We start from the raw sequence: 133,814 nt of genomic DNA, 5'->3' as shown, positions 1-133,814 counted from the left end.
AGGGGTGGGTGTTGAGCAGAGGGCACAGGTCTGACTGGCCATGGGGAAGCAGCTGGGCAATGCACCAAGCAGTGCAGGCAGCAGCAACACGGGGAAGGAGACCAAATTTCCCGAGGTTCTACTCTGTCCGGTACTTTTCCACGCAGCACTGGGGCCTGTTTAGTCCTTTCTCATGTGGGACAGAGAAGAGGGCAGCAAGACTCGGCCAAGAGAGCAGCACCAGGAGGCGGCAGGACCAGCAGGCGGAGCCCCGCCTGGTAGACTGCAGCCCCAGGGTTCCTATAACCACCCAGGAACTGTTCTGAGTGGGGTGCACAGTGGGTTTGCTGGTTGGGGTCTCGTGCGGACACAGAGCATGGCTATCTTTGTCCCTGTCTGCCAGGGTCACGCCCAGGGCAGCCTTGGCACCTGCTGAGTGGCTGAAGCCGATGGGAGCAGAGGATGTGCACTTGGCCTTGACTCACCTGCTGCCAGGGCTGTGAACCCCCAGGCAGCTCCGGCCTGCATGGCCCAAGGAATGGGTGTGACTTGGGGGACGAGCTGGCTTAGTGGTGCCATAGACAGCCACAGCTTTGGGACTTCCTAGGATGCCCATTTCACAGACTGCAATGAGATGCAGCCAGCGGGGGACAGACTTCCTGGCCTCTGAACTGTATCCAGTGTCCCAGACCCTGCTGTTCCAACACAGTTCCAGCAAGCCATGTGGAGTGACCTCAGCAGCAGGTGCTGGGGCAGGAGAGAAGAGGAGAGGGATGTGGGACCAAGAAGGGCAGGGGCTGGGGACTGGACAGGGCATGGGGCCTGGCAGCAGCACCCAGTTCCATGCCCAAGAAGCAGTGGTGAGAGTGGGGCTAACCTGGATCAGGGCTAGGACCCAAGAGGTACCATCTGGCAGGGGGCGTGGCCAGCTGGCCCAGTGGGTCAGTGCAGGCCAGGGCAAGGCCAGGCTTCTGAGCAATGTATCTACCGGGCACAAGACTTCAGCCAGGCCAAGGAGTTAGGAAAAGGCACAACAGACATCAAGAACCAAAATGAAAGCCCAGATTGCATGAGGGGAGAGGCCAGCAGGGTGGGCAAGTTCAGGACGACCGAGTGTGGTTCACGTTCAAGCTGCTTAGCAGCTGAGAGACCCTGGGAGAGTGACTTAACCTCTCTGAGCCCCCTACGTTCATCCAGAGACCAAGAGGCTAATGCAGGGGAAGCACCTGACCCAGGGCTGTAGCAGGCCAGGAATCCGGGCAGCAGGATGGACACACAGTTCTGACTCCCGGTCCCAGCTTCCACCTGCTGGCGGGGCTGGAATTCTGGGATCCTGCCAGGGTGAGAGCTGGACTGGGAACTGGGCTGGCCTTGGGCCTTGGCCATGACCAGCACTGACGATACTGCCACCAAGGAAGTGATGGTGAAATGCAGACCGATGCGTCCACTCGGAAGGCTCACAGAGAGAGATCGGCTCTGGGCTTTAAGTTCAAACTCAACTGGAACAGACCAGCAATGGGGCTTTGCCTGTATGAGTCAGCTTTTCATGACTAAAAGGAAACGCCTGAGGCAGGCCGCCTTTATAAAGAAAAGTGGCTTATTCTGGCCTGCAGTTTTGCAGGTTCACAGTCCGAGACCCGTGGCCCCTTGGTTTAGCATCTGTTGCTGATCCAGGAACCGGAGCTTCTTCTGGGTCTCCCACATGGGTGCAGGGGCCCAAACACTTGGGTCATCCTCTGCTGCTTTCCCAGGCACATTAGCAGGGAGCTGGATCAGAAGTGGAGCAGCCAGGACTTGAACTGACGCTCACATGGGAGATGTGTTGCAGGCGGCGGCATAACTCGCCGCGCCACAACACTGGCCCCAGTTTCTGCCTCTTAGTGTCATTAACATAAGACTTCAAGGACTAATCTCTTGAGTTCGGGGGAAAACCTTCAAACCATAGCACTGTCCTTCTCTTTGCTGCTCGGCGTTCTCCCTAAGGGCACCCTAGAAAGCTCATTGCATTAAATGAAAATATAAACCCAGGGGCCAGTATTTTGGGCCTGTGGGCTAAGCTGCCGCCTGCGATGCTGGCATCCTGTACTAGAGCCAGTCTGAGTCTCAGCTGCTCTGCTTCCCATTCGGCTCCCTGCTAATGCGCCTGAGAAGGCAGCAGAAGATGGCTCTAGTCTCCATGCACCCACCTGGGAGACCCGGAGAAAGCTCCCTGCTCCTGGCTGCAGCCTGGCCCAGCCCTGGCGTTGCTGCCATTTGGGAAGTGAATGAGAAGATGGAAGACCTTCTCTCTCTCTGTACCTCAGTCTCTGTCACTCTGTCGGTTGAATAAATACACACATCCTTAAAAAAAAAAAAAAAGGAATCTATTTTGGTGCAAAACACTTTAAAATCCATGTATACAAAAAACGTTCATGAAAAATTGCATCATGAGCTGGACTTCAATTTGGTTTTCATTCCACTCACCACGAACTCCTCCAAGTCCCTGGTCAAGGTGTCGCTGCCCGCGGGCCTCCTCCCACACCCACTGCACTGAGTCCGCGCCCTGGAGCAGGAGCAGCCTCGGAGCTCACAACAGCCTCCCTGCTCAGCCGCACCTTGCAGAGTCCACCCCGTGGCCGCTCCAGCTCGCGTTGCTGAACATAAGCCGGACAATGAGATGTGCACGGTCTCGGAATGAACAAAGGCCGCTCCGGGTCAAGTCTGGGAACCGTCAGACACAGCCGTTCTCGGCAAAGCCGGTTCTCTCGGACGCGTTTCTTCGGCCCACTGTCCCAGCTGTGGTCACAAGCCCACCAGGGTCACAGGACACCGAGCCCCAGGCAGCCAAACCCCAGGGGCTGCTCTCCCTGTGGAAGCGGGACAGGGACCTGAGCGTCCCCATGCACCCCTCTGTTGGAGAAGCACCTGCACTCCTTGCCCCCCCCTGCCTGGGGGGAGGGAGCCTTGTGAACCATGGCCCAGCGTGGCTCGGCAGCCTCTCCTCGCCACACAGCAGGTGCCGCGGTCTCAGCACTGCGCCCTGGCTCCTTCACTCTGCCTGCAGATTGTTTCTCTAGCAGGGAGGCCGCCCCGCTCCCCTGAAAGCCAGCCCCCCTGCATTCTGGCTGTGTGGATTCTAACACCTGGGACAGCCACAGGCCCCCAATCTCACAGGCACAGAGGTGCTGAGGATGCCAACGGGGCATCGCAGCCTCCTGCAGGGGGCGAAGAGAATGATTGCTTCGTGGTATCAGGTTTAGAAAACCTTTCAAGGGTGTCCTCTTCAATTCTCCGGTGGCCACGGAGAGGGAGTGCGTGCTGGACCGAGACTGTGGGGGCAGGGCCACGGCCAGCAGCTGGCTTACTGGCTGTCACCTAGCACAGCGCCACACAGGCTGCCTTCTGAGGACACGGCAGTCACGGCTCTCAGGGTCACTGCTCCTCGGGGACAAGCCCCGTTCCTCCTTGTCCACTCTTAAGGAGTCAAGACTGCGTTTTGTTCCCTTCTCTCCTGACTCCCGCGCCAGCCGCTAGCCCTGCAGGAGCACACGAGGCACCTGAAAAATCATCGCTGTTCACATGAGGCACCTGCCAGTGTGAGCCGGTCACCGTGTCCCCGGGATGGGGCGGGGGTGGGGGCACGGAATCCGGGCATCATCCCTGGAGGTGGCCACGGGGAACAAACCAGAACAAGGCAACACCTGGCCCAGCTGAGCGAAGCTTCAGACTCCAACAACGTCCACAGAAATAACCCCATGAAAGGCGAGGGGCTGGGCTGGCCCCGGGCTGAGTGAGAGCCTGCCCCTCCAGTCACTCTTCCGCCCGGGGCACAGAGGAGAGTGGGGAGGGGGCGAGCCTACCCTTCAGCGGGCCCCAAGCACAAACACGTCTCCACATTTGAGAGGCCCCTCCCTCCTTCACTCATGGGTGGAACACACAGGCTCCTGCACCTGCTCTTACGATGTCCTCACTACCCAACCCGAGTACGCCGTTTCCTGCCAAGGCCACGACTCATACGAGGGAACTTCCAAAGTTCATGGAAAATGGAATTAAAAGACAATGCGGCCGGCGCCGCAGCTCAGTAGGCTAACCCTCCACCTTGCGGCGCCGGCACACCGGGTTCTAGTCCCAATCGGGGTGCCGGATTCTGTCCCGGTTGCCCCTCTTCCAGGCCAGCTCTCTGCTGTGGCCCGGGAGTGCAGTGGAGGATGGCCCAAGTGCTTGGGCCCTGCACCTGCATGGGAGACCAGGAGAAGCACCTGGCTCCTGCCTTCAGATAAGCGCGGTGCACCGGCCACAGCGCGCCGACTGCGGCGGCCATTGGAGGGTGAACTAACGGCAAAGGAAGACCTTTCTCTCTGTCTCTCTCTCTCACTGTCCACTCTGCCTGTCAAAAAAAAAAAAAAAGACAATGCGCGGGGCCCGCAGGGCGGCCTGCAGTGGGTTAAGCCACCACCTGCGATGGCAGCATCCTACATGGGCCCTGGTTTGAGCCCCGGCTGCTCCACTTCTGATCCAGTTCCCTGCTAGTGGCCTGGGAAGGTAGCAGCAGAGAGCCCAAGTGCTTGAGCCCCTGCACCCACATGGGAGACCTGGATGGGGTTCCTGGCTCCTGGCTTTGGCCAGACCGGGCCCCAGTCATGGTGACCTTCTGGGGAGTAAACCAGCAAATGGAAGACTCTCTGTCTCTCTGTCTCTCTCCAGCTCCCCTAACTCTGCCTTTCAAATAAATTAAATTTTTTTACAGATAATGTGCATTTTCTGCTGTTTGAAACCCCACCTCCCATACAGACAACAATAAGGGTTCCATCGCCTACCCTGGTGTTTATTACGCCCTTGAACCGTGGCCTGACCAGACCATAGAGCACCAGGCCACGGACGTCCCTGGTGAAGCCCAGTCCTGGTGAAGCTTGGTCCCTGGCACATGGAAGCCCTCGGGGCTCCAGCACAGGCCTGCAGGGTTCCTGCCAGGCTGCCTTGCGGGCCAGCTGGTGAGCACCCTCTCCCCCAGAGAACGCGGCGTCTGTGTGGGCTCGGGCCCAGGGCCTGCAGACCGGCCGTCCCAGGGGAACCCCACGGCAGGGGCCCTTGTTCCGGTGGGGAGCGCCGGGAATCTTTCCCCCTGCCATCAGCTGGAGGGAGCTGGGCCGGAAGATGGAGAGCCCGGGGACGAGTCGAGGTCGACGCCGGCGACAGGAAGGGAGGAAGGGAGGATGCTCACCCGCAGCCGGGAGGGACGGCTGCACTTTGAGCTGCGTCTTCAGCAGGTGTCTCTGGAATGTTCTGTGGAAGTGTCGGGAATGCCTCTGTCACATAGCTCCAGGCTTGGGAGACATGAGGCCGGAGCGCGCTGGGCCCTGCGCACCGTGGAAGTCCAGCGCCTTCCTCCCCTGGGCGCCCGAGCCCCGCCCCCTCCTAGACCAGGTGTTCCAGCAGGGCCGAGCCAGCAGAGCCCAGGATCAAGCCCACCATCAGGTACAGGGACATGACGACGCCTGCGGCCTCGGCCAGCTCCCGGGGCACGAGCTTCGGGCCGTAGATGAGGGCCAGCGTGCTGAGGTAGCCATGGCTGAGCCCGAGCAGGCAGGAGAAGAGCACGGGGTAGGCGTCAGAGGTGAAGAGCACCAGCGCCAGGTGCCTGCGCGGCTGGTAGTTGCAGAGCACGAAGAGGGGCACGAGTGCGGTGCGCAGCAGCGCCAGCGCGGGGAGCGCCTTACTCCTGGGCCCCGGCACCTGCAGCCAGGCCGTGATCTGCCGGCCGCACAGGTCCGCAAAGTTGTAGACGAGGAAGGCAGTGAGCGGCACGAAGAACTTGGTGGCCCACGGCGAGCCTGAGCCCTCGTGGAGGGACTGGATGTTGGTGGAGATGGCGGGGAAGATGAGGCCGGTGATGAAGAAGAGGTAGACCATGCAGAAGCCCAGGCCTGCCGTCTTCCTCAGGATGGGGCGCAGGGGCGGCGTCGGGGATGCCGCCAAAGGGCTGCTCAGGGAGGCCTGGGGCGGCTCCTCTTCACCAGATACCACGCGGGCTGGGTAAACGGGCCTCATGTAATACCTGTGTGCAGCAGAGACAGCGGGGTCGCTTGGGGTTCCCAGGAACAAGGAGTCCAGGACTTCGCAGTCAGCAAAGTAGGGGTTGTGGTGGGCAGGGGGCTGCTCAAAATAGCACCTTGACCCCCGTGTGCAGAGCCTAAGCCCCGGGAGTCCACGAGATGCTGTGGCTGCTGCAAGGTGGTCACGGGAGGCCCTGCACTGGCCCTGTCCCACCTGCCAGGCTGGGCTCCGGAACCTTGTCCTGCAGAGCTGGCCATGCTGCGAGGAGGGACACAGGGACCCAGCACTGAGCACCACACCATGAGCAGGGGCTCCAGCTCTAACTCACCTGCTTCTCTGTTGTACTAGATGTGGGAGGTAGAGAGAAAATGGCAATTAAAAATATAAAACTCGGGGCCGGTGCTGTGGCGTAGCAGGCTAAGCCTCCACCTGTGCAGCCTGCATCCCATATGGGCGCTGGTTCAATCCCAGCTGCTCCACTTCCGATCCAGCTCTCTGCTATGGCCTGGGTCCTTGGGCCCCCGCACCTACGTGGGAGACCAGGAAGAAGCTCCTGGCTTTGGATCAGCTCAGCTCTGGCCATTGCAGCCACTTAGGGAATGAACCAGCAGATGAAAGACCTTTCTCTCTGTCTCTTCCTCTCTGTTTCTAACTCTGCTTTCAAGTAATGACATGAAATCTTTTTTTTTTTTTTTTTTTTTTGGACAGGCAGAGTGGACAGTGAGAGACAGAGAGACAGAGAGAAAGGTCTTCCTTTGCCGTTGGTTCACCCTCCAATGGCCGCCGCAGTCGGCGCGCTGTGGCCGGTGCACCGCGCCTATCTGAAGGCAGGAGCCAGGTGCTTCTCCTGGTCTCCCATGGGGTGCAGGGCCCAAGCACTTGGGCCATCCTCCACTGCACTCCCTGGCCACAGCAGAGAGCTGGCCTGAAAGAGGGGCAACTGGGACAGAATCTGGCGCCCCGACCGGGACTAGAACCCGGTGTGCTGGCGCCGCAAGGTGGAGGATTAGCCTAGTGAGCCGCGGCGCCAGCGACATGAAATCTTTAAAAAATATATATAAAACTCAAAAGTTATACAAGTAAGGTCTGCATGATGCAATGAAGCCACACAATGTGGAAGAGAAACGCTGTGGTAGGAGGGGAGTGGCTCTCGCCGTCCCCACCTCTGCTCCTGCCCTTAGCAGGGCCATCAGCGAGCCGCATGCAGGTGCAACCCCACCCCCCATACACACACACACACAATGTGAGACCACACTGCACCTGCTCTACGACTTCCTGCAACAGCCCACTGCCACGGGCCACTGTGTCCATGACCCCGAACTGCCTACGTCACCCGGAACCTCACAGATCCACGCGTGGGGTTTCATGCATGGGGCCGCACGGCTCTGCTCTGCCACGCTGCTGCAGGACGGCTCGCCCTGTGGACGGCTCCCCACCGACGCACATCCAGGGGCCTCCCCTGCATGTGGTCTCTCACTACTACAAATAGCGGTGCAGCAAGTCTGCGCAGAAATCCTCCCACGGGGATGCCGGCGCTCTGGTGTGGCAGACTTCTAGAAGAAACTGAGGAGTTAAATCGCCGGCACCTTGAGCGCCCGGAGAGATCAGGACGAAGCGTGCTCCCACCCGGTAGCGCTCATCTCTGCTCGGTGCCATCCATCCTGCCTAAGTCACTGCCCTCTTAACCTCCATCAGAGCAGCTGCTGAGGGCTCCAAGTCACTGCCACAATCTACAACCTTCGCAACGGTTTGCTGGTTTATCATCCGTCTCCTTCAACAGCACGCAGTTTGACTGTTTTTAACTACCCGCCCCAGGCAGAGAGGAGCCCTTTAAAACAGTGGCTGACAGAACTAAGGAGCCTGTAAAAGGGTCTTCTCCCTGTGCCCCTCTCTGTCCTCTACCCTGAATATTGCCAACTTGCCCACTTTTGCCGCAGTCACTCTGCCTTGCTGTGTGACCTTGCCTAAATCGCTGGACCTCTCTGGGCCTCGGCTGGCTGTGTTAATCTGGCCTGACCCAAAAGACTCGGTACATACCTGTGTGTCGGGCAGTAGCTTGATGAGAGCTGGGTTCGACCTTCAGCCTCCCCTCTGCCCTGCGCCTGTGTGACCTTGGGCCGAGCACGCCCCTGCCTCAGGCTCAGTTTCCTGCTCTGAGAAGTGGAGGCTTCCTGGGACCATGAGGGTTTGAAGTTCAGGCCAGCATTCCCACCCTAAGAGCCTACAGATCCCAAGTGAGCGGCCGGGGCGGTGCCCGCCCAGAGTCCCTCCTGCACGTGATGCTGAGCCGGGGCCGTGGCCCTGGGCCTCGTCTGCTTTCCCAATCGCAGTCAGTGGACAGGAGTCTCCCCGCCTCCCTCTCTGGGCCGCAGGTCCTGGCCCTGACTCTGCAAGTCTCCACGCCCAGGTTCTTTCCCCGCCCCCTCCCCATGCTGCTGCCTGGTGTCGCCCTCCCAGGCGCGGCACAGCAGAGCCTGCGCGGGCGCCCAGGCCTCCGTGTGCCCAGCATCAACTGCTCGGGACCAAGCGTCCCGGGGCGCCGCCAGCGTTCTGATTCCCCCCCGCGAGGCCCTGTTCTGTCTCCAGGCCCAGGCAAACAGGACCCCACCTGCCCTCGCCACTGGACGCAGACACAGCCACGCGCAGCAGGACCAGGACATGGGAGCAGCAGCAGGGGTCGGGGTGGGATCTGCTTGCCCTCCTACTCATTCAGGGACTCAAACTCAGCAGTGTTCAGGGTCCTGGGGGGGATGGAAACCAGCCGCCCCCAGGAATCACAGGGACGTCGCCCTGGAGCCACAGCTGGACAGCTGACAAGAGCCCTGCGGGGCAGGGGAGGGGCTGCGGGTGCCTGGTGCCAGGAGATGCCTCTGTCTCCTATCTTCCCCCAGCTGCTGCAGCCAGCTGAAGCCATGAACGACCCCGTAACCAGGGAGGCAGGCTCCGGCCAAAACCAGGTTCCTGTGAGAGAGCGCAGAATCCGACAGGCCCGGCCTCTCGCGGCTCTGCCAGCTCACGCCTGGGGCACAGGCAGATCACTGGGCCTCCTCAGGGCCCCGGCTTCCTCGCCCATAACATGGGGAGAGAGGACCCTGCCTTTCCTACACTCAACAAGATAATGGCTCGGGAAAAGCTTTGGAGAGAACAGAACACAACAGAAAGTCAACAGTGGTTTTTTTAAAAAAAAAAAAAATAGTAGCAGGACTCGAGGAAGAAAAAGGAAGGAGGGAGGGAGGAAGGGGGAGAGAGAGAGAGAGAGAGAGAGAGAGAGAGAGAACACTACTTCAAGCAGGAAAGGAGCCCCATGAGGCAGTGACTGGGTGAAACACAGGCTCAAGGTCACGTTCAAATCCCGGCTCTGCCTGAGGAGGCAGCGGTGAAGGTTCAAGTATCTGGATCCCTGCCACCCACGTGGGTGACCAACGTGGGGCTCGGGGCTTCAGCCTGGCCCAGCCCTGCCTGTTGAGTGCACTTAAGAGTAAAGCAGAGAGAAGCTCTCTGTCTCTGCCTTTCAAAAAATATTGATGATGATGATGATGATTCTAAAAGTCCTGGCTCTGCTACCCAGTGATGGTGAGACCTTAACCTCTCTGAGCCCTGGCTTTCTAGTTTGTGTGTGGGGATAATGAGCAACACTAGGGCTATGCCCAAGGACAAGCAGGGGTGTGGCACTCATCAGCCAGCTGGGCCGAGCCGGTGCCGGAGCAGGGGAAGTGCAAGCAGACAGGAGCCATCACCCGCTGCTACTCTACCACCTGCCTTCCCCAAACCCAACCTCGCAGACTCCACCTGCTCAGGGGTGCGGCCTGCAACCGGCCTCTCCCATGTACATGCCAGGCCAGTGTGCTGAGCAGCTGCTATGAGCCAGCTGCAGCTCAAGGCCCTGGGCTGCAGCTGTGACCACAACCCAAGAGGGGCGGGGAGAGAGAGGGACCAGAGAGCTCTCTGGGCGCCAGACGAGCAGGTGGGCATAGGGACCAGAGCCCTCCCTTGGCGCCAGGCGAGCGCAGGTGGACGCTGCGAGGACAGAGCCGTCCACAGAGGGGAAGGAGCGGGGCGGGAGGGGCAGGAGGGGCGGGCCTTCACCTGGCGTACTCCAGCCTGGGCAGCAGCAGGTAGAGCCCGATGCAGAGCCCCAGGAAGACAGCTGCCGTGAGGAAGAAGGCCAGGGCGCTCTCCGTCACATCCCTGGACGCCGCCATGTCCACCAGTGAGGCCACGGCGCTCACGGTCCCTCCCATGGCTCCTCCTGCAGATACCAAGGATACCACGGAGACGGTTAGGGCCACACGCGGGGAGGCGAGTGGCTGCAGGTTCCTCTGAGCTCAGGGAGCCGGCCCCAGCCCCCAAGGCAGCTGCGGCACACACGCGTGTCCACGTGCCCGCATGCACACAGTCACACACATGTACTCACATGCCACACGCACGCCCATACATTTCTACAAGCACGCAACTACCTTACCACACTGAACGCTCTGCTTGCCAAGGGCGTGGCCACAGGCTGCCCCACGGGGCCACGGGGCACCCTGCACTGCTGCCCATCAGAGGAGGCTCCCGGGCCCAAGAGCACGTCGGACCCCGGACTCTGCCCCACCCTAGCCATGACCCAGGGGCCATCATGACTTCTGTGGGCCATGGCTTGCTCACCCCTAAGGTGGGGAGAGCAACACTGGCTGTGCACGGCGGCTCTGCGGACAGAGGGAGGGGCCCTCTGGCAAGTGCCAATCCCCATCCTGGCACAGTCACACCACTGCTTCCGGGAGGCAGGGACTGTCCTACAGCCACAGGCAGCGCTCGTGCCGGACGAGAGGCCCACTTGTCACCAGACTCGGGACACGGCTCAGCACATGGGCAGACCACTCACTCTCCTCTGCCTCTGTCTGCCTGCCGGAGAAACAGGGCCATCACTCACGCTGTCACCACACAAGTCCGTGGTGAGGCAGGAAGGGGAGCGGGCGGACAAAGCACAGAAGCCGAGGACAGGGCTTGGGCGCAGGTGTCCGGCTGGGTGGCTCGGGCCTCAGCACAGGGCCTCTCAGGAGGCCTGAAGAACGCTGCCTGCAGCCGGTGAGGAGCCGGCCAGTGTGCAGGGCATGGGCTGCGCGGCCCTGGTCAGTGGCTCCTGTGGGGCACAGGGCAGCGGGCAGAGGGGCAGCCGAGGCCTCACTACACTCCACCAGCATCCCTGGGGCCCCCTGGACAATCTTCCCCATGACTTCCAGGACAGAAGGGCCCTGAGCCTGGACGGGACCGAGCGGCTGTGGCCACAGACTGAAATCAGGAAGGCAGAGCCGGACCCAGGCTCCCCCCTGCTGCTGTGCAACCTGGAGCAAGGCCCTTGCCCTCTCTGTGCCTGTTTCCTCGCCTAGAAAATGGGGATGTTACTAACAGCCCTGGTTTAGGGCCGAAATGGAGATGAAAAAGATCAGTGCGCAGAACGCAGTCGGAGCAGTGCCTGGCAGAGAGAGATGCCGGATAAATCCTCTCCGATTTCCAATTAGGGGCTAGGCTATTTCCGTCTTCGACATCAAAGCCGCACCAGGGGGGTGGACCTTTGCCTGGAGGGGCCCTGCGTGGCAGCCGTCTTAATCCCCACCTGGCCAGGGTTAGGCTCTGTCAGACGCTCCCCCACCGCCGCCCACCGATCACCCCCTCTCTCCCCAACTTGTGGAGAATTCGCAATATTATCATCAACAGCAAACCGGCCTCCGGGAGCTCATCCTTCACGACTCCCTACTTTTATCTCATCAGTTATGGAAATATATGCAAATGAGGGGTTCCAGAACACACCAGCACAAAACAAATGAATTGCTGCTCCGATGCCAGCACTCACGGGAGTCACAGATGGGCTCCTCTGGACCAGAAACAAGTGGGACTGGCGAGTGGCCCCAGGAGAATGGGGCACCTCCGATTTCCCAGGGTGTCAGGTGCCCACGGGGGCCTCACACACTCACGAGCATGCATGGGGCCGGAGTAGTGGATATCGACTGGAAATTTTCCCACTTTCTGAAAAACTCACAGGAGACTGCTCCCCTCCCCCCGGAAGAGCCGCAGGTGACCAGGTGCACCTGCAGGGCCAACAGAAATGCAGCGTCTCGTCGTCCGTCTGGGGCTCCCGGACAGGTGGTGAGCAAGGCTGCAGTTACAGGGGGAAGACCTCTTGCAGCGGAGGGAGGGAGACAGGGAGAAGCACCCCTACTGAGACCAGAGGTGACGGTTGGCCGGGACGAAGTCCAGGGTGCAATGGCCAGGCATGGCTTCTGCAACCACTGCCAGGAGCATGCTGCCCGCTCTTGGGAAACTGAGCCACGTGCCCATGTTGGCTCAATTTGATCTGGGGCCAGGATTTTCCCGAGAGAGAGCCGGGAAACTAATCCCGTATCAAAAATGGCAAACGGATTGGAGCTCGCATCTAGCCTCTGATCTGTCGAGAGGAGTTGCCTCGAGTGCCGTGTGGAGAAGGATTTAGAGGCTTAGGAGGGAAGATAGGGATCTATTAGTGATGTCTGGCACGGGCGTCGGGCGGGGAGGGGACGCTCTTGTCACGGGATTTGTCATCCCTGCCACATCCTCTCTGGCTTGGCTGAAATTCTCCCCGGGTGGACACGTGTTCACACCGTGGTCCGCACGCAGGGCCTGCAGCCTCGCCTTGGGAGCGGGGATCTCTGCACAGAACGGACGCCCACACACCCTGCTCCTTTTCACCTGTGGGGTCATCTGGGGCCCAGGCCTCCACACCAGACTAGCGAGGTCGCCTCCCCTCTCACTCAGGCGCGCGCCCACGGGAGGCTGGGGAGTGCACAGAGCAGACCCTCTGTGGAATCAGGAAGATGAGGAGTCCAGAGGCGGGGAGGGGGAGGGCAGGAAAGCCAGAGGGAAAGATGGAAGAACAGGACGGGGCACCTGCAGGAGGCAGGCTGCTTCCAGGAACCGGAACAGCTCTCCACTGTGTCTGCCCTGCTCTCTTTCCAGGACCACCCCCACCTCTCCAGCTGGGATGGGTCAGGAGCGCAGGGGAGCAACGGCTGTGCAAGACGTGACTCCACGTGGCTCCTGTGGCTGTCAGAAACACGCGTCTGCCTGGGACTTTTGGGTGCTTGCTCTTGTAGCCCAGACCCTATGCAACGAGGAGGCTCAGACAGCCGTGGTGAGGTCCACGCGCAGAGGAGCCGAAGCACTGGCCCCCGCGCAGCCTGGCTGAGCTCCCGACACCAGCCGGGTGCGTAGCTCACCCTCTAGCCCCAGTTCAGCCGCCCTGGCTGGCTCTATTCAGAGCAGAAGAGGGCAGCCCCTGGCAACTCTTGCCCAAGTGCAGGTTCACGGTGGCATCAGGCTGTCGCTAAGTGGTACCAGGTTCCAGGCTGGTCTCTTCTGTGACAATCGATCATGCTGGTGCACCCTGAAAACATCTCGCTTTGGGGAAGGGCCACCACTGGCTCACCTCCGCTTGCTCCCGGGGGACCTCACGTGGATGACCCCTGCGGGCGGTCTGGAGCGTGGCTCTCACCTGAGATCAGTGCCTGGGAATTCCTCATGGGGAAGGAGCCGGTCATGCCGTAGACGCTGCTGCTGAAGACAATGGAGGCGCCGCTCACCACGGCCATGCAGACGATGGTGATGGCAAAGAAGCCGCGGGTCCAGGAGGAGGTGTCCACCTTCACCAGCACGGTCATCACCACGAACACGGCCAGTGTGACCAACAGCGAGGCCAGGACACGGACGTGCACCGGAACCCTGCGGTGAGGACGCCAGAAGCTGCGGGCCGGGCTGGGGACCCCTGGGGGGCTGGGGGGCTGGCAGGGAGCTCAGCGGGGAAGCGTCCATGCCACTCAGGGGCCTGGGTCTGAATCCTGCCAGGCGGCCTTGCTAGCATGTGGCCCTGGGAAAGTGACCCAGTCACCCTGCACCACGGGGAGAACGGCTCCTCCACAGGTGGCTGTGTGGCCCCGGTAAGCTGTGTGCCTGCAGAGAGCGGCTCTGGGCTCCGGGCTCCGGGCTCCAGGCAAGCTCCCGGCTGCCGCCGCCTCTCACCTCGCTGGAAGGCTGCGGCGCTGGATGCCGGGCAAGCACCTGCTACAGGGCTGAGCTCTGCCTCTTGTTTAACACAGCAACACCATCCCTGGGCTCCCGGGCTCCCGGGCTCTTCCTACCCCCGGCGCTCAGCATTAGGAGCCAGGGATGGGGGAGGGGAGGAGAACCACAAGGACATCCTCATCATCCTCACTATCACCATGACAGCAGACACTCCACACAGCACGTGGTCCGGGCCAGGCACTCCTCTAACGCTTCTACAATTCTCGCACCAGCTGTGTAAGACACACTCTTACCTGTGTGTCCAGCAAAGAGGCCGGGCTCCTGCCCGAGGTCACCCAGCTGTGCCTGCGGCCTGCCCACGGGATGCCCTGCTGCCTCCCTGGACTACAGAAGGCTGGCAGCAGGAGCCAGCGGACGCCCACAGGCCCGTGCGGAAGCCACGGTGCCGCCCAGCCCCCGCACGGCCCCGGGGAGAAACTGCACATTTCTATTCCAGGGAGAGAGAGTCCCTTCTCAAGGGGCTGCTTAAATCATCAGATTAGACTAAGCCTTAAACCGGATTGAGGCTTAGTTCATTTTCCTGTTAACCAGCTGCTGGGGGCCGAGAGAAAAGCCAGATTAGATGCATACCATTTTATATTATTATTATATAAAAAAGGCATACTGGAAAGGTAGGGATCTGGGTGCACACAAGAGGTGCGAGATGATGAGCGTGAAATGCAAGTGCGTGTGGCCCCAGGGTGGCCTCAGTTTCCCCCGCATCCTCAGCTGAAGGGGGAGCAGCAGCCACTGAGGAAGCGAGGGGACGGCTCGGCGTCGCAGGACGAAGCCCTGGGGAGCTGGGACAGGGCCCATCTGCAGGTGTGTGTCCTCAATGGCCTGTTCATTCGTAAACATGCACTGAGCTTATGGGGCCAGTGCTGTGGGCGGGGGGGGGGGGTTGCTGGGCACACGGGATGGACCAGCGGCAGGCATTTCAGGCCACCATGCTAAAGGCTCCACGGGGAGGTCACGGAAGGCTGCCTGGAGGCAACATCCAAGCTGGACCATGAGGATGAAGGGGAGGCCCCTCTGGGTGTGAGCATCTTGGGAGACAGAACACAGCGTGTGCAGGGCTGGTAATGGACTCAGGCGGCGGTGGTGAAGGGAGTGCAAACGCACAGAGACAAGGCTGGAGACCCAGAGCCGCCCCCCCGGCCCCCCGCCAGGAGCAGCTTTCCCCCAGTGATGGGGGCAGAGGGTGGATAAATACCCTCGAGACTGGGTCCTGCGCTGCTCCCTGTGATCCCTGGCAGGGGCAGGCTCTGGGCCGCCCTCCGCGGACACCGGCCTTCCCTGTCTCCCTCTGAAGTCTCCCTTCACCTCCCCAGGAACGAGTGTCTTGAATCCTTGCTGCAGCGCCTGCCACGTCTGAGATGCTCACCCAGTCCCTCCTCCCTGGCCTGGGCGGGAGCTGGTGGGCAGCCAGGTGGCGCCCCTGGAACCCAGGGCCCAGTGTGCACCAGATGCCCTAGAGGTGGCTTGTCAGGTTTAGCCCTGGTGCCCAGGGGGGTCCTACACACTGGACCGGGTCACATAGTGCGGGGGCCTCTCCGCCCCCCACAGCAGGCAGAGCTGCTCCACCCACCCCACGATGAGAGCCGGCAGGTGCACAGAGCCTGAGTGTGAAACCGAGCCCGCGTCTGGCTCTGCCCACTACTCGCTGGGTGGCCCCGGGCATGCATTCAAGCTCCCGGGGCGTCTGTCTTCTCACCCCCATGAACTAGTGACTCTAGGTGAGAAGACGGTACACGCAGAGAGAGGCTGGGACAAAGGCCAGAGTTGTAATCAGAAGAGAAGCTGTGGGAAGCAACAAGGCCAGGCGAGGCGGCAGCAGGAGGCCCTGCCTGGGCCCCCAGCTCCGGCTCAGGGACTGCGAGCACAGATCCACAGCAAGAGAGATCAGGAGTGCAGGGGAGCAGGGCAGGGGCTCGCGTTGGCCGAACCCTCCCGGCTGTGCCTCACTCTCCTCTGCACAGCAGGGTCCAGCCGTGAACACCGGCCAGCTTCAGCCCACAGACACCTGCTGCCTTCTGGGAGTTTGTCGCTGCACGGCAGTGCAGACTGGTGCTCTGGCAGAGCCGGGGACCTGTTCCTCAGGCCCGGCCAGGTGGCAGGCAGGGAGGAGCGGGAGACGAGGCGGGTGCACTCCTAAAGCAGTGCACTTTGTCCCCTGTTCCTGCACAGGTCTCCTCGTCTGCCACTGTCCTGCCGCGCAAGCCACTCCCACCAGCACCTCCACCCTCAGGCCCCAGGTCCTCAGCAAGACCCCATGGTGGGGAGGGGAAGGCAGATACCCTCAGTGCAGAAAGCTCCATGAAACATGTAGCTGAAAGCCCACCCACAGGTACCGGGGCCCCACCCTCTCCTGCTTCTCCCATGCCAGCCTGTGACAATGATGCCTTGGGATTTTAGGGAAAGTCAAGGCAAGTGCTATCCAGTGAAGGGGGCTGGACCAGGGACCAGGGCACAGCCACAAGGACACAGCTCCAGGCTGGAGGCCCCTGGGCAGGCCGCGCGGCTGTGAAGGTTCCTGGGGTGCCCAGGCTGCCGGTCCCCACCCTCCTACTCATGACGGCTCAGAACCCCAGGCAAGCGATTTCTTCATAAGTTTCCAAAATGTAAATGGCCCTCATCAGTATTTATGATGCCGTGAGTTTAACATAATAAAACACTTGGCGATTATGGATGAGCCGGCAGGGGAGAGGCAGGCTTCTCCAGGAGGGGAGGTGAGGGGACGTTTCAGTATCTCACATCTAATAAGAAACCGCTTAGCCCCAAACCATTCCCCTGCAACCTGCATCAGACCGAGCCCCGCCCCGCCTGGAGCCCAGGCAAACACGAGGGCAAGGATGGGCCTGGCTGGGTCGGACCCCTCCAGAGAAGCCACCGGCCTGACCGGCTTCGGCCCCTGCTGGAGATAGACCCAGCCCCTCCTCCCCAGCAGCCTGGCTCTGGCTGGGGCTGGGTGGGGGGACTGTGAAGCTGGGGGACTAGGGGACGGCTGGTCCCATGGTTCCTGACTCAGGCGAGCAGTGAAGCGGTCACCTGCGGCATCCCAGCTCCAGCCTTAGCGTCCACGCGGCCGGGGGCTGCCCACCTCTGTGAGGCCGGTTCCCCACCTTAAAGCAGGGTCACAGGCTGCTGTCAGGTTCAAATGCATGAGGCGCCTAGGGGACAGGAGTGCTCACAGGGCCACCTGCTGCTGGGAGGGGTCATCTTCCTCTGTCACTTCTGCCCCCAGGCCCTGCTGGACAACACAGCCACGAAGGGGGTGGTGAGGTGTGGGCAAGCCTGGGCCATCTCGGACTGGCCCTGTGGTCTTGGGACACCCCCTGACCTCCATAGGGAAAGTAGGGTAAAGTGATATGACAAGGGGGAGCCAGGGCCAGACGCCCCTCTGACGGTTCAGGCAGTGACTCTGGACGGGGAAGGGGGCCCGGGCTCCCCAAGCTGGGGCTGCAGAACGAGAGCAGGGAGGGTGGTAAGAGAGAGACCTGGAGGAGGGGCCTGCGAGGCCGAGGGCTGCCCTACCGCCATAGCTGCTGCTGCCTCTTCCTCTCCTGCTAGGCACCACCAGGGACCCTGCTCGGCTCTCTGGGGGCCCTGCGGTGCTGGGGGCCTCCTGGCTCTGCTTCCAGTGCCCCCCTCAGGAGGCAGCGGGAGCCCCGTGCACTGGCCAGCACCCTCTCTGCTCACATGTCCAGACTGCGTGTGGGCATTGGGTGGGTGCACTCACTTTGACACTGGTTCCACTGGGAAGCAGGGTCTCTGTCCCCAGAGGAGTGCGGCCAATGTGGTGCGTGTGACCCAGAGACTGGCTGTGAAAACCCTGCAGCTTCTCTATGGCTGTCCCCGAGCGTCTGCTCTTCAGCCACAATGTAAGCAGCCCTGGTCCTTGGAGGCCGGTACGTGAGAGACCACGAGGAGGACGGGAGAGGGAGAGGGACAGATCGGTGGGCACCAGCCCCAGCTGCGCTCTGACAACAATGGCATGGGAGACCCTGAGCCTCGTCGACACCCAGGGCATGAAGTGACTCGTTGTTACATCTGTTTCCAGCCACCGTGTACTCAAGGGTCACAGGGACAGCCCCACGGCAGGACGTGTGGGTAAGACTGGCACACTCAGGCTTAGCACACTAGGCACTGTCCCACTCTCCTCCCACACCCGCAGCAGACATCTAATCAATCACAGCATATTCCCTGAGGCCGGACCTGCTCAGACAAGATCAAGGGAGTCACTACAAATTGATCGGCTCTGGGCCATCAGTGCAAAGCCTTCTCTGTGCCCCAGAGAAGCCGAGGTTCCTGGACCATGGGTGGTCATCATTATCACCTAGTGGCAGCTTTGGGCAAACACAGGCCAGGCCCTTGTAAACTCTGAGGATGGACCACAACAGTCACTCAGTGGGGCCCAGGGCTGTGCTGATTTGCTAATCTCCTAAATCATTTCCTCTTCCACGGTGTATCTGGATGGAGTCCCTCCCAGCCCCCACCACCCCAAGGTCAGAAGTTTCCCTGCCCACTCCGTGAGCTGCCGATGCTCAAGCTAGCCTTATGGCCAAGCACAGGGCAGGGAGGCCAGTGCCAGGGACGCCTCCACTTGCTCTCAGAAATGCTTGGAAGACTAGCTCCCACGCCCTGGTGCTGGGCCCCACCACACATACATGTGCGGGCCCTTGGTCAAGGCCAGGCCTGTGGCCCAGGTAGCAGCTGGCAGACATGACCCTGGGAGGAAGACCCCTGTGTCCCCACCAACCTCCAGCTGGCTGCTGACACCTGCCACAGAAACACAGCTATGGCTGGGAGAGGCATGGGGAATGCAGGGGTCGGGGGCCGCGAGAGGGCGGACGACGGCCTACCTGTTGACAAGCAGGAAGTTGGCCACCAGGCACAGCAGCGAGGGCACAGTGGAGGCGATGGCGAGGTAGCTCTCAAAGTAGTTCTGGAAGCACACAAGCAGGAAGCAGCTGAGGTCACTCGCGGGGGGACAGGGGGAGGGGGGCACAGGGCCCACCCGAGCCCAGACAGGATCTCCCCACCATCTTCAGATACCCAGGAGCCACGTTAAGTCCACCCAAGACCACAGGGACTCAGCCACTCAACAAACAGCTGCCAGCGGCAGCCGTGCTAAGTGCTGGGGGCTTAAGGCAGGGTGAGACACTGTCCCGCTCCCAGGGAGCCCACGCTCCGCCACTCTGCCTGTCCTGCGTGTGCACTGAGGCAATGGGGACAGGACTGGGATTACGCCTAAAAGAACAGTTTTACCCTACAGCCTCTTTGGCTTGTTGCCAAAATGCAGAATTACCCAGCAGGCGTCCTTAGGCCCTCACCACATTCTTGCAACCAACTCAGAAACATCAGGCACTGCCCGCCACGGGGGAGCGTTGTGCCGACTCTGGATTTGCTCCCTGCAAGGAGCTGCCCCAAAGCTCCCAGCCATCTGGGGAAGCAGCTCCTGCACCGGCCAGAACCAGGGAAGGGGTCTCTCCTGGCTGCGGCTCAGGATCTGCACACCAGCGGCTGGCTTTCCCGACAACACCCTGCAGGACTCAGCCACGGCGGCTGCGTGGGGACTGTGCCACACGCAGAGAACGGCCCGCGTGGTCCCTGGCTACCCCTCAACACAACACTGGGGACGGCTTTGGCCGCTGTGGGTCCAAACTGTGAGCCCCAGGTTGGTAACGACAGTTAAGCTCTAAGCCGTGGTGACAGCTTACACGCACTAAGCACTTCCTGTGTGCCAGAGAGGGCTGCCACGCATCTACGAGCTCTAGGCAGAGAAGCAGTGGGGACATCCATCCCGGACCCCCTGAGCCATGGGATGGAGCCGAGGCAGCCCCTCAAGCTCCAGTGTGCCAAATGCAAAGGATGTGCCCAGCTCCAAAGCACCTGCCAATGGCGGGGCTCCCCCAAGGAGCCCAATGGGGCTCCTGCCTGCTTTGTGGGGCCCCTTAGAAGTGTCAGACGGGCGGTGAGCATCTCCAGCAGCTCAGAACACCACAAGCGCAGCCGTGGGAGCTCCATGGCGGCTTCCCCACCCGCTATCAGTGCTGGGCACTCCCGGCAGGGGGGTAGGCAAACACTCAAGACAGTGGCAGTGAGGATGTCTGGAGCAAGGTCACAGGGCAGGGCGGATTAGAGAGAGACTTGGAGACCAGGGTCAGCCTCTCCCTTTGCAGCCCCCACCTCTGCCCATGGGGGCCGGGGTCTGACTGCTGTCTAACGGGCCCCCGTCTAGTCTGATGCACAGACGGTTCCAGGTCTTTGTGGTCTTTAAAAGCTGCACCCTGAATGGGTTGGGGTGGCCTTGCAATTAAAATGATAATCACAGCTCCTGCGGTCCATCAACCATGAGCCTTGGAAATAGCCTCTGCACGGAGCTTCCACCTCATTGTTCCTGCCCGATGGGCTCAGCAGAGCCTGCCCTGGGCCGGGGCACTCAGTCAATCACATCCTGCCACAGTGGCTGGGCCTACGTGAGGCGGGGAGGGAGCGGTGGGAGAGGGGGTGGGAGGGGAGCCGGGCCTGCTCCAATGCATGCTCCCCTCACTTCGCCATTTCCCAGCAGGCTCAGGTTCCCCAAAGGCTTTAGGGATGGGGATTTTCCAGGTAATGGGACATCCAGGCGTGTCAACAGTTAAGCAGAAAACCGTGCCTTCAAGTTTGGAAAGCTTTTAAAATATTGACAACTGGGAGCCAGCACTGTGGCACAGCAGGTTAAGCAGCCGCCTGCGACACCAGCATCCCGTATCAGGTTCGAATCCCAGCTGCTCCACTTCTGACCCAGCTCCCTGCTAATGTCTGCCTGGGAAGGCAGCAAAGATGGCCCAAGTGCTTAGGCCCCTGCACCCATGTGGGAGACTCAAATGAAGCTCCTGACTTCAGCCTGGCCCAGCCCTGGCTGTTGTGGCCATCTGGGGGAGTGAACCAGCACATGGAAGATCTCTCTCTCTAACTCTGCCTTTCAAATATAATAAACAAATCTTTGTAAAAAATATCGATAACTGCAGAAGACTCTCAGGCCCTCCCTGGGAAGTGAGCCCAACTCCCTGCTCCACGAAGAACCTGCCAGGGCATGGAGCAACATGAGCTGGACCACGGAGGGTGGGAAACTCCAAGCCTACACGTGGACTCTGGCCAGTGTGGGCAGGAGATGGGACAGAGCAACAGACACTGCTCGCCCTCCTGGCCCCTGACCCACCTGTGAGGCGCAGGGGCTCCCCCACACCCCCACCTGAGGCGGTGGTGGTGTTCTGTGCAAAGCTGTGGCCAGCTCAGGGATCCTGCAGCTCGCACGGGCTGTCCCCCGAGCCCTGCCCCACGTCTCCCTGGACCGCACTCCTGGGCGGTGTCCACGCACACAGCTCTTGCCCAGGAAAGGCCTTTCTCGGTGTGTCCACGAGCAGGGCCTGCGCCCTGTCCCTGAGCACGCACTCTGCAGACGTGTGGCTGGCGCTGCCTTCCTGGGGTCACCTGCTTTGCTTCCTGGGCGCCGGGGCTGCCTTCTCCCCTTTCACTCAAGGACACAAAAGACACTTGAATTCTGGCTCCAACACTCTGCAGCAGCACCCCCCACCTCCCGACCCCGCAACAAAGCGCCCGCAGTGCCCGTCCAACGGGGACTGGTGTTGTGCCACGGGCTTACACACGCCAATTCAGTGCCATGTGGGCCTGACCACTGTTTTTGTGTCTGCCAGCAGTCCCCCTGCAACCACCACCACCTCTACAGGTGCACACGGGGTCCCAAAGGCCAGCTCCAGCCCTGAGGAATGGAAGGTGAGACTCCCAGAGTGACGATGCTGGGGTCATGGGGGTACGGGGGCTGTGCTGTGCACGACTCCAGGGGCTGGCAGCCCCACTCCTGCAGCCTGGGCGGGCAGTTTGAACCTCACCGGATTGCCGGTGGAGACCATGATTCAGATTAACAGCCAGGGCTGGAACGTAGGCGGATGTAATAGGGCATCGAGAGGTGCGGCGAGTCCTGCCCGAGCAGGTTTCTCCGCCTCAGCAGGCTGCCCGGCAATTCTGCAGCCGTCAGCCTGGCTGGTGGCCACTGCCCATCAGATCAGGGCCTCTTCCTGTCTTCAACCTGTGCCTGACGACCTGCCGAGGTGCCGAGGCCCTGAGCGCCAGCATGCAGACAGATGGGTGGAGAAAGGGCAAGGGGATCGCCCCCGGGGAGCAGGTGGGAGCCCAGAGCTGAGGGACAGTGGATACAGGCGGGGCTGAGGGAAGGGGAGGAATGGGGGGTGCAGGGTTCCCTGGGGCGGCTGGGAGGGGGAAGCAGTCACACAGGTCCAGGAGAGGGGCGCATGGGAACAGGGGGGCACGTCCTGGCCACGCGGCGCTCCGGCTCAAGGTGCTGGGTGGCAGCCGCCGCAGGCACTCCTCAGCTGCTGAGAGAAGCTGCCTGCGCTGTCCATGCAGCCCCGCAGGACACAGGGGAGGCGGGAAAGGCTGGCAGGATTCCAGGCACACCCCAGGCTAGTGTGGGGGGCCCCCATTAGCCACCACTCCAAAGGCACATGGGAGTGGGCAGGTCCTGCTCTGAAGGCCCCATCTGTCTCCCCTGCATTACCTGGGCTCGGGCAGCCCCATCAGAGATCATCCTCGGCACCTGCCAGGTAACCCGAGTAGAGAAACGGCATCCCTGGGGAATGCCAGGTGACTCGGACTCTTGGACAAAGCTGCACGGACCCCAGAGCCTCGAAGCATGGGGCAGAGCTGCGACTTGCTCCCATTCTACAGATGAGAAGGCCGGAGCTACCCGAGGTGGACATCCACAGAGGCACACACCTGGCGAGCGCTTCTGATGCGGGGATGACAAATGCAGGAGCCGCTCCTGCCACGCGCAAACACCGTCCCTGGGGGCTCAGCGCTGTGCCCCATGGCTGTGATGGGCGGCCAGGGTGCCTTCCAGGGGTCACCACTAGGGACCGGCCCTGGGGACCTGCAGGTCCCAGGATACGAGCCGTGTTTCTCTCAGGGTGGGCCCGTCTCCTTCCCAGCCCTTAAGTGCGGGTGTCCCTCCCGAGCCAGCCAATGCTGGAGTCTGCACCAGAGTACTGCAACATGCTCTCCCCTCCCAGCTCATTCACAGGCACACGCGTGTCCCAGTCGTGTGAAAAACAAAAGGAGAGCAAGCGCGAAGCCCCTGGGTGGCTGCCCGCTCGCGGCCAGCGCCCTGGGGGACAGAGTGCCTGGGCAGCATCCTCTCATCTCTCCTGACCCTTCAAACCCCCAGCGCGCCCCCCAGGGGTGGGCGTGGGGGCTGCAAGCCCTGGCTGTGGACAGACCCTGGCAGGTGGCAGGTGAGCGTGGATGAGGCACTTCTGACCTGGGCGCGGGGCTGCCTGGTTCGCTCGCGGCGGCTCTACGGAAGCTCATTTCCATCTGCTTCACTCTGGCCCGGATGGTGAACACCAGGAGGCGGGGAAATGCTCTTCCAACAATTTACGGACCCGGCAGGGCCGGCCGGCCAGATGCGAGGCCCTGTTTTACAGCGGGGAACGCGCGCCCTCCTCCGCCACGCTGAGCGGCGCCACGCTGGGCATCTCTTCTGGAAGAATTTCATTCCGGGCGCGGAGTCCAGGTAAAGAGCTTTCCCCAGGCAGGGAGGCCCCAAAACGAGCCCGTTTATCTCTGGCAGGCTCTGGCTAAGCACCCTCTCCCTGGATGCCATTTGGGCACTTTGCAATGAGCGCAGCAAATTAGTCGTGAGCTGCGGCAGCCTCCGTGCCCCCGCCCCGCCGCCTTTGGCAAGGCAGCTTCGTGCAGCCCCCCCTCCAGAAGGACCCCCGCCTCCTGCGGGCCGAGCAAAAGCGATTCCAGCCCGGGGGAGGGGGCAGCTCAAGGCAGCCGAGCGTTACCTGGATCACAAGGCCATGAAATTAGCAGCAGCGAGCAGGCGGGAGCCAAAAATAGTTTGGTGCAAACTTGCCGCCTTCCGATAGCCAGGGTCCGAGGCCTGGGATGCCACAGGGGAGGTGCCCTCGCTCCATGGCCTGGACCAAAATCACAGCAGTGTCTCCCCAGGGCACTGGCCCAGGACACCAATGGGTGTGTGGCCAAGGCCATGAGGAGCTGGGAGGCCTGGCCAGGCCTCAGGGCCGGGGGTAAGGGGGTGGGTGGTGGACACAGTGCCTGCTACAAAGCCCAGGCCCAGCAAGGCTGGGTGGGGTGGCCAGGGGCCCCTGGGCAGAGCAAAGCTGGGGGCAGAGTCAGACAGAGAAGAGCTGGCCACACGGCCTAGCCACGGCAGCCACCCTGGGGACAGGGAGTCCCCGTCAGCCGCCCTCTAAGCCTAAGCCTTGCTCCCTAAAAGCTCAGAGGTTTTGCTGGCTCTGTCTTCCCTTATGCCTCCTTGGGAATCCCTGGAAGTTTCTGGAAGGAGCTTCCCCCACCTTCCTCCTGTCCACATTGAGGGCGTGAGTCCCCTGCCTGGATCTGCCCCGTCCACTCCCACCTTTCTTGCCCGCATTTCCCCTTCTCCCGTTCTCTCTGGCTGACCACTGTCTGCTGGTCAAAAGCCACTCCCAAGTTTCCCTTGGGCGCAAAACCACAGCACGATGGCTTGGCTGCCTCATTCCCTTCACGCCGAACTTCCTGCAAATGTGGTCACTGCCCTCACTGCCCACACCCTGGGAAAACTGCCTCCAGGGGTCCCCGGCGTCCTCGCAGCCCACTAGCCAAGGCCTGGCCTCAGCGCTCACCCTGGCACCGTGTAACAGGAGCGAACAGGGCCCTGCAGACCCACGTCCCCCAGAGGTGACCTGAGGAGGTGGCCTCGCCTGGAAGCAGGGGCTCTGCCGTCGACACGAGCATGAGAAGCAGTCACGCCGGGATCCAGTGAGCCCTCAATCCACGCCCAGTGTCCACGTAACAGAAGAAGGCAATGGGTGGCACAAGGGGAGACAGAGGCAGAGACACGAGGGATGCGGCCAAAGGACCGCCTGCTGCTGCCGCGGATCCCAGAGCTTCAGCAGCAGGGCAAGATTCCGCCCTAGAGCCCTGCTTCCAGCCCCCCCTGTGCCGGGGTCTGTCCTAGAGCCACAGAGGCCACACCAGCCCTGCGCCGGGGTCTGTCCTAGAGCCACAGAGGCCACACCACCCCTGTGCCGGGGTCTGTCCTAGAGCCACAGAGGCCACACCACCCCACGCCGGGGTCTGTCCTAGAGCCACAGAGGCCACACCACCCTGTGCCGGGGTCTGTCCTAGAGCCACAGAGGCCTCACCACCCCGCGCCGGGATCTGTCTGAGAGCCACAGAGGCCACACCACCCTGTGCCGGGGTCTGTCCTACAGCCACAGAGGCCACACCACCCCTGCGCCGGGATTTGTCTGAGAGCCACAGAGGCCACACCACCCCTGCGCCGGGGTCTGTCCTACAGCCACAGAGGCCACACCACCCCGCGCCGGGGTCTGTCCTACAGCCACAGAGGCCACACCACCCCGTGCCAGGGTCTGTCCTACAGCCACAGAGGCCACACCAGCCCCGTGCCGGGGTCTGTCCTACAGCCACAGAGGCCACACCAGCCCACGCTGGGGTCTGTCCTACAGCCACAGAGGCCACACCACTCCGTGCCGGGGTCTGTCCTACAGCCACAGAGGCCACACCACCCCGTGCCGGGGTCTGTCCTACAGCCACAGAGGCCACACCACCCCTGCGCCGGGATCTGTCTGAGAGCCACAGAGGCCACACCACCCCTGCGCCGGGATCTGTCTGAGAGCCACAGAGGCCACACCACCCCTGCGCCGGGATCTGTCTGAGAGCCACAGAGGCCACACCACCCCTGCGCCGGGATCTGTCTGAGAGCCACAGAGGCCACACCACCCCATGCTGGGATCTGAGAGCCACAGAGGCCACACCACCCCTGTGCCAGGGTCTGTCCTACAGCCACAGAGGCCACACCACCCCTGTGCCGGGGTCTGTCCTAGAGCCACAGAGGCCACACCACCGCCCTCCAGCGCCTGCTCTGCCCCTCTCTGCCCCTCACAGCTGCCTCCTGAGCCCCGTCCTGTTTCCCCCTATTTTTTGCTAGGTCGCTGGATTCCACAACACACCGCCCAACCCCCCAGTGGTTATCTCTGACCCCTGACCCTTCCCCAGGGCCTGCAGATGTCACCACCGGGGTCCCACTGAGCTGCTTCTCCAGGGGCCTGCCTCAGGGCACTTCTCAGAGCTCCTGTGTGCACTGGCCCCAGCCCCGGCACCGTGGGGGCTGCAGCTTGCAGGTGGAGGCGGGGAGTCTCAGAGGGAAGTTAAGGGATGCCTGGTGCAGGCTCAGGGGGGTCTTGGTGTCAGGAGGACTGGGGCGCTCTGGAGGCCTCCGAATGGCCCGACAGCAGCAGGGAGGCAGGTGACCTTGCTGGAGCACTCGCCCTCCTGGGGTTCACACACTCAGACCACACAACGGCCGAGCCCCTTCCAGGAGCCCCACGTGAGCTGGAGGCTAGGGGCCGGTGGGGCGGGCAGCGTTCCGGGGAGGAAGGCAAGAACCTGAGTAGTGAGCAGGCGGGGGAAAGACCGAGTCAGGATGCTGCTGTGAGGAGAGCTAAGCTAACGGACGTGGGGCTGGCAAGGGAGGAGACGACTTCGGGCAGAAACCCACAGGGTGCGTCGTGGGAAGGGAAAGCACGCCGGGTAGCGGGAACAGCGTCTGCTGGCCCCGAGACGGGACTGGGCTGTGCGTATTCAGCACGCCCCGGAGTGAGCCTGAGATACATACGGGCTGTGACCAGGCTGGGCTGGGGTTCGGGTCTTGGTCCAGGTGCCACAGGAAGCCACTGCAGGACTCTCTCAGGGGACAGCCTTGGTGCCAGCACTCGCCAGGCTCTGCTGCCCTGGGCGCTCTTTACCTGGGGACTCATCGAGGGCAAGACTCATGGTTTAGCTGAGAACACACGGATCAGAGAGGTCAGGTGACTCGGCCAGTGTCACACAGCACAAAGCCAGCCCCACAGCCTGGGCCCTGGGTTGGGTCCAGCGGACAGTCCATCTACTTATTCTGTCTTAAGGAAATCACTCTGCAGACTTCACAGGGAAATAGTCAGAGGGGCACTAAGGCAGCTGGTGACCAGAGAGGCTGGGCCAGGGCCATGGCCGTGCCACAGAGGCATCCCACAGGCACAGTCAGCAGGAAACAAAAAAGTCACCCCCCTAGTACCAGGCATGATGCATGCGGGGTTGGGGGTTGCCCCGGGGCTACAGAATGACCCCACAGTGGGACCACATGCCCCCTGAGCACAGGGCCCTGGCGAGCAGCCCCCAGTGCCGGGTCTTCCTCCAGCCAGCCCAACACACTGCACACGCAGACAGGAACCCCTCCGTGGACGAGTGCAGGTGCAGCTCACACAACTCGGGCCTAAGTTCACGCCTTCTGGGATTTCCATTGAGTCAAGGAAGCAGTCGGCAAGTGCACGATGAGGCGACACGCCAGGCAGTGGCGCTGGGAGGGGGCACTCAGAAGAGCAGGCACCTCTCCCCCAGTGCATGGAACTGCGGTGCGGAAGCACTGTGCGGCAGCGTCTGGGGCCAGACCTGCCCACGGCCCCTTTGTAGGTGCTGCGACATCTACAAAGAACATCCCCATTAGGGCAGTGCTTGCTCTGCGAGCCACGGCAGGGACCGGCGGCCCCCAGAGACTGAGATCCTCACTCCCTCCCTGGCCCTTGGCAGGGAAGTCCTGCGGCCCCAATCTCATCTGTGTCATCCAGAGGGAAACAGGGCCTGGTCAGAGGCTGCCACCCGCTCTCCCCAGTCCCAGGATCTTCATACCACGTGGGGCAAGAAGGAAACCACAGGGGCCGGTGTCGTGGTTAAGCTAATGCCTGCCACGCCAGCATCCCCAACAGGCACTGATTCCAGTCCCGGCTGCTCCCCTTTCAATCCAACTCCCTGCTAATGCGCCTGGGAAAGCAGCAGAGGATGGCCCACGTGCTTGGGCGTCTGCACCCATGTGGGAGACCGGGAGGAGTTCCAGGCTCTTGCCCTCGCTACTGCAGCCACCTGGAGAGTGAACCGGCACATGGAAGATACCTCTCTCTCTCGAATAATTCTACCTTAAAAAGAGGGAGAGAGAAGGAAAATGCTGCTGGCTGTCCCCATCGGGGGCAGGGACACAGCTCCCAGGGGACGCGCTGACTCAGGGCCCAGTCCCGCCAGCCCTTCCGCTTCTGCAGTCTGGCCTCAGCCATGTGATGGGCGAAACGAGGAAGGAGCCTTCCAGGAAACGCAGCCACTCACCCAGGCAGCTGTCACTGTGGTCCCTGGAGACCCCCCCCCCCCCATCACTGAGGACCAGGGACAAGGGCTGTGCCTGCGACACCGCGGCCAGAGGAGGGGTCTGTGAGCTCTGGCTGCCCTGTGTCGAAGGAAAGGCAGGGGAGCCCCGGAAGGGCCCTGGCCAGCCCCAGCAGGCACTTCCTCACCCGGCGTGGGGGAGGCGGTTTCTCCGCGTGTGGGCTGCAACCACAGGCTGCTAGGCTCTGAGGCCTCTGCACACACGCACGCTTGCTCGTGACTGGGGAGAGGCCAGCGGGCACCCTCAGGCACCTGCCACTGCTGCGGCCCCTCCCCGTCCACGCCCGCCCGCACAGGAGCTGCCTGCACGCACCCAGACTCTCCCTGGGGTCCTGCCCTCTGGAAACCTGCAGTGATCAATCACGCTAGGGAGACGCTCGCGCACTTACGGCCCTGGCTGTCTTCTCATTTGTCGGGGAAATCGCCCCTGGATTCTAAGGACATGTACACGCAGAAATAAAACCGAAGGCAGAGAGGGAGCAAGGGAGAGCCGGGGGGGCCCGGGGCCCCGAGCAAGTGGGGAGCAAATGAAGAGTGGGGACATCGAGGTGGCCCAGGGCCTGGCTGGCAGCACTTCCGGCCGTCTTTTTCCTCTCCCTCTGCAGGACGCGGCAAGAGCTACAAACAGAAGGAAAAGCCATCCCAGGTGTGTGTCTTGGGAACAGCACGCTGGCTGGGTCCGCAGTCAGAATCAGAGGGCGGACAAAGGAACCGAAAAAAAAAAAATAGAAATGACTCACTTTGAGTTCTAATTTTTTCCAAATGGTTTGGAGCAGCCATCCGCGCCGGCTCCAGTGACTGGGCAGCCTACAGGGCTTTGGGGGGGGGGGGGGGCTGCAATGTGTGCCTGGCTGCCACTCACCCAGGCGCTGTGGCGGGAAGCCTGGGGCCCCCTCCTGTCTGGCCTGACCCCGAGGTCATCCTTGTTATCCCCGCTTCTGGGATGACAGGGCCCAGGCACAACTGTGCCTTGATGTTTTTTATAGGGGCGGCGGCAGGACGCCTCACCCAGCACTGCGCTCTGAACTCGGATTTGAGCATGGCGACTGACAAATGGAGCCCTTCCCATCTGCCGCGAGAGCCGAGGGGCGCTTAGCTCAGCCCCCGGGAGTGCCACGGGCCTTCTGCATCCAGGATGGCACCTGCTCTCCAGAGGTGGGAGACGGTCCTGGCCACCTGTGCCCCAGCCGTTGGCTGTAGCAGGCCCACGGGGCAGCAGTAGCCGGGCCCCACCTGGAATCTGGGTGTTTGCCCAGTGCCCCTCGAGCCCTCAGCTGCATTGGAGCCCCTTGGCTGCAGGCCCCACCTTTGTCTTAGGACCCAGCAGTTACTCCTGGCCTCTGCTTTCCGCTGTGGAATGAGGACTCGGCGAGGACTGTGGGTGGCTGGGAGCTGCAGGCCAACAGGTAGAGCCGGCTGGTGCCGATCACAGGCTGTGGCTGAAGCACGGGCACCATCGGCTGCATGCTGACCAGAACTTCACTGGCATTATGGTGACCTTCGCTGCCTTCGTTCCTGACGACAGGTGAACCGTCTTCCTCCATGTCTGGGGCCCCTGTGCACCCGAGCCTCAGGTTCACTCAGCTGCGCTCCCTGCTCTCCCTCAGCACCTGCTCCGCCCCGCAGGGTCACTCCCACCGGCACACAACCCGCCTGCTATCTCTCCCAGACCAGAAAGAACAGACATCTCTCCCCCTTCCTGATCCCGGCTCCCCGCCTGCCAACGGCAGGGCTCCCCAACACAGGGCTCCAGGTGTGCTGCTGCCCCGGCCTCCCCCGCCCCGCCCTCTCTCACAGCCCCAGGTGCAGCTTCTGCCTCGGCCCTCCAGGGCAGACCTGCCCCAGTTCAGTCCCAAGGGCAAACTCCATCATCATCCCTGGGACGGCTGGCTCCCCCTGGAAAATGGGTTCGTGGACCCGCAGTTCCCATGACTGACACGAGTGTCTTGCCAGGTAGTGTCCACCCTGGTCCCAGGCAGGGAACCCGTGAGAACGCAGGCAGAGCCCAAGGGTGGCAGCACGGACAAGGGCACAGGGGGGCTGGGTCCCAGCTGTCACCTGCTCTGTACCTGGGAGCAAATCTCTTATGTGTTTCCTGTGTTGGTCTCCTTCCTGGTAAAACAGGTGAAATACTCCCATACCTGTGCCTTCAGGCACAGAGAGATCTTGAAAAGCAAGGTCTGGCATGCAGCGGGTTGCGTGCTGTACACTGTCACGCTCACGAGTGGCTTAGTGCCACTCCCACAGTGGCTGCACATGGGGAGGGCTCCATGAAGGCAGCTGACGCCTTTGCCGGAACTCGATGGCTGGAACTCCGAGAAGTCCAGGTAGCGACAGTGGGAGAGGGGCACGGCCCACACCAGGACGTCCTCCCGCAGTGTCTGGGTGCTCACCAGAGAGAGCTGTGGGGTGGGTCTCTGGGCACGCCAGGTACCCGTCCCATGCCACACACTGCTAGGACTGGGTTCTTCCAGGAGATGCCCAGCCTTCTCCGCATAGGGAGCTTTTAAAGAATGACCGTGACCCTTAAAACTCCAGGGGCAGGCACTGCACTCCCTGATCCGGCCCAGAGAGGTCGCTGGTTGGTCCTGGGGCCTTGCCATGGCTCGGCAGCATGGGGTGGGGGTGAGGGTGAGGGTGGGGGCGGCATGGGCCCCCTCTGTTCCCACTTCTTCCCTTGCTCTTGCTTTGCATCGCCCCAGTGGTCTGGACACCCCACATCCACCCCTCAAGGCCCAGGAGTCTGGGAAATGGGGAGGGAGGGAGAGGCAGGCGGACACGAGGCCCTCCCGGCCCAAGCACACTCGAAGGGTGCACGACCCAGAGGAAGGGCTGGGGGCCCCCAAGTCCCTGCCGGCCGACACAGGCCTGCAGGCTTCGGGGACAGCGCAGCCACCCCAAGGAATTCACCCTGCCAGAGCTGTGAGGTCGGACAAGCATCAACACCCCAATACCTGTGTCTGCGAGGGTCCCACGCAGAACCCCCCTCCCCGCTCTCCCAAGCCAACCAGGCTGCTTCCTGGGGCTTCCCAGAGGGCGGCTGCCCCCACTTTCAACCTCCAAGGTCAGGGTTGGCCACCTGCCGTGCCAAAAGCACTTCCACCCATGGCTCTGCCGCCGCGGCCTAAGGCCAGGGAATGGCTGCGCTCAGGGACCAGAGGGCAGCCGTTCCTTATCCTACACTGAGGCCGAGAGACCTAACTGGCTGTGTATTAGCTGCAGTTGGAGGGCTTAGCGCGCACGTGGCCCAGCCTCTCCCCAGCCTGAACTCAGCCTCAGAACTGGGTGGTCGGGCAGGTGGTCCCCAAGGGCCGCCAGGGGACAGGTCAAGCTCCCACTGCCCATCCTGCCACCCCCCAGATGACTCCAAGCCTCGCCTCTGTCACTTGCCAGCACACGACCTGGGTCTGTGACCTAAAGCCCGGGAGTCTCAGTGTTCCCAGCTGGAAACTGGGGGTGACAGCACTAACTCGGCACACCACTGCACAGACGGGAGGAAGGCGCAGGGGCCAGCAGGGGTGGGTGCGGCGGGCTGTGGGGCAGGGACTCGGGCCATGGCCGACGTCTCCGATAAGTCACCCTCCAGGCTCCTCTTCTCCAAACCCCTCCATCCTGGTTCCCGTGAGCCCCTCCTCCCTGGGCTGGGAAGCCCACCTTGGTGGCAAGGACAGCGACCACAGCAAGCGGGCGTGCGTCTTTGGGAGCTGAGGGATGGAGCCAGAGGGCTGAGAATCAGGGGGGAGGGGGCATCCTCGGCCCCCCGTCTGCCGAACGAGGCCCACCCAGCTTCCTTCCCTGTGGCAGGAAGCCCCCTCGTCTATGCCAACCTGCCCAAAGGATCAGAACCCGGGTTGTGGCCACTGTGACTCCCAGACCCTCTTTTCCCTTGCGGGGCCATCCCTGTCTTGGACTGGGGCCGTGGAACTCCCCCCACCCCCACCAGCCACGTCGTAGCTGCTGTCACACATACTTGGGCTGTGCTGCTGCGTGCTGGGCAGCACGCCAGGTGCTGGAGACACCTGTGTGTGCAGTGACAGCCACACTCACAGTCCCCACAGCTAACTAACAGCTCAGCGGGGGACGCACCCCCATGGCTTCCAGCTCCTGCTCACTCCCAGGACGGGACTGGCTGTCCCTCCTGGCCAGTGGATGCACAGGGCAGCAGCAGACTGCCAGCCAGGGCCCTGGCCTGCTGACTCCACGAGGGACAGTGGATCCCACCGCAGCCTGGCTGTGTCCCCCAGCCTCCTCGGCGGGGAGCCCCACGGCAGGCGGTGCCAGGTGGGGGGGAGGGGCGGGGACTCACACAGGGAATGGTGGGCGGAGGGCAGCAGAGTGCTGTTTGGCTCACCAATCTGTTGCTGGCCTGCAGGAGAGGCTGACAGGACGGGAGGAGGCCCTCATAGCACCCTCGGGCCATAGACACAGGCACAGGGAGGGGACAAGGGTGCTGGTGGCTTGGAATCTGCACCCAGAAGCCAGGGCTTGAGGCTGGAGCAGGAGGCGGGACCAAGGGCAGGCTGTCCGCGGGAGGAAAGGCGCCATCGGGCGGACACAGGCTCTGGGGCAGCTCAGCCCCGCACGGGCCCTACACACGCGCTCTGAGCACAACCAATCTTCTAATCATCTCTCTCCTGCATGCCCCATGATGCTCTCTGCGGCTCTTCCTGGCTGGGTGGGCCTGGGCAGGTGCCCTACCCTCTCTGAGGCTCTGGCTTTTGTCGGGAAAAGCAGGGTTAGTGAGGGATCCTGTGTGTCACTGACACCCTGCCAGCACGGGGGTCGCAGAACTCAGCAGCTGCTGTGGCCTCCCCTGCACCCCTCATCCCGGCACCTCTTCCTCGTTGATACTCCCCTTGCTTTGGTCTAGGGCTGAGGGCCTGGGGTAGGATTATTTGAGGTTCTGATTCCAGAGCGCAGAGACAAGAGGATGTCTTCCAAACCACCCCCAAATCCAGGCAGAGGCAAATGAGCCTGGCCCAGGAGGTGACCTTGAAAGGGACATCAAGGGACCGAGAGGCTATGTGACAACTCCTGCCAGGTCAGAGTCTCCGTCAGGCGGTCTCCATCCGGCAAAATATGAAAAGGAAAATGCAGACGCAGACGCCTCGACCCACGGCTAACAGAGCTGGAGGCGGGAGCTGCCCACAGCCGAGGCAGGGACTCTCCCGCACTCCCCCTGCCTGAGGGCGCAGGGCAGGCGGGGAAGAGGGCGGCAGAAGGGGGAGCGAGGCGAAGAAAAACGGCCTGCGAGAGGCGGCGGCGCCTCGGCATGCTTGCCTCCCCAGCCCGGCCCATGAATCGAGGGGCGACAGCTCTCTCATCTCCGATGCCAAGAGCCAGGAGCTCCGGGCAGACGCAGGTACTACATCCGCACCTGCCAGCACTTGGAAAGCCGCAATAAAGCATCGAGTGGGGCCCGGAATGCTAAGTGCCTGCAGCTGGGACGGAGCCGCCGCGGCTCGCCCGGCGGCAATCGCAAGCTGCTCCCGGAGCGGGGCTGCGTGCTTCCTCTCGGTCCGGCCGAGGCCCGCGCGGGGCAGGGGCGGTGGCAGACCCGGGCGGGGGCGGGACAGGTGTGCGCAGTCTGGTCCCGCGCGGCCGAGGCACAGGCAGGGAGCTCCTGGAAGAAGCCCAAAGGGCCGGTGATTTAGAGAGGCCGGCAGAGAGCTGGGACGCTTGAGTCACTGGTACATAAAAGCAGGTCATAAAACACCCGGCTATGCCAACGCCTGCACAACGCGTTGCACCAAGCTGCAGGCGGCTGGGGGTGTGGGCCCCGAGCCCCAGACCACCACCAGGACACCGTGTGTGCCAGGCCCTGTGCTAAGTGCTCGGAGCACATGTTAATGTGCTTAATTGGGTCGCAGGGGTCACAGACCTGCAAGGCCCAGGCAGAGACTCCCAGGCGGAGGGGGCCATCTGGAGCCGCACCCCACATGTGGGCCCAGCATCCCACAGGCACCTGAACCTGCCCCGTCCGCCTCTGCGCAGCCTTTGTCTTCCCCACAGCCGCCGTGTGCTCCCCCTGCACCCCCATCTCCCACACCTACAGAACCGGCCCTGTCACTGTTCACCTCTCCGTTTTCATTTGACTTGAAAAGCAGAAAGACACAGAGAGGCACCCCTCTTCCGTCTGCCGACTCGCTCCCCAGATTGCTGCAATGGCCGCGGTGGGGCCAGGCTGAAGTCAGGAATCCAGGAGTCCCATGGAGGTGGCCTGGACCTGAGTACTCAAGCCAACACCTGCTGCCTCCCAGGAGCTCAGCAGGACGCTAACCAGGAACAGAGGGGACTTGAACCCAGGCCCTCTGCCACAGGAGGTACCATCCCAAGTGGCACCTCAGCTGCTGCACCATGTGCCAGCCAGAACCGCTCATTTCCGTGGGCACTTAGTTGCCTGGGCTAAAACTATAAAGACTACATTTCCCAGCCTCCATTGCAGCCAGCTTGGTCACGTGACTGAATTCTGACCAATGAAAGTGAAAGCAGTATGTTACTTCCAGGAAGTGTTCTTACAAGCAACAGCCACTCTCCTACCCCTTCCTTTTCCTCTTCCGTCTACTGATGCAATGGCTGGAGCTCCAGAGGCCGTTCTGCACTGTGAAGAGACCGTGGGCATGAAGGCTACACACGGTGCAGCAGGTGGGCTCCTGACAACAGAGACCATCGCCCAGCCTGGGGTTGGCCCCTCCAGCCTTGAATGTGAAAGAAAAAAGACCCTCAACCGTGCTGTAGCCACTGCTCTGCTGGCGATGTCTGTAACTCATGGCTGAACCTAACGCTGTCGGATCCATGCCTGGAGGCCTCCGGGGGTTCAGCAGACCATGCGGCATAAAGTCACCATTTGCATCTCCCCCCCAGCTCACACAGGCCCCTGAAGGCTGGCACTGAGCCTCGCCCACTCCCACCTCCCTCGGCCGCCTCCGGCAGAACCAGACGCCTCGCGACTGTGCTGTGGCCTGCACGGAACCTGTCCGGCGCGGCGCCACACCGCGTCCTAACCGCAACTTCCCCGCCAGGGAGCAACACGACCTTACCAGGATGTCCGAGTCCTCGGGGTCCAGCCTGCTGGCGGAGCCGGAGCAGTTGTGGAGTTTGAACACCCAGTACTCCTTGGCAGTGACAAAGAAGTTCCAGGGCAGCATGCTGCCCACGCCCAGGCTGAAGAAGATGATGTAGGTGCCGTGGAAACGGTCCTCGGGCCTGGGCAGCCCAGGGGCCGGGTGGTCCAGCAGCCTCTCCAGCACGGCCTCCCGGTCAGTGCAGACAGAGCTGCTCCTGGTTCTGTAGGTGGAGTTGCAGCTGTGATGAAAGTCATCTTCGGTGACGACGGCCACTGTGGGGAGGAGAGGGGGGACAGGCTAGGCGGGCTGGGCCCGGCTGGCCCTGCACCTGTCCTGGAAAGGGACTGGACCCCCCCCCCCCCCAATCCCGGCTTCTACAGGGCTGCCCTAGCCTAGTGGGGAAGCTCCAGGTGTAAGCATCAATGCGACTTGGAGGCCATGATGTGAGAACCGTCAGTGACCCTGGAGGCCCCCGGCCACTCGAGGGTGGCACAGGTGGCACCCAAGTGGGGGGGTTGAGGGGGCAGGCTGGGTGGAAAACTGTGGCATGGAGCAGCCTAGGGCAACCAACCCAGAAAGACAGGCCTGAAGGTGGTCCAGGGAGGCAGGAATGAAGACCCCCGATGGGTGAAGAAGGATCTAGAACGCCCTTGGGAGTCGGTGAGGCAGGGCGAAGGGGCAGGGCAGCTCGTGGCATGCTGCCATTGTGTGCTGGGGTGGGGTGGGGGGTGGTAGACGAATCACTACGTGTGTAGCGGGACGGGCAGCAGGGCCTTTCCTGCAGACACACTTGTGCCTCCGGAATCTGGGGCTGTGTGAACCCACAGGAATTCAGGAATAAAGCTTAAAATTATAAATAAAATCGGAGTGCCTGGGTTTGAGTCGTGGCCACGCCCAATTCCAGCTTCCCCGTAATGGAGACCCTGGGGGGCAGCAGGTGATGGCTCAAGTCCTCGGGCCCCTGGCGCCCAGGCGGGAGACCTGGATGGAGCTCCATTTAGGGAGCGAACCAGTGGGTGGAAGATCTCTTTCCACCTGTTTTTCTTTCTGCCTTTCAAATTATTGATTTAAAAGTTTTAAAAATTATCAATAAAGGCATTCAAAGGAAATAGTTCAAAAAAGCATGCATAGGGTGTCTCGAGCTGCCCCAGGAGCCAGTGTGCGGCAGCTCCTCCCGTCTGCATGGAAACAGGTCTACAGAGTGGAAGGTCGCGGCCCTAAGTGACCACACATCGCAGCCCAGCGGGGGACGGCCACTCACAAACCGCGGCAGCACCTCGCAGATGGAAGATTCTGGGCTGCCAGGGCCTTTTGCCCGCCAGCCCCCCGCCCCACTGCTGAGCCTCAGGTCCCCGTGTGTAGACCCAAGGGAGCCTTTTCTGCGATGGCTGCACAAATGCAACCGGTGCTTGCCGGTCCCGAGCCGGTGCGGGCACCTTCCCAACACCATGGGCTTGTCACCCTGCTGGCGCAGGTGCCAGGGAGCCTGCTGACCCCTGTGCTCTGCTCAGCACCCAGGACGGGGGGCAGTGGGACAGGTGGGAAGTCTGCCCGCGCTGCCGAGGGCGGGTCACTCTGGGGTCCCCTGGGCAGCAGCTGCTTTACCCAGTGCCTCAGCCCGAGGGAGGCTGGCGCACACTGCACACAGGGGGCTGAGCCTTGCTTGGGGTCCCCAGCAGGGAGGAGCGAGGCCTTTCCCCCTGGTGGGATGGGCACCCCCTTCTGGGGGTGCGGCAGCTCAGGAGAACCACGCAGCACCCCTTGGCATGTGGCAGACCGGACGGAAATCATCACCCCCATTTTTCTGATGGGAAGACCGAGGCCTCGAGGGCACCTGCTTTGTCCCACATCCAGACAGGAAGAATTCCCAGTTGCTAAAACTGAAGCCTACAGTCACGCACGCCCAGTCTGGGCCCCTGAGCCCCTCACCGGCCTGAGTGAGCCCACCGGCCGGATGTTCTCCGTGGGGGCAGGCAACCCCGTGTCCGCCTGGGCGCCCAGTCAGTAGGGCTATTTTAGACTCTCCAGGCTGAGCCCAGGCCTCCAGCCTCGCTGCCCGGGGAGCCCAGCATCAAGGAACTTCCAAGTGCACAGGACAGCAGGGCCCTGGCTGCCGCCAGATGTCCCAGCTGCGGGGGGCTGGGGGGCGCCGGTGCGTGCTGGGTCGCTGGCTCCCCTTCCCGGCTCCTGGGTCTATTCGTTAGGGACCAGTCAGCCTTGACCAAGCTGCTGAAGGAGCCAGGAATTTTCTCTAACCCAGGTCAAGGCCAGGGCACTGGAGTGAGCAGTCTTATTACTCTTGATAAAAGCTCGCCCCGGCTTTGGATTAAAAAGAGAAAGCAAAAAAGAAAGCTAAGGCTTCGGCCAACCTCCCCGGTTGGGCAGCAGGCAGAGTCCACCTGCTGGAGCTGCCCGGGGTGGCCCCTGCCCGGAGCGGCAGCAGCCCCAGCGGTCCGAGGTTGCCCACCATGGTCGGGGCCGGGAGGCCCCGCTGCCGGCTCCAGGGAGGCTCCCGACCCTGACCCAGTCCATCGCCCATCCAGGCCGGGGTTCTGCCCGGAGCCAGGAAGCGAGGCCGCGGGAGCGCGCGAACCAGGCTGGCCGGGAGCCCAAGGGTCCGCGCCGCGTCCGACTTCCGGCCCCACTTACTGTCGCCGCCGCGCCGCCGCCGCTGCCGCCTCCCGGCCGCACGACCACTGCGACTCGGGCTCGGAGGGCCGCGGGCTGCAAGCCGGCCCTCGCCGCTCCCCGGCCCCGCCCCGCCCGCCCGCCGGCGCCGCGCTTCCCGGATTGCAGACTCGCTCCGGGCCCCGTGCTCTCCCGGCGCCCGCGCGCCCCCGCCTGGCGGTCTGCGCCCCCTACACCCGCAGGGACTGAGGCGCGGGAGGGCGCCTGGGGCCTGGGCTCCCCTCCGCTGTTGCATCCCCCTCCTGCCCTTGGCAGCCCACCGTGGTCTGCGCCCCGCCGGCAGCTCCCTCCGCAGTCCGGGGCCCCAGGACGCTCGCCTCGCCCTCAGCCCCCTGGAGAAGGTGCAGCCCACAGTCCCTGCGTGATCGCGGGGCTCCGTGTGAACCTGGCTTCCTGGCTGGGCGACTTTTCAGGAGAGCCGGAACCTGGCCCGTGCCATCCCTGGCGCCGGGACCCCAGGCTGGGCAGGTAGCCCGGCAGGTGTGCTGTCAGGAAGGGAGTGGAACCTGCGTGACCCTGGCCCAGGGCAGCCCTGACCTCAGAGCAGGCATCTGCACCACTCAGGGCCAGAGGCTCCGGGACCTTCCACAGCAGGTCCTGGCAGGGGCTGCCGGCACTCACAGGTGCCACAGTGCCCCCGCAGTGCGGACAGGTCTGGGGGCAGGCCACTCCCTGCCCTGGGCCCCCCAGGCACTAGCTATCAGCTAGATACCAGCTGGGGGAAGCCCCGCCTGTGGCTCTGACCCCACCGACGACCTGGAGCCAGTCTCATGTCCTTGGGCACCCGGCAAGGAGGCAATAAAGCAGGTCCCCTGACAGCTCATCAGAGCACAGGGACCCGGGGGCCAGGAGGGGGAGCCGAGGGAAGCCAGAGCGCTTGGCCGACCTGGCAGGGGACACTGCGGGCGCGGGCCCACCCGACAGCCACACAGGCCCCGCCTGGGCAGGGCTGTAGGGAGACGACAGAATCTCTTCTGCGCTGGCTGAGCCCTTGGCGGGCAAGCACTGCTGTCCCAAAGGCCAGCTCAAGGACATGCGTGCACTCCTCGTGTCTGCGCGGGGGACCTCGGAGCCGCGAGTACCTCTTTACGAATGGGGCCTGGCGTTTGGGCTTAGCCAGCAGGGGAAGGGCGAAGGCGCGGCCAGTTGCGGGGGGGGGGGGGCGGGTGAGCAGGGGAAGCTGGCCGGGCCAGCAGGGGGTCTGCTGTGTGGTGCCAGCCCCCGCTGCTGCCAGGCCTCTGCTGGGCCGCCCCTCCTCCCCTGCTCCTGCGTCTGCTCCTGGGGCCCAAGGGGCATGTTTGGGGGAGCACACCGCGGACGCCCACAGTCGGACCTCTCTGGAACTCTACCGGGGCTCAGGAATGGGGTGGCCACACTCTCCTGCCACCCCCCATCAGTCCTGGGGTGCAGCTGCAGCAGGTGGGGCATTGCACCTGACAGAAGGGTTGATGCAAATCCCCACCCTGGTGCAAGCCTCGGCAGGGGCCGCCAGGGAGGGCGTGGTGACGCTGCACAGCCACGGGTCACCAAGGTGTCCATGCGAGGTCCACTGCCTGCAGCGTCTGGGCCGGGGCAAGCTAAGGCTGGCACCTGCAAGCTCAGTCCAGGGCTCCCACGCGGGCAGCAGGGACTGAGCCATCACCATGGCCTCCCGGGGTCAGCACTGGCAGGAAGCCAGGACTCCATCCCGGGATCCAACCCAACGGGGGCTGCCCGTGTCGTGGCGGATGCCCTAGCTTTCTGTTCTCACACAGAAAGGAGGAGGAGGAGGAAAAGACAGAGGAGGAGGAGGCGGAGAGGAAGGAAGGAAGGAAGAAGGACCTCCCCACCAGGCAAGGCTGTGCCCGCTGGGACGGAGAGGAGGATAAGAAGGCTTCTTCAGGCGCCCCGAAATACATCCCACCCGTGGCTCGGCCCTCCTAAGCCGACGCTCAACCCCACCCTGCCCTGCCCCCTGCTGGCCAGCCCAAAAGTGGCAGGCACGTGTCCCTAGGCTGTCCCTGTCCCTCTCATCCACAGCCCCCGTGGGTTACAGGGCGTCTACCCCCAGAGTCTACGCAAAACGCGCTCAGCCCTGGCCCAGCACACGCTTCCCTGCTGCCCGTGGTGCTGGGATCCGAGCTGCACCGGCCACGGCTCGCGGAACCCTGCTCTCTGGAGATGCCTTAGTGGCTGGGGTCTGGGGTTAATGGCGTCCTATCCCTTCTTGGTCTGCAAAGGCCCCGCAAGGTTCTGCGTGCGTTGGGACGATGCCTTCCCACTCTGACACAGGCCTGCTGCGTGCGCCCCAGGGCACTGGGACCTGGGGGACCCAGCACCCGACTAACAGGGAGGCCCCCTGGATTGGAGCTAGCACTTGGGCGCAGGTGCTGAGGGTGTGTCCCCGGGAGGCCAAGCCTCAGCTTCCTCGTCTGTAAGAGGCGCGATGGTTCCCACCTCACGGCCTCCTACGAGGCACAGAGCAGGTGTGCGGTTAACAGTGCGGACCGAAGCCCCGAAGGTGAGCCTCGCCTCGCCATCGCCATCGCGCGGTCGCGGCCGGTCCTGCCGGGACCGCAGACAGGTCCACAGGAGAGCAGCGGAAGAACCCAAGGTGTACTGGACACAGGAGCCCCCGGGACCCCGGGACGTCCTTCCGCTTCTGTCCCGCGGGAACTGACGGCTGCGTAGACACGGACAGGAGGGCGGGATCGATGTGACAGACTCGGGGCGGCGGGGCGAGGGCTCTGTTCAGCGTCTTCTCGGCCCCTCTGTGGCGTTCCTTTCCCTGCGTGTGGGGCAGGACCCCCGGGAACGGGGTCTTTGAGGGGGACAGGCCAGTCCCACTGACCCCACCACGCACCCCGAGACGCAGGGCATTGCTGATGAGCAACCAGAGTGGTTCGAGCCGGCTCCGGTGGCACAGCGGGTGAGCGGCAGAGCCCGCCCTGGGGCTGGACGCGAGGGCTGGGAGGAGCACCAGCGGAGCCCTGCCTGCCTGCTCCAGCCTTTGCCCCTCGTCCAGAGCGCGCTGACCTGACCAGGAAGAGCCTCTGCGCTCGCCCCGGGCCCCTTCGCGCACGCCGATTCCGTCACCGCGGCGCCTGCCGCGCCTGCTCAGAAGTCAGTCTGCTGGACCGAGGCCGCCGTGCCCGGGATGCTCGGGACGATGCTGCCACCTGGTGGCCATTCCCTGTCCCTGCACGGCTGCACTGAGGGCTTGAGTTCCAGGGATGCTGGGCACACACAGCTGTCACTCATGACTACGACCCTCTAACTGCCCTCATCACAAATACAAATCCAACCCCCCCTCACTCATCTGCGTGCTGCATGCTGGTTCAACGGCCCCCTCTAGATAGTTCCAGTTCTCCTGGAAGTGCCAGCCCAGGTCCCCTGTCTCCCCTCCATCACGGCCATCCCCAAGGTCCATAGGGTGGGTAACGCCCGAGCAGCGTCCTCATGGCCTTGTGGCACCGTGAGCTTGCCTGGCTGAAGGGCACCGGCCGGCTGGTGAGAACGGTGAGCTCCTGACCACACCCCCCCCAGCTGGCCCTGCCTCCTGCCCCCACGTCAGAGGCAGTGCCAGTCCTCAGCGCCGTGTCGGCCTGCATCAGCTCCTGCTTCTGTGTGCTTTCGACAGGGAAGCCCCTTCTCCCCAGCACTCTCCCTCTGGGCCAGCCCCCCACACCTGCTCCCCGTCTCCCACCGCCACCAGCACCCTCCCCGCGGTCTCCCACCTCGAGTCCCTTTGCAGACAGCGCCACGTGTGCAGACTGCAGCCGGTGAGGTCACCGTGGTGACTTCTCTCAGCGTGGCTGTCACACTCCCCACGGCCCCCACTTCCGGCCTGGAGAGCTCCCATTACTATTGCTTTTCATGTCTGTCTGTGGCCCCTTCAGAGGGTGCTCCCTGGGTCTGGTGTTCTGGCTCCGTGGTCATCCCTCTCCCTCCCTCTACCCCTCCCCCTCCCCTCCCTCTGTTCTGTGGCTTCTGTGAAGAACTTAGCCATGGGTCGCAGCATCCCGCATCGGTGCACTGATTCAGGTCCTGGCTGCTCTGCCTCCAACCTTGCTCCCTGCTAGTGCACCTGGCAAAGCAGTGGTGGGTGGCCCAAGTGCCCGGGCTCCTGCCACCCATGTAGGAGACCCAGATGGGGTTCCTGGCTCCTGGCTTCATCTGGCCCAGCCCTGGGAAGTGAACCAGCGGCTGGAAGATCTCTTTCTCTGTGTCTCTGTCTCTCACTCTGTCACTCTGCCTTTCAAATAAATAAATACATGTTTTTAAAAAAGTTAATGACTGATTTTCTAAAAGACTTGTTTATTTATTTGAAGGTAGAATTACAGAGAGAGAAGGAAAGGCAGAGAGAGAGAGAGGAGAGATGTTCCATCCGCTGGTTCACTCCCCAAATGGCTGCAACGGCCAGGGCTGGGCAGGACCGAAGCCAGGAGCCGGGAGCTTCGTTTCCAACTGACGCCGGCCTCCGGGAGAGCAGACACACAGAGGCCCTGGTCTTCCTGCGGGGAGTCAGCTTCAGCCTATGCCAGGGGCTGGGGCTGGGGGCCAAGCGACTGGTGTCAGATTTCGGGGGTCTGCTCTGGGTCCTGTGGGCACCTTCCCCGGCCTGCAGCCCTCGGGCCCCGTCAGAGCCTGGGGGATTTGCCAGGGCTCCCCTCTGCCTGGGCCCCCAACTCCCACTTCTTTTGTCTCTGGGGAGGACATTGTCCAAGCTTGGTGCACGCCCATGACCACACCCCCTGCACCTCCCCCTCCCCGGTACAAGTCCCCTCCTCTGCCTCAGGAACACAGAAGTGGTCTCCCCTCTTGTCCCAGCTCATAGCCTTGCCTTATTTAAAAAAACAAACAAACAAACAAACAAACAAAAAAAACCAAAAACGAATTCCATAATTCCATGCACTCGTTATGGTCCGTCTTCCTTCAGCAGTAACATGTTGCCTAATACTAGCCTGACTGCACGGGGCTGTGACCGACCCTGGCCAAGCGGCCACACCAGCCCGGGCACTCTGGAGTCGGGGTCCTGGCCCAGGTGGGCGGGGGCCGACTGTGCTGTGCTTGGATGTGGACGGCCAGGAGGCGCATCCCTGCCTGCCCGTCTCCCAGCGATGGTCGTGGGGTCAGTTCTGGAGGTGAGAGGAGGGCATGGCTGGAGCGTGTTGGGGGAGGGGTCACCAGCTGTCGCAGGAGCACTGGACTGGGAGTCGGGAGAGGATGGGCTCTGCCTGGGAAGGGAAAGCCTGGGGCATCCCTGATGTGGTCAATCCTTGAGAGCTTTGTGATGTCGGGATGTCTCGGAAGCACGGGGCTGCTGCTCCTCCTGGGCTGTATAAACAGGCACGTGGTGCAGGGCCCCAGGCACTGGGCCATCGTCTGCTGTCTTCCCAGGTGCAGTAGGAGGGAGCCGGATCAGAAGCGGAGCAGCGAGGACTCGATCCGGCGCTGCCATGCGGGGTGCTGGCCCCCGTTCTCCTAACATCGACGCGTGTGTGTTACCGCACCTCACCCTCACTGTGTGTCTGTGGGGAGGGCCGTGTCGCCCCCCATGTGGGAAATCCAAGGTGATTTCCTCACGGGCACGTGGGGAGCAGACGGCAGGGCCCGGCTTTACACGGTCAGGCAGACGCCAGCACTCGCTCCCTGACCTGCGGCTGTGCTGGGACACTGCACCATGCTAGCTTCCGTTCCCCAGTCTCCTTGGGACCAGGCCCTCCCTGGGCTCATACCCACCCACCCTCCCCGACACCCCTGATGGCCGAGACAGCCCGGTTTCATGAGAGCACAGACGGCCAAGCCAAGCCATGGGAGGGACCGGGGCACTGGGCAGGAGGCCGAGTGGCTGTGGGGTGGGCCGTGGGAGCTGTGCAAATGCTGGGAGAGCCTTCGGCTTCTTGTGCTGGTGCCCAGGGGCAAAGCCAGCTCGTCCAGAGAGTGAGAACCCTCAGCGAATGCCTGCTGTGAGTACTGAACAGAAGTAGTGAGCTCCCCATCTCTGGAAATACGCAAGCAGAGGCTGGGCACGCCCTTGCTTGGGGCCTTCCTGGAGATCCTGGCATCAGGTGAGGATGGATTCAGCCACAGCCAGGGACCCCCTCGCTCATCCCGGAAGTCCATGAGGGGGCCCTGATGGACCCCTGTGGTTCAGTGCACCCTCTGAGGGCTGCTGCGGTATTCAGGTGTGGGTGCCAGGCACCTGTCCCCGGGCACTGGAGGTAGGGGAATTGTTGTGACCCAAAGGCCCAGTAGCCAAGACTACCCTAGGTTTCATCAGGCACAGAGCGGCTCCTGGGGAGAGGACTGGCCTCACCACCAACCCACGGAGGGACGCGGGAGGGAAGTAGCTGGGCTGGGCACCACGGTCCCCCTGATGCAACCCAGAGAAAGCAGCATGGAGGCAGTTTGTAGAGAGGCCAGGGCCAGGGCTCGGGACCGCATCCCCGCTGCACACTGGAACCTGCGTCACCAGGATCCCACAGGAGCGCCGGCTGGGATCCTGGCTGCTCCACTTTCGATCCAGCTCCCGGCTAATGCACCTGGGAAGGCAGCAGAAGACGGACCGAGTGCTTGGGTCCTCCTGCCAGCCACCGGGGAGACTGGAATGAGATTCAGGCTCCTGGCTTCAGCCTGGAGCCCTGGCCATTGTGGACACTTCAGAGTGGACCTGCAGATGGAAGATCTCTTGCTGCCTTTCAAATGAAGTAAACTTTTTTTTAAAGGCACTCCTCCTCTGCCCCAGAAAATTAGCACCAATACGGATTTATCAGAACAAATCCCCGTACCCTCAACTGCTAGAAACATCCGTATCAACATGGAGGCCCACAGGTGGCCGTTGGCTCAGCAGCTGACAATGCCTAGGACGCCCGCATCTGGTGCTGCAGGGCCTGGGTTCGAGTCCCAGCTCCAAGCCCAATTCCACTTCCTGCTAACACACACCCTGGGAGGCAGCAGGTGATGGCTCAAGGCCTTGGGTCCCTGCCTCCCGAGTGGGAGACCTGGATGGAGCTCGTGCTCTGGGCTTTGGCCTGGCCCAGCCCTGGCCCTAAGTCCTTGTGGCAGGCATGTCGGGAGTAAACCAATGCATAGGAGCTCTCTCAAATAAAGGAAAAAATTAAAAATCCTGCCCAGAGTTCCCTTCTGCCTGCATACCACCCTCAGTGAAACGCGCCCTGAGCCCCTCCCAGGCAGCCTGGGTGGACTGAAATCCAACTCCTGATCGGACCCTGGGCTGCACCGCCTGGTACGCAGAGACCAGCACTCAGATGCAGCTCGGGCTCCAGGCTGCGGTGTGACCGTAGGGAAGCCACCCCCTCTCTGGGCCAGGATTCCCTCTGTGGGACGAGGTTGTTGAGCTGGGATGGTTCCCAGGGCTGAGAGAGCTCGGACAGGACAGGGACACCCCCGCCAGCCTGCGGCAAGAAGACAGAATACAAGTGGCATTTTTTTATTAGACTAGGAAATATAATTTATTTCATAAAAATTAATTTGTTACAATAGGAATGCTAAACGTTATTTACAGGTTGCTGTTTACAGAATAAACAGGGCTGGGACTGGGGTCATCCCTGGACACACAGCCATGGCCAGGAGACAGTCCCCTGGTCACCTCCTGGGAGCCGGGGGCAGGGGACCAGAAGCCCTGGGTGGTGCCCTGCAGGAGGACCCTGCCCCTGAGCTGGAGACCTGTGAGAGAAGGCGGAGGGAGAGGCACGAAGAAGAGACACCAACCTACCCTGTGGGCTCAGGAGGGCAGAGCAGGTGCGCCCACCTCCACATGTTCCCCAGGGCGCCCTGATGTGCCCGCAGAGAAGAAAGCACACACGCACACACACACGCACACGCACACCCCAGAGACATGAGACAGGAACAGCGTGAGCGGCCCTGCAGGTCCCCATGGCGTCTACCATGCAGCGCTGTCTCAGGTCTGAACAAAGAAGCAGGCAGTGGGGGGGGTGCAGCCTCAGCCAGCCCTGCATGGCCTCCCCGGCAAAGCCAGGCAGTTTGAACCCTCGAGGGGGCCTCAGCCAATTGGCCCTGCGCTCCAGGCCAAAGTGCACAATTTCTGAAAGTAAGATAGGAAGTGGCACTTGGGTGGCCAGTTGGGCCTCTTCGCTAAGAGCTCCCAGCCTGGGGCCAGGACAACAGGTGAGAGGCCAGGGACAGTGAGGAGGGGCAGTCAGGCCAAGGTCAACTTCTACCCACTGGGGCTCCCTTTGGAAGCCCCGGAAACTGGGCGAACCCCACGGGCTGCAGGCGGCAGCTGTGGAACCTTCTAGATGTCAGAGCACACAGAGGCCCGGAGAGGCAGTGGCATGCCTGAGGCCACACCGCAGTTTCCAGGCAGAGCTGGGGCTGGGTTCCTGACTTCAGACTCCTGGGCTACACTCCAGGGTCTGCAAGCAGATGACGGCCTGAACATTGTGAGGGCACGCGTGGGCTCCGGCCGGGCGGGCTGCCCTCACGTGGGCTCGGGCCACCGGGAATGGCGCCTTCGGCGGGGCAGACAGCAAGCACATGAACCAGGGCTGAGAGCCTTGGAGTTACTGCCGGCACCCAGGTGTGGCCCGGCCCCCGAGGCAGGCCCGGCCCTGCCAGCAGGCCCTGATGGAAGGAATCCTCTCTCACACCTGTAGGCAGGTCCTGGTCTGCCCACGGCCAACCCTGGCCCAGGTTGATGGGCCGCAGGTGGGGACTGCTGCTGGGACCCTGTTCCCCTCCCAGGCCCGCTTCCAAAGGCCATGAGGGACCTGCCGGGGCAAGCCCTGGGGCTCATGCCCAGCGCTGCTGGTGGGGAGCTGGCGCTTGCCTCGCCGTGGGCGCCAAGGAGAGGCCTTTGATGAGGTGCCTGTGCCCAGGGTGTGCAGGGGGCCTGGTCCCAGCCACACCAACTGAAGAGACGGGACGCTCCCCATTCAAGCCCCCGCAATGTCCCAGAGCAATGTGGGGGTGGTGCTGTGTGCCAGCCCTCCCCCACCCCGGGCACCCAACCCATCCTGGAAGGTTACCTGGAAGGTCTCCCAGTCGGCAGGGGTGTGGGGGGAGGAGCTGAGCAGTGGGAGATGGCTGCCCACCTGCTGCCTCCACTCCCAGCCAGACCCCAGCCCCGCCTCCCACGCTCCTGCAGCTGGACAGGCCTGTGGGCCACTGCTTCTGTAGCCCAGCAGGAGACACGGAGGCCAAGGAAGGGCAGCTCTGGACTGCCCGCCTGCTCCAGTCCACCTGGCCTGGAGAATGCTGGGTGGGGTGTTCTGGAGGCCTTGCGCTAAGGGTACAGCTCCCCAGCCCCCCAGGACACAGGCTGACCAGGGAGGCTTCTCCAGCCCCATTTCTGGACCACACCCTCTCCAGGAGCCGCCAGACCATAACATTCTCCTTGGCTCACAACAGGCCTGCTCCGCCCACATTTTCCATCCCAGTGCCTCTAACTTGGATTCCCAGGAGCCTGAGAGGCACCTGCCTGGGGCCGTAGGGGAGGGAGGACCCCACCCACGCCATCCCTGGGCTCCCCCTGGCTTGAGACCTGAGCGGGAAACTTGGTACCGTGGCTACAGCCCTGTGTGACCCGCACAGCTGGGGAGGCCGAGGCCCTGCCGGAATTCGGTCCGGGCGCATTCATTAGCAGCAAAGAATTCCGCCTTCAGTCTCTGTCTCCCCGACCCGCATGTCGACACACCCACACACGCACACGCATACGTACACTCACTCGTGCCCACGCAAGAAAAGAGTTTTCTATTTTTTTGTGTTGTTTTTCATTTTCTTTTTTTTTTCTTAAAAAGGACTTATCCAAATATCTGGATAATAAATCATTTGCGTTTCCTAAGAAACTGGGTTTTCCTGTCCCTTGTGGTTTTGGTGTTTTTCTTCTTTGAGCCTTATTAGCGGTCTGAAGCTTCCTATTTCTGCTTTTCCTTTTTGCTTTTGGATGGGACCAAGTCTGTCTGAGTTGTACTTGACCTTGCAAAGAGGGGAAGGGCGTGAAAGCAGAGGGGGAGAAACCAGTAACCAAGGCAGAAAGTGAAGAATGAGCTGAAACAGAACCTCTGAGTCCGGCAGTCACGGGGCCGAGGCTGGGGGAGGAAGGAGGCCGCCCCATGCCCCCTGACTGGCCCCAGGGCCCTCAGTCCCAGCCCTGCTCCTCTCTGAGGTTCCCACGTGGAGGCCTGGGGCCTGGAGAGATGGCAGGGGACGCAGAGGGAGCGGGACCCTGTCAGCAACAGAGGACGGAGATCTCTAAGGCTGGTCGTGGTCTGGGGCTTGGGCGGGAGGGGTCTGGAGGAGGAGGCCGGGGTCCCAGCTGTGGGCCGGCGGCGGCAGAGGCGGCAGTCCCCTCCCGGAGGCTGCCCCGCGCCTCCCGCACCGCCTGCCGCCGTGGTCCCAGGCGCTCAGCAGTCGCCGTCGGTGGCCATGGCCACCAGCATCTCACTCTTGCCCATCTCCTCCAAGGCACTGGCCAGGCTGTTGAGGTCCCCGTCGTCCTGCTGCAGCGCTTCCCAGAGGTCCAGGATCACGCCCGTGGGGCTGGCTTTGGTGGCAAAGTAATTCAGGTACCTGGCGGAGGGGAGGGGAAGGCGTGGGGCACCCTGAGCACTCGGCACGTCCCCGGCAGAGAGGCAGGAGGGCCGAGGCTCCGGGCTGCACGGCCCCGGGTCCCGCTCGTAGGCTGCACTGTACCCCCCTGAGCCTCGGTCTCCCCTCCTCTCGAGTGGGAACAACGCCAGTCAGCGTTCATCGCTGCACACAGGCCTAGCATTCTCCCCAGCACGCAAGCAGCTTGTCCATCGTCATCACCACTCGAGACACTGGCACCAGGGGAGGGCTTCTGAGCCCGCGACCCTCACTCCTTCCTGACCTCGGCCGGAAGAACGCCTCAGCCATTTTGCTCCCCCGCCCCCAACCTTAGTAAGACGGCGTAGTCGAAGCCTCTGCTCCGCGCAGGTCGCTCACAGGTGTTCTGTGGATAAATGCAATACGCCAGCCGCTGCGTTTATCCAGCACTTGGAGTCCTCCCAACGAGCTCTGGCACCAAGGTGTGTGAGCAGCCGGCCACCCAGCGGGCACTTCCACAACACCTGCTCCGCCCCGGGCGCATGCCTGGCTGCAGCTGATTCTCTGTCCATCCCACGAGGTGGGTGGGTGTTATGTAAGGACTTCCAGAAAGTTCAGGGAAAGTGGAACTCAAAGATTAGTTCATTTAGATGCAAGAAATATTGAAGTCCACGCACACATATGGGATCTTCAACAAGTTCATGGGAATCACATTTGAAAAAACTGTGCAGGGACTTCAATATGTGTTTGCACCCAGATAAACTCATCTTATCCCTCTGCTTTTCCAGGAACTCATCTTCGCACAGGTCGAGATCAGAGCAGGGCCCGGCCAGCGTGGTGGCCGCCTCCAGCCCGCCTGGCTCGGGCACCCGTGCCCTGAGCACGGGCCTCGACAGAGCAATAGCACCCTCCCTGAGGCCCAGCACACCCACACCCGCTGCCAGCCGTGGCCCACGGGAGGCCAGCGTGGAGGGCTGTGGGCTGGGTCGCTCACCGGTCCATGGAGAGCTTCTGTGCCAGCAGCCGCCAGTCGTTGCCCCGCGCGTTGGGGGCATCAAGGCTGTTGCATATCTTCTGGCGGATGGACAGCGGGATCTTGAAGGCGTACGGTCCCAGCTGGGTGGTCACGGCGCTGCCAGGGGCAGAGCAGAGGGCGTCCAGGGAGCCTGCTGGCGTCTGGAAGGGCAGAGGCCAAGAGTGAGGGGGCCACGGCGCTGGCCACCTGCACCTGCAGCTTCCCGCCTGAGACCGAGGGCTCGCTGGGGCTGCAGGCGCCACGTGCTTCAGTTCCCGAGAACACAGGCTGCACGGCTGCCCCGGCGAACGCACTGCCGGGGCCCAATGTGGGCGCAGCCTCGGAGTCAGTCAAATCCACGCCGACTCAAAGAAGCCCAGAAAGCCGGAGTGACGCGTCCAGCGTCATATCCATGTGGGGAACAGGGCTGGGCCAGACCTGGGTCCAGGCTCCACCCTGTACCCCAGGGAGGAGCCAGCACTGGTGCCCTGGGGCGGCCTGGGCTTGGGATCCTCAATCCAGGGCCATGGTGATGAGAGCCCCAGGCTTGGTCCTCGCAGCAAGCTGGGCTCAGAGCCAGCCTGGCCACCTGTGTGGCTGGGTGCAGACCTCCTTCCCTGTGGCCCACTGTCTCATGCCCTTGGGAGTTCATCACGTGGGTCTCCCCAGTGGTGTGGAGAGGCAGTGAGATGGCGTGTGTCGCCTGGGGCGGGCCAAGCACACAAACAGCATCAGTGAGTGTCAGTTGTCAGCAGAAACCCACTCAGCCCGGCTGAGCCTTGGGAGGTGAGGGGATGGCACGTGAGCCCGTGGCGAGGGAGCGAGGCGTGCACGCGCGGCAGGCCCAGCCCTGCGGCGGCGCCCCGAGCCTCACCTCTGCCAGCGTGGTGTGCAGCTGGAAGATCTGGCCCTCCCCTTCCACCTGCCGCACGCAGATCTTGCAGCTGAACTCTGTGGCGGCCAGGCTGTGCCTCTCTAGGGTGAACGTGCAGTGCAGAGCCTTCGGGCTGCCGCCCCACACGTGACAGAAGGGGATCTCCTGTGGAAAGGTGGGTCAGTGCCAGGCAGAGGAAGACCTGGCCCGCTGTGTCCGTGCCAGGCCCTCTGTTCCAGAATGCAGCTGAGAAGGGGCACTGGGGAGGGTCAGGTTCAAGGTTGAAGGTTCGTGCACGTGCAGGTGTGTCAGGCTGGGAAACCCCCATGACCCCACGCTGCCACACCCGCCGAGGACGACGGGCACAGGTGTTTGGGCACGTGAGCGTGAGGGGGCTCAGGGGCCCGAGTGCAGCTGTGGGCGGCACCGAGTTTGGACTGGCAGTGAAGAGAGCAGGGTGGAAGGGAGGCCCCGGGCCCGCCGCCAGCCCACCCCCTCCTCCGGCTCAGCCCTCACCTGGTACTTGGCCAGCAGCTTGCTCCTCCAGTGGGCGTGTGGGATGTCGTGGAGGGAGAGGCGCAGGTTGTGGTAACTGTCCTTGAACAGCAGGGGTTTGGGCTCCTCCACCAGGTAGCCGCCCAGCGTCCGCTCCAGCTCCAGCACCTCCTACAGGCGGGGCGAGGGAGGGAAGCCCTGAGCAGGGTGCTGCTCGCGGGCTTGCCATGGGGATACGCGAAAGCAGGGACGCCAGGGCACAGGAGCTCACGGACGCCTTGCTGGGGAGGTGGGCGACGCACAGACGGACAGAGATGGCTATACAATGGGAAATGCATTGACAGAAGGACACATGGAAGGAAAGACACACGAATGGACAGACGGAGGATGGCTGGGGGAACAGACAGGCCTTGACGGAATGAGAGTATGAGCGTGCAGCTGGATGGAGCACAAACTGGGCCCTGTACCTGTACCTGCAGGGTCAATGCCCCAGGACCGCCTGAGTGATGATGCGGGGAAGGGGAGCCCGGACGGTACCACGAGCCCAGGGAGGGGGTTGCTGGGAGGGACCATGCAGCTGGCCAGCCAGGGGTGACTGCCCTTACCTTGAGGGCCACAGGCGTGTCCTGCAGGCAGTAGACCCTGAGGCTGTACTCCAGGGAGGTGCACAGGGCGGGGGCGAAGATGGCCAGCTGCAGCCGCTTGACCGCTGAGCGGGAATAGGACTCGCCAGTGAGCACGTAGGTGCCCAGCTGGTCCAACAGGATGTGGCACGAGCTGGCCTCCAGCTGGCAGTAGCAGGGGGTGTTGAGGGTCTCCTCGTCCAGGGTCACCACCTCCTGCAGGGGACAGCGAGTGTGTGTGCATGGGAGGTAGACGGTCATGTCAGCCGGGCCGGGCTGGGCTGGGAGCACGCAGGCTTCCCCGGCCTCCCCAGACCCCCCAGCCACGGCTCCTCACCTCCCAGTGGCCCTGGTGGGCCTGGGTCTTGAGCTGGAAGATCCAGTCGCCAGCACTGACTTGGGCGCAGTGGGGGACGCTGAGGATGACGGGGCGGCACAGCAGGAGGCCCGTGGGCCCGCAGGTCACCGAGGGGCTCAATACTGTCTGGGTCCCTTCTGAGAGTGGGCTGGGGGCAGGGCAGAGGGCGCTGGTGAGATGAGCCTGCAGACCCTGGCTGGGCCTGCAGCGGACACAGGGCGGGGCTCAGGACCCCCACAAGTCACGGGAGGGGGGCAAAGGAGGTGGAGAGAACGGCACAGACCTAGAGTTTGCACCCCCAAATGCTCACAGCCCCAAAGGCTCTGCACCCACAATGCTTCTCCCAGGGGCTGCCAAACTGCCCTCGGGAAAGCTGGAGCCCACACCCCAGTGCTCCCCGTGAGGGCCGGGTCCCCATGAACGCACTAATGTTTGAAAAACATCCTTGGAGCAGACAGAGCGGGCTAAGCCTCTGCTCGGGACACCTGAACTTGGGTCACCTGGTCTGAGTCCTGGGAGGCAGCAGGCAGTGGCTCAGGTCCCTGGGCCCCTGCCTCCCACGTGGGAGACCTGGGTGGTGATCCAGCCTCCTGGCTTTGGCTGGGCCTGGTCCCAGCTTTCAGGGACAATTGGAAGAACTCTCTCTCTCTTTCACTCTGCCTTACAGATAAATAAATAAGCACTTTCTTTAAAGTATCACCATTCAACTGATTTTAAAAAATCCTTGCAAATTTCTTGAGCAAAAAAAAAAAAAAAACCTCCCATTATCTCAAAGCTATTTTTCATTAAGTACAAATTATGTCGAACATTTTCTCATGACCCACTGGCCTGTGTGTGTGTGTGTGTGTGTGAGAGAGAGAGAGAGAGACACTTGTTCATATCCTGTGCCCGTGTCTGTACTGAGACATTTGATTTTTCTCGTTAGTTTCAGAATCTCTTTACACAGTAAGGTTATGAACCCTTTGTCACTCCTGCAGCCAGTCTGGCCACTGTCTTTCAGTTTCCTGATTTCTGATGCTGGTTTTGTTTGAAGTGGGGACAGAGATCCAGGTTTTCCCTGGGGCACTGCCTCTGGGCTCAGACCCAGGGGCCCAACAAAGGGAAAGTGGTGATACCTGACCTCAGTGTGGGCAGGAAGCAGGGAGGGAGAGGAAAGGGAGGGGCAGGCCACAGGGGCCGGGGTCTCCACTCACAGGGTGCTCTCTGCCGTGTTGATGAGAAGGTACATCTCGTAGAACTTGCCCTGGGGGATGGCTCCATTGGGCACCAGCAGGCTGACTCCTACGGGGAGGGGGAGGTCAGGAGGGAGGGGCTGGAGAACAGGCATTGGGTCCTGGTCCCAGCTAGAGGCAGGGGGAGGCAGAGGAGCGCCCGGTGGTCTGGGGGCTGCGGGCAGGAGAGGCCTGGCCCCTGCCCGGAGCTGGCCTGTCTGTACCACAGGGGCCTCTGAGGTTGCTGGCATCAGAAGGCCTCAAGGCCAGCCCTGTCCCTTGCTCGGGGTGTGACATCAGAAAGCTGGCTTTGCCACCCAGGATGGGCACCCCCACTGGACAGAGAAACTGAGGCTCGGAAACCAACAGGCCCACATGTCCCCTGTCTCAGTGAGCTCACGGGTGGGCCAGGGCTCCAGTCAGTTTTCCCTCCCACAGTCCCTTCTTGCCCCGGACCCTCACTTTCTCCATCTGTAAAACGGGATTAGGAGGCTGTGTCTTGTATAGACGGGAGCTGGACTGCCAGCAAGCAGGGCAGGGGCCCACCTGTGCCAGGGATGCTGAGCCTCCCGCCCAGGCAGCCAAAGGTGCCGCTGACGCTGCTCCCTGGGTCGCGGGGCAGACCGAGCAGCTGCTGGGAGCCGAGGCTGGCACTGCGCAGGTGCAGGAAGTGGGCGTCGCGGGGGAATTCGCCAGGGTAGGTGCCGGGTGGGAGGACCCCCAGCAGGTCGGCCCCATCCGGCAGGCCCGGTGCAGAGCCGGTGGTGCCCGAGCTGTAGACCTTGATCTTGAGGTTGGGCAGGGGGTCCAGCAGGGGTGAGTTGGTCATGGGGATCTTGTCAGCGGAGTCCTGCAGGGCATACACGGGCCCACGGTAGATGCCGGCGCTGGCTGTCAGGTCAGGAGGCACAGGCGGGTGCAGCAGCTGCGGGTTGTCTGCATGGGGCGGTGCCGGCCGTAAGCCCCAGCCCTGAACCTGCTGGCCACGGCAGAGGCCCCGCCCACTGCCTCTGCCCCGCCCACTGCAGCAAGCTGGGAAGCCCGGGAGGGAGTTGGGAGCCCCAGCCCTGGCCTGGCTGCCACCACACCCCTCTGGGGGCCCTGGCCACACCCGCCACCCCGGACATGGCGGGCTCCTTACTGGGCCTGGCTGTCTTGAAGTTGACAGGGTGGAATCCACCGGTGAGGGCGGCAGATGAGTCGGTGATGTCACTGTGGAAGTCACGGCAGTTTCGGCGGTACACCACCACCGCCACCACGGACAGGACCGCCACGGCCACCAGCACGGCCACCACGAGGCCCGCGTACAGTGCCACGTCCCCCGAGGACTCCAGGACTGCAGGGACAGGAGGGGCCCATGAGGAACCAGCCAGAGCCCCAGGCCCGGGGGATTCCCTGGTGGGGGCACTGTTCTAGCCGGAGCCCCGCCCCGGTAGGCTATGACCTCAGGGGGACCTGAACCACTCTGCTCAGCCTCTTCATCGCCAGGGAAATGGCCCCGAGGCCCCTGCCCTGCCTCCCGTGCAGGCTGACCATAAGGCCACAAACAAAGGCGTTCACGCTCACGGCTCACCGCCGGGGCCACCAGACCCGGGCCTTAGAGCTGCACCTGCCCAGGCAGCCGCCCCGCCCTCCCCTGTTCCCGGCTTAGAAGGTGGGGGGAGGTGGTGGAGCGAGTGGAATGAGATGCCTGGTGATGGGTGGAAGGGGAGCTGGGGGAGCGGGCGGGGCTCAGGGAGGCGATGCAGGCCAGCTATAAGCAACCATCCAAGGTCAGACAGGGTGGGGTCAAGGTGGGCGGAGCTTTCTAGGAGGAGGGCAATGCTGTGTATGCTGCCCCCACCCAGCCACAAGGCACGCGTGACACAAGGCAGCACAACACCAAGACTGACGTTTTAGACTCAGGGACTTATTAAGTTAAGCCTAAGTCCAAGCAGCCACATGCATGGTGTGGCTACCCTGCTGCCGAGCTTAGGCGAGGCCAAGATGGCCACAGCTGCCCGAGCTGCCTGTCCGCTTTCGGACACCCGTGCAGCTCTGTGAGCTCGGGAGTCAGAGCCAGGCAGGGCCCTCGGTCAGCCCTGGAGACTTGAGCTCCTGACTCTGCCTCCCGCCCACTCCTTCTTCATGGCGCTCACTCTGGGCCCCGGGGGCCTGGCGCCCCCGAGAGCTGCCAGAGAAGCCCCCGTAGGGCCAGCAGCTCGCCCCTCCACAGCCTCTGGCTCTGCCTTCCTAACGCCTCGCCTCTTGTGCCTGGTGAGTTACACTCTCTGATCAGCCTCCGGCCCTGCCCCCAGTGAGCCAGCCCCAGTTGTATGGCTGGCTTCATGTTCCAGAGAGATTTGGAAGCCATGGCTGAATTCCCACAGGATGGCCGGCCTGCCTGCGGGGTCCCATGGAGATGAGCCGGGAGGCCTGCTGCAGCTGCCGGGACACAGCAGGGGCACGGGGTGGACAGGCGTGGTGCTGGTCCTGGCTGTCTCAGGGCGGAAGGCCGAGGGCACGGGGTTAAGAGCACTGGTGCTGATCCCACAAATATTTGGGTTTGAGTCCTGGCTCTGAGCCTCAGCTCCCTGTCCGTGATGGGGACGCAGAGCCGTGCACTGGGTGCGGGGGCTGATGTGGGGGCACCTTCGACTTGCTCTGCCCTGCACCCCACGCCCAGGAAAAGCCAGCCAAGGAGAATCGGGGACTCCCTCCCTCCCCCCAAAAAAAGGAGGACAGCAGGGAATAGGGACTTACGGTGGCTTTTGGGGTCGCTTAGAGTTCTCTTATCTGTCGAGGGAAATAAAGGGAAAGATGATGACACAGGTGCCAAGGAAGGGTGGCAGAGAAGGCGATGGGAGATGGTGCTGATGAGGCGATGGAGGCGGCAGCTGGGCAGGGAGGCCCGGGCCCGGGGCGCGCCGAGGACTCACTGTGCACGCAGAGCCCGTCCGTGCAGTTCTTGGAGTCGAGCAGCGTCCCGCTGCAGTCGCGGCCTCCGTTCTGGGGCGGCGGCGCCATGCACTCGCGGCTGCGCCAGTGTGCACACTCGGTGCTGCAAGCTGACCACTTGCTCCACTCCGTCCACGCCCCGTCGACTGCGGGAGCACAGCACACACGTGCACGTGCACAGTTAGCCGTGCACACCGCGGCAGGGAGACGGGACCCCGAGACACGCGCGTACCACACAGACGCCCATGCCGCAGCCACACGGCCCCAGGGGCACCAGGCCAACAAACACAGACGCACGAGGTCCTCGGCACGGCCACCCAGCGCACAACTGCACACGCAAAGACACAGACCGGGGGGTGGAAAACACACCATCCACACGCACAGCCGCACAGAGCGGGAGAACACGGCCAGATGGGCACGGGGGACAGAGAGAGGAAGACAAGAACAGGAAGGGGATTCTCACAGGACCGACCAGGGGCCCCGAGTCTCTCCCTGAGCTCAGGGGCTCACAGGGCAGAGGAACCCAGCACTGGACTGCAGCGCAGCAGGAGCGGAGGTAGGGCTCATGCATGGGTGGGTGGGCGCGGGCCCCAGGACAAACACCTCCCGACCCCACCGTGGGGACTCAGGACTCTCGTGACTGGGCACAGGCCAGAGGAGGCCATCCGGGTGTGGGCAGCACGTACCTGGGCACACAGTGGTGCAGGCCGTCTTCTGGAAGGCCTGGCCCTCGCAGAAGGCCCCTCCGTTGAGAGGGGCGGGGTTGGTGCAGGTCCGTGTGCGCTTCTGCCAGCCTCGGCCACAGCGGTTGGAGCAGGGCGACCAGTCTGCCCAGCTGGACCAGCCGCCGTTCACTGCAGGGAAAGTGGCCGTCGCCCGCTTAGCCTGGCTCTGCCACTCTCCACTCCAGCCCCGATAGCAGCCCTCCCCAGTTCCTGCCCCACACGCAGTGGCAGGCAAAGGCCAGGAGAGGGCGACACTGAGTCAGAGTCACCTGGGAGTGATGGGGGCCGGAAGCCTGGGCCTGGGGCTGGAGCCAGTACAGGGCTCCTCTGTCAGCTTTCAGTCCCCTCCCAAGGGGGAGCATAAGGAACAGCAGGGCCCCTACTCTGCTGGGATAACAGGCTCAGCTACAGGGACTCCAACAGGACTGGGCACTCCCCCTGGCCACTGACCTTGCTGTGTGCCCTTGATCAAGTCCCTTGCCCTCTCTGGGCTGAGGAGGGAATCCTGGGGATTCCCTGGGAGGGCTGGGGGGCGTGGGAAGGACAGTCCAGACTCACCCCTCCCTTCCTTCCTCCCTTGGCCCTGACAGCCCCTCCCACCGCGAGAGCCCGCACCATAGACGATGATGGTGGCCGTGGTGCTCCGGCGCTTGGCCACGATGTTCTTGGCCACGCAGGTGTAGTTGGCCGTGTCCAGCAGGCGAGCCTGGCGAATGATGAGGTTGTGCTCGATGGTGATCAGGAAGTTGGTGTCCTGGCTGGGGTCGATGACATCCTCGTTCTTGAGCCACTCCACCTGCGGGAGCGGGGTGGGGGCGGTGAGGAGCAGGGGGAGGGGCCCACCGCACAGCGGGCAGGGGAGGTCTCGGTGAACAGTACGGCAGGCACGTCACCGGGCTAGGCACCATCCACTCAGCACCATGAACACCCCTGACCAGCTGGGTGGTCCTGGGGGGAGACGCACCCCTCAGGGCATCAGTTTTGCCACCTGTAAGGGGCACGTATCCCAAGGGGCTGCTGGGAGGACCCCGAGTCAGGGCTTGCAAAGTGCTGAGCACAGAGCCCGGCTGCAAGCGGGTGCCGAGTGCCATTAGCTGGTGGTGCCTGTCCTGTCTTCCTCGTTCACTCCTCAGGGTAGCCTAGCAGGGCATCAAGACCTGAGGCCTGGGTTCAAATCCCAGCTTGGCCACAGGAGACAACGTCCATTGGTGGGGCAGCTGTGAGGACCCCTGCCCGGGGCCTAGCACCAGGGGGCCAGATGGGGAGGATCCCGAGCTGGGAGCCCATCTTCCCAGTGCCCTGGTGGAGAGCTCAGGTGGTCCCCTGAGCCTGGCTCTGATTCCTGGGCCACGGTGCAGGTGCGTGCATGTGTGGGAGGGAGGGGACAGGCAGGCAGTGTCCAGGGACCCAGCAGCCCTGTGGGGAGGGGAGGCTGTCACCAGCTCATGGGTGGGTGTACACATATGAAGCACCTGGCGACCACACAGCTGGGTCTTGGATTCTGGGAGCTGCAGGGACAGGGGACACCACGGCCGAGCCCGAGGAGCCCTGGGTTCCGGCCTGGGCCCCCACGGGGTCCTGTCAGGGAGGGCCCAGCTGGGATCTTGCATGTGCTGAGCTCTGCAGCTCTCTCTTCCGTCCCAAGTCCCAGGTGCCGCGGTGGCTCATGGGAAGTAAAAGATCCTGCCCCACTGTCACTGCTCACCTCAGCCACAGGCACCCCCTCTGGCGGGCGGCACTGCAGGAGCACCTGGTGGTCCAGGGGCACCTCCTTGCCCAGAGGCTCCTGGTCGAAGTTCTTGCGCAGGTCTGGGAGAAGACAGAGTCCCCAGGCCAAGTGAGCTGGGGCAAGTCAGGAACCTAAAGGTCCCTGCTGTGGCCACTAGGGGGAAGTACACACCAAGGGAATTGGGGATCCCTTGGCTTTTTCCAGGGAGGGCCTCACCAGGTGATGGAGAGGGGAACAGGGCTCCCTCCCTGACCCCGGGACCCTCAGCACATAGTGGCCCAGGACGGAAGTAGGTGACAAAGGACATTAGGCAGCCTGGGGCTGTTAGTGGCCCAGGTTCTAAGCTGGCATCTGTGTGCCCACCCCTGCGGCAGGCACCTGCAGTCAGGGATACTGGAGGCGGCCCCCATACGGGAACCATGGGGGGAAGGGAGGAGCCCCAGGATTGGGGGGCGGGAGGGCCCAGGGGCCAGGGAGGCGTACAGGCGATGCGGACATAGGCACGGCGGCTCTTGGTGGTGCCTGCGGAGCTCCAGGCCACACACTGGCACCAGTAGTCCTCCAGCCCGAACAGCTCCTCCACCTGCTGCCGCGACACCTCGATCTGCACCTCTCGCACCCGCAGGCCTAGGAGGAGGGGAGGGGAGACACTGTCAGGGCAGCTCGGGACCCTCACCTTGATGCCTCTCACCCCCCACCCCGAGTCCCTCTCAGTCCCATCTCCTCTGCCGCCAAGGCCCCTCACCGGGACAGTGCAGTGGCTCACGTGGGCCCTCTGCCCCGGGACCCATTCTCCACCCTGCAGCCAGCTGTGTCCTTCACCAGGCGCCAGGCGAGCCATCACCTGGTTGTGTGTCCAGTTCTCTCTGTGGGTTCTCCCCGCCAAGTCTCTGCAGTGGCCCCATGCACGTGCCTCCCCCACCCACTGAGCCCATCTGGGCATCTTCCTGGCCGCTTGCTGCCCGCCGCAGGCCACTGGACACTGATCCCAGCTGCAACTCCCTCCCTGCCTCTCTGTGCCCAGGGGATTCCCAGTCACTGTCAGCTTTGGGCCCGGCCCCGCTTCTGGAAGGAAGTCTCCCAACCCCACCCCGGCTGCCATCCTGCTCCACTGCCTTGATGCTGCCGTCGTCCCCCTGCCCAGCCACTGTCCACACAGCGCCCACCAGGCCTCGCAGGTGTGCTGGCCGGCTCTCTCCTGCAGAACGAGGGAAAACTGTGTCCTGGCCCACGTGAACCTGAAGAGGCTGGGGCAGGGCTGAGAGTCTGGCCTCTCCCCGGCCACTGCTCAGAGCCCACGGGCCGGAGCTGCGGGAGGGCCCCCTGGATCACGGGGTCCTCCAGCGTACACAGGGGGAGCTCTTGGTCTCCTGCCCACCCTCCTTTGACAAAGCCCTCTATGCTCAGGAGAGGAGCGAACCCACCAGGATTAGGGCACCCATCTGCAGCTCCTCCCCAAACCTTGTGGGAGGACCATGCAGCCCCCTCCTCCAGGAAGCCTCCCTGACTGCCTCCTGTCCCAGGATTCCTAAGGTATCCTACCCACCTGCCCTTCTCATTAACCATCCCCCCAACTCATGGCAGGACTGAACTGGGGGTGGTGGCTACATGGGCAGGGCAGGCTTGAATCCCGGCCACACCCTCATCCTCCCGATGTGCGACCAGGGAGCTGCATTACTCAGCCACAGCCCCCAGGCCCCAGGCCGGACCCATGTCACCAGGATCCCAGCCAACCCCTTCCTTCACCCGTGGAGAAACCGAGGCCCAGAGATGGTGGATGGCAGGGGGACGCCGTCCCCCAGGCAGGCCAGGCACCTTGGCTGCCACCACACGAGGCGAGCAGAGAGGCCAGCACGGGGCCTCTGGTCTCCCAGACTTGGGGCCCAGCACCAGGCTGCCCTCCTAATCACGATGGCCGAGAAGCAGGTGGGGTCTGGGCCAGGACCCCAGGGTGGGCGCAACCCATCTGGGCTCTCAGTTGTCCCCCAGGCCCTAGGAGCCACAGACAGCACGGGGGGGAGGGGGGGCTGGGGCTTGCAGCAGGAGCCGCAGCAAAACCAGGCCCCACTGAAGCCAAGGAATGGACTGCAGGACCCTGGCTCGCTGCTCACGGCCGACGGGGCTGGCAGCAGGGCCTGTGTGCCTGGTGGCGGGGAAGGAGGAGCCTTGGGGTCGCTGTTAGCACTGCTGGCCACCTGCAAGGCCCCTTGCTTAGGCTGACCTCGGGGGCGGGCCGGAGACACTCAGGGGATGAGAGGGAAATGTGGCAGCAAGGCCAAGAAAGATCCAGAAAGAGGCCCCAGGACAGGGTGCAGACTCAGCTCAGCACCACCTTGCCCATCCTCCCCAGGCCACAAAGCCAGGAATGGGGCTCAGAGAGGTACAGTGACTTCCCCAGCATCACACAGCCAGAGAGTGAGGCCAACATGGGGAGCTTCTTGCTTCTGTTCTGTCCTTTTGAAAAATGCCTTTTTTAATGTTTAAATGTTGGGTGAGAAGGGGGCTGCAGATCTATTTTTTATTTATTTGACAGAGAGAGAAAAAGAGAAAGAGACAGAGATCTTCCCAAGAGCTCCTATGGAGTAAACGGTTCACTCCCCAAAAGGCCAAATGCCCAAATGCGCTGCGGCCCAGCAGGTGAAGCCGCCACCTGCGGTGCCCGCGATGACTGGGCATGGGGGCTGGGACCAAAGGCGGAGATCGGGACCTCAATCCAGGTCGCCCACGTGGGTGGCAGAGACCCAAGTTCCTAAGCCATCATGGCTGCCCTCCAGGGTCTGCACTAGCAGGAAGCTGCAGTGGGGAGCGGGAGCCGGGAGTGGAGCCCAGGCACTCGGATACAGACACAGGCGCGTTACCTGCTAGGCTGCACGCCGGCTCCGGCAAACCCTTTCCTATGATGATGATTTTTAAGTTGTGGTAAAACACAACACAGGGCTTGCTGGTGAGGCCATTTTAAGGTGTACAGTGCAAGGCAGTAAGTACGTTCTGGGTGTGGTGTTGGGTCTCAGTGGTTCTGAAACTTGTGGGCTTTTTATGGGAAACAGAAAGTGGAGTAATAGACACACAGAGACAAAGAGGAAGAGGAAGAACAGGGACAGAGAAACACAGAAGTGGAGAGAGAGAAGAAGAGAGAGGGCTGGGAGAGGACAGAGGAGAAGATAAGAAAGAGATGGCACAAATGAAATGCAGGGGCCAGCGCTGTGGCGTAGTGGGTAAAGCCGCATCACAATGCCGGCATCCCATATGGGCACCGGTTCGAGTCCAGGCTGTTCCACTTCCAATCCAGTTCCCTGCTAATGCACCTGGGAAGTTGGTTGATGAGGGCCCAAGTGTGTGGGCCCCTGTCACCTACGTGGGAGACCGGAATGGAGCGCCTGGCTCCTGGCTCTGGCTGTTTCTACCATCTGGGGAGTGAGCCAGCAGATGGAAGACCTCCCCCTCTCTCTCCCCTTCTCTGTCACTCTGCATTTCAGCTAAATAAATCTTATGTACAAAAAAAAAGTAAGACAGAAACCAAGGAAGGCCCTGGAGCTCTGGGTTGGCTGGGGTCCCTGCAGTTGCCCCCACCTCTCCATCCCAGCCCCCTGAGGTTCCTGCACTGGGAACAGGGGCCTGGGGACAGGCGTGGAGCACAGTGGGGCAGGCCCAGTCTCAGGAGGGGGAGGAGCCCCAAGGTGCACCTCCTGCACCAGGGATGGCAGGGCTCTGCCTCGTCTCAGAAGCAGGGACGCTGTGGCCCCGCTCCCATCCCGGGACTCTGCGCCACCTCCCAGCCCTGCGTGTGTCATCCCTTCCCGGACAGTCACAGGCTGAGCAGCCCTGGGCCAAACTCCAAAGCACTTGGGAAAGGGGACCCTTCTGCGCTCCGCCACAGGTAGCGCCCTGGAAGCTTCGGGTCTGCAGTGTTCTGGAGTTCTGCTTCCCAGGCGCGGGCGGCTCCACCAGGAAGCCCGGGCAATGGCCCCAAGTCTGCACCAACCGTGCGGGAGGTGGCAGGGCCTTTCCTGGAGCCCTGTGACTATGTACTTCTAGAAAGGGAACGTTTGGTTTCTGTGCAAAGGGAGAGCACCTGTGAGGTCAGGGTGTACCCAGGGTGGTGGGGGCAGGGCTCCCTCTGAGCTAGGCAGGCGCATGGCAGCCGTCTCGGGACCTCACTCCCTGCCATCAGCAGGACAGGGAAGGGACGAGCACTCAGTGAGGGAGTGCAGGCTGTTGAACGCAGTCACCCCAAGGCAGGCCGGGGAAGACGGCGGACACCGAGGGGAAACTGAGGCCCAGAGGAGCACGTGGCTGCGGGGGCTCACCAGTGGCCTCGTCCACGCCCTCCTGCGTCACGTGGTCGTTCTGGCTGACCCACTCGCCATTGCACTTGAAGTAGATCTGCGTGGCGGGGAAGGCACGGCAGCGCAGCTCCACCGGCTTGTTCTTGACGATGTAGGCGTCCTGCGGCTCCTGCAGGAAGTGGGGCAGCGGCTCTGCGGGCGCCGACGGGAAGGAGTCGGGGAGCACCTCACTGCCAGAATCAGTGCCTGCAGGGGAGGGGAGACAGCTCCGTGAGGCCCCTGGGCACCCCTCGTCCACCCTGGGGGCCACCGCGGAGGGGGAAGGTGGAGACCTGCTGGAGGTGGTATGTCACCTGGGCAAGGTCTGCACGGCGGGGCCTCAGTTTCCCCATCCTGCCCATCCCGGCCCTGGGAGGCTGCGTGTCCCACTTCTTCATAGAGGGGGTCCTCGGTGGGAGGGGAGTGAAATGCTGAGCTGACCCTCAGGGTGTAGACACCCCCTCTGCCTTCGCCCTGCCCGGCCTCATCCCTCTTCCCGTGGCAATGCCACAAAACACGTTGCACCGGAAACACGCTGGAGCTGAGCTGAGCTGGAGCTCAAACCAGGGCAGCTCTGCCCTGAAGCCACAGCCGCCCTCTGCAGCCCCAGCCAGCCGGGCTGACGGACGCGGGGAGACAGCCGGAGCCGAGGGGGCTGGAGCGGGCCGCGGGGCTGCAGCCCCAGGCCTGGGCTCCCCAGCGCTCAGCACCCACCCGCTCCCAGGCCTCCCTTCTTCAACCCAGGGCGGGAGGGGGGACCTCCTCTGACCTGCGGCTCGGCCCCACCTGCATCCACAGCCCTAGGGATGAGGACATACAGAGACTCCTCCCCAGAGGGGCAGCATGGAAACTCAGGCCGCCCCACTCCCTGGAAAGAACAGCGCCTCAGGAGGTGACACAAACAGGAAGGGACGGAAACCAGGCCAGGCCAGGCGATTGGCTGACAACCCACTTAGGAAAATTGGCTTTCCAACACCAAACGCCAAACAATCAGATGGCTGGGGACAAGCGGTAGGGGCCCGTCCTTCTCAGCTAACTGCTCTGGGAAACAATGAACTCCACTGCAGGGTGCACGTGTCTGCCCTCCCCCGGCCAGCAGGGCTGGGCCCTGAGGCCTGGATGGTGGCTGTGATCACGCATCTACTCCCCAGCGCAGCAGCCACCCTGGGCCCTAGGAGTCCCTGAGAGCAGGTGGAACGAGCAGGCCTGATGGCTTCCCTCCGTGCTGACCCAGAGAGCCTGCTGGGACCCGGGTGGTTTTGGGAGAAGACGTGGGGATTGGCCGCACAGTGCAGGTTCGGAGCACTGGGGCCCTGGGCTGTGTGGGTGAGACAGACAGACAGACAGACAGCTCGGGGAGTGAACGGCAAGACAGCACACTGGGCGGTGACTCCTGCACCTTTAAGGGAGGTACTTTAACCTCACTGGCGGCTGCTGTGGGGACAAAGGGAGATAAACAGGCAGGACTGCCTTGGTGGGGTGGGCACACAGTAGGTGCGGGAGTGGGGGGATTAGCACACAGTAGGTACAAGTTGTTGCCTTGAAACAAGCCACCAAGGCTGACCTGCTGTCAGGACTTTAGCGCTGACTTCTCTAATTCTTCCAGTAACCCAGGAAGGTCCGTCCTAGCCTGGTTCTACAAGATGGGGAGACTGATGTGCAGAAAGGTCACGCAACTTGCCCCCGGTCAAAAAGCTAACAGGAGACACAGCCAAGGTCTGAACCCAAGCAACAGACCTCAGTGTTTGGGAGGGGCCTAGGCTCTCCACTGCCTGTTGCGCCACCATCAGGGCGCCGGTGCTGAGACTCCCACCAGCGCTGGACACTGGCTGGGGCCCGACAGTCGAGGGCGCTCCAGCAGCTACGCAGCGAGGAGGCTGCACATCCCCGTCAATCAAACGGCCCGGCGGTTTGCCCCAGGCCCCTGTGCACAGCTCTCCTGGCACAGGCACTGAGGGCTGCCTCCTCTGCCAGGCTGGCGTCGTCCTGCACACATGGGCAGCCCCTAGGGTCTGTAAGCTGGGGAGGCACTGGCTTAGGACACAGGGACTTGCCCACAGCCCCGGGAGCTGAGCTCTGTGCTCACCCTGAGATCAACCTTCCTGCCTCCCCACCAGGGCAGGCAGCTCTGGGGAGAGCAGACTGGAGCCAGAGGGGCATCCAGACAGCAGAGAGCTTGTCAGATTCCACGCACAGCCACCACCAGTGTCCACAACCCCTCTAGGCTGGAGTGGGTGGAGAACAGACCCTCCTCAGGGTGAGGCAGCCCATGCCGGCCTCAGGCCGCTTATCTATGAAATGGGCAGAATGGCCTCCTCCCCCCACGCCCCTGCTACATGGGAGGGGATGGGTACACGTCCCATGCTCACCCCTCCCTTCTGGCCACGCCGCCCCGGCCCCCAAGCGCCGGCTGCCCTGGTTCTCTGCGGCACTGCGGGCTGTATTTATGGCTTTGTTTTATAACCCTAATGCGGCTCATTTATAAAGTGGGCGCAGACGCAACCAGGGAAAGCAAACATTAGCCATCCATTAGCGCAGCAGGCCCTGCATCTGGTGGCCCCCGCCCTACCACTCCTCCCTGCCCTGACACGGACACAGAGTGTCCCCTTTGGTGACACGGGACGGCTCCCCACAAAGCTGCCACACCCTTGCCAACGTCCCTCACCCCAGCATCCTGGGGGCAGACGCTGTGAGAAGGTCAGGAAGGACCTGCGGGTGGCCTGGGATTCTACCTTCAGGGGCTGCAGGGGCACTCGGTGCTGGCTGGCACACAGTAGGTGCACAGCGTATGCAAATTAAATAAAGGTGGGGGTGTGAGTTGGTGATTAAGTCATTTTTTCCATGGTACTCCAAGGCCAAAAGGAAATTCTGCATAGTTAGGAATCCATTAAATAGATCCGAACAGCTTTGTAAGTATTTATATCCTAAAAATTGAGTAGCCATTTGGGAAAACACAATATATCCTTTGAGAGAAAAAAAGGCTATCTTTACTCCATTCCGAAAGAGCCACGTGGCTTATGATGAGGGATGCATGCACCTGCTGGCACCGCACAACTCCTCAAGCCTCGCAGCCAGAGTGGGCCCTGCTGCCTGCAGTGTCACAGGGGAATCTCAGGTGCCCGAGTCCCAGCTTCGCAAAGGCCTGGCAGACAGAGTCGAGTGAGGCCACGTTGACACTGCACGTGACCCCGGGCTGGCAGCTGGCATAGTCTCTGACAGCCATCCAGAACTGCTGTCTTGCAGGAGACTAAAAACGCTCCCCAGCACCCGGAGAGTGGCTGTGGCACCCTGGGGCCTCTGGTCACATGGATTTAGGAACCCCAGCCCTGTGAGCTATGGGGGACAGTGCTGAAGTCCCTGGTCCAGGGCTGTAGGCTAGGAAGGGGCAGAGCCGGGCAACAGCGCCAGGAGATCTGACCCAGATCTGCCCATGGGGCCCTACAGTGCCTACAGTGCACCAGCTCTTGGAGCACCTCCTAGCCCCAAGGGAGCACTGTCTTCCCAAGCAAAGGTGAAGGCGCGGGGCACCTCCCCAGCTGACGGGAGGACACACAGCTTGGAGCCACAGCCCTCCGTCCTCTGCCTGCCTGGTGTCCCAGGACGCCTCCCGCCGGCTCCACCTTCACAGAGAATCAAACATCTCAGAAGGGCTCCCCTGGGGCCAGCCCTGGCCTTTTTGCCAGGCCGGGGGTGGATTTCCCACTGGCGGGGAAATTGTCTACGTACACTTTTTCCCCTTCCAATACAGGAACTCACGTGGGCCTAGGTTGCCAAATCGCAGCCTGCCCCTGAAGACACACCCGTGTAGCAGGGTCTACACGTCCCAAGAGGGAGGCATGAGAAAGGACACACGGCTACGGGACGGACAGACACAGGCCAAGGAAGCCATGGGAGCCAGGGGCAGCCCTGGGTCTGCACCCAGCAGGGGACAGCCAGGGCTGTGGGGCCACTCTCCCTCGGGTGGCCACGTCCAGGTCAACAGCCTCCGCTTCTGCTCGCAAGTGGCAGCGTCCTCTTGGCGAATCCTTCTCTACAAAGCACATTTACAATTCCTGGCTCAGAGTGCGTGGGCGGAGCCAGGAGAAGGAGGAACCACGGCTGCTGGGCTCTCAGCGCACCCACCGCAGGCCTCAGATGAAAATGACCTCCAGTGCCTGTGGGTGGACTTCCGTGGGCACCAGTGGAGTCGCCTCTTCTAACTGACCTGAACCGGCCTTTATGAAGTCTCTCGGAGGCTCCAATGCCACCTCCCCATCAATCCACATCCACCTGCGACTTACACACTGACGGGGACAGGAAACTTGACACTGCCTCTCTCAGCCAGCTTCTCCTTTGGACAGACAACAGTTAGCAAAGCCTTCCTCGCTTTCCGCTGCAGCTTGCTTGCTGAAGCCCCAGCCGTTGCTCTGATTCTAACCTTCGAGGCCTCACGGAACCTTGCGCCTCCTCCTCCTGGCGACAGCTTCCCGGTCTGCACAGGCTGCAGCCTGCCCTCCCGGGCGTCTCTGCTTTCTTTCTAGCACTCTCTACAGGGCGCAGCTTGTACCCCCTCCCCTCCATCCTGGCTGCCCGAGGCCGCGCTCCACTTTGCTCATGACCCCTGGACACAGGGGGCGGCAGGTGACCAGGGTAGGGTGGCGTCTGGAAGGCACCTGCTGCTCTGGCAGGTGTGCTCCTTAGCAGGGTGGGTGGCTGTTCCCGGGGGGAGGATGGGGGACAGGGGATACAACATGGCCTTCCTGGTGGCTCCCATGAGTTCATGTCACGTCCTGGCCTGGGAAGGGAATGCAACTTGTACCCTAACAGGACTCCGCCAGCCCCCACATGTCCTCCCAGGGCCTGGCCAGAGCTGCTGTGGAGAGGCCCACTTGTGTAACAGTGCTGGAAGCCAAGCCACTAGAATGGGCAGGAGGCGGCGGCAGGGGGGGGGGGGGCGTTACTGCTCCCGGGGGAGGCCAGAGCAGCTCTGCTTGCTTCACCACGAACCTGACCCTGGAGTCTGGCCTGGGTGGGCAAACAGGCTGGCCCAAGAGCCAGCGGGCACGGTTCACGCCCTCCTGTGCATGGAAGGCCTTGGGAAGGTCGCTGGGGCCTCAGTTTCCCCCATACAAAAAAGGGGTGGACACTTCCTACAAGGTGCTGCTGTGAGGGCTGGCTGAGAAAACAGGTGCAAAGTGCTTTGCTAACCGGGCAGTGCACACGCCGGGGGAGGCAGCAGGCAGGAGCTGTCCTCCACTAAACCCGCACTGGCAGGCGCCTCCAGTGCGAGGCCAGGAGACCCGCATTCTCCCAGCTCAGAGAAGTGACCACCTGCACCGGCAGCCAAGCCAGGTCAGAACCCAGCCTCTGATTTGGGGCAGAGGAGGGGACACGGGGTGCAGAGAAACAGCACGGCCATCTCAGGCTGTGGTGACGTCTTTCCCATGCCTGGGACGGAAACTTACTACCACCACCACCACCCGCCCTGGGCCTGGTGCCCAGGGTGGAGACCTCGGCTGCAGTGGGTGCAGGGAGGGCCCTGACAGCCCCACCACCGGCTCCTGTCTCCAGGCTCAGCACCAGGGGGAGGGCATGTGTCTGAGCAGGACCAGGGCTGGCTGGCGCAGGATGAGGAGGGGGAGGGGCAGGCAGGAGGTGAGGGAGAGAATGTCCTGCACTGGGCACACTCACACTCATCAGCAGCAATCCGGGTCTTTGTCCAGGCCCGGGCACCAGCGGGTTCTCACCACACTTGACCCCACTGCTGCAAAATCTCCGCCATTCACAGCACGGCCGGTGCTGGGTGGGGAGTAGGGCAAGCGGGGTGGGTGGGGACAGAAGCCATGGATTACGTTGTTTCCAAGCCACGCAGGCCCAAGTAGACGGACCCCTGCCTGCACACAAAGCTCTTTCTCCCTCTGACCCGGCTCCTCCTCGGGGCTGGGGCTCCAGGCGGGGCCCCCCTAGGAGGCGGCTACAACGGCCGTTCTGGATGACAGGTGGGGACTGGCCTGCCGGGGGGACACTGTTATTCCTGACAAAGGAGACCCTCCCTCTGTACAGCCCTTTTCCCACAGCCTCCGCACACTCACCCATGCCTATGACATCACTTCCTGTGAGGAAGTGGCCTCGCCAAGATGGCCGACTGGGGCAGGAGCTTACATCCCAAAGGGGCCTCCAGGTGCCTCTGTGGAGGCTCTCCCTTGGGAGAACTGAGGGGTGCACACAGGAGCTGCCGGGAGGCTGGGGATAAAGCCCCGGGGCAGGCCCAGGGCTCTGACAGAGAACCTGACCTCCACGCTCCAGGGCCACCCTACTTACAGCGTGGGGAGGGACGCCACAGGCAGCAGGTCTGGCCCAGACTCCACCCCCAGGAGCACAGGCCCTCCCTCCTTCCCCTGGCCACTGGGCACCCTTGGCCTTGGGCCTAGATCCCTCTGAAGTCAGTTTTTGGCTTCCCTTCCAAGTCCCAGGTCCAGGGGGGCCTCCGAGTCCTGGGCCCTGAGGAGGGGGCGTCCTACTTTTCCTGACCCTCCCCCTTCCATCATCCCACTCCAGGGAGCAGCCACGTATCCAGCACCTGTCACTTGAAAACCTGGGTTTTAAGGTGATAACACACACCCTCATCAGTGCAACAGAGGCACAGAGTGAGGCTCAGACAAGTTAAAGGACACACTCAGGCTCTGGGTACCAAACAACCCCAAGCTCTTGCCAGCAAAGCAAAGGGCCAGAGAGCGGCAGGGCAGTGACCTGCTGGCACCAAACCCCCGACCCTGCACAGGGCTCCTGTCTCCACGGGCCTGACTCTGCCCAGCACTCACTTGGGGATGTCCCAAGGCAAACAGGTCTGCGGGAGGCTCAGGGCCAGGCTGGCACGGTCCCCTAGACTGAACCCCTTCTCGCGTGCACAGACCCTATGCCCAGACCGCAGTGCCAACGCATAAAGCCCCGAACCACACATCTGCCTAGCACCACCTCCTGCTTATCCCAAGCCCGTCTTCCTGACCGGCCCTCCCCCACTGGGCTCTGGCTTTGCCTTCTGCCTCCTAACATCCACTCTCCCCTCCCAGCGAATGGCAGCACCCTGGAAGGTGACTTCCTCCAGAGGCTGCCCCAGTGGCTTTTTGCACCTGGGCCACTGAGCTCGGAGGGCGTTTCCCGCCCTAGATGGGCTTTGCTTTTCCTGCCCAGGGCCTCCGCTGGCATCTCCTGGAATCGCACACCCACACTCCATGTTGTCCCTAAGATCCCGGCTAGAGTGCCACCTCCCCAGTGAGGCCTTCCTGGACCAACCCAGCTTCCATACAGCCCTGTGTTTTTTTTCTTCCTCACAGCATTCGGCTGCCCTGGGACTGCCCTCTGGCTCTGGGTTCTGGGCGGGCTGGCGCTCTGGAGGGCAGGCTCCTTGAGGGCCTGGGGAATCCTGCATGCCTGTGTAGCCAGGCCCACGGGGGATGCAGGGCCTTCTCCAGCTGTGCTGCCCGGCCTCTCCAAAAATCCCTGCGGTGGCAGGTGCAGGTGGGCGGGGCCAGCTAGAGGGAGTGAGCTTGGTCTGGGCTGAGGGGGAGCACAGGACCCTGTCCTTTTGGGAATCCCATCCTGCAGGAGGCCACCTAGTCACTGCCTTCTAGGATGAAGACCAGAGAGGGTGTGACCTGGCCTTGGATCACATAGCACCTGAGCTCCAGGGTCAGAAAGAGGAAGGAGTTACTATACTCCCAGAAGGGGAAGGACTTCAGTTTTCAAACTCCTCCTTTCTTTTTAAGGAGAACACTTCATTTTCTTTTCCTTTTTCTGATTAGAAAGGCAATAGCTTTTCACTGTTAACAATTCAGAGAAAACTAAAGATGCAAACCAAACCCCTATTCCCACTCCCAGAGGCACACACAGTGGGTGTCAGTCTTCCTGGATTTGTTTTAGGAGCATATTTTCTTCCATAAATGGGATCTCAAAACACAGGTGTGCATCCTATGCTTTCCTCTCAAGGTTACTCACTGAGGGCTTTCAAACCACAAGCGAATGCACTAGGCATCTCCGTCTGTCTCCCCGCCTCCCTGCACACACATCCGATGGGCGTGGCCAGCAGGGCTGACTGCTCCTGGCACAGCGTGCTGGGTCACTGCAGGGCTTCTGGGTGTGCAGCTGGCAGGGGTCCGGCTGCGAATGACATCACGTTGGCTCTGCAGGACTGGGCACTGGACAGAAAGACACCCAGTGCCCTGTCCCTTTCTCACAGAGAGTTAGAACACCCGAGGTTCAGCCTGTGACCCAAGGGCTACCTGGGCCGGACAGTGGTGATGTCCCCAGCCTGCTTCCTGCCCTCCTCGGCTGTGTGTTCCCGGGCCACAGGACCCTGCCTTGCAAAGCGAGGCAACTGTCTAACACACTGCCAAGTGGAGACTGCTGGGACCCTAGCCGTCGGCACTGTCACAAGGACGCAGCTCCAATCCCGAGCTCCAGGGCCCTCGGGGACTCAAGTTTGATCCCCTCCCTTCTAGATAGGGAACCTGAGGCTGGACAGGGGCAGTGACCCATGCAAGGGCAAACGGCCAGTCTGTGCCCGCACTGCCTGCTCTCTCAGCCTCCTGAATGTACAAAGGGAGGCACAGCAGAGAGAGAGAAGAAAAGGGGGGGGGTGCCCAGCCCCTGGCCTTCACCAGTCTGGGGTATGGGGCATGGGAGGGCACAGAGCAGGGGATGAAGGCAGCCAGCTCTGGCTTTCTTCCACAAGGCCAGCAACTGGGCTCAGGCTCCACAGGCCCCTGGGAGGGCAGGCTCCCAGGAACACCCTGAGGACCAGAGGGGAGGAGGAACTTGCGCAGGCCACACAGCAGGTCGGAGGCAAAGCTAGGACTGGAATGTGGGCATCCTGGCACTCAGCCCAACGCTCTGGCTCTTGTGTCTCTCTGGTCCTGGCAGTGGGAAAGACTGTGGTGGCCGTGGCCTTGGGCCCCGAGTACTGAACCGTTGGCTGGTAGAGACGGAGAGAGTCAGGTAGCACTGGCTGACGGGCGGGCCATGTGGATGCTCAGGTGTGCTGAGGGGTAGGGGAACGGTGGCAGGGACTCGGCCCCAATCATTCATTCATTCATTCATTCACTGAACATCTCCTGAGTGCTTCCTGTTACTCATGACCGTGTTGGGGCCTGGAGGGCAAGGACCAAACTTCAGTCCCACCAAGCCACTCCCCCGCCCCTAGCAAAGGTTCCAAGCCAAGAACCCAGAATCCTGGGTCTCAAACCAGTGCTCAGTGTGCACCCAGCCTAGTGCCATGGTGATGGAACGGGTCCTCCGCCTGCTCACCACCGGCAGCACACGAACAAGTCTACAGCTCTGTCTCGGGGCTGGCTCCGCCTCAGTCAAGGATGCCTGCAGGGATTCCTCCTTCTCCCGGCTCCTACAATCCCACACACGTCTTGGGCTGAGACACACTGGTGCCATCACGGACTCGGGAGGCAACCTCAGGGCAGCCCCTTTTCTCTGTCCTTAACGTTCCCATCTGAGGATCGAGGTCACTTCTCTTTGCTTTGCCTTTTTGGGGCTGTTGGGCACATCAAGGTCAGAAGTCTCGAAATATTTCGCTAGCCAGGCAGCCCTGGGCACGCACTCATTTTCACTGCTGTTTCTCACGGTAAGAAACAGAGGGGTGTGCCTTCCACGGCTGCCCGGGGCGCCAGCTGACATCTCGCACGTGGGGTGCCCTGCTCCCCACCCCCACGCCGCCCCAGCCCACTCTGTGATGACACGGAGCTGCAAAAGGCTGATGCAAGCTGGATGGAGGGAGTGAAAGACTCACGCGGGGCGGATGCAGCGCCACCTGCAGCCCCGGGGGACGCCCGTCCCTGTGCCCGCCTGCTTGTTTGCACCTGCTGATGTAACCGCCAGGGCACCTTGGCTCAGGGCTAGGCCACGAGATCAGCTGGGCCCAGAGACGGCCGAGGGCAGTCACAGGGCTGACAAGCCGCGTGAGGCTCTGCCGCCCTCACTTCAGGGGAGCTGTCCCCATCTCTGACCTCGTCCCCCACAGCCGAGACCTTGTGAAACAAGCCTGGAGTAGAACAGACTCTCAGTGTGTCAGCGGCCCGTGTGGACTCCCGACGGGGAGAAGCGGAAGGATGGCAGTGAGGCTCAGGAGCAGAAGAACACAGGAACCGCCCAGGGTCAGCCACCAGCTCCCCGGGTGACTGCGGGCCAGCTGCCTTGCCTCGCAGGGCATGCCACCACCATGCCCACCTCAGAGAGACCACCAGGGTCCGGAGGCATGAAAGCACAATTCACGCTAAGGCATGAGCGACGCTCAGAGGGAGCAGGGACTGCGGGAGTAGGTGGGTGGGTGCCTCTCTGGAAGGCAGGGCCTGGCCCCAGGGGCCTCCCCCTAGGGAGGAAGGCATGGAAGAGGAGCACACGGCTCCCCAGAGGCCCCCAAGAGCCATCAAAAACACACAAGGCAAGGAAGAGAGCAAGGACGGGCCCTGGAAACCACAAGGCCTGTGGCCAAGGGCCCTGGCCCCAGGAGCCTGGGCGGGGGTGGGCGTGGTGGCTGCTTCTCCAGGTGGCAGCTCCCCAGGTTGGCCTCCCGGAGACACCTGTGAAGGCCTCAGGTCACGTGTCCTGCTGGCTGGCACCGCAGCCCCTGGGGCAGGCCCAGTGGGGAGAGATGTCCCCCTCGGCTGTTCCCGACCCTCAGTCAGGGCCAGGGCTGCCTCTGCTAACTGCACCCCCTGTCCCCGGTTCTGCCAGCTTGCCCTGAAGGGATCGCTTCCCTGGCCACAAAGATCCCCCTGTCCCTTTAGCACTGCTCCCAGCACTGTACCAGGTCCCTGGCACAGGTTATCTAATTACATCCTCCCAGAAGCCCTTCCAGACAGGTCCCCTCATCAATAGCCCCAGTTAGCCAACGAGGAAGCTGAGGCACAGGCCGGTCGCAGGGCAGGGCGGGCGGCATCTGACTTGGGGTCTCCCCGACTCTCCGCCCGTTCTCCGTAACCTCCATGCCCATGTATTCAAACCGCAGTGGGCATGGGAGTCAGTGCCTGTAGGCCCTGTGAGGAGCCGGCGTGCAGCAGGTGCGGGAGGGGCTGGAGAACGTGCATTCCTCACTGGTTCCCAGGTGCTGCTGGGCCTAGGCTGGCTCCATGCTGGCCCGCATCCTACACACCCCATCAGCGCCCTTGCCTCGGCGCTCTGGGATCCAAAGCAACTAAGGAGCTCCATGGCGCAGGCGTCAAGCTGCCGCCACCCTGGCCTCAGTCAGGACCCGGGTGCGACAGTAAGTCCGACAGCCCGCACGTTACTTATCTGCTCACCTGCAAAACGGGACAACACCACAGTACTTCTAGTGGGGGCAGAAAAACAAAAGCCACGTGGTTGTTTGTCTCATTACCTCTGTGAATAAGTGTATCACCCGTATTATCTCACTTAACTGTTGCAACAACCCTGCAGTGGGTGTCAACAGCCACTTCCTGTTTACCTGAAGTCACCAAGTCCCAGGATTACTCAGTGGCAGAGGAAGGACTGTCAGCCAGACCTGTGACCCCAGACACAGGGCTGCCCCCCAACTAGAAAGCGGCGATGCCCACTCTGGCCACTTCCTCGGGAAAGGACGTAGAGTTGTTTTCTCCTTTTTACTTCCTGCACTTCCCTGCAGATCCTCTCCCCCTCCCTGCTGTTTAATCAATGTCACTGCTGAAGGGACAATATCCCAAATGGGAGAACGGGAGGCTGTGTCATCCAGCAGCACTTGGTGACCTTGGGCAGCCACCTCCCCTCCTCCCCACCTCCCTGTCCGTCCGCGTGTCCTCTGGTAGCTTCCTGGGCAGCCACAAGGCTCGAGGGCTGGTTGGGCATTGGCTGGCCCAGGCCTGGTCACTGCTTCTCCTGAGAGCCCCTGCCCCCAAGTCTCCTGGGATCCCAAGTTCAAAACAATAGAGGCTCCAGGTCGCCCTTGATGTAAAGGTTTAGCAGGTGGCTAATTTTAGCTGAGAAACACTCGGCATCTTCCCAGCAGCCGTCACTGCTGCGCTCGGCGCTGGACAAATGGCCTTGGTTTTCCTCCTTGATTGTTCTCGGCTGGGGGTGGGGTGGGGGCTGACTCTGGCTCAGGACAATTCCCTTTGTGGCTGCTTCCGGTGCCTCTCAGTAACTCAGAGGAAAGGACAGGACAGCCCGAGGCTCTCAGTCCACCCTCAGCACCCTGGCTGCAGGGCCTCCTTATCTTACACAGCCGGGGCACCCCAAGAAGTGGCCTTGCTCGTCTCCCCGAATCCTCAGGGCCGGGCAGAGGGAGGGCTCGTGACCAGAAGGGCCTCCCTTCGGGCAGATGGTGATGTCAAGGCCCAGAGAGGGTGTGACTGGCCAAGGTCACACAGCACTCAGGCACAGCTGGGCCCAAGACTGCGGGCCTACAGGCAGGAGCTGCAAGCCTTCCATGAGGACCCCTGCCCATCCCTGGTGTCCTTGGACAGGTCACCTTGGAGGGCCCTGCCCTGACAACAGCTCTCCCACGCAGGGTGGGAGCCTGGTCCTCCCCCCAGCACTTTTCCTTATTGCTCTCAGCACCTTTCTGAGCCAGACACTCTCGCGTGCGTGTGTGTATGTGTGCATGTGTGTGTGTCCTTGTGTACTGCCTGGATCTCCCCCAGACCCTGGGATCACAGAGGGCAGGTGCTCAGTGACGGTCACACAACACTGAAGCCACTGTGAGGGCACTGCGCCATCTCACAGGGCTCTGGGCCGGGTCCCGGAACCCCCACCATGGCGGGGCAGGCTCAGAGGTCCCTGGGGAGGGGCTGGGATGGACATCTGATATTTCCAGCAGCAGGACAGGCCATGTCTTGGCTAAAAACCCCACTCCTGGCTGTGGGGGCCCTCACCCCGGCTGCCTGCTGCTGTGGCCCCAGGGCCGGCCTTGCACAGAGCAGAAGCTTAACCAAAGCTTCCCACGTGAAGGAACGAAGCCCTTGGCCTCCTCTGGGTCCTCCTCTCCCTGAGGAAGTGACCTCAATGTGATCCACGCCCCACCCTTGCCACGAGGAGCGCTGAAAGCAAGAGGAATGAGGAGTGTGGAAAGGACACCTCAGGCCCAGGGCAGCCCCGCCCTGCACGGTCACGGGCCTCCCACCGCCCGCCGGCTCTGGGTCCCTCCCTGCCTGCACAGGCCCCTCTGCGGTCTCCCCCACAGCCACGCCAGCCGGGGCCCAGCACACTATAATTAGAGTCCTCCTTCCAGGCTCCAGTAATGAGGGGGTGCCGGGTGCCAGCTGTAATTACAGCCTGGTTAAAACGCACAGGAGCCGCCTCCAAGCCAAATTACAAAGTCTACACCGGACTCCCTCCTGCCCCGCTCCCTGTTTATGGGGCTGGTTCAAGGGAGGGACCGGGAGTTTATGGAGAAGCCAGCTCAGGCTGGGGCTGCGGTCTCGGGAGAGTGGGGAGCTCACAGTCTGGGCCTGCTCGGCTTTGAAACCATCTTCACGCCCCCACCCCCATTAAAATCCTCACCCCCAGCCAAGGTCAGAATGGGCGAGAGAGCCAACTGAGGTTTCTCCTCTGACCCCTTCCATCAGAGCCGCGAGCTGGTGCCGACTGCTGTGTTGGCCCGGGATCCCAGCTTGATGGGCACAGCGACCCTGAGATGGGCACGGTCACCCCACGCGAGGCTCAGTGCTGCCGTCGCCTGCCCCAGAGAGAGGCGGGTCCACAACTCCAGGCAGGCACGGGGCACATGGAGGGCTCAGCTTGGTGTGAAGGCTCAGTTGAGTCCTTGTCTCCCTTTTACAGGTGAAAAACTGAAGCTCTGGTTTCCACTGGCATCTCAGCACCCACCAAGCTGGAGCCGGCACACGCAAGGCCTTCCGCACCCCGGCCTTGGCCCGGTGGGTCTCAGAATTTCAGCTTACAGAGAAAATCGCATCGGGGCAAATCCAAGGCAGCCTGGTCCCTCTGGGGGCCCTGGCAGGCATCACTGATCAACTGTGGCACATCTGGCCAGGACCACACTCAGCCACAACCAATCAAGTGATGAAGAAGCGATTCCACCATTCTTGATCTAATTAGTCCCTATTGACCCTCACTCGACCCAAGACAAAAACCCGAGCCCTTGCCTCCGTGACCGCATGGCTCCTGCTCCCGAAGCTCAGCCTGTGCCGCCCCGCCTCCAGCCTTGTCAGCCCGGCTCCTGGACCAGCGGCTGCCCTGCTGGCCTGTGCAGGAGGCAGCTTTCGTAAGAGACTGGGGGGGCCCGGGCTTGCCCCCAGCGGAGGTGGCCAGGGCGGCCTCTGGCTGCGCGCTCCCCAGCCCCCACACCTGGCTGCAGCCACCCACTGCCCACTCACCACAATGGGGCCCCAGGTGACTGACTCAGTCCCTGCTGCCTCCTCCGCCTCCCGCCTCCTGCCCCTGGCGTCCCCAGGGTTCTCAGAGCCTCTTCAATGGTGCCTTTGATCCTGGCTCTCAGCTCCCCAGCCAGGCCGGCCTGCTGCTGCCCTCCTCAGCGCGGGCTGTGGGAGAGGCGGCTGCTCCCAGGGGCCAGCAAGGGAGGACGCAACCCTGCCGCCCCAGCCTCACCTGCAGGGCGCGGGAAGGCCGCTGAGACTCTGGGGAGGCGCCTGCCTCTCCCAGCAGCGCTGGGCTGTGGGCCGGAGGGCATTCTCAGAAGGACACTTTAATTAGGAAACGGGGCAGCCGGCCAGCGGGACTGCGGGCCACACCCGGTGCCATCAATGGGCCCCTCTCGCCTCCACCCACTGCTCCCTTCTCCCTGCTCGCTCCCTCCGCACCAGGAATGCGGATTGCTCAGGTGCAGTGTTCCCGGCTGAGGTTTGGATCTCAGGCGTGGAAAGCCGGGCGCCAGGCCAGAGTGCAGGAGCCGCTCTCTAGGCAGGAAGAGGGAGAGCAGCTGCCCGTGCTCCCGGCCCGGGCCCTCCACTGGAAGAGACCGGCCGCCTGCCTCCTAGGGGCTCTGGCTGAGGCACTTCCGGAGGCTGAGCCCCACTGATAACGCTCTCCCATCCTAGAGAAGCACAGGCCCACAGCACAGCTGCCTGGGGAATGTGTGCTCCCGGGGTCAGAATGGGGCCCTTGCAGAGCAGGACAGAGCCCAGGCCCACCAACCTGGCTAAGCTTGGCTGCCCAAGCTGAGGGCAGCCCGTGTCTCCCCCCAGATACCAGGGAGCCTTGGTCTTGGGAGAAAGGGGTCAGCACGCCCAGGACGGACGCAGTGTCAACAGCCTCTCTGGACCTCAGCTCCTTCAGGCCCAGGGCAGGGGCTCAGAGCCCCCAGCACAGAGGAGCGGCACATGCCGCAGCGGGTGCAGGCATGAGTACATCCCTAGCCCTGTTCGTCACAGGAGATAAAGCCTCAAAAACAGTTTCGGGGAAAGCGGGTTCCCCTCGGGCAGGTTGCTTCAGCCCCTGGCCTCTGTTTTCTGGTCTGGAAGGCAGGCGTCAGAAGTGGCCGACCCCCAGGCCACACACACTAAAGGCAGGGGCCTGGCGCCGGGTGCAGCAGGCGCTCTGGGTGTTTATGGAAGCCGCCGAGCCTGGTGACCTGGCAGAAGTCCCCGCACACCTGGTCACAGCCTGCCCTGGTTCCAGGGAGGGGACACGGCCTCCTCTCCACCTTGCAACAGCTCAGGCTGTTTCCTCACCACCTGTTGTTGGGTCCCAGATGGCTGCTGGGCCCTCGGCCAGGGACAACACCTTCCAAACCCACACGGCACCTCCAAGGAGCACCTGGCATGAGGAACAGGGAGCGTACCACCCGGCTGGCCAGGGCTGGATGCCTTCCTACCGGGGGCTGGGAATGGAGCTGGGAGCCCGGGGAGGTGGACTTGGCTCCACCCATTCCACAGCCGGGCTCCACGACTGAGACCCCTGCCACCTATGGGACCGGTCTGGGTGAGCCTGGGAAGAGAAGGGGGCCAGGAGCCCTGGGACAGCTGGGCCCGGTGGCTCTTATTCTACATGGGCTTTCTCTTCACCCAGCCTTTCTAATTCCTGGTCCCATCCTAGATGAGGAAGTAGAGGTTCAGGAAAGGTGAATGACAGGACCACTGCCATGCTTGACCGTGGAGGTACCGGGGCCGGACCCCAGGGCTCCGTTCTCGCGGGCACACTGGCTGGAAGACTCCAGGGAAAGGAGTTGAGGTGAGCTGCAGGGGGCTGGGGATGCCCCCAGGTGTACCGCTCAGGGCCTGGCAGTGTCTCAGGAAGCACCTGTTGGTGGAGCCCACTGGGCCATGGGTTTCCAGGCCCCCTCCACTGTCCTTGGCAGGACAGTCCTGGCAGTCCACTGCTGGCACTGCCCCTCTCCTCCCTGGCAGCTTCTTCGGTCCCTGGGCGCCCGCTGCCCTCCCCACCTGCACACTCCCAGCATCACCCACTCTCCTTTTCACCCTCCCTACCCTCACTAGACTCCGCACTGCCTAAGTGGTAACGCAACAGCCCGGGAGGCAGGGGCCTGGGCTCTGGCTGTGCTGCAGGACCCTGGACAAACCCCCGAGCCTCTGTGCTGGGCTGCTGCTGTCCCACCTGCCACTGTGGGCTTTGGTGAAGAACCCACACACCAAGCGCACAGGCTGGTGTGCGACTGGGCACCTGCCTCACCTCTTGGCTCTGTGCTGGGCCTTGATGTTGGCCCAGGGACTGGCCCTGTCCCCTCTTAGAGCTCCCTGTGCCTCCGTCTCTGACCCCTGCCCAGGTTCCCTCTGCTCCCCATCCCAGCCTCGCCCCGAGGCACTGGTGGCTACCCCTGTCACTGGAGCCAGCTCGGGGCAGAATTATTTCTTCCTCTGCAAGCTTCCATTAGTGAATAAGTACACCAGGGCCAGGCGGGGCGCTGGGGGGACCAGGCAGCCATCAATCACTGCAGCGCAATCCCTGTCTGCCGCCTCCGCCAAGGCCCGAGAGCTCTGCTGGCTCTGGGGCCGGGCGTGCCTGGGTGTGGGGGTGTGGCAGGTAGACAGCCCTGCACCTGGCCACCCCTGGCTGTGACAGCAGCCTTTCACCTCCTAAAGGAAGGGGACGGAGCAGGGACCTGCTCCACAGGGCTCAGGGCGGGAGTGGCAGCCCACCCGGCCATGTTTAAAGCCACATCTTTGACAGCCAACTTCTTCCCCTTTGTAACTGGCCGGGCACCACTCCCTTTGCCAGGGAGCTGAGCTGCCAGGTGCGAAACGGCCCTCAGCAGGATGCAGCGTCTGGGAGGGGAGGGAACCCAGCCCGGCGGGAGCGCAGGAGCCTCTGGCTTCCTCTGCGAGCACGGTTTGGTGGGGAAAATTAAATGAGATCACAGGGGTGGTATTAAAAGAGCAAATTACTTTAAAGGGCTTCCGTTCGTTCCAGATCTGACTGCAGATGGATGGCGCTAATTACGAGCGGGGAGTGGCTGGAGAGGCAGGTCCCTGAGCGCCTTGTGTGTTTCTAAGTTAGGGACGCTGGAAAGGGGAGCCCTGAGTTCCTTTTGTCCCGGATTCACATCCCCTCCCCTATGCTAGTGGCACCCAGTGAAGAGCGACTCTGGGCCTCCCAACCCACCCATGTCCACTGGGACCCCAGAGCGGGCCACCCTGGTGCTGAATCTCGCCCCAGGCCCACAGAGCCACCAGGTACAGGGTGGCACGGCACACCTGCCTGACTGGAAGCCTGAGGAAGCTCTCCGGAACACACCCCCACCACGACAGACAGAGGCCGGCTGCAGTGTTATTGGCCAAACCTCCAAGAACGGCGGAGCTGGCGGGCTACAATGTGGCTCCTGCTCGGGCAGGAATGGGCTCACTGGGAAGATGGCATTGCTACCCTGGAAGGTGCACATGGGACGACGGCTAACAGAGGAGCCCAGGATGTGCAGGGGGAATGGAAGCTTCCGATGACACAAGACAGACCTGGGCATGCGCCCAAAGGGAAGCACACTGACACGCAAGCAGTGGCTGGGGCTGGGGGCATCAGGGGCGTAACTTTCAGACCTCTGTTTTTCAACATTTTGGGAAGTGTGGTAACACCATCTGGACCATAGGAAACAACCAAGCAACCAACACCCCAACTAACCACCTTCCCACCCAACCAGGCACTTCTTGGACCAGGGATGCTGGGGAGAGGGCCAGAGCCTGGCATTGTTTCCAGGGCCCCTGAGTGCATAACAGCCTGGGGGCTGGGAGGCTGACACCCAGCTCCCTGCACCTGTTGCCACAGGAAAGCCACTCGGAGGATGCCCCATTGTTCTCCGGCCAGGAGGAAGGTGGGGGGCAGGGAGAATGGCTGCTTCCAAAGCCAGGAAATAAATCTTCCCCCCCACCCCAGCCTCTCCATTCAGGCCAGCTTATTGATGGGGTCCCAGGGGGCCTGGGGATGGCGAGTCTTCCCAGGACTCGTGAGAAAACCTCCCCACGCCGGCCCATGCCGTCTTGCAGGCTCTGGGGGCCCATTCCAGAGGCTTCCTCTGGCCATTTCCTGGCATTGTCAGCCCTGTGCCACCTACAGCAGCAGGACCCCAGGCGTCCAGGGTCCCAGGGCCATCTTGCAGTCCTTCCACATCACCATAGACAGCCAGGCCCTGGCCATGGGGCGGGGAGTGGGTAAGATGGTCACCGTGGGCCTTCTGGGATCTGACAGTCTGAGAAGGGACGAGAGCCCCGTCAGTGCCCCCAGGAGACACAGCACCCCTTGTGCTAGGTGTAGGAAGCCATGGGCACTTGCATATGATTTACACCAACTGCAGAACCACCTGCTGTGGAGAGGAGAGAGCACTGAGCCAGGAGGCGGGCCTGCATCCAGTCCCAGCAACATTCTCCACTTGCAGGGACCTTCAGCAAATTCGCATCCACTCTGCTGAGCATGGGGACTGGACTTCTGGGGGACTGCCAGCCCTGGCATGACGCGGAGGGCAGGACGAAGGACACACTGGGAGCTGGGAGGGACGTCTAGAAGCCCCACCCCACCCCGCCCCGTGACACCCACCTTGGGCAGGTGTTCCTTGAGCACATCCTGGGAGACACCTGTGGGCAGCTCCTCTGGCCTCCAGGACACCAACACTGATCCATCAGTGCTGTGCCCACCTCTCACCTCCAGTCTATGGGGCCCCCGGGAGTGAGATGCTCACATTCTGTCCGCTCTTTGTCCCTCTCCCCTTGGCAGCCCTAAGAAAACCAGAAGCTCTGGCCCCCTGTAAATGCGTTCAGCCACATGCAGGGGAACTTGGCATGGCCCTAGGGAGCAGGAGGTCCCTAGGGAGCAGGAGGCCCCCAGGGAGCAGGAGGCTCCCCGCTGTCCTGGGACTGAGTGGACTCCATGTGGGGTGCTTACGCGCACACACACACACACACACGCACGCACAGCTGCCACCACTCCCCAGCCTGGACTGTGCTGGGCTGAGGTGGCTTCAGACCCCGCGGTGGCCTTCCATGCAGGCAGGCCCACCTGCCGCATGTATTTCCAGGGCAGTGGAAAGAGGAGAAAGAAAAACCTCATTCCTGGGAAGCCCTGCTGTTGCTGCTCCTTGCATCAGGGTCTCCTGGGCACGGTGTCGAGGGAAGGGCAGGATGTGCCAACCCAGATGCCAAGGACTCCTGCACCTGGGCCTTGCCGTGGGGTGGCCAGACGGCCGAGGCCAAGCTTGGGAAACGGAGGTGATGAGACCCCTCTGATGGCAGGGCGTGGCACTGTGGGCACCGGTGCTGGGGAGGGCTGGGCCGTGGGGGTCACCCTGAAATGGGAGCCTGCAGTGAGGGTGGAGTGGAGGGTGCAGGCCCAGGGTCCCTGGGTGCCAAGGGGTGGGGTGGGGAGGTGAGCAGAATGGCGGTGGGGGGGGGGGAATGGCAGTGCTTTGCACCTCCTTACCCCCCTGAGCGGGAGGACTGGGGCCTGCCCTGCCCCACTGGGCTGTTCTGAGCATGGAACTAGGCAAAGCTCAGGGCCGCCAGTGCTGCCATCAGCAGCAGCAGTGTCTCCGGGCCCCGGTTCCCTCTTCCCCACGGCGCAGCGCCATCCTGCTTCCCAGGGTAAGTGTGAGCGCAGAACCTGAGAGACGGCCTGCGCGGCCCCGCCCCTGCTGCTGCACAGAGGTCACTCTCCAGACGCTGGCGCTCCATCATGGTTTCTACTACCCCAGGTCTAAAGTCGGCCCATTACACAGAGGAAAAGACCGAGGCTCAGAAAGGACAGCAGATCGGCCTAGGGTCACAGAGTGAGCACTCAGAAGGGCTACAGGTGGAGAGATTCAGACACCACTGAAGGGGGCGTGGGCTGTTCCTGCAGCCTCCTTTGCAGAGCACAGACACGGGGGAAGGGACCCTCTGATACTTGTTTTTACCCAGTGGAAAGGTACGTTTTAGCTGGGGGGCGGGGAAGAGGCACTGGGCAGCGCTGCATTTATTTACAGACTGTCACACCTGGTACAGTTCTAGATGCAAGGTCCTAGAAAAGTCAGGTCCCCCTGGGAGGAAACGAAGTGAGTGGCTAGAAGGGAAAGAGGGCGTGGAGGCACAGCGGGGTGAGCTGCCGCTGGCAAGGCCAGCATCCCATATCCGGGTGCCGATTTGAGTCCTGGCGGTCCTGCTTCCATTCTAGCTCCCCGCTAATGGCCTGGGAGGGCAGTGGAGGATGGCCCAAGTACCTGGGCCCCTGCACCTACATGGGAGAAGAGTAGAATGTACAAGGGTTTCTCTCTTTCTCTCTCTCTCTCTCTCTCTCTCTCTCTCCCCTACATGTAAGAGTGGCATTCGGTGCAGGGGTTAAGTTGCTCCTTGGAGATACCCACAGCCCACACCACAGTGCTGGGTGGCCCAGCTCCGCCCCCCCCCCCCCATTCCAGTTTCCTGCTAACCCACATCCTAGCAGGCAGCAGTGTTGACTCAAGTGCTTGGTGCCTGTCACTCCCATGTGAGACCTGGATTGAATTCCTGTTCCTGGCTTTGGCCTGGCCCAGCCCTGACAGTTGTGGGCATTTGATGAACGAACCAACAGATGGAATCTGTCATGCACAACTTCTCACTTATGCACTTTCCACGAACTTATTAAAAACCCTTCACACAAATGAATTTCAAAAACTTTTGGCACCAAAATAAATGTGTCTTTTCATTTCATTCCCCAAAGGTTTTGGAAGGACCCTCTTACGTCTTGAGCCTGTGGACAGTTTTCAAAGGGAAATAAAAAAAAAAAAAAACTAGAAGGAAAACTAAATATCAGCTTCACTCCTCTCCCGCCTGGGCTCCCCAGCATGCAACTGGGAGGCTCTCAAAGAACAGGAGTTATTTCTTGGTTCATTCACTCCTTTATGTAGCCAGGACTGTCTGTGGCCAGGGTTCAGACAGGGAGGGAACTCAGGGTCTGGGAAGGGACCGTGGACACTCTACGCTCTGCAACTTTAATCACTTTGTCGGCAGGCATGCAGGAAGCAATCTCTAGAGACAGACAGCCTCGAAAAGCAACCCCGTCGGGGCGGAAGCCACCCTCCCCACACGACAGCGGGCGACGACTCTCTTTCCCCCTCATGGGCCAAATGGAAATTGTTCTCACAGGTGGGGAGGTGAGCTGAGCATGGTCTCAGGGACACTGGCAGGGGAAAAGCCAGTTCACTTTAATGCCACTCGCTTCACCTTTCCACTGCTCCAAGTATCCACCATACAAAAGGGAGAAAGGTACGCGCTTACAAGTCTATACGCGCCAAGACATACGAAGATTACAGCAGTAGGGACCGGGCTCCGACAGATACACAGCCAACAGTGTGAGCTGTCCCTGGGTCCTGCCAGCCAAGTGGAGGAGGAGGTGGCTTGTTGGAGGAGAGGGCATCCGTGATGTGTGTGCGTGTGCGTGAATACAGGATATGCAGGTACAGGTGTTTCGTGAGTCTAAGTACAACAGTCCTCCCTCCCACTCACAGTTATCCACGGTCGGCTAAGGTCTGAAGTTATTAAAGGAAAATTCCAGAAACAAAAACCAGTAAGCAGTGCAGTGAAATCTCACAGGCGCTCTGTGCTGAGGGGTTGTGCAGAGTATCCACGCTGTATGCAGCACCCTCTCTGCAGGCACCAACCACCTGTGACCGGCCACAGAAGCAGCAGAGAAAAAGCCCTGAGGCGCTTCTTTTAAGCGCAAATGTAAAACCCTTTGGCCAATAAGGAGAGGAAAACTGTTTGCTAAGCTCACGGGAGATCTATGGTAAATTACCACTGTTAATCTCTTCTTGTGCCTGATTTATCAGTAAAATTATATCATGCCCACGAGTATGTAGGAAAACACAGAATGCACAGGGTGGGTACTACTGACAGTTTCAGGAGCCCACAGGGGTCTCAGAAGACATTCCCCACAGGTAACAAGAGGCTACCTTTAGGACACGTTACAAGGCAGGAGCACGGCCTGCCTTGCCCCTGACCCAGGGAGCTGGCATTCCCTGGTCATTCAAGTGAGCCAGACGGTGACCTGACAGAGAGCCCTCTCGGGAGCCACATCCATGCATTCAGGAGACCAAAATAAAACAGAGACAGCAAGATCTCGGTGCCACAGCTGCGCCCAGGACAGACATCACTAACCGACTGCAGCACCCCTTCCAGCTGAGCCTGGCAGGAGTCTCGGGATCCGCTCAGCTCCTGGAAGTCGTTAGTGCTGCAGCAGAGTCACAGGCAAGAGGAAGCTGGCGGCCCCGGCTGGACCAGTGCTCACCAGAGTGCCGTCCCCCTCCAGACCTGGGCGGTACAGGCAGGGCTACTCCTGCTCTTAGGAAGGTGGTAGTCTGCACTGGGGCAGACCGCAGAGGGACAACCCTCAAGGAACCACTAGGAAGCTCATAACAGCCCTGGATCCTGACAGCCACCACCTGGTGTCCACACCCCACGCCACCGGGGCTGAACTTTGCACCGGGCCCCCCCGTCTCTCCCTCCAGACACGACAGGCGGCCACTGAAGACTCCTCAGGCAAGTCAGGAACTAAGCTGGGACAGAGCAAGCACCCGGCCAGGCCAGGTGGACAGGGAAGAGGGAGAGGCCTGAGCCTGGACACATGCTCAGGGAGGCAACCCCATCACCACGCCTTCCCAGGCAGCACAGTCTGAGCACCAGTGGGAAGAGAGACATCTGGGCTCCAAAAGGCCCCACAGGCACTGGGCTATGAGGCCAGCATCCCATGGGGGGCCTTGCCAGAAGATTCTGTGAGTTTTCTACCCTGCAGCCTTGGTTGTTCCCTCTGTATAATGGACCCTACCAACCAGATGTCTGGACTGTCCACTGGCCTACCTGCCTCCCAGCCTCCCTTTTGTTGTGAGCTATGTGGGAGAGACAAGAGGATGTAGGAGGGGCCAGAGACAACGCCAAAGGACCCTCCAAAGCTAGGAATGACATATCAACATATCACCAGGGAGAGCTCCAGGTCCCAAGGGCCTTGCCTGGACACAGGGCTGCAGCACAGAGCTCCAGGTGCACGCCTATAGGGCCAGGGTCCACCTCAGCAGAATGAGCTCGGAAGTCCACACTCACACAGCAGCACCGTCACTGTCTCCACCCCCAGGAAGCCCTCAGCCCTTGCAAGTTGGTGACGGGGCAGCCAGGAGCTTGCAATCCCAGAAAGGCTCCCCTTGGCAACCTGGCGGTGTTAGGACAAAAGGACAGACCAGGCCAGGCTACTGGTGCCAGGCTGCAAGGTTCTGGTGGCAAGGTCTGGTGGACAGCGTGCCGAAGCCTGGGAGGAGTTCCTGGTGCAGCAGCCCTCAGCAAGGGAGCAGGCTGGACACATGGCCACGGTTACCGTCTCATGGTGCATTCAAGCCAGGGGCCAGCGAGGGACTGAAGACAGGACACAGAGTGGCCCACCGGAATGCCACACTGGGACCCACCAGCCTGTGGCCAGGCGGAGCCACATTTGGGGTCACCCAGCTGACCCAGGCAGGTTCAAGTACGTGTGCACACCAATGCCCATAGACCAGGGAAGGGGGCGCAGGTGGGAGTGGAGAGAGCAGGTCCCATGGATGGGTGTTTTGCATTCTTCTTGGGTGGGGGAGGCTGTGGGGTGCGGGTAGGTGAGCGCCCCCACCATGAGTGCAGGCGCCCCTGTGGGCATGGCCTGCAGCACACACGCGCAGTCTCCAGGAGCCACTCTGCAAACAAAGACCCAGGCTGCGATTCCTGAGAGCACTGAGTGCAGCAGATACCAGCTGGTCCACCGGGGGCTGTTACACTAACACTGTTACACTAACCGCGTGGCCATTCAGCCTAATACATAAATTACTAATGTAAATTAAAGGATAATTGAGGCCCTTTAGGCCCAAATATTTAAATTATTTAACAGGCAGTCAGGAACAGGGGGAAAAGGAGGAAGAGCTGAGTTTAACACCCAGAGAAAAAAAAGTGCCAACTCAGGGAGAGAATGGGAGAAGACACCTCCCCTCCCGGGCCTCCCTGCTGGCCGAGGGGCCTCCCACGGGGCAGCCCTGCCGGGGTAAGCATAGCCAAGGCCACGGCAAGGCTGCGGGGCCGAGGGGCAGGGGTAGGTGGGTGTGGGGAGCCTCGCTGCTCTTCTGCTCCTTGGAGGCAGCACCCAGGGAGGTCCCCAAGACTGTGGCCCCTGGAGCTGAGAGCTGGTGCTGGGGCCTGGTGCCTGGATGGCTCCAGGGTGAAAGACACCGGCCTCTCACTAGGTCACACAAACCTGGCAGTGCTGGAAAAGCAGCTGTGTGGTAGGCAGTGTCACTGAGCCCACACCCACTCCACAGAGGGGAAGGTAAAGACCACCCAGCCAATGGCAGCTGAGTGCCCCCCACCATCTCCCCGAGGTCTCAAGATGGGTCCCCCAGGTCTTGGAAGGGTCACTGGGGCACAAGACCCCCTATTTTGCCTGGATCCCACGTCAAGAGAAGCCAGATAAGGAAGTGCATCTCTCCTTAGGCCCTCAGCCTGATTTCTATAGAACCCGCCGCCTGCTCTCCTCTGGTCCCGCAGCACAAAACACCCAACCATGCAAGGGGTCCAGTTTGGAAGGTGTGCCTACTGCTCATGACCTGGGGGTCTGCAGGTCAGGAAAACTCAGACCCAAGTCCCTGAAGAGCCCAGCTCAGCTAGGGAGTGAGTGCGGGTGAGGGTGCAGAGGGGCAGTCCTGGGAGCTCAGGGCACAAGGTCTGCACCTCACGGTGCCTGGGACACCTGGGAGCTCGCCCAGCAGGGGGTGTGCAAGAAACCAGCTGATTCACCTTTCTCCCTGGCACCTGGGCTGAGCAGCTGGCCGAGCACAGCAGCGCCACCTCCACAGGGCTGACCCTCACTGTGCACCTGCTCCAGGAAGCCTCCCCCGGGGTGCTGGGCACGCCCCCGCCGTTGACCTCCCTGTGCTCACATGCTGGAGGTGGCTTAAGGGCGAGCAGGGCCCCTTACCATCCTTAACCTCTCAAGGAAGGCCTGCCAAACAGCTGGTGCTCAATTACAGCTCAGTGGCCAGCTTCTTGGACAGCCCTGCCGGGCCTGGACGTGCCCCCAGTGGACAATCAGGGCCATCGACTTTCTCATTCGGGCTGCGCTGGAATCCGGGCGCAGGCTGGAGGCTGAGACGCCGCTGGCGCCGGCGCTCCCCCCGCAGCTGGGCGAGCCCAGACGGGTCCCGGGCGGCACAGGGAGCGGGCAGGGGAGCGTCAATGACTCAGGGCCGAGCCTCGCCGCTCCAGGGAACACTGGCAGCCTGAAGCTTTGGAGAGGCACCGGCCCCGGGGAGGCCCCCAGTGCTGGGAGGCAGGGGAGTCCCCTCTCTCGATCTGGGCCTTACTCCTACCCACCCTGTGGACACAGTCCTGGCTTTCTCTCTCTCCAGGGTGGGTGTGGGATTAAAAGGATGGTGGCAGTGGAAGGGTTTTTGACAAATACAGAGCATTAGGATGATTTCATTTATTCTTTCATCCTCCTTCCACGGTATCCACTCATCCACCCCACCCACCATCCGCTCATCCGTCCGTCTGCCCCTTCCTCCCTCCACTCACGCAGTCCTCCTTTCCTATGGTTAGGTGGACATGGTGACCACATGCCTACGCTGACCTGCGACTTGGTCCCCTGTACAGAGGGAGCTCAAACACCCACAGGGCACTTCCCTGCATCGTGCCACCGCCCCCAGGGAGGGCCCCCCTCCCATCCCGGCCTCCATCCCGCTCTGATCTCACCTTCCCTGGACTTTGAGAGACACAGCAGCCACCCCTCTGGAAGGAACCTCTGGAAAGCTCTCCCTCTGGGGTCTTGCGCCTCGCTGGGACCCCTCCCTGTCCCTGCCATCCAGCCATGCGCACACTCTTCTCAGGCGCTGTGGGTGGTGGCCTTCGCAATGGCCGGTCCTGGGGGTGTAGCCTGGCTTTTACCTCCTCTTGCACGGGTGGGAGTCTGTGTGCCTGGCCAAGCCAGCAGCTGCCCAAGGTCAAGCCTGGGCTTCTACCATCTCTACTCTGAGCTGGGCCTGCCAGGTCCCCTGCCAGCCCTGAGACGTGGAGAGAATGGAGCCGCAAACCCAGGTCACAGCCCAGGCTCCTCAGGGCCCCCATGGGGCGAGCAGAGCCACCACGACTCGCTCTGTCTGAATCAGAAGCAGAACCACAAGGCCGGTCATGTAAGGACGGGGAGACACAAACTCCGTGGTTCCCCACCTGACCAAGGGCCAGACTCATCTCCAGTGGGCAGTGGGGCCGGGCAGGGACTCACAGGAAGCCACGAAGCAGACAGCAGGGCTGGCCCCAACCTCTGTGCCCTGCTGTGTGGCCAGCTGGCAAGGCCCCTGGCCTGCTGCCGTCCTGGCTGCCAGGGATGGGGAGGTACGCTCTCTGGCCCACCCAGCTGGGCTGCCCCTTCCCCCTGCCCACTCACAGGGCAGCACCAACTGCAACCTCTTGAGGGCTCAGGGCCTCTGTGTGTGGACACCAGGCCCTTCCTGGTGAACCTACCCCCACTGACCAAGGCCGAGCTGGGTCCACCCCAGCACACTTTGAACTTGAAGGTGGGCACGAGGCACCCGGGGTCTTGCCAGGTCCAGGGTATGCAAACTTCAGGGTGAAGCTAGAGCCGAGGGGCTCCCAGCACCCCCTCCCCCATCACCCAGCTTCCCAGGGAGCCAGCGTCACGGAGAGAGCCCACGTCATGGAGGATAAAAAGAAATCTTTTCAAAAGAAGTGTATGGGGGGAGGGGGGTGTGGAGGTCAGAGAGGAGGGCGTGCAGGGACAATAGTGAATAGACTTGGGATTATTTCCTGAACTCTGACTCCTCGTGGGAACAAGGTTATGAAAAGCTTTTCTTAAAATGGTTATTATGGAGTGGGCTGTCCAAAATAAACACACACATGCACTGCACGGAGCCAGGCAGGAAGTGAGAAACATCTGGGAGACATCTGGCTGCCGGAGAGCTGGGAGGCAGGCTGGGGAGGGAGCTGGAGACAGTCTGCGCGCCGTGGTCACCCACAGTCACACACTGCCACACCAGCACACCACGCCTGCCAGCAGAGCCAGGGGCAGGCACGCAAGCACGCACCAGGCACCCAGGCAGTCCCGGCCCCGGCAGGACCCCTGCTCGCGTTGACGGAAGCGGACATCCTTGCCCTCGGCATCCGCCTTCCCTCCTCCCGCTCCTCCTGGATGCTGTTCTATTTATGAGCGGCCTCTCGAGTACGTAAGCTGCGTGTCTTCCTTCCACCTGCTCCCTGGCTATGCTGTAACGCCAGCCCCAGAAGGTGGCAGGAGAGCTGAGACCACCCCATGGTGTCCCCAGGTAGACCTGGGCAGGCCTCCAGGCTCCTCTGTAAAATGGGATGTGACCCTCCTGCCTGCTCCTTGTGGGAGACAGAACCTCAGAGAACATCCCTCGGCTGATACCTAAGCCTACTGCTATGGCGGGCGATGCGCTGGGTGCCGGGTGTCATTTTAGGAGATGATGTCAAACCTCGGCAGGCAGGCAATGCCTGGGCAGTCCTGTGGGGTGTGTGTAGGGGGTGTCACCCTCTCTCGGCAGGTGCTGGCCCTGGCTGCAGGAACAGATCTGCCGCTGCCCTAGGAATGCTAGGGCTCAGAGACCCAGGCTGACTGTTCAGGGGAGTGGTTGTGTGGAGACTTGGGGGGCTGGGATATGGTATTGTGCAATTCTAAGTCTCTGAAGACACCTGGCCCAGAAGTGGACCCTGCAGGACAAACAACCAGTAGATAATAACAGAGTGACGTGAGTTTGTGCAAAGGGCATACACACCCAGGTGCAGATCCTGGTGCTACTGCACACTAGCTGTGTGACCCTGGGCAAGCGGCTTCACCTCTCAGGGCCTCAGTGGTCTTAACTATAAAACACAGAGAACAATGCTCAAGTCCAGGGGCTAAGTAGCTTGTAAGGTCCTTCACACGGTGCCTTGTGTTGGATTAGCACTTAACGAATGTGATTACTAGGAGGCACAGAAGAGACTTGAAAAGACATGAACAAACTCAGCTGTTCTCCCTTACAAGAGGCATTATTCTGCAGGAGGCTTGCAGGACGAACAGAGAGGCCCCCAGTCCAATCTGCTCCGTCCATTCTCTCCAACCTTGGGCACTCAGCTGGGGTGATCCGTGCACAGGTGGGGGTCCACAGGTGGCCAAGGCTTCCCAAGCGCCCCCTGGGGAGCAGGGGCAGGAAGGGACCCTGCGAGGGCCTGCTCTGAACTAGCCATCGGCAGGTGGCATCTCCCCAGGGGCCTCTCGCCTTCCGTGGCTGTGGGAGCTTTAATTGGGATTTAAAATCCTACCACGTCGCCAGGCCAGCCATGTTTCCAGGGTCCGGTGCCCACGTGTGGGTACCACGGTGGACAGTGCAGGTGGGGGGCGTGCCCAAGCTCCACCAGGCAGTGGGGCTCCGGAGCAGCCCGCGATGCCCTCCCCCACCCAGCGTCTCCCTCCCCTCAGGGGGCCCTCCTGGCTGAACCAGCTAGGGGACCTCACGGTATCTCACTTTCCCCAAACGTCGCTTTGGGCTCCTGAGCCTCAGCCTCCACATCTGTGCACAGGGGGCCATGCCAGCTGGGTGAGCTCCTGTGTGTGGCACAGGGTCAGCTGCACACCTCTGCCCTGCCCTGTGCCCCTCACCAGTCCTCGCCAAGGCCCCCGAGCCGTAGCACAGCAGATGGGCAGGCTGGGCCTCGGAGTGCCAGGCAGCAGGTGAGCACCGCACTACCAGCCAACACTCCCGTGCAGCTCTCCCTGCCTCCCTCGGGGGCTCTGGGCCAGGAAGCAGTCCCAGCACAGGTGATGCGTGGGGCAGCAGGGCAGTGGCCTGGCTGTTATTATCCCTGTTGCTGCAGGTGTATCACCGTGATGAACCCCCCCGCCTCGGCCCCGGAGCACATCATGACGCTGTGTCCTTGGGCGGTACTTAGCAGCTCTGGGCCTTGACTCAGGCAACAGTGGTAGAAGGCTCCCTCCAGCTCTGACAGCCTGAGATTTAATGATAGCGATCTCCTGGTGAGGGGCCAAGCCAAGAAGAAGCCGGGCCCTCTATCTTGGTGCCAGTTCTGACGGCCATAGTTCAAGTGCAGCCCATCTTCCCAGGGATGAAGTGCGCTTATGCTGATAAGCATGTTTCTCCCCCTGCTTGGAAATGCATGGAGTAGCAGCTACCTGGGCGGTGCTCTGGGGGAGGGCTGGAGAGGCCAGCCCCAAGGCCCAGCCCTGGGCCCTGGCACTAGGTGCCCGCTGTGGCCTCTAGCTGAGCCACTGCAGACGCCCTTAACCGTGGGCGGGGATGGCCACCAGGTTCCAGGATGGCAGCTCATTCTCAGGCTTGGCAGAGCACGGCGGCCCTGACCCCGGGGCGCCTGCACAGCTCATCTGCAGGGGGCGCCCACAGCCTCTTGAGAGGGCGGGGACCCACCGAGCTTCTCGGGGCTGCACAGGTGCCTGCTCCTCCAGCTAAAGGGACTCACAGCTGAGTCGCCAGACACAGGGGACGCCAGCTGGCTGCCGGCCTCCCGGAGTCTCCGCTTTCTCATCTGTCCTGAGGATACGGTTCCAGCCCCAGCAAGCACCAGAGCGAGGCGTGCAGGGCAGTTCCCGGCGTATGGCAGGCTACGGAGGGCCACCGCGAGGACAGGCTCTTATGCACACAGAATCCAAAACCAGATCAAAACAATCCCAGAATCTTGGACTCACGGGTGATTAATTTAAAAAAGGACTTTGTGGGGCCGGTGCCATGGTACAGTAGATGTTAATCCTCCACCTGCGGTGCCGGCATCCCATATGGGTGCTGGTTCTAGTCCCGGCTGCTCCACTTCCAGTCCAGCTCTCTGCTGTGGCCCAGGAGGCCTGTGGAGGATGGCCCAAGTCCTTGGAACCCTGTACCCATGTGGGAGACCCAGAAGAAGCTCCTGGCTCCTGGCTTCGGATTGGTACAGCTCCGGCAGTTGCAGCCACCTGGGGAGTGAACCAGCAGATGGAAGACCTCTCTCTCTCTCTCTCTCTCTCTCTCTCTCTGCCTCTCTGTAACTCTGCCTTTCAAATAAATAAATCTTTAAAAAAATATATTTAAAAAAAAGGACTTTGAAGGCCATCCCAAACTTGACCTCCAGGCAGGAATCCCCACCAAATCTTCTCCTTGGGTCTGAGGACTGGCACCAAGCAGCCTCTGACTTCTCAGGCAGCCAGCAACATCACACAAGCCGTTGCCTCTAAGAGAAGGAGGCCGAGTGGCAGAGGGGAAGTGGGGTCGCAGGGGGTACGGGAGGGAGGAAGTCATTGCTGCTCTTCTCTGCTTAGCTGTGACCCCAGCAGGAAGCCAGTGCACGGGCCCCCTGGGAGACTGGAGTCTGGAGCAGAAGGCAGCACCAGGGGCAGACTGCACCTTCCCGGCCTCACTCGTCCTGTGCCCACAGCTGCAGCCTGGACCCCAAGCATCACACCACTGCCGGCCCCCTGAGGGCCTTCCTGCCTGCCCGGGGAGCTTAGGGTCCCCTCTTCCTGGGGGGAAGGAGAAATGAGGGCTCAGGAGGTGACATCAGAAGAGGCATCGATGTGCCCTTGGTGCCGAGGGACTGGCCTGGGGACAGCAGCAATAGCCAGAGGATGCAGACTTGGGCTCCATGCCAACAGCTGACCAAGGCCTGTGAAAGCCGAAGCAGCTCTCATGGCAGGGAGCCCAAGTGCCCCAGGTGGGCGGGGGGCAGGGACTGGCACCTGATAAGTGCGGCTCACAACCTCTGGGCTCCTTGGGACAGAGCTTCAGGACGGAGGGGCACCCTGCACGTGCCTGAAGCCCCCAAATCCAGCCTCTGCCACCACCAGTTACCTACTTCGACACCTGCATGCTTCTGCAGGAGCCCAAAGCCAGTCCCACCGAGAATAGGTAGCTCCCTGAATTCCCAACGTGTGTCTGCCCCTTGGAGGCAACAGGGGGAACCTTTGTGAAGCTCACCTGTGGAATGTGGGCTTCGGGGTCACCCTTTATGGCCAACGCCCTCACTGCCCACCCCTGCTCCTGCACTGCTGATCAGAGATCTGGGATCCCGGCAAGCCCAGTCCAGCTAAGCAGCAAACCCTAACAGCAGGCCTGGGGGACACAGGGCCTGCACTTGCTGAGCTGTCTCAGGGACCCTCCAATGATTGCCCCACTTCCCTTCCCAGCTCCCCGCCAGGCGCCATGCTCACAGCCCCTGCTTCTCATGACAGAAAGAACAGGGCTTAAGGAGCCCTGGTAAAGACTGTTTCTGCGGTCCTGAGCCCAGAGGCCGCAGGCTGAGGTGGCGGCAGGCCCACTGTGCACCAGGTGCTGTCAGCACTGTACACAGCACGGCCACCGCTGAGAGCACCGGGGGCTCGGGACACACCGGGCTTCGGCTAAGGCTCTTCCCGGTACCAAGGAACCCTCACTACTCTTAGCCCATTTTACAGGTGTGAGAACTGAGGTCGTGAGAGGCAATCACCCAAGGTAGGACTGAGTTTTACATCCAGGCTGTCCCACGCCAATGATCTCCGCCTTCACGGCTGTTAATCCCGTCTGTGGCTGAAGACGAGGCTCAGAGGGGCTGACTCCCTGGTCCCATGCGGCAAAGGCCTTGTCCCTGTGGCCACGAGGTAGGGAGGGTGGCATCTGAACCTAGGCTGAGTCTGTGACCCCAGCTCAAGACTCCTTGGCTCTCACAGCCAAGGGATCAAGTCCTGGCTCCCGGGCCTCTGCTGCTCCACACCCACCCAGGCTCCTGGCTTCCATTCACACTGAGGGGCAGGCTCAGGTGCCTGCCCACCCCTCACTTCCTGCCTCACCTTCAAATCTCAGAATCCCCTGGAGCCTGGCCCATAGGTTCACCTCCTCCAGGAAGCACCCCACAATCCCAGACACAGAGCCCCCTCCTCCCTCCTGAGGCAGAGAAAAACTCAAGCTCTCTCTCTACACGGGTCTCCCTCTTTACTCACTCCTCAGCAGAATGCATGAGCTTCTGGGACCCAGGGTTTGGGTCCCCCTGGGGCTAGGCATGGACAAGGGGGCTCTGAATAATGGGGTTTGCTGAACCCAAGGAGCAGGGCCTCCCCATCTGTGCCCCCAGAGAAGCAGAGCAGACTTCCCAGCAGAGAGGGGAAATCAAGGCACAGCCAATGGCAGGAGCCAGGGAGGCCGGTGGAGGTGATTCTGCTGGGGGCTGGGGCAGCGAAGGCCAGCACCCATGGGAGAGGAAGCCCCTGCTGGTCGAGGGGCCGGCTCTTTGCAACTTTCTAAGTGGGCGCTGCTGACAGCTTAATGGCCCAGCCCCTCCCCACCCAGGAATCCAGCCCCCACCGCCGGATCCGCAGCCTTCAGCCTTCTGGCTCCTCTCCGAGGCCAGGAAGTCATAAAAAATGATCGGGCCTGCCTTCCCTGCCCCCACCAGGGTTTTAGGGGGGTGGGGAGGGAAAGGCAGCGGAGGTGGAGGTGGGGGCGGGGAAGGTGCGGGGCCTTCCCAAAGCCTGCACAACCAAAGGCTCGTGGAGGGGGCTCACCGGGCCGCCCAGGTTCCCACAGCAGCTCTGCCCGTTCTGGGGGCCAGGCCTGAGCGGCCTCTTGTGGACAGAGCGCCCTCTACTCCAACAGCTCATTCACTCTTCCCAACATCCCTGGGAAACTTGGAAAAGCGTACAAGGGTGGTGTCTGTGGGCCTGGGGCCCTCAGTTTATTTCTGAAGGCTGTGAGGCCCAGAGAAAGGAACTTGCCCAAAGTCACACAGCACCTTAGTGGCAGAACGCAGGCCTGAACCCAGCACCCCCAACCCTCCCTACAGCAGGGCCCAGGGTGCAGACCCCTGCCGTGCCAGGCGAGATGAGGTTGTTCCCTTACATTCCAAGGTGGTCTCCCTGTCCAAACACTGCCTGAGCGTGCCAGGGCGCTCTGAGCCTGGGATTTGGCCATGGGCCTGCTCTCAGGCCCGGCTGGTGGGGAGCGGAGGCCGTCCTCTGAGACCAGTCCCCAGAGCACCCCCTCCCCGTCCCCAAGTGTCCTCAGCCCTGTCTGGCCTGGGAAGGGCTAGCTTCTCCCACAGGATGTGGCCGTCTGGCTGGCTGCGGCCTCCACCACATCCCCTCTGGGCACTGTCCAGGCCCAAGGCTGAGGAACGAATGACCCCACCCTCTGTTCCCCAGGCCACAGCCCACTCCTGCTCCGGCCCCAGCTGCCTGCCCCACCCCCTACCAGGGAAACCCGTTCTGAGCTCTCTGAGGAGCTGGGGCTCACCAAATGGCCTTCAAGCCCCCTCCCAGGTGAGGGGGCCGGTGGGGTGGCCTGCCAGTCCCAGCTGGGTCCCCCCTCCCTGCAACAGGCCCCCTAGCAAGGGTCTGTCTGCAGATAATCAGGGAACAGATTCAGAAAAGAGGAGGGAAAAAAGGCACTCAGGCGCCAGACAGGATCCTTATCTTCTAGGGCGGAATGTCAGAGGCAGCCGGGCAGGGAGTCCTGCCGCACAGGCCCAGCCTTCGCAGCCTCGGAGGGGAGGGGAGGGGAGGGGGCGGGGATCCGGGCCGGCAGGGGGGAGGGGCGGCCTTTGCCAGGAGCCTGGAAGGGAGACTGGTGGGAATCCGCCTGCTGGGGAGGACAGCTGGGTGCCATATCCAGCCCCCACCATGGGCCCAGCTCTCAGGATGGGTCTCCCCCGGTCCTCAGCATACGTCATGGAGGAGGGGCCAGGGTCCCTAGGTGCTCCACAGACTGAGCAGACCCCAGCAAACTCTGCAGAATGGGGCTGGACCCTCCCCTGAGATACTTTCCAGAAAGTTCCAAGCTAAGGGAGGGTGTGTCCTGCCTAAGACTCAAGCCTCCCAGTCCTGGGTCTTCCTTGCTGGTTCTCACCCAGCCTGCGAGCCCAAAGAGGGGCTGTGCTTGTTGGCGTTGGCCCCAGAACACCCCCAAGTGGAACCCCCCTCGGGGCCAGGTCCCTCTCCTAGAGGGCAGAGCAGGTCTCCCCAGGGCCATCCCTGTGGGGGGCCAGCAGAAGCCCCTGAACAAGGGCTGGTGAGGGAAAGTAATGGGCTAAGCTCCCGCTGATGAGCAGGTTCCGGTCCCAGCTGCTCCACTGCACTTAGCTCACTGTGAACACCCCCAGGAAGTCACCAGTGGATGGCCCAAGTGCTTCGGTCTCTGCACCCGCGTGGGAGACCAGGATGGAGTTCCGGGCTCCTGGCTTCAGCTTGGCTCAGCCCTGGCTATTGGGGCCACTTGGGGAGTGAACCAGATCTCCATTGATGTATCTGTATCTCTCTCTCTCTCATGCTCTGCCTTTCAAATAAGTGAATCTTTAAGAAAAAAAAAAAAAAGCCAACTCTGAGGGCCGTGTCAAGTGAAGGTGAAAGGCACGGGCCCCAGATCTGGGTTCAAGTCCAGGCTTTGCCACTTTCTGTGTGGGTGACCCTGGGCTCTGAGACTTTGCGCTGATACCTGGCCTAACACCTGGGCTCTGCCTCTGAGAACTGCAATGTAAAGAAGAGAGCTGGAAAACAGATTTACCCACACCCATCAGTCGCAGAAATGTCACCCTAAGTGCATCCATAAGCCCTGGGGCATGCACCCTGGTCCTAATTTCCTGGTGTCCTCTGCCTGCCTCCCCAGGGTTCCTGCATCTCCTGGGGTGGAGGAGATGCCGGCGAGGGGACAAGGGGCCTGACACAGAAGGGAAACTTCTGGTGGCTGGGCTGGGGGCTACAGGCTCCCTGGTGCCCCACCCCTGCCTGCCTGGCTGTCATCCGCAGGAGCTGCTCCTCGTGGGCAGCTGGGGCAGCCCAGGGGCTTGGGGAGGGCAGTGCAGGCTGCAGAGCTGGGAACTGCAGCCAGGCTGGAGCAGGGGCTGGAAGGAAGGACTGCCCACTGCAGGGGGGAAGGGAGTGGAGGCGATGGGTAGGGGCACAGGCTTGGCCAGGGGCAGGGGCAGAGGTGAGAGCTGCCTGGAGACTGGCATTTTCTGGGCTCTTTTTTATTTATTCAGCGGTTGGGGATGCCACTTAGCGTGTGTCTTCTGAATACTTATTACACGCGTATCAACCTTGTCCCATGGACCCCCCCCCCGTGTCCCCATGTCCTCAGTGCCAGTTCAGGTTGGCAAAGAAGAGCCGGAGGGTCCTCCCTTCCTACTAAAGACCACACCCAACTCTCGGTTCACTTTTGGGGGGACTGAGGCCCCAGGTGGAAACAGCCTTGCTCAAGGTCACGGGGCACACTGGCCTCTGACCCCTGACCTCTGGGCTTTCAGGCCACCAGAATAGACAAATGCCATACGAAGTAAAAATGCCCAAGACCACATCCAGAGGCATCACAGTGACCCGTCCAGGTACAGGCAGAGTGGACAAATCCTGGCAGGAGGCGGTGGCTCTGTGCACAAGGCAGCCTCACCCCCGAACAGCCTGGTGGGGAGGACTGCCTGGACTCATCCCAGAAACCATGAAGTCCTGTACGGCTGAATTTGCGTCTTCATTTCCCGCCACAGTGGATGGCTGGAGGGGCTGGCCCTAGCCACCAAAGCCCTTCCTTATCACCCCGTCCAAGGCCAAGCAGGAGGCAACTAATACAACAGCAGCAAGAGCCCTTTTGTAATGCAAACGACCCGAGCAAGGCTGGGGGTGCAGACTGGTGGGGCGGGGCCTTGGTGACATCACACACCCACCAGGCTCAGAGCTGCCCAGAAGCCTGAGGTCAGCTGTGCAGAGAGGCCGCACCTCCCCCCCAGCCACGTGCCGAGCCAAGAGCAGCATGGCACTGCCAGGGCTGGGGCCCGGCTGCCAGCTCAGATTCTATGAGTTCCTCCCGTCCTCACACAGCCCCTGCGCCATCCCCTTCCTCCAGCGCCCGGCCTGCGTGCCTGTCGTCAGCGAGCGGCATTTCCCCTAGGAACGCGAGACTGCTGCTTCTCATGTAACACATGAGCTGTGGTGTGAACTTCTGGTAAATGAAGATCTTATTTAAAACCGTGCGCTGTCAGGGGAGGCGGAGACAGGTTCCAACACAGCTCCGCCGTCCTGCCAGGAAGAGGAGGTGCACAGGAGCATTTCCTGGGAAGTCATCAGAGGGGCCCCACTCCCACTTCACACACCAGGGTCACCCGGGCCACCCTTTGCTTTACCCGTGCAGGTGCAGGAAGGCCTGCGGGGGTGGGGCGGGAGGCGAGGAGCCCCTGCCAGAATTCCGTTTGCCATGTGGACCAAAGGGTGGCTTAACCTTGGCAGGTTCTCCGAGGATGGCGAGGCCTTGGAGAGACCTGATCCTGGAGGCCCTTATACCACAGCTGCAGGAGAGGACCCCAGAGAGGGAGCCTTGAAGGACAACCCTCGGGCTCAGGCCAGACCCTGTGGTCGATTAAGATAGAATTTCTGGGTGGCACCTGGGTGCCAGGCCACCCTATCATTCGGCTAAGGCTGCGGCGCAGGAGCAAGTCTCTTTCTATAACGTGAGGTGTGCGTCGCAATTGCCTGGGGCGCTCTGTCAAAATCCACATGCTCAAGCCTGGCACAGACTTCCGAAGCCAGACGGCGGAGGGTGAAGGCCAAGCCTGTGCTTTGAGAAAAAAAAAAAAAAAAAACCCAGGAGCGATTCAGTCGCCGAGCACCTGTTGGCGGAGGGCCCACTTTGTGCCAGGCATCGGAGGCACAGGACAGAGTGACAGAGCCCTGCCTTCCCAGGGCGGGAGCCAGGCACTGAACCAGCAAACACCCAAGTACATGCACAGTGGAGTGCAGAAGGAGGAGGCAGGGACCTTTGAGCCAGACCTGGGGGACAAGCAGGGGTCACCAAGAGCTCCTGCCAGCTGCAGAGCCACGCCCCTGTGAGCCCCAGCCCCTGCCCCCCATGTTTATAGGGCTCCCGACTAGACAGGAAATGCAGCTGCGCCCTCTGCCCTCAGGAAGTTCCCCAGACTGCACGCTAAGGGGATTTCAGAAAGGTTACGGCTCTCAGAGATCACTCGTCCCAACCCCAGGGGACAGAGGCAGGGAACCAAAGCTCCCACACAGGAACCGATCCGGCTCCGAAAGGGTTAAATGGCATACTAGCCCCACCACGGAGCAGGCTGCTGCGGTCAGCCCCACCCCAAAGTCCTAGCTGTCCCAATAAACAACCTCTGGGTCCCAGGCCCTGAGCCTGTGACACTCCCAGGGACCCTGGGTGGGGGAAAGTGGAGGACCCCCACTCTCTCCACAGCAATCTCGGAGGTGGGCGGGCCTTCCTGCCACACCAGGAAGCCCATCAAAGGCCAGACAAGATGGTGCCAGATAAGGCAGTGGAATCTGGAATTTGGAAGGATCTGGAATTTCCCCTTGGGGAAGGCTGGTCCCAGCTGTCCACCCCTGAGCATCCCAGGGAGAGGCTGACAGGCTAGGGGTGCTTGCACCCTGTGGCCTTACACCAAGGGAGGGCAGAGCCAGAGCTGGCCATCCTAGGGAACAGCCCTGCCCAGGACAGCATAGCTGGGCCACCGCAGCACCCAGTGGTCAGAGTGCTGACACTGACCTTGAACCTGACCACTGCCTGCTGCAGGGTGCAGCCACGAGGGTTGGAGACGGGGTGGGGGGGTGGGGGTCTTCAACCTGTTTGGTGTCCCTAGGTCCCCTGCTGAGCCATAGGATGGAGCTGAGTTTCTGCACCCTGCCCACCCCCCCTTCTCTCTCTGACCAATCAGAGCGAAAGCCCTGAGGCTCCTCCAAATACCTCCCCCCCAGTTCCCTATGGGTAACACAGGTAACAAAAGACAAAGACATCCCTGAAGGGCAATCAAGACACGTCCAGAAGCTTCTTTTCTTATTCTTAGCCACCTACCCAAGGCAAAGGCAAGGGCGGAGAGGAGCCGGTGAGGGTGGTAACCTGGGGAAGTTACCCAGAAGAGGAGTGAAAGTCTGACAGCCCTGCAGGGTCGCTGGGAGCTCCGATTCAAAGGGAAGGCAGCATTTGTGCCTGGAGTGCTCCATGCCTGCAGCCCTGGGCCTTACCCAGGAAGGCGAGAGGTGAGCACAGGGCTCACTGCCCGGCCACTCCTACCTCAAGCTAGGAGGGACGCCAGGCTCTCATGCACCCCTCTAGGGGGCCTGCTAGCTGCGCTTCCTGAGAAGCTACGCACCCCTACCCCATGAGCGCTGGCATTCCTGAGCTGGAGCCCTGGGCATTTGCTTCTCCTGCCCTTTTGAGCAGGGCTGAGGGCCCCTGGGGCTTGGGCAGGGCACTCTGGCCCAGTGGGCTGGGAAGGGGAGAGTGGCTAACTCCAGGCTTCCAGGGGCCCTTCTCCCTGGAGAGGCCAGACCCTCCCCTGGCCCTGCCCCTCTCTCTGCAAGCCCCCCAGGCCAGGGGCAGAGGAGGAGGAGAAGGACACTGGCAAGGTAATGGCTCACCCACAGGCAGGCTGGCAGCCTGGCCTTCCAGCTCTCAGGCCCTCCACCAGCTTGGCCAAGCCCCTGCCCACTCTGTGGAGGCACCAGGGTGTGGCTCAGCCCCTTCCCCTCTCCCGGCATGCTGCTCCATCCCTGGCACTGTCCAGGAACTGGCTGGAACCGGCCTGTGGGCAAAGCCCAGCGATCACAGAAGCCTGCAGTCTACCAAGCGCTCCCTACCCAGTCACTCCATAACAAACCATCAATCCCCTAGGGAGGTATGCAGGGGACAAGACCTAGGAGCTGGCCCGGGGGTGGACACTGTGCCGAATCTAGAATGCAAAGACTAGGGTTGAACCTGAAGTAGACTCTGACACTAAAAGTCAGGAGATAGGAAAGGGGCCTGCCCCACCCCACTGTGTGCTTCTGCTACGGCTTCCCTCAGCCTCAATACAAGGACCAAAGGAGACCACCCAAGCAGGATGGCCCACAGGGCACAGAGCAGGCCCAGCGGGGGCCCCTGTGTGCTCAAGCTCCAGCAGGAGGGAGGCCAGGGGCTCAGAGGGCACACAGGCACCGTGGACGTGCAAGGCAGGGAGCCTCCTAGGCCAAGGCATCAGAAATTTTAGCACCTTCTGCAGCTCGGCACAGAATGGAGGGGTGTGTGTGACCCAGGGACAGCCCGCAGCCCCAGGGGGAAACGACACATTCTAAGCCACCTTGTACAAATCCCTCTGCACACACACGTGCAGCTGGCCCCATCTCCTATCTGCCTATGAGCTGTGTGGGGTTTGTTATCCCCCATCTTGCAGAAGAGGAATCGGGATTCGGGGCTGAAGAAATATCCGTAGGCCCGTGTGGATCCAAGCTGGGGCAGACACAGCACTTTGCGGGGCCACGCAGGGAGCCAGTCGCACGCTGGGCTGCCCACTTGGATCTGCACACAGCACAGCGAGGGGATGTAGTCAAGGGGCTGTTCACATAGACATGAGGAGGGGTTGGGTCTGGCCTCATCTTCCGCCTGCTCCTCTGCACGCCGCAGGTACGCCCTGCGCTTCACTCCTCTCACTGGTCGGCGTGGCCCCGGACTCGCCCCGGGTCAGTGGCACAGGGCGGCCGCATCCTTTCTGTAGGCCCATCACTGCTCACTCCGCGACTGTCCTAGGGCACTCAGCTTATTTCCAAGGTGGTGGAGAAGGCCGTGTGCCTGTGCGTTTTGGTGCTGAGGAAGGTGCCACTCAAGGGAAGACTCCTACAAGTGGGACTATTGCACTGAAAGTCGTTTGCTGGGCACTGCCACATGACCCGTTCAGAGGGTCTGTCCCGACATGCAGTGTCGGAGGGGGCCTGCTGCCCCCCAGCCTCCACCCCTGCGTGGGAGGCCAAAGCTGTGTTGGTTTGCCTTCTTTCATTTCATTCGTCTCTTTTTTTTTAATCTGAGAGAAAGATCGACAGAGCTCTGATCCGCTGGCTCACTCCCCGAATGCAGGCAACACCTGCAGCTGGGCCAGGCTGCGGCCAGGAGCAGGAACTCAATCCAGGCCTCCGACTCCTTGTGCCGTCCCCTGCTGCCTCCCAGGGGCCTGCATTAGCAGGAAGCTGGAACCAAGAGCTGGGCCAGGACTCGAACACAGGTGCGTCGGGAGAGGTCACAGGGGTCCTAACCAGCATCTTCTTAAGCTCCAGGCCAAATGCCGACTGCTGGCCAAGGTTTCAACACGTCCCAGTCTGATGCGGGGGAAACGGCTCTCAGGGCTGCTGTGTTCCTGCAGTTAGGCGCGAGTTTGGGCAGCTCCCTGCTCTCTGACTTGCTGTGTGAATTCCGTCCTAGCTCCCCCTCTCTAGCAGCTTTGGACCCTGCGTCGCTCCACAGTGAAGAGGACTGCCTTTCCTGGAGCCACTAGCCCGTTACCCAGCAGGTGCTACAAACTCTTCTCTCAGTTTGTCAAATACTACTTAGGCCGTTTTGTCATCTTTCTGGTCCAAAAAAAAAAAAAAAAAAAAAACCTCATCCATTGCATGTAATAAAAATGATCGATCTTTTTATTGCCTCTGGAGTTTGTGTCACGGCTAGAAAGGCGTGGCCACACCCCTTTTCACTTAGCAGTGGGACCACTGCCTACGCTTAGGGCCCTGATCCACTTGGAGCTGGGCTCTCTGCCCCGGGTGAGCGATGAGTCAGAGTTTACCTTTTTCCAAGTGACTACCCAGCGTGGGAGCGCCAGTGGTTAGAACACTGTCTTCACCCCAGGGGTCCGAGGCAGCCCCCGTGCCGCAAACCACACGCCACCTACACTGGGGTCGAATCCCAGACCTTCTATTCCCCTAGCCAATCCATGGCCAAGGACACTGTCTACACTGCAGAGGCCTGACAGCACCGGCAGGGAGTCTGACGCTTTAACCCTTTCTATGCTTCCAGGTGACTCCTCCGCTTAACCACACTGCCGGGTGGAGCGCTGGCAGGGGCGCTGGGCATCTGCTGCCGACCCTGCTGGGACCGCTTTGTTTCCCCGCTGACAGTGGCTTCAGGACTAGGGGACGCACAAAGGGTCTCCAAGAAGTTCATGGAAAACGCATGCTATCTTTTGCCCTTGAATTTTTCAAGTTCCCGTGTGTGTGTGTGTGTGTGTGTGTGTGTGTGTAAAATAATGCTAAGGGGCCAGCGCTGTGGCGCAGTGGGTTAACACCCTGGCCTGAGGCGCCAGCATCCCATATAGGCACCATTTCGAGACCCGGCTGCTCCACTTCCTACCCAGCTCTCTGCTATGGCCTGGGAAAGCAGTAGAAGATGGCCCAAGTCCTTGAGCCCCTGCACCTGCGTGGGAGGCCTGGAATAAGCTCCTGGCTCCTGGCTTCGGATCAGCGCAGCTCTGGGCTGTTGCAGCCAATTGGGGAGTGAACCAGCAGATGGAAGACCTCTCCCTCTGCCTCTCCTCTCTCTGTGTAACTCTAACTTTCAAATACATAAATAAATCTTTAAAATAAATAAATAAATAAAATAATGCTAAAGAATAATCCTGAATTCCTACCATCTTACACCATCAATGGGTATAGAATTGTTCTTGAGTGTTTTAGCATCTACAGGGACAACTGAATGATTGAGTTTACTCAGATTCATGAAAAATGGCTTATGGTATTAATTTGGGATGTCATCAATATCAACAGACTAATTCCTAACCAACCTTGCATTTCTGGCACCCGCCAGCTTTAGCTAGGATGTATTACTAGAGAGAGAGTAGAATCGGACACCCGTGAGCACAGCTACCATTCCTGAATACTTCCTCTGTCCCCTGTGCAAATTCTCTGACGCAGTCCTTAAGGGAGAAACACGGAGCAGGCTTCATTATTCCTGTTTCCCAGATGAGGAAACGGAGGCTAAGGGTGGGGACGCAGCCCGGCCAGAACCGCACAGGACTGGGTCTAGGGTCTCAGTGATGACAAAGACCCTAATGACACGTGTGCACATGAGCAGTGCTGTCTGTTCTGGAGTCATTAATAACACTTCTGATCTGGCAGATGTTGGAAGGGGACTCACTCTGTAGGAGCCAGTGGGGCAGGGGGACTCGGGCACAACTTCCCAGAAGCTGGAGTGGTCCCCCTCAGCCCACCCCAGCCCCGGCAGAGGGCAGGGTGCAGAGCTGGCAGGGCTGCTACCAGCAGAGTCCGCACGGCGAGGGAGTGAACAAGTCCTCAGCGCCCACCACGCCCTCTCCAGCCTCAGCCGGGCATGTACGGCTCGGGCTCCGGGCGGCGTGTGAGCCGTGCGGAGGATGCAGATGGATCCAGGGACGCAGTGGGCTGGGAGAGGAGCAAACCCCAGCTCGCCAGCCCCTGCTGGTCCCGCCTGCCCCGTTCTCTAGGAACAGGCGGGCGGCCGAGGGATTATGTAACTGCTGGTGGGCACGGCAGATGGTGCGCCATCAAACCTGGCTCTGACACTAACCGTCCCTGACGGGTCACCCGGCCTCCCCTGCTCTGGGGTGCGGGGCAGGCAGCAGGATACAGGGGCCTGGAGAAGGACTCTATAGCCTGGCCGGCCAGGCCACGGGGAAAGCCAGTGCGGGTCATCCCCTCGCTGTCCCCACGCAACAGTCTCAGCAGGCACCACACAGGCCCTGCTCTGCCTCCTTCCCCATCAGACCAGCAGCCCTGGGGCTTGAGACCATCTCCAAAGCACACCTTTGGGCACTTGCTCGCTTGGCCTTGCCTGGCACTGAACTCCTTCCTCTCCTTTTGCAGATGGGAAAGAGTAGGGGATGTGCCCATCACACGGAAGGGGGCGTGGCCTTGGAGCCCGAGGCCTCCAGATCCTCAGTCCAATGCCTGTTCCTACCATGTGTGACAATACGGCTCTTCTCTCGCAGACACCTGGCATGGTCACAGGGCCAACTCTTGGGTCACCCTGAATCCCGGTCGTGGACTGACATGGCTGGGAGAAGCCTCAGAACTCCTTGGTACAGGCCCACCTACCTCGTGTCCAACAGGCAGCATCAGGAGCAGGCATCTGGCCCAGTCACGACACTGCCTGGGATGCCTGCGGCCCTAATCACAGCGCCTGCTTTGCGCCTGGCTCCTCTGCTTCTGACTCCAGCTTCCTGCTAACGCACGCCCCGAGCTTGTGCGCTTGGGTCCCTGCCACCCACATGGGAGCCCTGTAGTGAGTTCTGACCTCCTGGCGTCAGCCTGGCCCAGTCCCAGTTATTGCAGGAATTTGGGGAGCAAACAGTGGATGGAGGATCTCTCTCCATCTGTCAGTCTCTGTCTTTCAAATAAAAGGAAAATGCAAACATACGTATGATTTTTAAGAAGGGAGTATTAGAAAGAAAGAAGAGGGGTGGCCAGTGATCTGCGGGTTGATCTCCAGGGAAAAAGAAAGGAAACTGACCCCCACTGGCCATGTCCCGCTCAATTCATCTCCCCCACAACCAGCTGGGGCACCACTGATGGAGAGAAGACGGAGGCTCAGGGGATCCGGTCAGTGATGGATCCAGGACTCAAGCCCAGGTTTTCACATTCCAGGGTGGATGTTCTTTATTTGGACAAAGCCCAGAGAGGGCAAGGGACCAGCCCAAGGCCACACAGCAGATTACAGCTGTGAGGCTGGGATTAAAATCCAGGCTTCCCTGTCCTCAGCCCAGGGCTACTTCTGCAATGGATTCCTTTGTCTGTGTGCATGTGTCTGCCAGTACAGAAGCAGGACAGACTCCTTGGCAGCAGAAGTCACCGTGCCCAGCAGCCCTGGCTGTCCCGGGCTGCCAGGCAGGAATTCCAGATCAGCCTGTGGCAGGGGCTCCTGAGGCCGGCGGGTGCCCAGCTACGAGGGTGATAGCTGGCCAGCTCGCCACTGCCTCAGCCAAGAGCCGGAGGTGTTTCCTCTCCCAGGGACACTCCCTCAGTGTTAGCTCTGGACACAGTACCACCGAAAGCCTGGTCCAGCCAGAGCCTGCAGCCAGAACAGTCCCCTGTACCAAGCCCAGCTCCCGCCAGCAACCCGGTGGCAGCTGCCATGGAGGCCATGGGCCTTCGGATGCACCCTCCCAGCGCACACCTGCTCCCAGGCCTCAGAGCCAGCACCCACGCTAGGGAGCACTCAATGGGCTTGGGCACGCAGCTCTAAAACCGGTGTCTGCCAATGTCTGCCAGTCCACCTTCCCCCTGCAAAACGTGCCTAGTGCGGTCCGCTGCATGTGAAGAATAAATTCTTTCCCACCTAGGGGCTCTGAGCACTGAGGACTTGGCGCTGACTTCCGCCGCCAAGCCCGGTGCAGGGAAACAATGCAGGGGCCAGTGCAGGAGAGGGGCAGACCTGCAGCAGGGGCATCTGTAAGCCAGGGAAAGAGAAGCTGCGAATTCCCCGCTCACTCGCCCACGGTGGTAAGCCCACGCCCAGGAGGGACCCGGTCACAGCCATCTCTGGAGAGTACGGCCCTATGGCCTCATCCGCCCATCCCCTGTGTGCCGGGCACCGTGCTGGGACAGACCCAGCCCCCCAGTCCCCAGGTGTCACTGCTGCTCCCCCATCCTCAACTGACCCTGCCTCCCTGTCCCTAGGACCCTGGCTGCAGACAAGGAGAGGGAAAGGGCGCCAGGCTGAATCTACCCCTCCACTCTCCCCTGTGGCCTCCGGCAAGACCAAAGGTCGGGTGGGGGAGGGGAGGGCCCAGCAACCACGTTCCTGGAATTTCTGACTCCACTTCTTGGAAGCACTGCCTGGTGTATGGGTGCCCAGGGCCCAGGCTGGCAGGCAGGCGCCTCTGATCGCATTACAGAGCCGCTTCCCTTCCGCTCGTCTCCCGATGCCGGCAGTGCCTCCAGACGGTGCTCAGGGCCAGGGAAGGGGGGAGGAGGTCTCAGGGAGGCCGGGTGGGTGGCAGCAGGGAGAGGCAGCCTGTCTGCTCCTCCTGCCCCTTTCCCGGCTCACTGGCCAACCAGGAAGCTCTGGGCCCGGGAGGTGCACAGGGAGAGAGGCAGAGGGCAGAGGCAGAGTCCAGCCCTGGCTAGGGTCAGCCAGATGGGGGTGGGAAGATGGAGAGAATGAGTGCCAGGACCACGTGTGTGCCGGCTCACGGCACATGGCCAGTCCCCACACATGCAGTCTTGCTAGCACGACTCTCTCGTGGGTGGGAGGCTGTGGGCCACAGAGCCTAAGCCACCTGACCCGGGCACTCCGGCAGATTCAAATCCTTTTCATTCCAAAACCTCAGGCGCTGGCCACTGTACAAAGGGACCCTGACTCAGAAGTCCTGCTTGCCCAGATGATCAGCTACAAGGCGGCAGCAGCCTTGGGCAGCGCTCCTGGCTGGGGATGCTCCCAACACTCCTACCTCAGTCCTCATATACAGTCCCCGCCGGGGCGCCCTGCCTCTCCGTTTACCCAAACTTCGCTTCTCCTTCAAGGGCCACTCCAGCTCCATCCCTCCCTCCTCCAGGAAGCCCCAGGCACTTCCTACTGTGCCACCCGGTACCAGCACCAGTGATGACAACAGCGAATGTCACGGGACACTCCAGAATGTGCCCGACACCCTTATGCACGGCATCTAATGAGACTGGCAGTATTACTCCTCCCCTCTTACAGATGAAGAAGCTATAGCTCAGAGAGGCTAGGACACACAGCGAGATGGTGAACAGTCAGGATGTGAACCCAGCTTGTCCAGCCGCCCATCACAGGAGACCCTTTAAACATCACGGGAGACCCTGCCTGATGCATGCATCTCCACTGGTCCTTGCACAGGAGCTTCCTGGCCGTGGCACCACCCACACTCCCCTCGCACCCCAGCTTCTTCACCGGCCTGGCACGATGTGACACAAAGCCCACCCTTTCCTCAAGGGTTAGACCAACGCATGCGCCCAGCACACGCTCCTAGGCAACAAGCTGTAAGGGATGCTAAGGAAGGCGCTGTGGTGCAGCGGGTTCAGCCGTCACATGGGAGCCCGCCCACATCCCGTATAGGAGCGCTGGTTCAAGTCCCAGCTGCTCTGCTTCTATCCACCCCCTGCTAACGTGCCTACAAGGCAGCAGGGTCACCCACATGCAGAACCTGGATGGAGTTCCCGGCTCTTGGCTTCTGCCTGGCCCCACCCTGGCTGTTACAGGCATTTAGGGAGTGCATCAATGGATGGAAGATCTGCCTCTCAAGTAGATGGACAAAATAAAAAAAACGAAACGTCAGCAACAAGTTCCAGGCTGGGCTAGTGTTCCATTCTTGATATGGGGACAGGCTCCCCACGCTATCCCTGAAGCCAGCTCACCTGAGTCCAGAGGATGGCTCGGGGGCTGGGGGCGGGGCTAGCTGGTCTGTCCCCTCCACACTCTCTGAAGAGCCGCTTGAGCCTTGGTGGGGTGGGGGTAGGAGTGCCTCTTCCCCCAAGTGCCCAGGCTGCCTCCTCCCTTGCTTCTTGGCTCCTGCTCAGCTCCGGGACTCCCGGTCTCAGAGACAGGAGATGCCTCCGGAGCAGGAAACAGGGACCGAGGTCCCGGAGGTGATTTATGGCTTCAGCACAAGAAGCCCAGGGCCGCGGAGCGCGCACAAGGGCATTCCAGTCGATAGATTGACTTTCTGCAGGGGTCTCCGTAAACACCGAGGTTCCAGGCTCAGCCACCACAGTGTGCTGCCGCCAGTCCAGGCCTCGGCAGACAAAACCCCACAGTCCGTAAGGATTCGCCTTCCATACCTCCCTCACTCCAAACTGACACCGAGAAATCGGGACCCAGGACCCACGCAGGGGCCAGCACGTGCCTGAGGTCACACAGCAGAGGCAGTGTAAGGACCAGGGCTAACTCCAGGCCAGGAGCTGCTGCGTCTCCTCGCAGTCCCCGCCACCCTCTGCCCTCTCTGCAGCCCTGCGGGGAGACACCTGGGCACAGCAGGGCTCGCCCCTGCCCAGGCTGTGGTGGGCAGTGCCTTGTGCTCGCTGCATACCAAACGCAACACTACAACTCCTGTGCTCCTCAGAGTACGGGAGTACTGACCCCATTTTACAGACGAGGAAACTGAGGCACAGTGTAGTCAGCCTGAGAGCACCAAGTTGGTAAGTGCTGACGCCAGGGAAGCTATGTCAACCTCCTCAAAATTCCAGGTGGCTGTGCCGCCCGCCCTTCTAGGGAGGGTCCCCTACGAGGTGGGCTGTACTGAGAGACGGGGCTCACAGATGGTGACGGCAGATGAGCCGTGCCCCGACCAGCTCATGGGAAGAGCCAGGCCGACGAGTCCACTTGGCCTCCTCTGCCGGGGCACGGCAGAAGGCAGAGAAACGCAGGCTCGCGCGCCCCCCAACCCCAGCAGGACCCCACCAGGGCTTCAAGGGGATTTTCTAGGCTCAGTCCATTTTCAAGAGCCACAGAGATAGGTCAAAGAATAACTACTGCCCACCGGCTCAGGGTCTGCCGTGGGGACCAGGCCCAGGGCTATTTGCTCAGGGTTGGTGCTCCCTCCCCAGCACACACAACAGATGTCACAGGGCAGAATTCGGGCTCACATCACCCCCTCCAGGAAGCCCCAAGGCTCTGCGCCCATCCCTGCATATAGGGTCTACCCCACCTGGGTCCTCCCTCGACAACACAGACTGTCACTCAACACTTCTAGCAGACTCCAGTCTCGCCAGCAGTGAGCTCCCGGAGGGCTGGGGCCTGGACACCCATCAACTCCTACCTGGACATCTACCGCCCCACTCCCCACTGGGACTTCTTACAGGGGCCAAGCAAAGTCTCCCCCAGAAGAGGGGTCTGCAGGCCGCAAAGCGACAGGCACCTCGCGGGGTTGAGAGGTCCCCTCGGGTCTATCTCCCTGTGGACAAAGGCACAGCTTGTCCTAGACCCAGAGTGACGGCCTGCCTGTGTGCGCAGACCTGGGAAAGCACGGGAGCCACCTGTGAACAAGCAAGTGGGAAGGACAGAGCATGAGTGTGCATGTGTGCATGTGTCCATGCCTGTGTGTGTGTCCATGCCTGCGTGTGCACATATGTGTGTGCACACATGTGTACGTGTGTGTGTGCATGCACACACTCCTGCTCCCAGCTGCTTCCGCTGAGAGCCCCAGCTCAGCTACGCCTGCCTGAGATGTGACCTCCATTACACAGCCAATTCCACAGGAGAACTCCACCTGGAGAGAGGAACCTCATCCGGGTCAGGGGCAGATCAGTCCCAGCCCTTCCCACTGCCCTGGCAGCTGAGTGCAGGAGACCCCTGTCCTCTAAGCTGCTGGGCTGGCCCCGAGCCCACGGGTGCCCACTCTCCTCCCTGTGCAGCAAGCAGACCCTCAGCTGGACCCTGCCGTCCCATGTGCCAGGGTGGCAGCCAGGGTAGCAGCTGGTAGCCCAGCCAAACCCAGCTCACAGCCCGGGGCAGGGCAAAGTGAGGTCTCCTTAGCACCAAAGGGCAAGTGGCAGAGGCTCCGCCTTCCACAGGACTCCCAGCAGGTGACTCACTGGCCCCATCCAGCACACACCTAGTTCTAGACACACACACACACACACACACACACACACACACACACACGGCAACCACACCCAGACGACGGTGCGCACACCCCCACCCCACCCCCCACACAGTTCACATGTCCATATACAAAAGACACAGTCCTGCAAAGCACACACCCGTCAGCCTGTGCAACACCACGCCTACCCTCCCTCCCACTACACACTCCCGCCTCTGCCTGGCTCCCGACACACACGCTCACCCCCACCACAAACACCTCTCGGTACACACTCTCACACCTGCCTTCTCCAAGACAAGAGCGCAGGGCGCTGGGGGCAGCAGATTCTGGGAGGTGAGAAGGACAGGGCGGTGCTCACCGGCTGGTTGGTGGGTGTGAGAGCTCCCGGGCCCCAGTCGGGGAGGGAGGTGGCAGGGGACGAGGCGGCACAGAGTGGCGGGGAGCAGGGGGGTGTCGCGAGAGCAACGCTGACACCAGGTGACAGCGCCAACAGGTGACGGCGCCGGTGCTAGTGCCCCGGAGCTGCGGAGATGCTAATCAGGCCGCTTTGTGAAAAGGGGAAATTCGGGAGCTGCCAGCAGCCCAGCGCCCAGGGAGAGGAGTGACCAGGGAATGGAGGGGGCGGGGCCGGGGCCTGGCCGATTTGCAGCCTGCACTTCAGCAACTGCTCTGTCATTAGCATCACCAAAGACCAGGAGCCCAGAGCCGAGGAGGGTGCCCTGGGGGCCCCTGGCTCAGCCCTGTGGGCCTGCAGGCAGGAGCGGAGCGCAGCGAGCCAGTGCGTCCCCAACTCCCAGGGACAGACGTCTCCCCAAAAGCTGAGGCTCCCCCACATGCCCTGGGCGGGGAGAAACTCCACTGTGGGGGGCAGAAGGTGGAACCGCAGCTTTAGGAGCCAGGCGGGAGCAGCGTGGCCTGCTCCCCCAGAAACTGCCCTCTGCCTGTATTATTCCAATTATGGCATGTGAAGTTTCTTTTTTTTAAAAGCAGCACAGAATGCGCTTGTTCGGTTTCATGTGTCTCCACAGCTTTAACGACTGCATTTGTGGAAGCTGTTTAGGAAACTGGGGAGGAAGAGGAGGAGGAAGGAGGAGGATGCCAGAGGAAAGCCAGCTCAGCCGTCTCGCCCCCACCCTGCTCCAAGCCCCGTCTATTCCAGCTGCCCGAGCATCCTAGCGTCACCAGCCTGCACAGGTGGTGCTCGGATTCTCAACCCCAGAGCTAACACAGGGCTCCAGCCCAGGTGGACAGCAGCCGGCCTCTACTTCTGACATGGTATCCAGTGTCCAAGAGCCAGCTGGGGTCCTGGCTGCTCCACTTCCAACCCAGCTCCCTGCTTGTGTGCCTTGGAAGGCAGCAGATGAAGGCCCACATGCTGGGAGCCCTGTCCCCCACCCGGGAAACAGGACGGTGTTCTGGGCTCCCGGCCTCGGCTCAGGCCGCCCTAGCATCTGCAGTCATTTGGGGAATGAACCAGCAGAGGGATCAGCCGCTGCCTCTGTCTATCCCTCCCCTCCTTCACCTGTCACTCTGCCTTTCAAATAAATAAATAGAAGAGAGGACCCAGAAGCACTGACTAGGAGTTCTGAATTCAAATTCCGACTCTACCTGCTAGTCCCACGGGGAGCTGGGGCAAGCTGGGGCCTGTTCCAAAGAGGGGCATGTTCCGTCCTCCAGAATTCCCAGATGGGGGGAGGGAGATTCCTGGAGAACTGTGCCCCTGCAGGGGTACTCTGACTGTAATGAGAAAACCCATTAAGACTGATTTTCCATTTGTTTAAGCAAGACGGGTGCTGACTACAGAGTGGGAGCAGGACAGGCCAGCACCTTGCCCCCCCAGACACAGGAAAACTGCACCCTAAGAAGCCCTGTCCTGAGGACTCAGCTCCCCCGAGTTCCCCAGCCTGGAGCCTGCCAGGGAGGGCTGAGGGCTGGGCAGAGCCGATCCAGCCGATCCAGCCGGGCTTCTACAGCAGCCTCTCCTAAAGGCCTGGGGCTTTGTGAATTCCCATTCTGATTTCTCTACCAGCAAACTTCACAGTTTAGAAGAAATCTGTGTTGGAAAGGGACCTCATTCCCGTGGTCACTGGGGATGGCAGTGGGGGAAAGGAGAGTGGAGCCTGGGAACCCCAGGAGCGAGCCTTCTGTGCAGGGTCAGCCTCCCCCATCTGGGCACCATCCCAGGCTCTGGGCATGGAAGTAGGGGCCCCCAGGGCTTGAATCAGCCTGGTTGTTGGACAGGAACCCTGCACACAAGTCTGGGATCTATGGTCAAGGGAAGCCCAAGACTTGGGGAAAGTCAACACTCCGGCCTCAGTTTTCCCCATCAGTGAAATGGGACTCATGGGGGAGCCACTGGAAATACCCGAGAAACATTCAGGAAGAAGGATGGCAGTAGAAAAAAAGGGGTTGTGTGGGAGGGAGGGGCGCCCTCTGCATCCCCAAAGGGAGCACACTCCGGGCAAAGGGAAGGCTGCAGGGCAGGGCGACCCCACCAGCTGGCCAGTCTCCAGGCTGCTGGGCAGGCAGGCCCCGCCACACTAAGTAACAAGCACCGTTCCAGCACCGAGAAATCAAAGCCCAGTATTAGCAGCCTTGTCTGGCTGGGCACCGTTCGTGCCCGAGTCCATCAAAGCCCCGGGCCTGCGGTTTCTTCTGGGGAAGGAAGGGGCTGGAGGCTTTGTTAGGCAGGAAAAGCAGGCCACCCCTGGCCTTCCCAGCAGAGCCCACACACCCAGAGAACTGCGGGCCCGCCAGGCCTGCCTTTCCCACGTCCATTCCCGGTCCTGCCGCCATGCTGGTGTGAAGAAGACAGCTTCCCAGGACTCACCCCTGCCCCACCTTCCACTCTCACCCCCCCCCCAGCACCCCTGCAAACTGCCTTGGCCCCTCAGCAGCCAGCCTTCCCTCCCCATCATTACCTCCCAACTTCAAAACACTGCTTGAAATACCGGAGTCTGACCAAATCATAATTAACTTGGATCAAATGATTGAGTGTTGTAACTTTACAGCACAGTTGGGGGGGGGGGGTGTTAAAACCAAGCTCGCACTCTGAGCCGTGGGAATCACTGATTCTGGAGGGAGGGATCCCTGGTTATGGGGGGTGCAGGCAGCGGCGGGGGGGGGGGGAGGGGCGGCGGCATCTTGGTCACTTTTTGCTCAGTTTTCGGCCCTATGCTCAGTTTCAACTCAGAGGATGGCCACTCGCCCTCCCCCACAGCCTTGCCTCCACCCGGCTCCGGAGACGGAGCAGACCCAGGCAGCCTACCTGCTTGGGGGGGGGGGGGGAGAGAGAGAGAGAGAGAGAGAGAGAGAGAGAGAGGCTCCAGTGTGTCCACTGCCTCCCCGGGAAGGCGCGGCTCAGTCAGCGCTGCTGGTCCAGAGACAGGCATACTTCACCGCGGGAGGTACGGGACGGGCACTTTATTTTAGGATCCCCAGCACCCTAAAGGCATCTTGCTGGGTCCAGAGCAGGTGCTGTTCTCCGGGCCGGGACTGCGAGGGTGCCGGTGACCCATTTAAAAGGAAACGGGGCAGACAGGCACGTACCCCGTCCGCCCCGTCCCAACACTCACACACACCCCGGTATCCACAGAAAAATCCCTGCAGACCCGCAGGTCCTGCGCGCGCTGTGCGTACAGGATACAACCCTTCGACCCGGCCTCCCGGCGGGCAGAGCGAGGCCGGCGCGCCTCCTGCTCCACGGCGCCCTCGCTCCCTCCCTCTGGTCTGCAGATCCCGGTTCCAGCAGCACCGAGCAGCCTGGGCGAGCACCGAGCCTGGACCTGGACGAGGAAGTTGGAGGCTGACCGCAGCGAGCGCACCGTTGGCCCAGGCGCCCACGGTTCTGTTTCGGCGCCGACGCCAGGAGCGCGGGGAGCCGGGAGTCCCCCCGGAGGCGAGTTCTCCCGAGGCTCGGACACGCGTTCCGGAAAAAAGAAGCGACCGCTTCCAGGCAGGTGCGAGAAGCTCCTGGCTTACCCTCAGCCCCGAGCCAAGAGGCTGCTCCATCGCCCACTTTGGTGGGGCAAAGAAATCCACCTCGGAACTCGGGCGTCCCACCGCTCTCCGTGCGCGCGCCGGCTCGGCTCAGGACCACCCCAACTTCGCTCTGGGCGCAGAGCGCGGCACAAGGGTCCCCTCGCTCGGCCGCTCCCTACCTGCTCGGCTCAGCCGCGGGTCCCAACACAGCAGCAACGCCAGCAGCAGCGCGCCCCGCGCTCCGCTCCGGGCCCACATGCTCCCGCCGCCCGGCTCGGGCGCCTCTCCCGCGGGGCGCTCTCCCTGGCCCCAGCCTCGCCGCCGCCGTCTCCGCCGCCGCCGCCTCTTCCTCGCCGTCCTCCCCAGCGCCCGGCCGCGCCAGCCCGTGCCCTCCGTGGGGGCAGCGGCAGCCACGCTGCGCCGAGGGCCACCGGGCACGGGGCGCGCGATCGGTGCCCGGCGCCCGCTCCGCAGCCAGGCTCTGGCGCGCCCCTCTCTGCGCTCGCCGGGCTCCCGCTCCGGGGCTCCGAAGTTGCGCGGCTGCAGACGAGGGTGCTCAGGGGCGCCCGGGGCGCCAGGCGCCGCGCCGTCCGAGCCTCCGCGCGTGCTTCTCTCCGCCCCGCCGCTGCCCGCGGCCCCGGCGCCCTCGCCGGCCCGCACCGCCAGCCACAATGCCGAGCGCCGCAGCTGGATCCTTCGCTAGCTCAGCCCGGAGTCCGCGCGCCGAGGGGGACCGCGCGGCCGGGGCGGGGCCTGGAGGCGGGGGGCGGAGCCGGCGGGGGCCAGCCAGGGGGGGACCCGACGGCCGTCTGGTCGAGGCCTTGGCGCAACTGGGGATCCTCCAGGGGGGGTCCCCGCGACACGCTAGGCTTAGCGCATTGGAAAACCCGGCGGCAGGGAGGATGGCTAGAAACGGAGTTTGCTCAGTTTTCGTTTCCAAAAACTAAACTGATGTACCTTTGCGGCTTCTTTGGCTTGGCTGTGTCAGCCTTCAGAAGACTGAACAATTAGGCTCTGTACCTTCCACCTGTGAAGGTCTTTCCAAAACAAAGCAAAACAAAACACCTCCCTAAATGAGAACCTCTCAAGTCCTGGTTAAGCTGTAGCTCACAGCCCTGTGGATCCGGACAGAGGTTGCGATCATCTGGTTGGCTGAACTTGCCTGCCTGCCCTCGGTCAGAATCCTTGCAGCACCTGGCCTGCAGGATGCTGTGAACCAGCCCCCAAGGAGCAGTGGGGCCACGCCAGGTGCATCTCGAGTGTGACCTTGGGCTCTGCCCCTTCTCTGCTGTGGGATGTAGGGCCCCTTCATCATCACTTGTAAAGGGTGTAGAGTAATTACAGATATGTCACGGAGGGGTATGGAATTTAATGGAAAAAAAAATACTGCAGACAGGACAAAGGGCACGATTCTGCCCTGCCCGACAGTCTGACTCCTGTGGCAAAGCCCTGTCCATGCCACCTCGCCCTGTTCTGATCACTACCTAGGATTTCCCCTCTTCCTGGAGCTGGGGTCTAGACTCACTCCTCAAATACAGGTGCAGCTGGCTGCTTCAGGAAGAGGTGCAGCCAGGTGCAGGAGCAGTGGCGGCGAGCTGGACTAGGGCCCCATCTCCCCAGGCATGCTTTCTGGGTGCGAGGAGGAGGAAAGACTTGAGGGCCAGACGTGCTAGCTGCAAGGGGATCTGGGCGGAAGAGCAAAGGCAGAGAAGTAACAAGGACCCGTGGAGGCTGATTCCTCGGGACAGATAAAGGCAGGGCATCCCAGATCCCCTCCACACACTCAAGCACCCAGCCCTCTCTGGCTGGGCACCCAGGATCAGGAGGGAGGCTGTGGGTGGAGTGGGACGCCCTGGAGAAGGACTTTGGCCAATTGATAAGGGTCCAGCCCAGCCTAGGGCAGTGGACAGAGAGAGTCAATAGCTGCTCACACCCAGCCAGTCCCACCCACAGCCTGCAGGCACACAGCCCTAGACATAGTTCCAGGCAAAGACCCCAATACACACCTGCAAAGGGACACACAAGCAACACACAACAGAGACACAGGTGCACAGGGACCCTCCCAGAAACGTCACACACACACACACACACACACAAATAGGCATCCACAGACCAAAAACACATGACTCAAAGCAAATACAAACCCAGGCACACACACCTGAAAGCACAACAGGCAGGTGACTCAGAAGACAAACAGGTGTTTAGTACTGAAGTGCCACCAAGCAATGGGCATAGGCACACATGTTCCTAGACCTGCAAGCGCCCAGTGTCTCCAGGACACAAGCACATGGGCAGGGCCGGCAGGCGACTGCTCCCCACCCCCAGGAGGCCAGTGGGGTGTCGGAGATCTTTCTGCGAAGCTCCAGTCCTTGGCACTTTCCTATCCTGGCAGTGAGTCATGCCTGGCCCATCCCTGCAGGCCAAGGGTACCGGGTTTCATAGCCTGGTCTAACACCTGGCTGGGGGAGATGGGGGTCTTGGCCCCGGGGGTCACTGCCCCTGTCCTGTCCTCCCTGCCCATCTCCAGCTTGGGCTGCAAATGCTCCCACTCTTAAACTTCTCTCAGCGCAGGTCTTGTACCCGCATTCTCTCCAGAACTGTGGCAGCGGGCGTGGGGCAGGTGGCAGAACGGGGGCGCTCTCCATTACTCCCCTGTGCCCCTCCCTTCAGCAGCTACCTGCAGCTGAACTACCGACCACAGGCGCACATCTTCCCCAGCCAGGCGTCTCAGAGTCCAGGCCCTCCGCCAGGGCCAGCCACACCTTTCCCTGGGATAGGTGAAAGGTGCCTCTGGGCTACACCTCTCCAGGGCCTTTCCAAACCCAGTGCCATCAGCCTCACGGTGAAGGGGTCTACTTGCGGTGAGGCCAGTGTCTCCTGGTCACCATGGTGTCCCCAGCACGGGAGGCAGTCTCCACAATCCACAGTGGTGGAGTCAGTGCACTGTGGAGGCTGAGGGAGGGGGTTACGGGTCAGAGTAGCCTTTCCCAGCATGTCCTGCAAGGAGACGCCCATCTCCCCTGCGCTCTCTGGGGGCCTGAGGCTCCTGCCGGGGAGATTGCAGGCACTCCCGGGGTCTGCCCTGGTCCTCCCAAGAATGTGCAGGAGTCAGAGATCTGGACTCAAAGGAGGCCTGGGGCTGCCCTTAGGGGCTGGGAGACAGGATGGTGGGCTGGCTCCTGAGCCTGTCCCAGCATCGGTTTTCTCAACTGTAAATTGGAAATAGCATGTCCCTCGCAGGATTAAAAGGAATCTGCATAAAACCTCTAAGCTGGCTGAATAAGAACTCCCTACTTTGTAACAATTATGATTTAAAAGCAGCTGCAGGGAATCCCTGCACGAGCTGCCGGTGCCAAGGGAGGCCTCCCTCTCGCGCGGTACCCATGTGCTCGCGGCTGCCACTAGGCGGCGCGCTGCAGCAGCCACCGCCTGACGGCCGCTTCCGTGTCCCTCCCAAGGCGGTGACCGGGCAAGGGAGAAAGGTCCCTGGCCGCACCCTGCCTGCCGCCCGCCGGTCGGCGCGAGGGTCTCCGCCGCGAGTTGCCAGGGGGAGGGGCTTTCAGACTCAGTCTGCAGGATCCTGAGTGAGGAGGCTTGGGGATGAGCTCAGGATCCCTCCCAGGACTGGTCCAGGGCAGAACAGACCCCCTGTGCGGGGCGCCGGAGCGGGCAGCGCCTACGGTTGAAGTCCTGCACAATGACCACCTTTTCGCAGCACTGTTGTAGAGCGCGCAGGGTGCCCTCGTGCCAGGTGCTGCCCCAGCAACCATATGGGGGAGGGAGTGTGTCCCCACTTGCCAGGTGGGGAAGCTGGGGCACAGAGTGGCGGCTGGCCTGCCGGGGTCACACACAGCTCACAGCTACTGCGGGGTGCAGGGGAGAACCACAACGCACAGAATAGACCTCCAGCTTGCACCTTATAAAATACACTGACCCAGAATTTGCAGAACATAAACCCGTTCATTTTCACCATTGCCAGGTGTGTGAGCCGGTGGTTTGTCACCTCTGTATTTCTGATCTCGGGCAGCCAGCACCACCATCGAATTCGCAGGGATTTTCCTTGGGCACAAAAGCAGCCCCATGCAGTTGAGCAGCCGCGCACACCCCCTGCTCTGCTTCCCCAGCCCGTGGCAGCCTCACCGCTGCTTTCCTTGTGAGGAATGGGCTGGTCCTGCACATTTCGTAATGGAATCATGTACTGTGTGGCCTGGGCCGTGAAACTCCGACTGTTCACCGCCCCTGATTTTTTATTCTCATCCTTCTCTTGACGACCATGACAGTTTTGTGGGTGACTGAGCAGATGAGTTGCAGAGTGCCCCTCAACCAGGATCTGTCCGTCTTGACATTCTTGGTCATTTTGGACAGGGGACCTTGCCTTCCCTGCCCCCCCAGGGCCCCACAGGTTACACAGCCAGTCCTGCTCGTGGGTGCATGGAGCAGACAATGGCCGGCATGTGTCAGCACCCTGTGGCGGCCTCACCGCCCTGGGGAAGGGGTCCTGGAGCTGGCACCAGGGATGAGAAGGAAGCCATGAATCTAGAAGAGGACTCAGGGGGATTCCTGGCAGAGGGAGCAGTGCCAGCAAAGGCCCAGGGGCTGGGCGGTGCTGGCGAGGCCAGGGCTCCTCTGGATGCCCGGGGAAGTGGCCAGAAGGCTTGCCCAAGACAAGGTTCGCTTCTGAAGGAAACGCAGAGTCACGGGTGCTGGCTGAGCTGCAGAGACGGCTGCTGAGCTGTGGGGGAGCACCTCTGGCCGTGCCAGGGCAGTGGGAGGAAAGTGCCAAGTGCCCCGGGAGCAAGGAGGCACTGGCCCAGGGCTCAGACGGTCGGGCCTGGGCGCCTTGCTGAGGGGGAAGAGGCCTGACGCAGTGTGGGCGCTCTGGGTGGGGGGCTAGCGGGGAGTTCTGGAGGCAGGGGAGGCTGCAAGGGTGGAAACAGTGAAAGGAGGAAGCATGGGTCAGGAGAAGGTGGTGACTTAATCTGGGTGAGGTGATACCTGCAGGAGTGGCTGCCACCTTGAGAACTAACAACGCCAACTGGTATACCTGGAGCCGTCACAGGGAGCCAGACCCTGGACCAAGAACTTTATGCACATGAGTTCCTTCTTTTTAAAAGTATTTACTTATTTGAAAGGCAAAATGACAGAGAGGGAGAGGCAGACACACACACACACACACACACACACACAATCTTCTAGCCACTGGATCACTCCCCAATTGGCCACAATGGCTGGGGCTGGGCCAGGGTGAAGCCAGGAGCCTGGAGCTCCATCAGAGTCTCCCACACGAGTAGCAGGGGCCCAAGCACTTAGGTCCTCTTCCACTGCTTTCCCAGGCACATTAGCAGGGAGTTGGATTGCAAGCAGAGCAGCCAAGATTGGAACCAGCACCCTGTTTACCGGATGCCAGTGTCAGAAGTGATGGCTTAACCTGCTGCACCACAGCACCAGCCCCTGAACCGCTCCTCCTGCCTCCGTGAACTGATGGGATGGATGCTAGGATTCTCTCCATGGTAAACATGGAAAAACTGAGTGAGGGCTCCCGGCTTAGCTAGAGACACAGGCGCTTCAAACCCGGCTGCTGGTTTCAGAGCCCACACGTCTCACGAAGGCAGGAAATTGCCTAAGTCTCCTTGGTGTCCTGGAGCTCTTTCCAGGGATTTCTGTGTGGTCCGCCCCGTTGTTCTTAGAAGCAGGGAGCACTGAGATGAACATCAAGGTGAACTGCTAACGACTGACCCTGAACTTGAACCCCATCCGTGCAACCTGTCCACACCCACAAGCCTTTTCCAGGCCCTGCCTGGATTACAGATGGGGTTACCTGTGGAGGAGAAGATGGTGAGGAGAGGGCCCAGGGTTTAAAAGAGCAAGCAAGGTAGGCCTTGGAACCTCTCATAGCCTACTGCCTTTAATAGCCCAGTTTAAATGCATTCAGGCAACCAGCAAGATACCTTATCTAATAAAAACACCCAGGGAGGTTCACTTTGGTGGTACCCCTGTAACAGGGGCCATGTTGGCCTAGGGGTTAGGATGCTGCTTGGGACACTTGCATCCCACATCACCGAACCTGGGTCAGAGTTCTGACTCCAGCTTCCTGCTATTGTGGACTGGGGGGCAGCGGAACTGGAGCCTGCCACCCATGAGGGAGACCTGGATTGAGTTCCTGGCTTCAGTCTGCCCCAGCCCCCAGCATTATGGGCATCTGGAGAGTGAACCAGTGGATGGGAGATCTCTCTCTCTCTCTCTCTCTCTCTCTGCCTCTTAAAAAGAGAGAGAAAGGGAGAGAGACGAGAAGAGAGGAGGGGATTAAACTATCTCTAACAATACAGCCCTTCACATATAAAAATGTCTTTTGCCATTTCAAATCTGCCCAATTTCAGTATTACTTATGTATCCTTTCAGTATTGTTCACGTAATAATGGACTGCTCATCAAATTAGGCACAATTCTGTTGGGAGAGCACAAAGCAATGTAAATAACTCAGTGAGATTAGCATTTAAGTCAACTTTACTCACAAAACACTACATGGAGAATTAAAATTGTGTTAGACTCTCATTTAGGCAAAAACGAAGCCACAAATGATAGCATTTCCTCAAACTAAAAATGAGAAATAATTCAAATTGAATTTGGAAGAGACACAAAATGCCCGCGTGTCTCGTTGTGGGTCTGGATTTTCGGGCGCTGGAGAGAGCCCGTCACTGTTTTCAGGACAAATGACACAGAAAGCAGTGGAGGTGCATCTCCGGCTGTGTCACAGAGCCATTCCAAAGGAGCAGAGGAAGAGATGTCCCCATGCTGTGAACGGTCATCTTGGAGGCATCAGCTGCAAAGATCTGATTGTTCTTTAATTGCTGCTTTGAAAAATGTATCCACTTATTTGACGGAGGCAGAGAGCTCCTCCATCCGCTGGTTCACTCCCCAAATACCTGCAACAGCTGGGGCTGGGCCAGGCCGATGCCAGGAGCTCAGCACTCAGTCTAGGTCTCCCATATGGGTAGAAGTGGCCCAAGTACTTGAGCCATCACCGCCCCCGCTTGGGTCTGCCTTAGCAGGACGCTGGAATGGGGATGCAAACCCCGGCACCTGGATGCAGGACGCGGGTGTTTCCATCCCTGTCTTCACTGCCAGGCCAAATGCCTGCCCCTACTTTTTGAAAAATTATGATAAATATACATTACAAAACTTAAAATTTTCAAGTATAGCATTCAGTCACATTAAGTACATTTTGGAGGAAGAGGCAGGGGAAAGAACTCTCACAGCAGGGCTGACTCTGCGGTACAGTGGGTTAAGCCAATGCGTGTGATGCTGGCATTCCTTACGGGAGTGAGTTCGAGTCCCGGCTGTTCTTCTAAGGACCAGCTCTCTGTTAATGCACCTGGGAAAGCAGTGGATGGTAGCCCAAGTGTTTAGGCCCCTGCCACCCACATGGGGAACCCGGATGGAGCTCCAGGCTCCTCGCTTTGCCCTGGCCCAGCCCCAGCCATTGTGGCCATTTGAGGAGTGAACCAGTGGATGGAAGATCCCTCTCTGTCACTGCAACTCTGCCTTTCAAATAAATAAATAAATCTTTAAAAAAAAAACTTTACAGCAGAGCAGATGTATGTGGGTGTGTGCAGCTGCACAGATGTGTTTGCATAGGTGTGTACAGAGAGAGCAGTGCAGCACCTCCCTGTCTGCTGAGCTGTGAGCGCCCCCAAGGCCCAAGGGGGAGTGCACCTGTGGCCATCCTCATAGCCGTAGCAGTCTGCTGTGTAGTTCTGAATACCTAGATTTCCCTGTGCTCTGCTGCTGCTGTCGAAATAAATGCCTAAGTAAATACGTCTACCCCACCCTGAAGCGCACACCGCTCCTTTCCGCTCTCCCGGGCACCTCCAGATCTGCTGTCGGAGATGACTTCGTGGGGGCCGCCAGCACAGCCGTCTGGACAGAGACACCAGCTGTCAACATGGCTACGTTTTCATGAATTTTAGTTAATAAAGTGTTTGGTAAGTTGTATGATGTGCCTTTTTTAAAAAAAGATTTATTTATTTGTTTGAAAGTCAGAGCTAGAGCGAGAGAGAGGGAGGGAGAGAGGGAGAAAGAGAGACACAGAGAGAAAGAGAGAGATCTCCCATCCAATGGTTCCCTCCCCGAATGCCCACAGCAGCCAGGGCTGGTCCAGGCCAAAGCCAGGAGCCAGGAGTTTCATCCAGGTCTCCCACGTGGGTGCAGGGACCCAAGCACTTGGGCCTTCTTGCACTGCTTTCCCAGACCGTCAGCAGGGAGCTGGATTGGAAGTGGAGCAGCCCAGACACTAAAGGATGCGAATAGGGGAATGCCAACCCCACAGGTGGTGGCTTTACATACTACGCTACAATGCCAGCCCCGATGTAACATTTTTAACATAAAAACTTCGTCACGTTGAGAGCTATGAAACATTCCAACAACTCCCGCCAGAGCAGCATCATCACCCACTGACTCGCGCGGGAAACCTGGAGCTAGGCAGACATTGGCTGGTTGGTGTTGGCTGCTGGAACCAGGGGCCGCGGCGGAGGCCAGGGTGGAGGGAAGGGAGCGGAAGAACCTGTGCGCCCACGCCCCGCCCTGGGCGGCCTCCCATCCTCTCTCCCTCTAAAGGTCCAACTGAGACGGAATTAACAGGGAAACGTGCAGCTCTTAGCGTCAAGGGAGACGCCAAGAAGCCAGGCCCCCCGTCCAGGTGTGGACATTCCTGGAGCTCTGAGGTCTCCCCTTGCCCCTGCTTGTCACAGAGATGAAATCAGCGACACGTCGCCTTCCACGACCAGATCCTCTCAGCCTGTGACTGAGATTCGTCCAGGTTGCTGTGGGCGATGGAAGTTCCTTCTTTCTTATTACTGAGTAGGAGTCATTATTTGAATACATCATAATTTTTTAAATCCATTTTCTTTTGTAAGTTCTATTTTTTTAATTTTTGAGATTGCATTTTTAATTTACAGAATACTAAATAAAGAATTCAATGAATAAAAAGTTAAAAGACCATAATTCAGCAGGACTCTAGGCGAGGGCTATCCACAGCAGAGTTACAGAGAGAGGAAGAGAGAGGTCTTCCATCCACTGGTTCACTCCCCAGATGTCCGGGCTGGATCTGGGCTGATCCGAAGCCAGGAGCCAGGAGCTTCTTTCGGGTCTCCCACGCAGGTGCAAGAGCCCAAGGACTTGGGCCATCTTCCACTGCTTCCCCAGGCCACAGCAGAGAGCTGGATCAGAAGTGGAGCAGCCGGGACTTGAAGCCATGCCCATAAGGGACGCTGGCACTGCAGGCAGGGACTTAACCTATATAACCTACTATACCACAGCACCGGCCCGCTCTGGGTAGTTTTAACAGGGACTTCCCTGCTGGCGAGTGATGCTGACTTCTGCTCACGTGCCCTTGAACCATTCCTGGAGCTTCTTTCATGAAGGGACCATTCAAACCTTGTCCACCTTTTGCTGGGCTTTTAAAACTTTAATTTATAGGGGCTACTCAGATCGTCTGAATGCACGCCCTTTGTCAGATATCTGTATTGTGAATATTTTTTTCCGGCTTTAATCTTTCTGTTTTGTTAGCAGTGTCTTTCCAACAACAGCCAGAGTTTCTGGTGTTGATCAAGGTGGGGCAGTGAGCAGCGCTTACGTTTCCGTCCATTACCCACCTCTCCTACTTGAGTGTGGAGTGAGGCAGGGGCCGGGGTGCGCTTTCCTCCATGAGATCATCCAGCTGTTCAGTGCCATCTTTCTCAAGACATTTTCCCTACTAAATTGCTTTCGCCGCTTCCATCGGAGTCAGCAGCCGGTCCTCGCGCACCTCTATTTCTGGATTCTCTCCTCTGTCTCATTAACACAGTCGCCTGCGCTTGCCTGGGCACTGCTCCGTTCTCTGCACTTGGAGGCCCCTCCCACCCCCGCCTCTTCTGCATCACTGCCACCTCCCTGACCTGGAAGAGTAGCTTGTGGATTTCTACAGAAGACCCTTCCTTCGAGATTCTGATAGGATGGCATTGAAGGGAGGAGCAGCGTCTTCAACTTGAGTCTTCCGTGGCCTCATTGGGTCTGCATTAGCGGGAAACTGGAACCGAGACTCAAACCCAGGCCCTCGTGGGTGGGAGGCAGGTGTCTCTCTTAGTCAGGCGTCAGGGGTGCCGAGCCAAGCACCTGCTCCTACTTTTTGAGGAATTGTGATAAAATATAGATAACGGAACATTGTAGAGCGCACCTTTCAGTTCAGTCAGCGCATTTTGGAGGAAAAGGCAGAGGAAAGAAAGCCTATTAACAGGGCCAGCACTGTGGCACCGGGGTTAAGGTGCTGGCTGTGGCAGCCGCGTCCCTTATCAGAAGGAGTTTGAGTCCCAGCTGCTGCGCTTTCTATCCAGCTCCCTGCTAATGCACCTGGGAAAGCAGCAAATGATGGCCCAAGTGCATGGGTCCCTGCTACCCATTTGGGAGACAGAATTCTTTTTTTTTTTTTTTTTTTTTTTTTTGACAGGCAGAGTGGACAGTGAGAGAGAGACATTGAGAAACATCTTCCTTTACCGTTGGTTCACCCTCCAATGGCCACTGCGGCCAGCACACCGTGCTGATCCGAAGCCAGGACCCAGCTGCTTCTCCTGTCTCCCATGGGGTGCAGGGCCCAAGGACCTGGGCCATCCTCCACTGCACTCCTGGGCCACAGCAGAGAGCTGGCCTGGAAGAGGGGCAACCGGGACAGCATCCGGTGCCCCGACCGAGACTAGAACCCGGTGTGTCGGCGCTGCAGGCGGAGGATTAGCCTAGTGAGCCGTGGCGCCGGCCAAGGGAGACAGAATTCTGGGCTCCCAGCATTGGCCTGGCCCAGACCCAGCTGTTGTGGGTATTTGGGAAGTAAATCAGGAAATGGAGGATATCTCTCCCTCTCTTTCTCTCTCTCTAACATTTTGTCTTTCAAATAAATAAATAAACAAATCTTTTTAAAAAGTACTGTAGTATGTTGAAAGCAAAAAGATGGGAAAGTATATTGTGCAAACATTATTGTTTAAAATAGCAGGAGCAGCTATATTAATATCAGATAAAGTAGACTCAGATTAAAAAAAATTTTCTCAGGGCAGAGAGGGACTTTAAGTATTGGTTAAAAAAAAGATAATAGGCCAGAAAGACATAGAAATCCCACATGTATATGCATAACAACAAAGCTTCAAAGTACAAACGAAAAAACTGATAAAGCCGAAGGGAAATAGAAACAGAGAAGTGTGCAAGCGCAGACGGAGGCGTTTACCTGCCGCTCTCAGCCGCTGGTAGAACCACCAGACGGAGATCAACTGGGACCTGGAGGAGCTGGAATGCCGTCCACTAGCGGCACCTGATGGATGCCCGCAGAACATTCTGCCCAACAGCACTGCAGTGCGCATGTTTAAAAAGATGTATGTATTTATTTATTTGGAAAGCAGACTGGCAGCAGAAATCAGAGAGAGAGAGAGAGAGAGAGAGAGCGAGAGAGCGAGCTTCTGTACACTGTTTGACTCCCCACATGGCCACACTGGCCAGGGCTGGGCCCAGCTGAAGCCAGGAGCCAGGAACCCTCTCCTGGTCTCCTACCTGGGTCGCAGAGGCCCAAGGACATGGGCCTTCCCGAGTACGTGAGTGAGCAGGAAGCTGGTCCGGAGGAGGCGCTGGTCTGACTCAGACAGGCATTCTGGGATGCCGGTGTCACAACCAGTGGACTGCACTGCACTGCAACACAACACCTGCCCCAGAGTGAACGCTCTTCCAAGTGCTCATGGGAAATTCACAGAAAGAGCTGCAAACTAGACCATAAGGCAAACCTTGACAAATTAAAATAATCCAAATCACAAAGAATTTGTTCTCTAACTACCATGGACTGGAAATCAATCACAGGAAAACCTCCCAACACTTGGAAATTAAATAATTAAATAATCTATGAGTCAAACAGGGAGTCTCAAAAGAAATGTTTGTAAACTTAGAACTGAAATGACAACATTTCAGAAGTTACGAGATGTAACTCAAGAGGTGCTGGGAGGGAAATTCATAGCTCTGAATATTTACAGTGGGAAAGAGGATGAAGCCAGGACCAGGAGCTTCTTCCAGGTCTCCCTTGCGGGTGCAGGGGCCCAAGCACCTGGGCCATCTTCCACAGTTTTCCCAGGTCATTAGCAGGGAGCTGGATTGGAAGTGGAGCAGCTGGGACTTGAATTAGCTCCCATATGGGATGCCTGTGACACAGGTGGAGGCTTAACCTCTGAGCCACAGTACCAGCCCCACTTTTTAAGTTTTCGATCCCTTAACATTTATTAGAATTTGTTTTCTATGTGAACATATGTGGTCTCTCTTGATGAATAATCTTTGTGCATAAACAAAGAATGTGTGCTCATATTTTGTAATCATTACATGTAATATTCAATAGATGTCAATTAGGTAGATTGTTAGTTGAAGACAACTAACAAATTCATCATTTTGTTCAAAATCACATTTTTGTAAATTTTAAAGTCTACTTGTTCTATCAAATACAGAAAGAATAGTATTAAAAATCCAAATGTAATTTCAGCTTCTTCCTTTATTTCCGTGAATATTTGCTTTACATATGTAAATTTCTTATTAAGAACATTTGTTGGGGCTGGTGCTGTGGTGTAGCACATATACAGGCACCAGTTTGAGCCCAGCTGCTCCACTTCCAATCCAGCTCTCTACTCTGGCCTGGGAAAGCAGCAGAAGATGGCCCAGGTACTTGGGCCCCTGCACCTGCGTGGGAGACCTGGAAGAAGCTCCTGACTTCGGATTGGCCCAGCGCTGGGGAGTGAATCAGCGGATGCAAGATCTCTGTGTCTCTCCTTCTCTCTCTCTGTAACTCCGCCTTTCAAACAAACAAATATAAAACAAAGAGAGCTCCAGAAGGAAACACCCAGGTGTTTGCCCGTGTGGCTGCTGTTCCCAGTCTTTATCCTCTTATGCACAGCCGCACGCTCTCCCTGACGTTCCTGTCCCCAGTGGACAGGAACCCCTTGAGGTTGTCCCACAGCTCACTGATGTTGGGAGTCTGTGTCCCCTGTGTGTTTCACTGCGGCCGGTTTCTAGTGCCACGCCTTCGAATTCACAAGTTTTTCTTCTGCCAAGTCTAATCTGCTGTGATCACATCCGGTGCCTTTTCTTTTTCTTTTTTTTTTGACAGGCAGAGTGGACAGTGAGAGAGAGAGAGAGAGAGAAAGGTCTTCCTTTGCCATTGGTTCACCCCCCAATGGCCGCCGCTCTGCGGCCGGCGCACGGCGCTGATCCGAAGCCAGGAGCCAGGTACTTCTCCTGGTCTCCCATGGGGTGCAGGGCCCAAGCACTTGGGCCATCCTCCACTGCACTCCCTGGCCACAGCAGAGAGCTGGCCTGGAAGAGGGGCAACTGGGACAGAATCCAGCACCCCGACTGGGACTAGAACCCGGTGTGCCGGCGCCGCAAGGCGGAGGATTAGCCTAGTGAGCTGCGGCGCCAGCCTCCGGTGCCTTTTCATCTCAGCCACTAAAGCTCTGGTTTCTGAGTTCAGCATGAGCCTGTTTTCAGTCTTCCTTTTTATTCAGCCCTTGCACGTATAGGATACACTGTTGAAAGTAACAGTGTAAGAACTGTTAAATGTCCCCATGGACTGATCGCTCCAAGGAGTAATCACTCCTGTTCTCTGATCTCTGGTTCTGGTCCTTGTGAGCACCCTGATTGCTGGTTATTGGTCAGACACTGTGGATGGGCCACTTTTGGTGCTGGCTGTTTTTGTAGTTGGCTAGTCTTGAGCTTTGTTTGGGGACACAGTAAAATGACTTGGAGAGTAACTCAGTTCTTCCTCCTGAGAGTTTTGAAGACAGGACCGGAGCAGTGTTTAGCCTAGGGCTGGTGCTTTCCTGGCACTGAGGTGCGATCCGCATGCATGGTCTCCCTGGTGCCCCGTATGTGTAAGGTTTTGCAGTGGCTGATGGGAGTAGGTTTGGATACTGTTGCTCTGGCTGGTTTTGGCGGGTTCCTAGCCCAGCCTCAGTTCTCTGCTGGACGCCTTGGGGTGCTCTCTGGGCTCCTTCTCTGGGCCGTCTCCTCCTCTCTGGAAGCAGTCTAGATGCCTGTCTCCTGGACCGTCATCCCTGGCTCCTCAACACAGGGCGTCTCAAGCTCCATCTGGAGCCCTGGAAAGTCTTCAAGGCGAAGCTGGGGCAAGCCCCGGGCCCACCTGCTTGCTTCCCACGCCCTGGGAAGCGCTGTCCTTTCTCTTCTGATGTCGGGGGTCTTGGAAGCTGTTCTGAACATTTTGTCAGTGTTTGCCACAGGAGGATACAGGCAGTCTCTTCCTTTACCTAGTCCGAACATAGCATTTACGATTTTTTCTTACTAAAAAATTTACACGTCTTTTAATTCTTTAAGAGGAGAAGATAAACAGTATTTTACATTTTATTCACAACTCAATTCCTTGCTAAAGATGCAGGTTTCCTTCAGCCGCTATTTCCCATTAGGCTGAAGAACATTCTCTGTAATTTCTTACCATGTACATATAATAGCAATAAATTCTTGAGGCTTTTATTTATCTGAAAAATGCTTTGTGTAGCCATCGTTTTTGAGGTCCATTTTTAGTGGGTATAGAATGGTAGTAAATAATTGTGCTGTATTGTGTTCCGCTTGCATTCTTTCTTGGTAGAAGTCGATGTTATTCCTCATTGTTATTCCTCTGAATACGGCGGGCCTGCTTCAGGACTTTCTCTTCCCATCAGCTATCTCTGGCCACAAACAAGTTGCCCGGGACCTTGGTGGCCTCCCCACGCTCAGCATCAGTTATTTTGTAGCTTCCGTGGCTCAGGAGCCGTGGAGCAGCTCCGTCTCATGGTTCCTGCTTGGGATCTTTCACGAGGTAAGAGCAAGGTGTTGGCTGGGCCTACAGCTGTCTGAAGCTTTCACTGGGAATGGAAGGTCCACTCCGCGATGGCTCACTCACTCACTCGCATGGCATGGGCAGGAGGCACTGGCTCTCGGCTGGTTGCTGACAGGAGCCCTGAGTCTCTCCGTGTGTGGACCTCTCCAGGGTCTGTGTGAGCTACTGCAGGGCACCTGCCTCGCCCACAGGGAGTGATCAGAGAGCGAGCACAGAGGCCCCACTGAGCCTTCCGCCAGGGACCAGTGTCACTGCTCAAAGGGAGAGGAGTTAGCAGCACCTCCTGAAGGGATGGCATCAAAGAATTCGGGATCTGTGTGAGTTATGAGTCTGTGGACCTCACTGTGCGTTCGCCAGCTTGACTGTGCTACACTGGGCATTTTGCTTCTGACCTTCTCATCTTGCTTGGGGATCTCTGAGAACTTCAGAACTGGGAGTTGACATTTCTTGTCATTTGGTTACAATTTCTTTAAATATCCTTTTCTGGGACTGGCACTGTGGCTTAGTGGGTAAAGACACCACCTGCAGTGCTGGCATCCCATATGGGTGCTGGTTAGAGTCTCAGCTGCTCCATTTCCAATCCAGCTCTCTGCTGTGGTCTGGGAAAGCGGTAGAAGATGGCCCAAGTCCTTGGGGCCCTGCACTCTTGTGGGAGACCCAAAAGAAGCTCCTGGCTCCTGGTTCTGGATCAGTGCAACTCCAGTTGTTGCGGCCATCTGGGGAGTGAACCAGTGGATGAAAGATCTCTCTCTCTGCCTCTGTCTCTCTCTGTGTAACTCTGACTTTCAAATAAATAAATAAGTCTTTAAATACCCTTTTCTGCTCCATTATCTGTCTTTTCCTCCTCAGATTCCAAACACATATTAGAGAGTATTATCTCATGGTTTCCTGATGATTTCATATTTTTCATTTTTCTCTCTTTGCTTTGTTTGGATAATTGGTCTTTTTTTAAAAAAAGATTCATTTTATTTATTTGAAAGACAGAGTTACAGAGAGAGGTAGACAGAGAGAGAGAGAGAGAGAGAGAGAGAGGTCTTCCATCCGCTGGTTCGCTCCCCAGATGGCCGCAACAGCTGGAGTTGCAGTGATCCAAAGGCAGGAGCCAGGAGCTTCTTCCAGGTCTCCCACGCAGGTGTAGGGGCCCAAGGACTTGGGCCATCCTCTACTGCTTTCCCAGGCCATAGCAGAGAGCTGGATCGGAAGAGGAGCAGCCGGGACTAGAACCAGTGCCCATATGGGATGCTGACACTTCAGGCCTGGGCTTTAACCTGCTGTGCCACAGCACTGACCCCTGGCTAATTGGTCTTGATCTAACTTCAGGTTTCACCTACACATCCTTTTGTAATAAGTCCACAAATGAATTTTTCTTCTTAGTATTTCCACTTGGTTCATTATTATTTCTCTTCTGAAATGCTTCATCTTTTCATCCTTTATGTCCATATTTTCCTGCATATTCTAGACATTTTTATTTTTAAATTTATTTTTTAATTTATTTTAAAGGCAGAGGCAGAATCAAATAGAGAGATCGTCCATCTATTGGTTCATTCCCCAAATACCTGCAATAGCCGGGGCCGGGCCAGGAGCCTGGAACTCCATCTGGGTCTCCCATGCAGGTGGTTGAGACCTGAGTACTTGAGCTATCATCTGCTGCCTCCCAGGATGCACACTGCTAGGAACTGGGGCTGTGGGGCGGCATTGTGGCCTAATGGGTTGAGACACTAGATGTGATGCTCGCATCTCATATGGTTGCTGGTTCAATCCCAGCTGCTCCACTTCTGATCCAGCTCCCTGCTAGTGTACCTGGGAAAGCAGCAGAGGATGGCCCAAGTCCTCAAGTCCTGCACCCACATGAGAGACCTGGATTAAGCTCTAGGCTCTTGGCTTTGGCCTGGCCCAGTCCTGGCTGTTGCAGACATTTGGAGAGTAAACCAGCAGATGGAAGCTCTCTCTCTTTCGCTCTCTCTCTCTCTCTCTAACTCTGCCTTTCAAATAAATAAAATAAATTTAAAAAGAAGTGGAGTTGGGACTCAAGCCAGGCACTCTGATATGGGATACAGGATCCCAAGAGGTGGCTCAACTGCTGTGGAGAACACCCAACTCTTTCTAAAATAATTATGAAAGTGTTTTTTAAATCCCTTTCTGCTTATTCAAATAATTAAGTCATTTATGGCTCCGCTTGTAGTGACTAGTTTTTCTCCTGATTATGGGTCATATATATATATAGATTAAGATTTCTTTCTTTTGAAAATCAGAGTTACAGAGAGAGGGAGAGACAGAAAGAGACAGAGAGGGAGGTCTTCCATCCACTGGTTCACTCCCTAAATGGCCGCAACGGCTAGGATTGTGTCAGTCTGAAGCTAGGATCCAGGAGCCACATCTGGGTCTCCCATATGGGTGTGGGGGTCCAAGCACTTGGGCCATCTTCTGCTGCTTTCCCAGGCTATCAGCAGGGAGCAGCAGGGACACCAACCAGTGCCCATATGGGAGGCTGACATTGCAGGCGGCGGCTTTACCTGCTACGCCACAGCATCGGCCCACTGGTATTTTGGAAATATTTTACAGTCTGCCCTGAGGAGGAGGAGCAGAAGCAACGGCAATAGCAGCAGCAGCCCTGGTTTGTAGCAGCTGCCAGTTTCTGTTGTATAAATACTCCCACCGCAGCTGAGTTCAAGCTACCGACACGGTGGATCCGGGTTGGGAGATCCTGGGCACGAGTGGCTCTCCGTAACAGTGCTGGCTCCAGCACGCCTCTACATATTTTCCAACTTCCTCGTGTATATAAAAATTTTAAACATGCTGACAATTTTCTGTAAAAAAGTAGAGATCAGAATAGAATTTTGCTTCCATGTGCTTACTTCTTCCAGGGAGCGTGCACACCCTTTCCTCTGCCTGGTGGCCAGGGCAGAGGGAGGTCAAGGCCATCCTGCCTGTGTGGAGGGGACAGGCGAGGGGTGTCAGCCTCGATGAGCCACAGGTCACTCTGTCCCCAGCCTCAAGCGCATGCGCAGCCTGTGGAGCTTGTGATTTGGCTGTGAGAGCTTCTGGTGGCCCTTGGTTTATCTTTGGATTCAGCTCTGGCAGGAAAATGCCAGGAAAACTCCTGGCACCACAGGATATTCTCTCTCTCTCTCTCTCTAGCAATGTGGCTCGGTGGTTAAACCCACAGGCTGCGTGGCAGACTTGGATCCACTCCTCTCTACTCCTCTCTGGACAGCTGTGTGACTTTTGCTATCAAAAAACCCTGGAGGGGCCGGTGCTGTAGTGTAGCAGGTAAAGCCAATGCCTGCAGTGCTGGCATCCCATATGGATGTTGGTTCGAGTCCTG

At 60.7% G+C, this 133,814-nt stretch overlaps 2 protein-coding genes across 4 annotated transcripts; both read right to left on the bottom strand.

Annotated features, from left to right (window-relative positions):
* Positions 1 to 2,325: 2,325 nt before the first annotated feature.
* Positions 2,326 to 38,394, bottom strand: SLC29A3 (solute carrier family 29 member 3). 2 transcript variants are annotated; one of them, XM_008269997.5, is made up of 6 exons: positions 38,106 to 38,394; positions 35,430 to 35,728; positions 18,948 to 19,030; positions 13,520 to 13,746; positions 10,099 to 10,261; positions 2,326 to 6,013 (listed from the first exon to the last, which is right to left on the bottom strand). In XM_008269997.5, exons 1-6 carry the CDS (start codon positions 38,377 to 38,379, stop codon positions 5,374 to 5,376), a joined length of 1,686 nt encoding a protein of 561 aa, XP_008268219.3. In that variant the 5' UTR covers positions 38,380 to 38,394; the 3' UTR covers positions 2,326 to 5,373. The 2 variants fall into 2 exon arrangements, 1 of the variants encoding a protein (XP_008268219.3); XR_016221687.1 differs by lacking the exons at positions 2,326 to 6,013; positions 10,099 to 10,261; positions 13,520 to 13,746; positions 18,948 to 19,030 and adding an exon at positions 26,834 to 26,980 and having other exon boundaries at positions 34,467 to 35,728.
* A 7,177-nt stretch (positions 38,395 to 45,571) lies between these two features.
* On the bottom strand, positions 45,572 to 116,335 carry UNC5B (unc-5 netrin receptor B). 2 transcript variants are annotated; one of them, XM_008270269.5, is made up of 17 exons: positions 115,792 to 116,335; positions 62,949 to 63,173; positions 59,125 to 59,268; positions 58,618 to 58,721; positions 57,528 to 57,708; positions 56,874 to 57,041; positions 56,169 to 56,333; positions 55,993 to 56,025; positions 54,392 to 54,586; positions 53,797 to 54,186; positions 53,233 to 53,320; positions 52,019 to 52,187; positions 51,664 to 51,897; positions 51,080 to 51,229; positions 50,564 to 50,728; positions 49,669 to 49,850; positions 45,572 to 48,677 (listed from the first exon to the last, which is right to left on the bottom strand). In XM_008270269.5, the coding sequence occupies exons 1-17, from the start codon at positions 115,868 to 115,870 to the stop codon at positions 48,512 to 48,514; spliced, it is 2,838 nt and encodes a 945-aa protein (XP_008268491.2). In that variant the 5' UTR covers positions 115,871 to 116,335; the 3' UTR covers positions 45,572 to 48,511. The 2 variants fall into 2 exon arrangements, with proteins under 2 accessions (XP_008268491.2, XP_051679759.1); XM_051823799.3 differs by lacking the exon at positions 55,993 to 56,025.
* Between the last annotated feature and the right edge of the window lie 17,479 nt (positions 116,336 to 133,814).

This window comes from Oryctolagus cuniculus, chromosome 15 (genome assembly GCF_051225735.1).
Source record: "Oryctolagus cuniculus isolate XC-2025 breed Fujian yellow rabbit chromosome 15, ASM5122573v1, whole genome shotgun sequence".
In the NCBI taxonomy this organism is placed as follows: Eukaryota; Metazoa; Chordata; class Mammalia; order Lagomorpha; family Leporidae; genus Oryctolagus; species Oryctolagus cuniculus.
Note: the sequence above shows the minus strand (reverse complement) of the source record. Positions and strands in the feature narration are given on the sequence as shown.

Excerpts from the sequence above, each read along its gene's own strand:
- SLC29A3 (XM_008269997.5), bottom strand. The coding sequence starts at position 38,379 with ATGCAACAGCGGAGGGGAGCCCAGGCCCCAGGCGCCCTCCCGCGCCTC. Across the intron at positions 35,729-38,105 it reads GCGGCGGCGCGGCGGCGACA|TGGCCGTCGTCACCGAAGAT; the intron begins GTAAGTGGGGCC and ends TCCTCCCCACAG. Across the intron at positions 10,262-13,519 it reads TTCCCAGGCACTGATCTCAG|GAGGAGCCATGGGAGGGACC; the intron begins GTGAGAGCCACG and ends TGGTATCTGCAG.
- UNC5B (XM_008270269.5), bottom strand. The coding sequence starts at position 115,870 with ATGTGGGCCCGGAGCGGAGCGCGGGGCGCGCTGCTGCTGGCGTTGCTG. Across the intron at positions 57,042-57,527 it reads GGCCACCATCATCGTCTATG|TGAACGGCGGCTGGTCCAGC; the intron begins GTGCGGGCTCTC and ends CTTTCCCTGCAG. Across the intron at positions 56,334-56,873 it reads CTGCACCACTGTGTGCCCAG|TCGACGGGGCGTGGACGGAG; the intron begins GTACGTGCTGCC and ends GTGCTCCCGCAG.